General features: G+C 39.1%; 1 protein-coding gene across 1 annotated transcript; it reads left to right on the forward strand.

Annotated features, from left to right (window-relative positions):
• The first annotated feature begins 16,947 nt into the window (after positions 1–16,947).
• Positions 16,948–109,756, forward strand: hk2 (hexokinase 2). The gene is made up of 19 exons (XM_062051593.1): positions 16,948–17,113; positions 24,514–24,676; positions 28,529–28,677; positions 33,642–33,761; positions 33,938–34,033; positions 35,895–35,994; positions 43,413–43,596; positions 48,095–48,256; positions 50,451–50,684; positions 58,885–59,189; positions 59,260–59,408; positions 62,417–62,536; positions 74,585–74,680; positions 75,937–76,036; positions 76,163–76,346; positions 82,799–82,954; positions 90,179–90,415; positions 90,523–90,713; positions 108,306–109,756. The coding sequence occupies exons 1-18, from the start codon at positions 17,051–17,053 to the stop codon at positions 90,674–90,676; spliced, it is 2,772 nt and encodes a 923-aa protein (XP_061907577.1). The 5' UTR covers positions 16,948–17,050; the 3' UTR covers positions 90,677–90,713; positions 108,306–109,756.
• Positions 109,757–140,747: the final 30,991 nt, after the last annotated feature.

Consider the following 140,747-nt stretch of genomic DNA (forward strand, 5'->3'; position numbering starts at 1 on the left):
TATATATATATATACACACATGTACATATATATATATATATATATATATATATGTGTATATATGTATATATTTATATATATATGTGTATATATGTATATATATATATATATATATATATATATATATATATATATATATATATGCATGTATATACAGTATATATATATATATATACTGTATATACATGCATATATACAGTATATATATATACACATATATATATATATACATACATACATATATATAGATACAGTATATATATATTTATATATACATATATACATACATATATATACATACATATATATATATATATATATATATATATATATATATATATATATATATATATATATATATATATATATATATGTATATATATATAAGCAGTTATTAACAGTAAATTAACAAGTAGATTAATAATTCATTTCTACCTCTTGTCCTTAATAATGTTGACAAAATAATAGGTAGATAAATGACACAATATGTTACTGCATATGTCAGCAGACTAATTAGGAGCCTTTTTTTGTTTACTTACTACCAAAAGACAAGTTGTCTTGTATGTTCACTATTTTATTCAAGCACAAACTTGCAATAATAAACATATGTTTAATGTACCCTAAGATTTATTGTTAAAATAAAGCCAATAATGCCATTTATTGTGGTCCCCTTTATTTAGAAAAGTATCGAAATAATTTTGGTACCGGTACCAAAATATTGGTATCGGGACAACAATAATCCATAACTTGTAAAATAGCTTTCTCAATGACCTTTCATGAGATGAACTGAATGCGTTGGCCACCACTGATATACTTTAAATTTGACAAATATTAAATTATTTGTGCTGACTGACATTACACCTCTATTTCAAAGCACCATTTTCCACCTGTCAATTCTTACATTCGTCAAGTGCTTCCACGTTCCTCTTCTACATCACATTCATTCCATTCTCAAAACATTCTACTCATTCTCAGGAATCCAAACTATCAACCTTCCGAGTACCAAAAAAATGTCTCTAAATTCCAAGAATTCACATAGCCCAGCTTACACTTTTCTTTCTTTCGACTTCTGCATTGCTCAACCCATTTCAACAATCCAAGTCCTTCTACAAACAATCTACATTCCACCAGCATTGCAGTTCATCTTCAACATTGGAGCATCACCGAGCAATTTCTACTGAACTTGCTTCATTTGGTCAAGGCAAGGCAAGGTTGTTTTTTTTATAGAGCACAATTCATATGCAAGGCAATTCCAATTGCTTTACAGAAAATTACAAGAAGGCAAGAAATAGAAATGAAAATAATCATAAAAACTTGGCACACCCAGACCGGAGGCTTGATGTACAAAGAGTTGTGGGGCTTACTTTGTAACGCGTTACTGTAACGTCGTTACTTTAGGCGGTAAATAGTAATCTAGCGTGTTATTTTTTATATTCAGTAACTCAGTTACCGTTACTACATGATGCATTACTGCGTTATTCTACGTAATTTTTTATGTAGTATCGGCTAGAAAGAAGATCTGAGTGTGTTTTATTGGAGCGCTGCGGAAGAGGCGACAAGGAAGCGCTGTCTGTGTGTGTGTGTGTGTGTGTGGGAGGGGGCGTGTCTGTGTTTACTAACAAGACATGGCGAAGCCCGAAGCCGAGTTTCTTAACATGGAGATATTCTCACTACTTTTCTTTTGTCGACCACAAAGAAAAGAACATTTTAGTTAAATGTAAGTTGTGTCTTTGATCAAAGATCCTATCCTAGCAATTCAAATCTGCTGAAACAGCTACAAAAGCAACGTGCTTCGACGAAGCTAGTAAAGAGATACACACTTCACCTCCTAAGCAACAGCGGCTGGATTTTAACGAGGCACTGCGCACTGAAGGTACACACACTCTGTCAATTCTCTTATATACTCTTTCATTCTAGACTTCTAGAGTGTTTGATTATCACATCACTCTAAATGTATAGACTATAAAGTTCACAAACATAAAGAGGGATGCTCTTCCCTTATCTCTAAACTAAAACTGGGGAAATGTGTAGTGTTCTGGGCTTCAGACATGATTTTATTTCAGAATTCCTTGAGGGAAAAAAACGCCTGGCGAGGCTTTGTGTATGTTGTGTGTGCTTTCCTTGGTTTACAGCTATGTTGTTATTATGCTGTTTGTTACTTATGTATGTGATGTTGCAGCTATTTAAAATAGTTTTGTCAATTTGTTCTGGCCTGAAACAAATTGGCTCTTTGAAACATATCTTTGTCTTTGTGTGTTGTATGTAGACCACATTGCTTAGCAGAGTTCAGTGATGCAAATGCATGTCAAGTTGATCAACAGATTGTATTATTCACCAGTGCAATAACAGTACTGAAATGAAGGCTAAAAGGGTATTAAAGGCGGCCTTAAAAAAAAAAAAAAGTAACTAAAAAGTTACTTTTCACTAGGGATGTCCGATAATGGCTTTTTGCCGATATCCGATATTCCGATATTGTCCAACTCTTTAATTACCGATACCGATATCAACCGATACCGATATCAACCGATATATGCAGTCGTGGAATTAACACATTATTATGCCTAATTTGGACAACCATGTATGGTGAAGATAAGGTACTTTTTTTAAAAAACTATAAAATAAGATAACTAAATTAAAAACATTTTCTTGAATAAAAAAGAAAGTAAAACAATATAAAAACAGTTACATAGAAACTAGTAATTAATGAAAATGAGTAAAATTAACTGTTAAAGGTTAGTACTGTTAGTGGAGCAGCAGCACGCACAATCATGTGTGCTTACGGACTGTATCCCTTGCAGACTGTATTGATATATAATGTAGGAGCCAGAATATTGATAACAGAAAGAAATGGGGGGAGGGAGGTTTTTTGGGTTGGTGCACTAATTGTAAGTGTATCTTGTGTTTTTTATGTTGATTTAATTAAAAAAAAACAAAAAAAAACAACGATACAGATAATAAAAAAAACGATACCGATAATTTCCGATATTACATTTTAACGCATTTATCCCTACTTTTCACAGTAACGCATTACTTTTTGGTGTAAATAACTGAGTTAGTAACTGAGTTACTTTTGAAATAAAGTAACTAGTAACTGTAACTAGTTACTGGTTTTCAGTAACTAACCCAACACTGCTCATTATACACCTAACCTCCGTGTGTTTTTTCTGTCCTCCTTGAGGTGGAGAAGAGATCTATTGTGGATTTTTTCGTAGTTTCGACCTCTGAAAGGCCTACTGAAATGATTTTTTAAAATTTAAACGGGAATAGCAGATCCATTCTATGTGTCATACTTGATCATTTTGCGATATTGCCATATTTTTGCCGAAAGGATATAGTAGAGAAAATCGACAATAAAGTTCGCAACTTTTGCTCGCTGATAAAAAAAGCCTTGCCTGTACCGGAAGTAGCGTGACGTCACAGGAGGTAATATCCTCACAATTTTCCTTTGTTTACAATGGAGCGAGAGAGATTCGGACCGAGAAAGTGACGATTACCCCATTAATTTGAGCGAGGATGAAAGATTCGTAGATGAGGAACGTTACAGTGAAGGACTGGAGAGGCAGTGATGGACGTATCTTTTTTCGCTCTGACCGTAACTTAGGTACAAGCTGGCTCATTGGATTCCACACTCTCTCCTTTTTCTATTGTGGATCACGGATTTGTATTTTAAACCACCTCGGATACTATATCCTCTTGAAAATGAGAGTCGAACACGCGAAATGGACATTTAAAGTGACTTTTATCTCCAAGACAGTACATCGGTGACACACTTAGCTACTGAGCTAACGTGATAGCATCGTTCTCAAATGCAGATAGAAACAAAATAAATAAACCCCTGACTGGAAGGATAGACAGAAGATCAACAATACTATTAAACCATGGACATGTAACTACACGGTTAAAAATTCTCAGCCTGGTAAGGCTTAACTATGCTGTTGCTAACGACGCTAAGGCTAACTTAGCAACTTAGCAACCGGACCTCACAGAACTATGTACTCTCTCCTTTTTCTATTGTGGATCACGGATTTGTATTTTAAACCACCTCGGATACTATATCCTCCTGAAAATGAGAGTCGAGTACGCGAAATGGACATTTAAAGTGACTTTTATCTCCAAGACAATACATCGGTGACACACTTAGCTACTGAGCTAACGTGATAGCATCGTTCTCAAATGAAGATAGAAACAAAATAAATAAACCCCTGACTGGAAGGATAGACAGAAGATCAACAATACTATTAAACCATGTACATGTAACTACACGGTTAAAAATTCTCAGCCTGGTAAGGCTTCACAATGCTGTTGCTAACGACGCTAAGGCTAATTTAGCAACTTAGCAACCGGACCTCACAGAACTATGATAAAAACATTAGCGCTCCACCTACGCCAGCCAGCCCTCATCTTCCCATCAACAGCCGTGCTCACCTGCGTTCCAGCGATCAACGGCGCGACGAAGGACTTCATCCGTGGGTTTGGCGGCAAGCATCGGCTAGGCGTCTGCTATCAGGGTAAGTAGTCCTTGTTGTGTTGCTGTAAGTATTGTACTTAGCCGCTAATACACCGATCGATCCCACCTACAACGTTCTTCTTTGCAGCCTCCATTGTTCATTAAACAAATTGCAAAATATTCACCAACACAGATGTCCAGAATACTGTGGAATTTTGTCGAAGAAAACAAGAGGTTTTTATATCGGGTCCGATGGGGTACAACCACTTCCGTGGATTTTGTGACGTCACGCGCATAAATCATATCCAAAGGAGTTTTTCAACCGGAAGTGTGGCGGGAATTTTAAAATTGCACTTTATAAGTTAACCCGGCCGTATTGGCATGTGTTGCAATGTTAAGATTTCATCATTGATATATAAACTATCAGACTGCGTGGTTGGTAGTAGTGGCTTTCAGTAGGCCTTTAAGTTTCATCTTATTGGCTATATTATATGGTGTGTGTTTCTGCTCCATCACCTTTTGTTAACCTTTTTGGACTTAATCAAAGACTCTCTTTTTCTTGATTCGATCTTGCCTCCCGTCTCTGCATCCTGGGGTCAACACCTTGACCAAGTCTCAACAGCATGGACGCCATGATTAAAACATGTCATCTTGATGTTGAGGTGCTAAAATCAAGCCTCCAGTTTTCTCAAGCAGACTCGGATAATCTGAAAGCTACTGTTGTGAAGTGAAGTGAAGTGAAGTGAATTACATTTATATAGCGCTTTTTCTCAAGTGACTCAAAGCGCTTTACATTGTGAAACCCAATATCTAAGTTACATTTAAACCAGTGTGGGTGGCACTGGGAGCAGGTGGGTAAAGTGTCTTGCCCAAGGACACAACGGCAGTGACTAGGATGGCGGAAGCGGGGATCGAACCTGCAACCCTCAAGTTGCTGGCACGGCCGCTCTACCAACCGAGCTATACCGTCATACGAAGTGAAACGCTTCAAGTTATTGCTGAGAACTAGGGATGTCCGATAATGGCTTTTTTGCCGATATCTGATATTCCGATATTGTCCAACTCTTAATTACCGATACCGATATCAACTGATACCGATACATACAGTTGTGGAATTAACACATTATTATGCCTAATTTGGACAACCAGGTATGGTGAAGATAAGATCCTTTTTAAAAAAAATTATAAAATAAAATAAGATAAATAAATTAAAAACATTTTCTTGAATAAAAAAGAAAGTAAAACAATATAAAAACAGTTACATAGAAATTAGTAATTATTGAAAATGAGTAAAATTAACTGTTAAAGGTTAGTACTATTAGTGGACCAGCAGCACGCACAATCATGTGTGCTTACGGACTGTATCCCTTGCAGACTGTATTGATATATATTGATATATAATGTAGGAACCAGAATATTAATAACAGAAAGAAACAACCCTTTTGTGTGAATGAGTGTAAATGGGGGAGGGAGGTTTTTTGGGTTGGTGCACTAATTGTAAGTGTATCTTGTGTTTTTTATGTGGATTTAATAAAAAAACAACAAAAAAAACCCAAACAAAAACAAAAAAAACGATACAGATAATTAAAAAAACGATACCGATAATTTCCGATATCACATTTTAAAGCATTTATCGGCCGATAATATCGGCAGGCCAATATTATCGGACATCTCTATTAATTACCGATACCGATATCAACCGATACCGATATATACACTCGTGAAATTAACACATTATTATGCCTAATTTGGACAACCAGGTATGGTGAAGATAAGGTCCTTTTTTTAAAAAATTAATAAAATAAAATAAGATAAACAAATTAAAAACATTTTCTTGAATAAAAAAGAAAGTAAAACAATATAAAAACAGTTACATAGAAACTAGTAATTATTGAAAATGAGTAAAATTAACTGTTAAAGATTAGTACTATTAGTGGACCAGCAGCACGCACAATCATGTGTGCTTACGGACTGTATCCCTTGCAGACTGTATTGATATATATTGATATATAATGTAGGAACCACAATATTAATAACAGAAAGAAACAACCCTTTTGTGTGAATGAGTGTAAATGGGGGAGGGAGTTTTTTTGGGTTGGTGCACTAATTGTAAGTGTATCTTGTGTTTTTTATGTTGATTTAATAAAAAAAAACAAAAAAAACCAAACAAAAACAAGAAAAACGATACAGATAATTAAAAAAACGATACCGATAATTTCCGATATCACATTTTAAAGCATTTATCGGCCGATAATATCGGCAGGCCAATATTATCGGACATCTCTATTAATTACCGATATCAACCGATACCGATATATACACTCGTGGAATTAACACATTATTATGCCTAATTTGGACAACCAGGTATGGTGAAAATAAGGTCCTTTTTTTAAAAAAATTAATAAAATAAAATAAGATAAACAAATTAAAAACATTTTCTTGAATAAAAAAGAAAGTACAACAATATAAAAACAGTTACATAGAAAGTAGTAATTAATGAAAATGAGTAAAATTAACTGTTAAAGGTTAGTACTATTAGTGGACCAGCAGCACGCACAATCATGTGTGCTTACGGACTGTATCCCTTGCAGACTGTATTGATATATATTGATATATAATGTAGGAACCAGAATATTAATAACAGAAAGAAACAACCCTTTCGTGTGAACGAGTGTAAATGGGGGAGGGAGGTTTTTTGGGTTGGTGCACTAATTGTAAGTGTATCTTGTGTTTTTTATGTTGATTTAATAAAAAAAACAAAAAAAACGATACAGATAATTAAAAAAACGATACCGATAATTTCCGATATCACATTTTAAAGCATTTATCGGCCGATAATATCGGCAGGCCAATATTATCGGACATCTCTATTAATTACCGATATCAACCGATACCGATATATACACTCGTGGAATTAACACATTATTATGCCTAATTTGGACAACCAGGTATGGTGAAGATAAGGTCCTTTTTTTTAAAAAATTAATAAAATAAAATAAGATAAACAAATTAAAAACATTTTCTTGAATAAAAAAGAAAGTAAAACAATATAAAAACAGTTACATAGAAAGTAGTAATTAATGAAAATGAGTAAAATTAACTGTTAAAGGTTAGTACTATTAGTGGACCAGCAGCACGCACAATCATGTGTGCTTACGGACTGTATCCCTTGCAGACTGTATTGATATATATTGATATATAATGTAGGAACCAGAATATTAATAACAGAAAGAAACAACCCTTTTGTGTGAATGAGTGTGAATGAGTGTAAATGGGGGAGGGAGGTTTTTGGGGTTGGTGCACTAATTGTAAGTGTGTCTTGTGTTTTTTATGTTGATTTAATAAAATAAATAAAAAAACAATAAAAAATTAATTAAAAAATTAAAAAAACCATACTGATAATAAAAAAACGATACCGATAATGTTCGATATTACATTTTAAAGCATTTATCGGCCGATAATATCGGCAGGCAGATCCTATCGGACATCTCTACTGAGAACCTTGTTCACTTTCAAGTCTCCATCAACAACTTTGCAGCAAAACTGGGCTATATGGACAACAACTCAAAAAGAAAAAAAAACATTTTGATTGATGGAATTCCTGATGAAAAATCTGAAGTGGGGAGTGTGACCGAGTCCAAAGTGAAAAAAGTACTTTGTCAACACTTGAAAATCAACTCAAAACTTTTTGAATTTGAGAGACAGCAATCCCTAGAAAATATGATCAATTTGGATGACACTGGGCTGTTGTTATTGAAGTGCTTCACCATGAGGACAAACAGGAGATTTTAAAACTCCTTCATCAATGACGACTTCTCTGAAACACTCCACATGAAATGCCAAGAACTACTGCCTCAACTAAAAGAAGAGAAGAAAGAGGGTAAAATTGCCTTTCTGAGGCACGATCAACTGCTTGTACAACATCCACGTTTAAATTAAGCGTTCAATATATTTATCCCTACATCTTCAAGTTAAATCATTTGAATTTTATTGTTGAATCCAAACTTTTGCTATGACTCTTAAAACCAAATTGATGTTTTAGATTGTAGTCCATATGACAATGATGTTTGATGAATCTGTTGATCCTGATTTAAAAAAAAAAAGTCTCTGTTTAAGGTCAAATACCGTATTTTCCGGACTATAAAGCGCACTTAAAATCCTTTCATTTTCTCAAATCTCGACAATGCGCCTTATAACCCGGTGCGCCTAATGTACGGAATAATTTTGGTTGTCCTTACTGACCTCGAAGCAATTTTATTTGGTACGTGGTGTGATGATAAGTGTGACGAGTAGATGGCAGTCAAACATAAGAGATATGTGTAGACTGCAATATGATGGCAATATGACTGAAGTAAACAACACCAAAATGTTATATGTTCCATTGAAAATATAGAACATTACACACGGCGCTAAAAAATCTATCAAAATGTTTTAGTACGACTTTGGTAAGCTATGAGAGATTTGTACTGTGCTTCAACATAGGCGTATTATTATGGTGTGTATATAAGGTAAGACATATTATCTGGCGTTTTGTTTCGCAATATTATGCAAAAACAACTTGTCTTACCCTCTGGTACCTGCTGATCTGTATTTGGGATCGGCATAAATCCTGAAAAATTGCGCACGTCCGCGTTTGTAGTCGATAAGCTTCTTCTTTTTCTCTATCTTCTTGTTATGGGACATTCATCCTTCACTGTTGTCATTTCTAATATAAAGTAGTGTAAAGTTCTTACTTATATCTGTCAGTAAACTCGTCATGAAAGCGCTAAAACATACCGGTGTAGTGAGTTCACATTATTCACCCAAGGAACTTTAGTTATTAGAGAGTTCCGGCCTTGTTGTTGTTTCCGGTTGAGAAGATGCTGCTCCGTTATTGATTGAAGTAAAGTCTGAATGTCATTAAAACAGTTAGCGCCATCTTTTGACGCTTCTTCCACGCCCGTCCTTGCACGCTACACCGCTACAACAAAGATGACGGGGAGAAGACGCTGTCGAAGGTGAGCCACGTAAATAAGACCCGCCCACAAAATGGCGCATCCGGAAGCGACTGTCAGAAAGCGGCTTGAAGATGATCTGTAAAACATCATCTATGCAACATTTTGACCAAAGAACCACCATTACATGTTATGTAGACCACAAGGAAGTATTTTACATTTAGGAAAAAATAATAATAATATGACCCCTTTAATGCGCCCTATAATCCGGTGCGCCTTATTTATGAAAAAAAACCTGACTAGACCGGCGGTGCGCCCTATGGTGCAGAAAATACGGTAATATTAAATAGATTAATTTTAGTGCATGATATTTCACACAATAACACAATAAACTGGTTCTTGCTTACGTCCCGCATACACCGACGCGGCCATTTCGAAGAGCTTCGATGAGTTTATTTCCACAATTGACTGAGACCGGACGGAAAGTCAGACAAAGCAGCATGTCGTGTAACGAGGCCTCCACAGCAGTACACACTGCAAAAACTGAAATCTAAGTAAGATTAAATATCTCAAATAAGGGTGATATTTGCTGATAAGATAATTCTTCTCACTAAGCAGATTTTATGTTACAGTGTTTTACTTGTTTTAAGTGTTTTGGTCCTAAATGATCTCAGTAAGATATTACAGCTTGTTGCTGAGATTTGATGACCTATATTGAGTAAAACATGCTTGAAACTAGAATATCAACTGTTGCAAAGCTGCGTCATCAACACTCACAAGTATAAAACTACTTTTTTAAAGTAATCATTTCTTATTCCAAGCATGAAATAAAAAAATCATGATTTTGACACAATTGTGTCTCATAATGAAAACAGATGACAGCCAAAAAGACTTTGCTGTTTTATTTTCAATGAAACAATAGAAAATACGTACTCATATAGTAGTACAGTTGGCACAGTACAGTAAACTGACAGTTAATATTTAAACATTTGACATTTCTAACAATTTTGAACAGAAATAGTTCATGCACATTCAGATAAATTCTTCAAAATTACAATAAAAAATGTTTTGGGCGGGGGCCGGGCTGTATTTATGTGCACTAATTGACTGAAAGAGCACGCACTTGGCGCGATGATGTCATGTTATCGATGGAAAAATGCATTTTTAGACCATATGATTTGCCTGAGCGGCTAGGAGACCCCGAGAGTAACAAGCGGTTGCCTTGTTGCCTTTCCATTAAGAACAATAAACTAGTTTTTAGTATAAGTTTGCTGGTTTCAAGAAATGTAATGCCGAGCGCATATCATTATGTCAAGATAATGGCACTAGCATTTACTTCATTTAAGAATATTTTTCAACATATTGAGCAAAAAGCTCTAATTTTTTTTTTCTACCAAGAAAAGTGCACTTGTTATTAGTGAGAATATACTTATTTTAAGGTATTTTTGGGTTCATTGAGGTTAGCTAATTTTAGTTGTTTCGGAAAGTCTTGACAAGCCAAATGTTCTTGTTCTATTGACAGATAATTTTGCTTAGTTCAAATAAAATACCCTTAATTTTTGTTTTTTCTTTCTTGTTTTTGAACACTGACTTTTTGCAGTGCAGAAAGAAGGAACACTCGGACGAGGAAAGGGAGGAGCTAAGAAGAGCGCTTGAGTTCCTTACTGCGGAAGTGTCAGCTGTCAAGCAACAGCAGGAATCAATAATGCAGCTGGTGGAGGAAGTGAAATGTGTGAGAACCAACAGACAGAGTGAAGGAACTGGAGCAGTACACTCAGGTGAACGACATCATCGTGACCGTGGTAACGCATTAGGTTTGCACGGGTGGCATCCTGGGGAAGATGATTTCACGGCGCAGCAGGTTCATGCAGTCCAAAAAAGAGGAACGGAATATTAACAACATCAAAGCTTGCCATTCACTCAGGAGGACAAAATAAGGATCCACACCATCAATAATAATCAGGGTCGTCAACAGGAAACATACAGTGGTGGTCAAAAGTTTACATACACTTGTCATGGCTGTCTTGAGTTTCCAATAATTTGTACAACTCTTATTTTTTTGTGATAGAGTGATTGGAGCACATACTTGTTGGTGACAAAAAACATTCATGAAGTTTGGTTCTTTTATGAATTTATTATGGGTCTACTGAAAATGTGAGCAAATCTGCTGGGTCAAAAGTATACATACAGCAATGTTAATATTTGGTTACATGTCCCTTGGCAAGTTTCACTGCAATAAGGCGCTTTTGGTAGCCATCCACAGGCTTCTGGCAGGCTTGTGGTTGAAATTGGCATCACATGGACAAAGATAAGACCTTCTGGAGGAAAGTTCTGAGGTCAGATGAAACAAAAATTGAGCTGTTTGGCCACAATACCCAGCAATATGTTTGGAGGAGAAAAGGTGAGGCCTTTAATCCCAGGAACACCACACCTACCGTCAAGCATGGTGGTGGTAGTATTATGCTCTGGGCCTGTTTTGCTGCCAATGGAACTGGTGCTTAACAGAGAGTAAATGGGACAATGAAAAAGGAGAATAACCTCCAAATTTTTCAGGAAAATCTAAAATGATCAACCCGCAGGTTGGGTCTTGGCTTGGGTCTTATACGTCAAAAGTGGTAAAGGAATGGCTAAATCAGGCTAGAAATATGGTTTTAGAATGGCCTTCCCAAAGTCCTGGACAATGCTGAAGAAACAAGTCCATGTCAGAAAACCAACACATTTAGCTGAACTGCACCAATTTTGTTAAGAGGAGTGGTCAAAAAATTCAAGCAGAAGCTTGTGGATGGCTACCAAAAGCGCCTTATTGCAGTGAAACTTGCCAAGGGACATGTAAGCAAATATTAACATTGCTGTATGTATACTTTTGACCCAGCAGATTTCCTCACATTTTCAGTAGACCCATAATAAATTCATAAAAGAAGCAAACTTCATGAATGTTTTTTTGTGACCAACAAGTATGTGCTCCAATCACTCTATCACAAAAAAATAAGAGTTATGGAAATGATTGGAAACTCAAAACAGCCATGACATTATGTTCTTTACAAGTTTATGTCAACTTTTGACCACGACTGTAAGTCTGCATTGCTAAAACAAGAAAGGAAGCTGAATGGAACAGATGTTTATATAAATGAACACATCGAAAACCAACGCAGAAATATTCAGAAAAGCATTCATCTTAGAAAAAAAAACCAAGGTAAAATACAAGAAACATGGTCCACAGACTGCAAAATATTTATCAATCTAAATGGAACACCGCAGGATGCTAAATTAATTGTCTTTAAAAAAAAAGTAAGAGCTGGCAGACATACACAAGCAGCACTCAATCACACTTTGGATTGTGCAGCCTTTTGCAACTTAGACTATAAAAATATAGAAGTGGAAAATGACAGAGATCCAGACATAAATGTCTTCTGCTATAGTAAGAACAACTGCCTGTATTATGCACATGAACAATACATCCATCCAGGCCCGGCCCTAACCAATCTGGCGCCCTAGGCAAGATTTTAGGTGGCGCCCCCCCACATCGGCAGTGAAGTGTATATACTCACAAGAAACCGAATAGCTTTGTCTTTGACCTTTTTTTTTTACTTAAAGAAAGCAAATTAACAATCAGAATAGTTAACAAGATAAAAAAAAATATGGATAAATAAAATAATACAAAAAATAAAAAATGAATATATGAAATACAATATTTTTTACATACATAAACACAAAATAAAACGTGTCAACAAGTTGCATAAAATAAATTAAAAATACAATATAAATAAGGCACTGCACAAAACAAGATATCAAACCAGTATGACTTTAACAACTATATTACAAAAAAAGGGGATCCTACAGTTCTCTATTTGTGCTTTTTAATATTGCATTAACTAGAATGACTTACAAATTACTGTACACCAGGGAGTACTGTAATTACCTAACGTTACATTATTATTTTCCATAACAATTTAGCCCCCTCCACAATATTAACCCGACGTTAAAACAGAACTAGCTATTTATTGATTAGCAATTGCCGAATCATGTAACATTAGCTTAATGCTAAAAAGCCAGGTTACTATCACATTCTGTAACAGACAAATAATTTAATGTAGGCTAACGTTACCTACCTGCTACCTCTGTCTTTTTCTCGTTTCTCCTCTTCTTTTCTCTTTTTTCTTCCCTGGGCACCTGACAGTTTTGGCCGTTTTGACATCTTGTGATGATTTTTTTATGTGGTGACGTCCGAAAAGAGTCATGATACGGGAAGGGAGGGGGCGCACCGTGCCGGGGGAGGGGGGGGCGTAATGTTGTAACAAATAATATTTCTATTAAATAGGCTTTACTTTGCATTTTAATTAACGTGGGATTATTTTGGGGGGGGGAGGGGGGGGGGGGGTTATTTACAGCTAGAATTCACCAACTCAAGTATTTCATATATATATATATTTCATATATATATGTATATATATATATATATATATATATATATATATATATATATATATATGTATGAAATACTTGACTTTCAGTGAATTCTAGCTATATATATATATATATATACATATATATATATATATATATATATATATATATATATATATATATATATATATATATATATATATATATATATATATATATATGTACATATATATATATATATATATATATATATATATATATATATATATATATGTACATATATATATATATATATATATATATATATATGTACATATATATATATATATATATATATATATATATATATATATATATATATATATATATATATATATATATATACATATATATATATATATATATATTTATTTTATTTACATATAAAAGAAATACTTGAATTTCAGTGTTCTGGTGGCTATCCATTAGATGGCAGTATTGTCCTGTTTAACTTCTCCGTTCAACTTGCAAGCGTATTTCTTCATTTTGCTCATCGACGGCGTCGCCATGTCTGTATTTCCTCGTTCTTCTGCTTCGTCTCCTTGTTGTGTGCGCAGTTGTGCACTCTACTCTCTAAAAGCCCTAGATGTTATGACGTCATTGGGCAGGCAAGCTGTTTATATTGTGGGAAAGCGGACGTGAGAACAGGCTGTCCCCACTCAGTCTCAGGTCCGCATTGAGCTGGAGGGGGCGTGGCCTCCAGCTCCGGCTGAATACCGGGAGTTTGTCGGGAGAAAATCTCTGCCGGGAGGTTGTCGGGAGAGGCGCTGAATACCGGGATTCTCCCGCTAAAAACGGGAGGGTTGGCAAGTATGTGATATAATGACTGATGAACACCTTCGTTCGATAATGAAGGTTGTCTCAGCTCAAAGCCTGAGCCCCGACATTAATGAACTAGCATCCAAGAAAAGATGGCAGGTATCTGGCTCGGGCACATCAGATTAGATCAGTGCGTTGCAAACTGAGCAGTTTAAAGTCCTGAATGGTTGGTTTATTCATTGTTATTTTATTTTCAAATGTATTAGCCTGTGGAAAAAGTTAATTTTGATATTTACCTCAGAAGGCTGCAGATAGAAAAGAGGCATTCAATTGTTTTTTAAATTGTATTTGATATGCCATTGATATTTTTTAATTATTATTATTATTATTATTTGAAACTCGATTTTGCATGTCACTATAAAGTTATATAAGCCTTGCTTGTTCAATATTCAATGCAAAACTTGTTTGGGTCCCTATTAAAAGGTTAATTTGTTCAACCTTGGCCCACGGCTTTGTTCAGTTTTAAATTTTGGCCCACTCTGTATTAGAGTTTGACACCCCTGCTCTAACCCTAACCAAATAACTCCAAATTTAGTCTTTGTTACTTAGAATATGTTCCCCATACTAAAGTGTTACCAAAAACATATAACTTTGTCTTGAGTTTGAACATTTTTATTTTTTATTTTTCACTAAAGAAGGGTTCGGTGAACGCGCATATGAAACTGGTGGGGTTCTGTACCTCCAACAAGGTTAAAGGCCTACTGAAATTAACTTTTTTTTATTTAAACGGGGATAGCAGATCCATTCTATGTGTCATACTTGATCATTTTGCGATATTGCCATATTTTTGCTGAAAGGACTTAGTAGAGAACATCGACGATAAAGTTTGCAATTTTTGGTCGCTGATAAAAAAAAGCCTTGCCTGTACCGGAAGTAGCGTGACGTCACAGGTTGAAAGGCTCCTCACATTTCCCCATTGTTTACACCAGCAGCGAGAGCGATTCGGACCGAGAAAGCGACGATTACCACATTAATTCGTGGATGAGGAACGTGAGAGTGAAGGACTAGAGTGCAGTGCAGGACGTATCTTTATTTGCTCTGACCGTAACTTAGGTACAAGAACTCATTGGATTCCACACTTTCTCCTTTTTCTATTGTGGATCACGGATTTGTATTTCAAACCACCTCGGATACTATATCCTCTTGAAAATGAGAGTCGAGAACGCGAAATGGACATTCACAGTGACTTTTATCTCCACGACAATACATCGGCAAAGCACTTTAGCTACGGCGCTAACGTGATAGCATCGTGCTTAAATGCAGATAGAAACAAAAGAAATAGGCCCCTGACTGGAAGGATAGACAGAAGATCAACAATACTACTATCAGGAGACACCGAACCAAACACTGGACCTGTAACTACACGGTTAATGCTGTGCCGCCTGTCGAAGCCTAGCAATGCTGTTGCTAACGACGCCATTGAAGCTAACTTAGCTACGGGACCTCGTCAGAGCTATGATAAAAACATTAGCGCTCCTCCTACGCCAGCCCTCATCTGCTCATCAACACCCGTGCTCACCTGCGTTCCAGCGATCGACGGCGCGACGAAGGACTTCACCCGATCATTGATGCGGTCGGCGGCTAGCATCTGATAGCGCGTCTGCTATCCTCAAAGTCCTCCTGGTTGTGTTGCTGCAGCCAGCCGTTAATACACCGATCCCACCTACAACTTTCTTCTTTGCAGTCTTCATTGTTCATTAAACAAATTGCAAAAGATTCACCAACACAGATATCCAGAATACTGTGGAATTTTGCGATGGAAACAGAGCTTTTTGTATTGGATACAATGGTGTCCGAATACTTCCGTTTCAACCATTGACGTCACGCGCATACGTCATCATACATAGACGTTTTCAACCGGAAGTTTCGCGGGAAATTTAAAATTGCACTTTATAAGTTAACCCGGCCGTATTGGCATGTGTTGCAATGTTAAGATTTCATCATTGATATATAAACTATCAGACTGCGTGGTCGGTAGTAGTGGCTTTCAGTAGGACCACTGATCTACAAAAATACGAATAATTGCTATTGCGACATGTAGTGGACACATTTAGAACTGCAGTCTTCCTTCATTCAAAAATGTCAGCTCATTTTTATACTTTGCAAACTTCACCTGGCTGAAACCTGTTTGCGGGCCTTATCCGGCCCGCACGTTTGACAACAACCCGCATCAGCGCCACGCCGCCCCGCAGCAACAGCACAGGGCGGTCGACGGAACAGCCGACGTCATCACGCTCTTGCCCTCTCTGCAGCCAATCAGCGACTTGAACAGACGTGACGTCATCACCCTGCCGAAATCCCGGAAACGGGAAGTTTGTCTTTTTTTTCAAACTTTTTAACTTCAGACGTAAAACGAAAATAGACTGGCTTGTTCGGTAAAATAACGTTTACTCATTGCCAAGTAACGATGGCGGCTTCGAGTCTACTGGATAGATACTCCACCGAACTCCATGACGAGCAAGTATATAAAGTAAGTAACGCAATTGGGCTTGAATAAAAACATGTAGTGACTACTTAGTGTACTCGACTTAGTGTACTCGACACTATAGCCAGCAGGCCGCGGTGAATAAAGGTTGTTGTCCGAATAAATGTCAACATCATCTTTTGACACCAGTGAGGTGTTCACGGCAGAGACATAACATTCATATTTTTCAACCGTAAACCTGTTCTAAGTCAGATATAGTGAGTAGTTGCTTAAAGAGTGTACTTGGGTAGCCAGTGGCTCTGTTTTTGTAATAGCAGACCTGAAGGTTTCCCAGGGGAAAAAAGCCTCTTAAATGGAGCATTTCAACATGACTGAATAGAGCTAGGGTGGCGAAGGCTGTCTGAGCAGAAATAGCATACCAGGAAATCAGACTTCGAGACGCCATCAGATTCCCCGAAATAAAATAATGTCTTGCTTGCACATAGTTGTGAAATAAAGATGGCATTCGGACCATTCATATGAAGCACGACGTGCATTACTAATATGGACTAAAGATTAATTAGTCTCTTCTAAAATAATAAAAAAGGGTTCCTTTCCCTCGCACTATCTGGATGACTCACACTGACTGTTATTAAAAGCAAGTATGCTCAACGCTGCAGGAATAGTAATTTGTTAATGCATATTTTCCCCCCATTTACTCTTTATTACCTACCATGAATTGATTAACGTGGACCCCGACTTAAACAAGTTGAAAAACGTATTCGGGACCGACTGCTGGTATCCGACAAGGACAAGTCACAGGTGGAGAAAATCCTCAGAGAGGCCGACCACAGAGAAGGCCCTGTCTCCCCTGGATTTAAGTCTGGTCTTGGGCGCTCAATGATTTCACTATAAAAGTGGGTGACATTGTTATCACCGGGAAAGATGAAGTCACCTACCTAGGTTCCATTCTAGAGGCTAACCTTTCCTGTGATAAAATGGCAACCAAGGTAATCAGAAAGGTTAACCAACGAACGAGATTTCTCTACAGAATCTCCTCTCTGGTCAACAAAAGCACCTTGAGGATTCTGGCGGGAACTCTCGTTCAACCCTTTTTCGATTACGCATCTAGCACCTCCAAAACCCTCAAATCTAAACTCCAAACATCTCAGAACAAGCTAGTCAGGTTACTTCTAGACCTCCACCCCAGATCCCACCTCACTCCTACCCACTTCTCCAAAGTGGGCTGGCTCAAGGTGGAGGACAGGGTTAAACAACTTGCACTTAGCCTAGTCTATAAAATCCACTACACCTCCCTGATACCGAAGTACATGTCAAACTACGTCCCTTAACGTAAATGACAGCCATAACCACAACACCAGGGGGAGCTCCACTAACCACGTTAAACCCAGATTCCGAACTAACAAAGGTCTTAACTCATTCTCTTTCTATGCCACATCAATGTGGAATGCGCTCCCAACAGGTATAAAAGAAAGGGCATCTCTATCCTCCTTCAAAACCGCAATAAAAGTTCACCTCCAGGCAGCTACAACCCTTAACTAACACCCTCCCCGGATTGCTAATAATCAAATGCTAATAATCAAATGTAAACAATCAAATGCAGATACTTTTTCTTATGCCTTCTGATCTCTCTCTCTCTCTCTCTCTCTCTCTCTCTCTCTCTCTCTCTCTCTCTCTCTCTCTCTCTCTCTCTCTTTGTCCACTACTTGCTGTCCATATCCTACACCCGTCCCCTCCACACCCCTGATTGTAAATAATGTAAATAATTCAATGTGATTATCTTGTGTGATGACTGTATTATGATCAATTTAATTTAAGTGGACCCCGACTTAAACAAGTTGAAAAACTTATTCGGGTGTTACCATTTAGTGGTCAATTGTACGGAATATGTACTTCACTGTGCAACCTACTAATAAAAGTCTCAATCAATCAATAAAAAAAAACCGAGAGGTGGGTAGAGTAGCCAGAAATTGTACTCAAGTAAGAGTACTGTTACTATAGAGATTTATTACTCAAGTAATAGTAAGGAGTAGTCAACCAAATATTTACTTGAGTAAAAGTAAAAAGTATGTAGTGAAAAAACTACTCAAGTACTGAGTAATTGATGAGTAGCCTGTTCGTTTAATGATGACGGCAACAAATAATGCACAAAAACATAAAAATGGCAATGAGCAAATTCAGAGCCAGGAATATCTCTTAAGCAACTAAAACAATAATATATATTAAATAATAATACATTAACATAAAAAAATTAAGGCAAATTGAGCCACAATAACTTAACAGCACCATAGGCTCAGTAGGCAGAGATTACAAAGGAAAATAACAAGTTAGCCTTTACGCAAACCATAAACTCTGATAGGTGTGGGCTGCACCTGACAACACACTGTGCACTTCTGATTGGTGTTTCTATGCATGCGTGAGTGTGTGTGTCTCTGTCTGTCTGTCTATGAGGCTGCAGTGCGTTAATAAATGTCCCCACACGATGTACATTTGACAGTGATTCATAGCAGGGAAGCTAACATCAGCCTACGGTGACAGCCAAAATATCTACTAACGTTACTTACCGCAATGTGCTTCCTCAAATTTGACGTTGAGTTCATGTAAGCTTAAGCTTCTTGTTGTTTGCCGCTGAAACTTTATGTGCAGTTAATCATGTGACCGCCTGGCTCTGTTTGATTGGCGAAACGGAGTCAAACGTCACCAGTGACTGCATTTGATTGGTGTAACGGAGTCAAACGTCACCAGTGACTGCATTTGATTGGTGAAACGGAGTCAAACGTCACCAGTGACTGTATTTGATTGGTGAAACGCAGGCATGCGATAGATCCTACTTTGAAGTTCTGTCTGACAAACCAGAACAAACAAAGCGTGCATTAACAGATCGATAAAAATCAGTAGCGAGTAGCGAGCTGAATGTAGATAAATGGAGCGGAGTAATAGTAGCGTTTCTTCTCTATAAATATACTCAAGTAAAAGTAAAAGTATGTTGCAAGACACTTCACCCTTTGCCTCTGATGGCTGCTGGTTAGCGCCTTGCATGGCAGCTCCCGCCATCAGTGTGTGAATGTGTGTGTGAATGGGTAAAATGTGGAAATACTGTCAAAGCGCTTTGAGTACCTCGAAGGTAGAAAAGCGCTATACAAGTACAACCCATTTATCATTATTTATCATTAAAACTACTCTTAGAAGTACAATTTTTCCCAAAAGTTACTCAAGTAGATGTAACGGAGTAAATGTAGCGCGTTACTACCCACCTCTGACGTGGACTCCGACTTAAACAAGTTGAAAAACTTATTCGGGTGTTACCATTTAGTGGTCAATTGTACGGAATATGTACTGAACTGTACAATCTACTAATACAAGCTTCAATCAATCAATCCACCTGCATGCATGGTATATTGACATACTATTGACACTATATTGACATACTATTTGCTCATACGTACTGTTAAAAACCATGGCAATGGTCAGTCTGAATCTGGACAGACTGACCATTGCCATGGTTTTTAACAGTATGTGTGAGCAAATAGTATGTCAATATAGTGTGTTTTACCATGCACGCAGGTGGTTAACACAGAGGGTCAATGGGAAAAAAGTATGCATTAACAAATAACTATTCCTGCAGTGTTGAGCATACCGGTACTTACTTTTAACAACAGTCAGTGTGAGTCTTCCACATCAGGGGTGTCAAACGTCCGGCCAGAGGGCCGGATCAAGCCCGCGGGATGAGTTTGCTAAGTATAAAAATGAATCTGAAATTTTTGAATGAAAGAAACAGCAGTTCTAAATGTGTCCACTGGATATCTCAATAGCAATTCTTTGTATCTTTGTAGATGATGCTACATATGTACAAAATAAACCACATGATGTTAGTGCATCAGTCGAGAAAAATGATCAAACTACCAGTACATAAATAACATACTGTAATTTGATTTCGATATCATTTTTTTATCTTGATAGATTGAAAATTAACACCAATGTGTTGACTGATGAACATTATCACATAATTTATTCAGAAAGTATAAAGAACAATAAATAAATATAGAATAATATTAACCGCAACATGTAAGTTTAAAAAACAAACAAACCCCACAACATTATGATTTGTACATTTTCAGAATGTGCTTGTTCTATTTTTAAACCAAGAAAACAATCTAAAGTTGTGTTTATTTTTAAGTTATAGTGCCGTGATTTTACCAGTCCGGCCCACAAGGGAGTACCATAATTTCCGGACTATAAGCCGCTACTTTTTCCCCTCGTTCTGGTCCCTGCGGCTTATACAAGGGTGCGGCTTATATACGGCCTGTTCTTCTCCGACACCGACGAAGAGGATTTCGGTGGTTTTAGTACGCAGGAGGAAGACGATGACACAATGATTAAAGACTGACTTTTCATATACCGGTAGGCTGGTTATTTTGATAACGTACAGGCGAGCACTTTGTATTACTTTGCACCGTTGTATTATTTGTACTCTGCACGAATGCTGTTCGCCATGTCAAAGATGTGATAGTTTGATTGAATGATTGAAAGATTTATTGTTAATAAATGGGACGCTTTGCGTTCCTAAACAGTCATCTCTGTCCCGACAATCCCCTCTGTGGTAGCAGGAACCCCTATATACTACGGTAATTACACATCAAAACCCTGCGGCTTATAGTCGGGTGCGGCTTATATATGGAGCAATCTGTATTTTCCCCTAAATTTAGCTGGTGCGGCTTATAGTCAGGTGCGGCTTATAGTCCTGAAATTACGGTAGATTTTTCTCCATGTGGCCCCCCCATCTAAAATGAGTTTGACACCCCTGATCTGGACAGACTGACCATTGCCTTAGTTTTTAGATGAAACAAAAATTGAGCCGTTTAGCCACAATACCCAGCAATATGTTTGGAGGAGAAAAGGTGAGGCCTTTAATCACAGTAACACCATGCCCAACGTCAAGCATAGTGGTGGTAGTATTATGCTCTGGGCCTGTTTTGCTGCCAATGGAACTGGTGCTTTACAGAGAGTAAATGGGACAATGAAAAAGGAGGATTACCTCCAAATTCTTCAGGACAACCTAAAATCATCAGCCCGGAGGTTGGGTCTGGGGCACAGACCAACATGACAACAGGACAATGACCCCAAACACACGTCAAAAGTGGTAAAGGAATGGCTAAATCAGGCTAGAATTAAGGTTTTAGGATGCCCTTCCCAAAATGCTGAAGAAACAAGTCCATGTCAGAAAACCAACACATTTAGCTGAACTGCACCAATTTTGTCAAGAGTAGTGGTCAGCAATTCAAGCAGAAGCTTGTGGATGGCTACCAAAAGCGCCTTATGGCAGTGAAACTTGCCAAGGGACATGTAAGCAAATACTAACATTGCTGTATGTATACTTTTGACCCAGCAGATTTGCTCACATTTTCAGTAGACCCATAATAAATTCATAAAAGAAGCAAACTTCATGAATGTTTTTTGGGACCAACAAGTATGTGCTCCAATCACTCTATCACAAAACAATAAGAGTTGTAGAAATGATTGGAAACTCAAGACAGCCATGACATTATGTTCTTTACAAGTGTATGTAAACTTTGGACCACGACTGTATATTATATGAAAATGTATATGGTTTATTTTGAGGACAGTGAAGCATTACACGCACGTGCAACAGTACTAGTTTTAACAGTTTAAAATATTGTTGTTTTTTTAGTCTTTCTTTACCCTTAACAGATGAGCAGCCCCAAAGCAGAGTAAGCCAATTATCAGCAAGAATGTTTTCACCTCCGTATTCGTTAGTGAAGGCCGTGTTCTTGGGTTGGAGCAGCAGACCCGCAAGGGAATTTGTCTGATATTTTTTATATATGCTATTTTCTAACTACAGAGTTTTGATTATTTCTGTGAGCTGCGGGTGTTAGGATTCTGACTGGTTTGTTGGTGATCAAATGCTTAAATCAAATACAATACTTTTATAACCTTTATATTCTTTTTTCTATGTTTTTATTTATATTCTGTTATAGTCCTTTTGTATGTTTATTTTATCGTGGTCTATTCATGAACGGTTTACTGATGAGACCTAACTCAAAATATCTGTTTAACAAAATAAACATATGCTAAGATTGTATTTAAAATGTAATTGTTTAAGGTACTCTAGACCATGGGTCACCAACGCGGTGCCCGCGGGCACCAGGTAGCCCGTAAGGACCAGATGAGTAGCCCGCTGGCCTGTTCTAAAAATAGCTCAAATAGCAGCACTTACCAGTGAGCTGCCTCTATTTTTTTAAATTGTATTTATTCACTAGCAAGCTGGTCTCGCTTTGCCCGACATTTTTAATTCTAAGAGAGACAAAACTCAAATAGAATTTGAAAATCCAAGAAAATATTTTAAAGTCTTGGTCTTCACTTGTTTAAATAAATTCATTAATTTGTTTTACTTTGCTTCTTATAACTTTCAGAAAGACAATTTTAGAGAAAAAATACAACCTTAAAAAGGATTTTAGGATTTTTAAACACATATACCTTTTTACCTTTTGAATTCCTTCCTCTTCTTTCCTGACAATTTAAATCAATGTTCAAGTAAATGTATTTTTTTTATTGTAAAGAATAATAAATACATTTTAATTTAATTCTTCATTTTATCTTCTGTTTTTTTGACGAAGAATATTTGTGAAATATTTGTTCAAACTTATTACGATTAAAATTCAAAAAAATTATTCTGGCAAAACTAGAAAATCTGTAGAATCAAATTTAAATCTTATTTCAAAGTCTTTTGAATTTCTTTTCAAATTTTTGTTCTGGAAAATCTAGAAGAAATAATGATTTGTCTTTGTTAGAAATATAGATTGGTCCAATTTGTTATATATTCTAACAAAGTGTAGATTGGATTTTAACCTATTTAAAACATGTCATCAAAATTCTAAAATTAATCTTAATCAGGAAAAATTACTAATAATGTTCCATAAATGTATTTTTTATTTTTTCAAAAAGATTCGAATTAGCTAGTTTTTCTCTTCTTTTTTTGGGTTGAATTTTGAATTTTAAAGAGTCAAAATTGAAGATAAACTATGTTTCAAAATGTAATTGTCATTTTTTTCGTGTTTTCTCCTCTTTTAAACCGTTCAATTAAGTGGAAATATCATTAATTATTAATAATAACTTAGAGTTAAAGGTAAATTGAGCAAATTGGCTATTTCTGGCAATTTATTTAAGTGTGTATCAAACTGGTAGCTCTTCGCATTAATCAGTACCCAAGAAGTAGCTCTTGGTTTCAAAAAGGTTGGTGACCCCTGCTCTAGACCAATCTGCAGACTGTCTTAATTAGCTTCCGCAGCAGTAATCTTTGTAAAATCATGTAACGACCAAATATGGGAGGCCAGATGGCAAGTGTTATTTGTGTAAACACACATTCACTGTTCAGTAGGTTCGATGCTCTACATATTTTGGTGTGTTCTTTCTCTCAAACGGTTTAGTTGGACAAGTACCTGCACCAGCTTCATCTGTCTGATACAACTGTGATGGATATATCTATGAGATTTCGCCGAGAAATGGACAAAGGCCTTTGCAGAGACACCAACCCCACAGCTGCTGTCAAGATGCTGCCAACGTATGTGCTCTCTACACCTGATGGATCAGGTATTGCTCCTCAGAAATAATATCTCTATTTTTTGACCACACATCACCTAGTAGATGGAAGCGTTTTCAGGACCAGTACAGAAGGCTTCGATAGTTTAGCTGAAGGCATTCTGAGTAAAGTGGCTACGATTTGTCAGCAGGCGGGTAATTATGGTACATTTGTGTATGTGCAGTACTTGAATCTAATCTCCCAGACACAAAACAAGAAAAACAAGTTCAACAGATTTAGGTAGAGATGTCCGATAATATCGGACTGCCGATATTATCGGTCGATAAATGCTTTAAAATGTGATATCGGAAATTATCGGTATCGGTTTCAAAAAGTAAAATTTATGACTTTTTAAAACGCTGCTGTGTACTCGGATGTAGGGAGAAGTACAGAGCGCCAATAAACCTTAAAGGCACTTCCTTTGCGTGCCGGCCCAATCACATAATATTAAGGCTGCAGCTAACGATTATTTTTCTATCGATTAATCTATAGATTATTTTTTTCGATTAATCGGTTAATCTATAGATATATTTATTTTTTCGAATAATCTATAGATTATTTTTCCTTTTACCGATTATTTTTTTTATTTAAAATGAAGATGAAAAAATAAATGTAGGCCCGTTTTTTCAAAAGGCATGGCTTTTATTTACAAAAAAAAAGAAGTATGGCCACTCAGTCAACATTGACAACAACATGACAAAATATTCTGTAACAATGTAAACATTTAAAACTTTTAACATTCAACAAAATTAAAAGTAGCTTATTTGCGTTTTAATGTGCAAATATAAAAGTAAACATCCAGTGCAAATCTTAACATTCTGCAATAGTATAAGCATTTCAAAAGTGAGTTTTCCTTGCCCGTATGTGGGCTCTGTACCGAGGATGTCGTTGTGGCTTGTACAGCCCTTTGAGACACTTGTGATTTAGGGCTATATAAATAAACATTGATTGATTGATTGATTGATTGAAAAGTAAAAGTATTGCTTATTTTGCTTTAAAATGTGCAAAAATAAAGATAAACATCCAATACAAAAAAGTGCAAAACGAAATATTCTGTAACAACAGTGTAAACATTTCAACAAAAGTGAAAGTATTGCTTATTTGCTAAAATGTGCAAAAATAAAGATAAACATCCAATACAAAAAAGTGCCAATCTAAATATTCTGGAGCACTGAAAACATTAAGTATTGCTTTTAAAATGTGCAAAATAAACATCCAGTCCAACACAGTACACAATAACCAATTCTACTCATTCCAGTGAGTGATTAACAGTTGTAATGAAGAAAGGTTGGCATGTCTACATGCTCTGGTTCTTTTCTTGCTTACAATATTGCCAGCAGCTGAAAATAGGCGCTCAGAAGGGGTCGATGTGGCTGGAACTGAGAGGTAATTAGCCTTCACCTCAAGCCAGGACTGCGAGTGAGCTGAGCTGCAGTTTAAGTTTCTAGAAGGTCAACGGGCTCATAGTGATGTTACTAGTAGTTGACTGGGAGGTGTTTATTATCATTTGGGGAGAGTCCGCTGCCTGAAGCTCACCTGCTAAACACCTATCTGCTCCACGCTGAAGCGCTGACTACATGCGCTCTGAATACGCACTGCTGATTGGCTGGTAACGTTTTGAATACGCACTGCTGATTGGCTGATAACGCTTTGTGTGTACCAATCAGATGGTTGTGTGGGTGGGACAATGCTGCGTGTGTACCAATCAGATGGTTGTGTGGGTGGGACAATGCTGCGTGCTGAGACAAAAGCAGAAGGAGCAAAGCAGCTTGTTAAGACTTTAGCTTTAGCTTAGAAACTCGTTCGGTACACCCCCGTACCGAACCGAAAGCCCCGTACCGAAACGGTTCAATACAAAACACGTACCGTTACACCCCTAGCAGATACAAATGACACATTCATGTTTTTGTGTAATGATGACAACGTATGCTCGCGCGGACGATTGACTAGTTGATGGTTTTCTTTTCAAATGTTCGTTCATAGCCGTTGTGCTGCTATGATAGGCCATTTACGCTCGACACAGTGTGCATACAACAACATTATTAGGCCGTGTATAGAAATACTCCCACACTTTTGGCGTGATTTTTTTCCCCCTCGCTCGCACCGTCTGCTTTGCGGTCCGCCATGACGGTAGTGTGACGTAAATATGCGACGCGTCGACGTATTTACGTAACCGATGACGTCGACTACGTCGACGCGTCGTTTCAGCCTTACATAATATATACGGCTTTTCACACACACAAGTGAATGCAATGCATACTTGGTCAACAGCCATACAGGTCACACTGAGGGTGGCCGTATAAACAACTTTAACACTGTTACAAATATGCGCCACACTGTGAACCCACACCAAACAAGAATGACAAACACATTTCGGGAGAACATCCGCACAGTAACACAACATAAACACAACAGAACAAATACCCAGAACCCCTTGCAGCACTAACTCTTCCGGAACGCTACAATATACACCCCCAACCCCGCCCACCTCAACCTCCTAATGCTCTCTCAGGGAGAGCATGTCCCAAATTCCAAGCTGCTGTTTTGAGGCATGTTAAAAAAAATAATGCACTTTGTGACTTCAATAATAAATATGGCAGTGCCATGTTGGCATTTTTTTCCATTACTTGAGTTGATTTATTTTGGAAAACCTTGTTACATTGTTTAATGCATCCAGCGGGGCATCACAACAAAATTAGCCATAATAATGTGTTAATTCCACGATTGTATATATTGGTATCGGTTGATATCGGAATCGGTAATTAAGAGTTGGACAATATCGGATATCGGCAAAAAAGCCATTATTGGACATCTTTAGATTTAGGGATGCATAAATATATTTTTTCAGCGGTAAAACTCGGTTACTATTACTGTTTTCAAAAAAAAATTGTCGTAAAACCGTAATTGAGAACCGTGCGTCAATAAACTCATGCATTGGTGATCGTGCACAATTTCGAGAAAAGCAAGCTTGCACGCTGATCGTTTGCTAGCAGCTAGTGCACTTAATTGCTATCCAGCAATCAGTGTCTAAATGCTGCTGCTAATCGCTACCTTGCAGCTAGCACCAATACTGCCACTAATCGCTAACTGCCAGCCAACGCCCATAGTGCGCTAAACGGTTAAGGTGCAATGGGCTATCTTAAATGCTAATATGAATACAAGACACATTAACGTTGTCCCTCATTCAAAACTTGTATAAACACAATGTTGTCTGAGCAATTAAGCTGTTCAATTGTTTACAATTCATGTACATAGTGTATATACCCACCCCGCCTCATTTTTTGTATATATTGTTTTTCAAATAAGCTGACATGTATACTGTGTATATGTACATAATTTCTCAATTTTTTAACTTAATTTTTTATATACATGTTACAGGTTATATATATTTTATTATTGAATGTATCAAATGTGATGAATATTTTAATGGACCACAATGGAAACAAGCCTTTTGGCTTTTTTCTGTTTTGGAAATGACATGAATGTTTGTGCCACTGCTTAATAACTGTTTAATAAATACACTTTTGGTAAATTGACTTAGTTGTGATTTCCCTCTCTGCATGAAAGTTTAAAATACGCATATATTAATGCAGCATGAAGAAGAATGTTTTAATGTAGACACATAGAATCATCATACTGCTGTGATTATATGCATCAAGTGTTCATTCAAGGCTTAGGCAAAATATGGAGATATATATCGTGTATTGTGACATGGCCTAAAAATATCGAGATATTAATAAAAGGCCATATCGCCCAGCCCTACTTGGAGCACACACAAGCGTTGGTATAACCAATCAAACCTAAAATATGTATATGTGTAATGTCATTTCTTAAATATATATTATATGATTTTGTGTTTAAAGAACAAGGAGATTTCCTGGCCCTTGACCTTGGTGGATCCACGTTCCGGGTGCTTCTGGTTACAGTTATGGCGAATGGCGAGCAAAAGGTGGACATGGAAAATCAAATCTATGCTATTCCTGAGTACCTCATGAGAGGCAGCGGATCTGAGGTTAGATGTACTTCTCAACACATGCTACCAACTTTCTACTGTTTACACGGCCTGTCTTCAACTAAAGATTACTGGTAGTTTGCAGGTTTTTTTAATTAATTTATTTTAAGAGCACAGCAAATGGGAAATCCCTCAAATAAACATATCTCATTTGCAACTTTTTCTACCTAAAAAAAAAGAGGCTAAAACACTCAGATAAACACATTAAAAGTAGAGATAAGATAGCTAAGTGAGGCCCTCGGATGATCCACCATTTGTTGTGCCATGATTCCCTTGCTGTGATAGTGGGCATGCATTCGTAGGGGTCACTTTGACGTATTAGTAAAAACATATTTTCATTGAAATTCAGTTGGGCCGCCAAAAAAAACACCACAATTTTAGCACGTAACATACTTTCCAATACTAAAAACTAATGTCTAGATAATAAATATAGTATTAAAAACAATACAGTATAGATACAGTGATAATTAGAGATGGACTAATTATCGGATGGGCCGAATATTGGCACCACTATTTGTCATTTTATATATATATATATATATATATATATATATATATATATATATATATATATATATATATATATATATATATATATATATATATATATGTATGTATATGTGTGTATATATATATATATGTGTGTGTGTGTGTGTGTGGGTGTGTGTGTGTGTGTGTGTATATATTTACAAACCCCGGTTCCATATGAGTTGGGAAATTGTGTTAGATGTAAATATAAACGGAATACAATGATTTGCAAATCATTTTTAACCCATATTCAATTGAATATGCTACAAAGACAACATATTTGATGTTCAAACTGATAAACTTTTTTTTTTTTTTCAAATAATCATTAACATTAGAATTTGATGCCAGCAACACGTGACAAAGAAGTTGGGAAAGGTGGCAATAAATACTGATAAAGTTGAGGAATGCTCATCAAACACTTATTTGGAACATCCCACAGGTGAACAGGCACATTAGGAACAGGTGGGTGCCATGATTGGGTATGAAAGTAGATTCCATGAAATGCTCAGTCATTCACAAACAAGGACGGGGCGAGGGTCACCACTTTGTCAACAAATGCGTGAGCAATTTGTTGAACAGTTTAAGAAAAACCTTTCTCAACCAGCTATTGCAAGGATTTTAGGGATTTCACCATCTACGCTCCGTAATATCATCAAAGGGTTCAGAGAATCTGGAGAAATCACTGCACGTAAGCAGCTAAGCCCGTGACCTTCGATCCCTCAGGTTGTACTGCATCAACAAGCGACATCAGTGTGTAAAGGATATCACCACATGGGCTCAGGAACACTTCAGAAACCCACTGTCAGTAACTACAGTTGGTCGCTACATCTGTAAGTGCAAGTTAAAACTCTCCTATGCAAGACGAAAACCGTTTATCAACAACACCCAGAAACGCCGTCGGCTTCGCTGGGCCTGAGCTCATCTAAGATGGACTGATACAAAGTGGAAAAGTGTTCTGTGGTCTGACGAGTCCACATTTCAAATTGTTTTTGGAAACTGTGGACGTCGTGTCCTCCGGACCAAAGAGGAAAAGAAGCATCCGGATTGTTATAGGCGCAAAGTGTAAAAGCCAGCATCTGTGATGGTATGGGGGTGTATTAGTGCCCAAGACATGGGTAACTTACACATCTGTGAAGGCACCATTAATGCTGAAAGGTACATACAGGTTTTGGAGAAACATATCTTGCCATCCAAGCAACGTTATCATGGACGCCCCTGCTTATTTCAGCAGGACAATACCAAGCCACGTGTTACATCAACGTGGCTTCATAGTAAAAGAGTGCGGGTACTAGACTGGCCTGCCTGTAGTCCAGACCTGTCTCCCATTGAAAATGTGTGGCGCATTATGAAGCCTAAAATAGCACAAGGGAGACTCCCGGACTGTTGAACAACTTAAGCTGTACATCAAGCAAGAATGGGAAAGAATTCCACCTGAGAAGCTTCAAAAATGTGTCTCCTCATTTCCCAAACGTTTACTGAGTGTTGTTAAAAGGAAAGGCCATGTAACACAGTGGTGAACATGCCCTTTCCCAACTACTTTGGCACGTGTTGCAGCCATGAAATTTTAAGTTAATTAGTATTTGCAAAAAGAAATAAAGTTAATGAGTTTGAACGTCAAATATGTTGTCTTTGTAGTGCATTCAATTGAATATGGGTTGAAAAGGATTTTCAAATCATTGTATTCCGTTTATATTTACATCTAACACAATTTCCCAACTCATATGGAAACGGGGTTTGTATATATATATATATATATATATATATATATATATATATATATATATATATATATATATATATATATATATATATATATATATATATATATATATATATATATATATATATGTATGTATATACATATGTGAGTTTCCAATCATTTCTACAACTCTTATTTTTTTATGATAGAGTGATTGGAGCACATACTTTTTGATTACATAAAACATTCATGAAGTTTGGTTCTTTTATGAATTTATTATGGGTCTACTGAAAATGTGAGGAAATCTGCTGGGTCAAAAGTATACGTACAGCAATGTTAATATTTGCTTACATGTCCCTTGGCAAGTTTCACTGCAATAAGGCGCTTTTGGAAGCCATCCACAAGCTTCTGGTTGAATTTTTGACCACTCCTCTTGACAAAATTGGTGAGCAATTATGTAATTATGTAATTATGTTTATTAATTGTTCTTGTATGTTTACTATATCCACATATTATGTATCGCATTAGCATTTGGGGTGCTAAATCATCCCTATACATCTTATTAATTCCCCAAAAATTCTTAAGAATAATTTTTTTCCCCCAATAGTCTGTTTTCATCTGCTCCTCTTTTTATGAAAGTTTAAATTTAATACAAACATATATTGTATAACTATTTTTATTACTAAGTATATACATGTATTTACTGATTTATCAATCATTTTTCTCTCAGGGTCTTCTTAACCTTTCCCGCACATGTGTTTTGCTTTACATTGTATTTTAGTTGTTTTTGTTTGTGTGCAAATAAATAAATACATTTACAAAAAAGAGGGTGTACGTCAGGATTATTCAAATGGCGGCCTGGAAAGGACACCGAACCAGCCTTTCCGTTCAGTTCACAACATTTTTGCAGCAAATTAAATATGATAAAACAGTAGAGTACTCCTCGAGGAACGTGGATCAAAGTCAACACGGTGGTAGATCAACACTGCAAAAATACTGTGGTCAAAAACAAGAAAAAAAAAAATACAAAAATGAGGGGTATTTTAATTGAACTAAGCAAAATTATCTGCCAATAGAGCAAGAAAATTCGGCTTGTCAAGACTTTTCAAAACAAGTAAAATTAGCTAACCTCAATGAACCCAAAAATACCTTAAAATAAGTATATTCTCACTAATAACAAGTGCACTTTTCTTTGTAGAAAAAAAAAGAGACCTTTTCGCTCAATATGTTGAAAAATATTCTTAAATTAAGTAAATGCTAGTGCCATTATCTTGACATAATGATATGCGCTCGGCATCTTTTTTTTTTCATGCTTGAAGAAATTATTACTTTAAAAAAATTGTTTTATACTTGTGAGTGTTGATGACACAGCTTTGCAACAGTTGATATTCTAGTTTCAAGCATGTTTTACTCAAAATAGGTCATCAAATCTCAGCAACAAGCTGTAATATCTTACTGAGATCATTTAAGACCAAAACCCTTAAAACACGGGTGTCCAAAGTGCGGCCCGGGGGCCATTTGCTGCCCGCAGCTAATTGTTTACCGGCCCGCCACACATTCTGGAAATACTATTTTAAAAATAAAAAAGAACATTAAAAAAAGTGGAATGAGGTGAAATCTAACAAGAAAAAGTTGCAATGTTGACACAAAAGCTGCCATGCAGGCTGTTTTTTTTTCTTTTGTCTTTCTTCATTTTTCTTTTTTTTGCCATTGCTCAAAAAAAAAAATAATGACAAAAAATCCATGTTATAATGAATTATTTTCAGGGCTCCAACTACTTCAAATATTTCACTTTAAAATGTTTTATGTGGTAAATAGTGCATATATTGTGTACTAGGCATATAAAAACATCAAAGTTTTCTTTGACAAGTGCATAAAACAAACAAAATAATAGTTCCAGCATAAAATCGACAGATATATCTGAAGTTGATCTCGTAATTTAAGTGTTGAAAGTAAAATAAAAACCTAATAAAAATGTATCACTTTATGAGTGGGGCACCTTTTGGATCCCAAATATATTTAGTGATTTTTTATTTATCTTTTCACTGTGATTACTCAAAAATATGAAATAATTCAAATCAATGGTGTCCTGCATTTTTTTATCTTTTAGGGCTCTAATTACTAAATGCTGCATAATTCAGTTTTACTATAAAAAAACTAAGTTGTTTTTGACTGAAAAGCCATAAAACATTTTTAAAAATTTGTATTACTTTATATCAACTTGAAGTTGATATAGAGATTTACTGTAAGCGTTAAATAATTTCAAAAAAAATAAATAATCTGACTTATTTTTAACATTTTAATGACTGAGACCCTTTATGGTCCCCGGGACCCCTAAAGGTAAAATAAATAAAAAATGCATATATTTTGTTATGGTTTGAAAATGAAAAATATCAAAATGGCCCCCACATGTTTTAATTTTTCCGTGTGCTGCCCTCAGTGGAAAAACTTTGGACACCCCTGCCTTAAAACAAGTAAAACATCCTCACGTAAAATCTGCTTAATGAGAAGAATTATCTTATCAGACAGAAAATAAGCAAATATCACCCTTATTTGAGATATTTAATCTTAGATTTCAGTTTTTGCAGTGCATGTATTGACATTTGATCTTCCTAAAGGCCAGTGTCCACTGCAATGGACTCCTGTATGTTGCATAACAGCTATTTTTTTCTCACTTTCTATTTCATAAGAATTAAAACGAAAATTGGTTTTGCCTATTCTTTTAATTTTCTTTCAGTTATTTGATCACATTGCTGAATGTTTGGCTAATTTCATGGAGAAGTTAGGAATCAAGGATAAAAGGCTTCCTTTGGGCTTTACCTTCTCTTTTCCCTGCCAGCAGAGCAAGCTGGATGAGGTAAGAACTTGTTTTGTTGGTATTTAATATAAAAAAAACATTGCACCTATTGTAAGTCCAACCTTTGTTATTTTGTGCTTTCTGAGTTGCGTTTTTAAATATGTTATTATTGATAATTGTTAATGAGAATCACACTAAGTGTTGAAGTGTTGATCCTTCCATTACATGTTTTTTAGAGTGTATTGATTTCTTGGACAAAAGCATTCAAGGCAAGTGGAGTAGAAGGAAACAATGTTGTCAGCCTCCTGCAGAGATCCATCAAAAAACGAGGGGTGAGTGTTGAACACATTTTTGTATCCCACAATTGAGATTGATTATAGTGCCACAGTTTTTTTATGTCCAGCAATAAAGGCAGTTTTATTTGGAATATTACTAATATTTAGGGATGATACTCGAAACCGGTTTTCCCGGTTGTTCGATAAGAAAAGAACCGAGTCCTTGGACTCGAATCCTTTTTTGAGAACCGGTACCCGTTATCGAGACCACTATAGTAAAGAAAAAGAGTTGGTTCTTTATTCGAATCCTTCGTAACGAATCCCGTCCCGACCAGAAATGCCCCATGAGACATCACAAGAAATGACGTCACGTAGCTCAGTCATTATCAATAAAGTACTATCTATCTATTAGGCGCAGATAGGGAAAGCAGGAAAAACAATGGACCAGAAAAAGCGCTCCAAGGTGTAATAAAGTTAAAAACAAAAGGTATAATCCAATGAATAACTTTACTGAGAGATTTGAGCAGGGTACAAACATATGACGAACACTTTTACGACCAACCGGAAACATAGCAACCAGGCTAGCAACGCACCTCCTTTACGGCAGCTGTCGCAACGTTCTTAAAGCAACCGCAGCACATACATATATATACAACACATCTCCCTTTTTTAACTTTTGTTTTTCTTTCCTAGTAAACAAAACAAAATCACACTGTATATGTGTTGTCTGTCTAATTATAAATAATGCAAACGAGGCGTGTTGGCTGATTTCTTGACGTTTACTTTCACAGCGTGCTCATAACCTCATTCTTAGCTGCCGGGTGGCGACATGCAACAACACTTTTCGGGGCTGCCGCGCATGCTCGTCACTCCCGTCGCATGCTGGGTAGTGTAGTTGTTATATTCCGTAGCCTAGCTCATAACATCACATCTTTCCCCCTATAAAGAAATAATGTTAACTCAATAAAGTTTATTTCTTTTTTTAGCTTTAACTTTTTATGTTTTAGCATTGTAACCACATTTGCAAACAACTTTTCTCTTCATAGAATGTTCTTTCAATAAAGAAATGAAGTGCAAAAATGTCAAAGCATCATAACAAACAGTTATGTTCCAATAGCAGCAGAAGTGCACTTTTTGGAGAGCTGTATTATTTTAAGTTTTGTGCCCAAGGGACTGATTTTATTAAACACTATATTATTATTTATACACCTATAATGATCACAGAGACAGGTTGTTTTTGTGTTACTGTATATATTTGTTTTTCTGAAAAATCCCACTTAATATACTTTGGGTAACAACAGTCAATATTTATTTATTTTATTTTATTTTTTTAGGGGGGTAACAGTCAGTATTTATTTATTTATTAGATTTTATTTTTTTCTTATATAATAAAAGTGAGCTATTGTTAAACCAAATATTGTGTTTTTTTTTCCATATACAACAACCTATCTGGACTCGATAAGAGAATCGATAAGGAATCGGTTCGATAAGAGGATTTGATAATAGGCTCGAACTCGATAATTTCTTATCAAACATCATCCCTACTAATATTACTATTGTGTGTCATACAGGGATTTAGAATGTCGTCTTTTTCTAATTCTGGCAAAGTTATTAAAATGATTATCAAAAATGGATTAACTACTGTGTATTATACCACACATCCTTATTTTTATTAGTGAAATAGGTCCATGTTTTTTGGAACAAAAGTGTTAGAAAAACTGAGGAAATGTGAGTGCATGTGCCTTTGTTGATAGCATTCAGTTACAAATTGTTTTCATTGTCCTTCAAATCAAATCCTTGTCATCATTCATATTGTTTTGCTGAATGATGGAAAACAACACTAATACAATTGTTTTGAACGAAATGAATACTAACCACCGTAAAGGATAGCGAATGAAATTATCAATGTATGTTGCAGGACATCAATGTTGACATTATGGCAGTCATCAATGACACAGTCGGAGCTATGATGACCTGTGGCTATGATGATCATCGTTGTGAAATTGGCCTCATTGTGGGTGAGTCAGCGACTATATCGGGAGGAGCATATTTCATTGAAAGTGTCAAGGATGAGGTTTGTCATGTATTGTTCGGGAGATTCAATTTCATTTTGTCACAATTGAAGTTTTTGTCATTGATTGTAATGGTAATGGTTTGTTTTTTCAAACATATAAAGATGGGGTACCTAAGTTATATTATTTAACTAACGTATAATACAATGAGAATGTTATATTGCTCAATTATTCTACCTTATTTCAATTATTGTGCAGAAATATGGGGAAATACATATCACAGCAACATAATGCCTTTATTGCCTTCACAGAAAAGAGCAATTTGTATCATTTTTACAGTAGGATATAGAGACCACACAAATCCACTTTTTATTAGGTCAGGATTATTAAAACTAAAAGACATTGTAGAATTGCATACTCTATTAGTGATGTTCAAAGCCAGAAATAAAGTTATTCCGAAGGACTTACGAAAGTTATTTGTGTTCACGTCTGAAGATGAGAACCACAGAAGGCCGTATGATTTTAAACATCCAAGAGTGCGAACAAATTTCATGCAAATGTGCTTGCCTGTTGCTGGGGTGAAAGCATGGAATTCTCTAGACCAAGACTTAAAGGCCTACTGAAATGAAATTGTTTTATTTAAACGGGGATAGCAGATCCATTCTATGTGTCATACTTGATCATTTCGCGATATTGCCATATTTTTGCTGAAAGGATTTAGTAGAGAACATCGATGATAAAGTTTGCGAGCGATTCGGACCGAGAAAGCGACGATTACCCCATTAATTTGAGCCAGGATGAAAGATTCGTGGATGAGGAACGTGAGAGTGAAGGACTAGAGTGCAGTGCAGGACGTATCCTTTTTCGCTCTGACCGTAACTTAGGTACAAGCTGGCTCATTGGATTCCACACTTTCTCCTTCTTCTATTGTGGATCACGGATTTGTATTTCAAACCACCTTGGATACTATATCCTCTTGAAAATGAGAGTCGAGAACGCGAAATGGACATTCACAGTGACTTTTATCTCCACGACAATACATTGATGAAGCACTTCAGCTACGGAGCTAACGTGATAGCATCGTGCTTAAATGCAGATAGAAACAAAAGAAATAAGCCCCTGACTGGAAGGATAGACAGAAGATCAACAATACTACTATCAGGAGACACCGAACCAAACACTGGACCTGTAACAACACGTTTAATGCTGTGCCGCCTGTCGAAGCCTAGCAATGCTGTTGCTAATGACGCCATTGAAGCTAACTTAGCTATGGGACCTCGTCAGAGCTATGCTAAAAACATTAGCGCTCCACCTACGCCAACCCTCATCTGCTCATCAACACCCGTGCTCACCTGCGTTCCAGCGATCGACGGCGCGACGAAGGACTTCACCCGATCATCGATGCGGTCGGATAGCGCGTCTGCTATCCAAGTCAAAGTCCTCCTGGTTGTGTTGCTGCAGCCAGCCGCTAATACACCGATCCCACCTACAGGTTTCTTCTTTGCAGTCTCCATTGTTCAACTAAAAAAAAAATATATATATATGCAGTATATATACACTACTGTTCAAAAGTTTGGGGTCACATTGAAATGTCCTTATTTTTGAAGGAAAATCACTGTACTTTTCAATGAAGATAACTTTAAACTAGTCTTAACTTTAAAGAAATACACTCTATACATTGCTAATGTGGTAAATGACTATTCTAGCTGCAAATGTCTGGTTTTTGGTGCAATATCTACATAGGTGTATAGAGGCCCATTTCCAGCAACTATCACTCCAGTGTTCTAATAGTACAATGTGTTTGCTCATTGGCTCAGAAGGCTAATTGATGATTAAAAAACCCTTGTGCAATCATGTTCACACATCTGTAAACAGTTTAGCTCGTTACAGAAGCTACAAAACTGACCTTCCTTTGAGCAGATTGAGTTTCTGGAGCATCACATTTGTGGGGTCAATTAAACGCTCAAAATGGCCAGAAAAAGAGAACTTTCATCTGAAACTCGACAGTCTATTCTTGTTCTTAGAAATGAAGGCTATTCCACAAAATTGTTTGGGCGACCCCAACCTTTTGAACGGTAGTATATATATATATATATCTCCCGAATTCGGAGGTCTCAAGGTTGGCAAGTATGCTGGCTGGTCCACTTGTCACAATGGCGTTAAAATAATGTTTGCAGAGACCTTTTTACAACGTGAATTTCAAGTTTGCACAATGTAGAATCTACAGCCTGTTTTTAATGTCAGTGTGACATTATTATTATTATAATTGCATCCAAGAAAAAAAATAGACCAAAAACTATTTGATATCATTTTAATTAAAGTGAATCACAGTATTACCATTTTTTCCTTCTTCTTATTTTAATAAGCTACCGGTATTAACAGTGGCTCATCTGATGTGAAGGTCAGCAGACATCACTTCTATTAGTGGTTTCAAGGAACATATCTTTTTTTAAAATGTCTGTGTTTTTCAAAATTAGAGTTCTAATTATATTGACGGAAAGTTGTTAACCGTCCCAAATAGGGATGTCCGATAATGGCTTTTTGCCGATATCCGATATGCCGATATTGTCCAACTCTTTAATTACCGATACCGATATCAACCGATACCGATATCAACCGATATATACAGTCGTGGAATTAACACATTATTATGCCTAATTTGGACAACCAGGTATGGTGAAGATAAGGTACTTTTTAAAAAAATGAATCAAATAAAATAAGATAAATAAATTAAAAACATTTTCTTGAATAAAAAAGAAAGTAAAACAATATAAAAACAGTTACATAGAAACTAGTAATTAATGAAAATTTGTAAAATTAACTGTTAAAGGTTAGTATTATTAGTGGACCAGCAGCACGCACAATCATGTGTGCTTACGGACTGTATCCCTTGCAGACTGTATTGATATATATTGATATATAATGTAGGAAGCAGAATATTAATAACAGAAAGAAACAACCCTTTTGTGTGAATGAGTGTAAATGGGGGAGGGAGGTTTTTTGGGTTGGTGCACTAATTGTAAGTGTATCTTGTGTTTTTTATGTGGATTTAATAAAAAAATTTTAAAAAACCCCCCCAAAAAAAACGATACTGATAATAAAAAAAACGATATTATCGGACATCTCTAGTCCCAAATAATAAATTACCTAGCGTTCATGGCTGTCACTCATGGCTGTCTAATGGCACTGTCAAATAAAAAAAAAACTCTGTAATAGTAATTTACCATGATTAAAATGTAAATAAGCGACGCGCCGACAGTAACAATTGTCTAATTGTTTAGTGTCGACATTGTCGATGATGTCGACTGATCTTTGCAGCCCTGTTAGATATGGTGAAGGGGTAGAATTAAGGCTCAATTCGGATACCCTTTCTTTGCCCTTGTTTCCTCCCCACCACCTTGGTTTTGCGCATTCACGTCACTCAAGAGGCGCTCAAATCATCTGCCAGGTAGGGAGGAGGGCAAAGTATCTCCCTCGGAGCGAAGGGAGCTCGCAGACCTCCCGACACTATCTAGTGCGAGGAGAAAGAGGCCAGACCAGAAACCCAGAAAAGCGTATGTCACTAATAAGCGTGATTAATGATTTTCACAGGTTGATTGGCAACACTAAATTGTCCCTAGTGTGTGAATGTGAGTGTGAATGTTGTCTGTCTATCTGTGTTGGCCCTGCGATGAGGTGGCGACTTGTCCAGGGTGTACCCCGCCTTCCGCCTGAATGCAGCTGAGATAGGCTCCAGCACCCCCCGCGACCCCAAAAGGGACAAGCGGTAGAAAATGGATGGATGGATAATAATGACACCAGTGGTTAAAGGCCTACTGAAAGCCACTACTACTGACCACGCAGTCTGATAGTTTATATATCAATGATGAAATCTTAACATTGCAACACATGCCAATACGGCCGGGTTAACTTATAAAGTGACATTTAAAATTTCCCGGGAAATATCCGGCTGAAACGTCGCGGTATGATGACGTATGCGCGTGACGAAGTCAGAGTAACGGAAGTTATGGTACCCCGTAGAATCCTATACAAAAAGCTCTGTTTTTATTTCATAATTCCACAGTATTCTGGACATCTTTTGCAATTTGTTTAATGAACAATGAAGGCTGCAAAGAAGACAGTTGTAGGTGGGATCGGTGTATTAGCAGCGGACTACAGCAACACAACCAGGAGGACTTTGTTGGAGAGCAGCCGCGCTAGCCGGCGACCTCACCTTGACTTCCTACGTCTCCGTGCCGCCAAACGCATCGGGTGAAGTCCTTTGTCCTTCTGCCGATCGCTGGAACGCAGGTGAGCACGGGTGTTGATGAGCAGATGAGGGCTGGCTGGCGTAGGTGGAGAGCTAATGTTTTTAGCATAGCTCTGTGCGGTCCGGTTGCTAAGTTGCTAAGTTAGCTTCAATGGCGTCGTTAGCACAGCATTGTCAACCTTCGCCAGCCTGGAAAGCATTAACCGTGTATTTACATGTCCACGGTTTAATAGTATTGTTGATTTTCTATCTATCCTTCCAGTCAGGGGTTTATTTTTTTTGTTTCTATATGCAGTTAAAGCACGATGCTATCACGTTAGCTCAGGGGTGGGCAATTAATTTTCACCGGGGGCCGCATAAGCAACCCGAGCACTGCTGGAGGGCCACACGACAATATTTCAATTAAATTTTGCTCAATATTATTTTTGATATACCGTAAGATAAATAATAATGATGATAATAATAATAATAATTAATAATAATAATAATAATTTAATTTAACCTAACTTAACTTTATACAAAAGCAGATTGCTTTTGATGGTCACTTTATCCTGCATTATCCAACATTTTTCCCCATCAGATTTGGACAACCATCTGTTGTTAAAAATAGTTTTTAATCATATTTATTGTATATTGTTTTTTATATTGGTTTTATATGTAATTGTTTTTTCTTTTTATTCAGTCATTGGTGGAGCTAAGGATAATATTTGAATATTGTTTGTAATATTGTTGTGCAGCACTTTGGAAACATTTTGTTGTTTAAATGTGCTATATAAATAAAGTGGATTGGATTGTCACACCTGCCAGCTTGTCCCAACACGCATTTACCTCTGTGAACAAGTCATTACCTGTGGTTGTCTCTTTAATTGACTGCATCAGAGCTCTCATCCAAAGTTAGCGAAAAACAGTCAATGTCTCCGGGCATTATCAGCGCAACAAAGTCCAATAAGCACTCCTTAATAAACTCTCCGTCAGAAAACGCCTTACTTTTTCTGGCGCTTTTGTGAGAAATGACGAAACTTGTCCTGACGGCTGCATCTCTGGGGGTGTGAAATATGGCACAAAGTCCTTGTTGGCTTTGCAGTTTTGCCATCAACGCATCAGCTTCCCTTGCGCGCGCTTCATCAGACACATTCCGGTATTTTCCCTCGTGTTTCTTCGTGTAGTGGCGATTAAAATGATATTTAAACACAGCAACCTGTGTACCACACATTAAGCACACGGCTTTACCATTCATTTATGTAAAGAAATACTTGGCAGTCCATCTCTTGTTGGAAACACGCCATTCCTCATCAACTTTTCTTTTTTTTAGCGTCTCATCACTTGTCTCTATGCGCCTTCACTCACAGGTTCCCTCCGGACATACGGCATAAATAACACATTTCAAAATAAAAGCAGCACAGTTGTATTGCGCGCACGACATAGATGTTTTTTAAACTTTATTTTGTAATTTGTAATTGCGCCGTTCAATTCACTCACAATCGCACACGCGCATACGTCCACACGGAAGTAATACAAATAACGCTTTTCAAAACAAAAGCAGCACCGTTGTATTGCACACTCGACATAGATACTTTTTTAAATTTATTTTGTAATTTATGATTGGCCTCACGCGGGCCGGACAGGGATGCGCAAAGGGCCGGATGCGGCCCGCGGGCCGTACAATGCCCAGGTCTGCGTTAGCTCATAGCTAAAGCATTTCGCCGATGTATTGTCGTGGAGATAAAAGGCACTGAATGTCCATTTTGCGTTCTCGACTCTCATTTTCAAGAGGATATAGTATCCGAGGTGGTTTAAAATACAAATCCGTGATCCACAATAGAAAAGGAGAGAGTGTGGAATCCAATGAGCCAGCTTGTACCTAAGTTACGGTCAGAGCGAAAAAAGATACGTCCATCGCTGCCTCTCAAGTCCTTCACTGTAACGTTCCTCATCTACGAATCTTTCATCCTCGCTCAAATTAATGGGGTAATCGTCACTTTCTCGGTCCGAATCTCTCTCGCTCCATTGTAAACAACGGGGAATTGTGAGGAATACTAGCTCCTGTGACGTCACGCTACTTCCGGTACAGGCAAGGCTTTTTTTATCAGCGAGCAAAAGTTGCGAACTTTATCGTCGATTTTCTCTACTAAATCCTTTCAGCAAAAATATGGCAATATCGCGAAATGATCAAGTATGACACAGAATGGAACTGCTATTCCCGTTTAAATAAAAAAAATCATTTCAGTAGGCCTTTAAGTGAGACATCACACCTTTGCTACTGCACTTAAATCTTGGCTTTAAACACAAATACACAATTAAACACATGTTACATACCGCAAGCTGATACGCCAGCACTTGCATATTTTGCCAAAAACTTTGTTTTCTAAACTGTCTTCTTACTAATAAAGACAGGCGGGGAAAAAAAACAGAGAACAAGCAAAGTTTAACAATCGTATGACGGCTTCTTGAAACAAATAATTGTCGCATTTGCCTTACATCATTGCAAGCGAACGGCGAGGGTTGATGACGTAGCGAGACTTGATTGACGTTTGTACACAAAAGGGCGTATTTGCAATACGTTGTCATTAGAGATGTCCGATATTGGATGCGTTAAACAATGTAACAAGGTTTTCCAAAATAAATCAACTCAAGTTATGGAAAAAAATGCCAACATGGCACTGCCATATTTATTATTCAAGTCACAAAGTGCATTGTTTTTTTTAACATGCCTCAAAACAGCAGCTTGGAATTTGGGACATGCTCTCCCTGAGAGAGCATGAGGAGGTTGAGGAGGGTAGGGGGTAGCGGGGGGTGTATATTGTAGCGTCCCGGAAGAGATAGTGCTGCAAGGGGTTCTGGGTATTTGTTCTGTTGTGTTTATGTTATGTTACGGTGCGCATGTTCTCCCGAAATGTGTTTGTCATTCTTGTTTGGTGTGGGTTCACAGTGTGGCGCTTATTTGTAACAGTGTTAAAGTTGTTTATACGGCCACCCTCAGTGTGACCTGTATGCCTTGCATTCACTTGTGTGTGTGAAAAGCCGTAGGTAGTTCAGTTGAAAACAGCCCTTTGAAGCATGTGTGAAAGAAATAAACCAAAACATACCATCATTACTAGTGTAAGTATAAATGGGGTGCAGATAAGAAACCATATTTTCACATTTTAACGACTGTGTTAAAATGTTATTCTTTTAGGAACAGGGACAAACGCCTGTTACATGGAGCAGATGAGGAACATTGACGTACTGGATGGGGATGAGGGGCAGATGTGTATCAATACAGAGTGGGGTGCTTTTGGAGATGACGGCGCCTTGGAAGACCTGCGCACAGATTTTGACCGGGAAATCGATGCTGGCTCTCTCAACCCTGGCAAACAGCTGTGAGTAACATCCAGTATTTCAACAAAGACAAGAGTTTTTGTATTTTTAAAATTTTTATACAACACAACGATTATTAAGAATTTAAAAAGTAAGTTGTGAATTTAAGCGTCACGTTTAGGTATTAACTCGCAGGAGTCCACAACCCCATATCCGCAGTCTATGTCGGCGCAGCATGATGACACAGCTATACAGACGCTCCATTTCTGCATATGTCCAACACTGCAAAAAGTCAGTGTTCAAAAACAAGACAAAAAAATACAAAAATGAGGGGTATTTTACTTGATCTAAGCAAAATTATCTGCCAATAGAACAAGAAAATTTGGCTTGTCAAGATTTAGACTTAGACTTAGACTTCCTTTTTATTGTCATTCAAATTTGAACTTTACAGCACAGATAAGAACGAAATTTCGTTACATAAGCTCATGGTAGTGCAGGATAAAAAAAGCAATAAGGTGCATATATAAATAAATAAATAATATATAAATATATATATAAAATAAATAAATAAATAGATTACTGTACAGATAAATATATTGCACTTTTTCGCATGCGTCCACGTTTATGGATGTATGTTATATTGTCTTTTTTTATTCCAGCGAGTTAATCCATTTTGGGGGAGTTGAGGGGATAATTATGATGCGTTAATTTTCCAAAACAAGTAAAATTAGCTAACCTCAATGGATCAAAAAACACCTTAAAATAAGTATATTCTCACTAATAACAAGTGCACTTTTCTTGATAGAAATTTTTTTTTAGACCTTTTTGCTCGATATGTTGAAAAATATTCTTAAATGAAGTAAATGCTAGTGCCATTATCTTGACATAATGATATTCGCTCGGCATTACATTTCTTGAAACCAGCAAACTTACACTAAAAACTAATTTATTGTTCTTAATGGAAAGGCAACAAGGCAACCGCTTGTTACTCTCGGGGTCTCCTAGCCGCTCAGGCAATTCATATTGTCTAAAAATGCATTTTTCCATCGATAACATGACATCATCGCGCCAAGTGTGTGCTCTTTCAGTCAATTAGTGTGCATATATACAGCCCGGCCCCCGGTCAAAAAAGTTTTACCGGTAATTTTGAAGAATTTATCTGAATGTGCATGAACTATTTCCGTTCAAAATTGTTAGAAATGTTAAATGTTTAAATATTAACTGTCAGTTTACTGTACTGTACCAACTGTACTACTATATGAGTACATGTTTTCTATTGTTTCATTGAAAATAAAACAGCAAAGTCCATTTGGCTGTCATCCGTTTTAATTATGAGACACAATTGTGTCAAAGTCATGATTTTTTTTAATGCTTGAAGTAAGAAATTATTACTTTTAAAAAGTAGTTTTATACTTCTGAGTTTTGATGACACAGCTTTGCAACAGTTGATATTCTAGTTTCAAGCATGTTTTACTCAATATAGGTCATCAAATCTCAGCAACAAGCTGTAAAATCTTACTGAGATCATTTAGGACCAAAACCCTTAAAACAAGTAAAACACCCTAACATAAAATCTGCTTAGTGAGAAGAATTATTTTATCAGAAAGAAAATTAGCAAATATCACCCTTATTTGAGATATTTCATCTTACTTCGATTTCAGTTTTTGCAGTGAAGGTGCAGACTCTACACTGCATACGAGTACTTAAATGGCGAAAATTGGTCAATTAAAACTAGAGTTATGATTACCGGTAATAACCTTCACCAAAATGTTATGGTCTCGTCATGTTATTTCTGATTTCTATGCGGTTTTGTTGTAGTGTAAGACAGCGGGAGTGTCGCAAAGCCCATTTTGATGTCTTTTTTATTAATGTTGAGTGAAAAGAGCAGCATGTTTACGTTCACAAATACAGTAAGTCATCGTATAGTGTGTTTAAAGCCAGCAAAGGCAGTGTTGTTGAGCTTGGAAATGACAGCGCACAACCGTGACGTCATCACAAGTCTCCGTGTGTGCCGTGTACACGCACGCGCTGAGTGGAGAGTTCTGGATCTCTACACTTTGGCCAGCGTTTGTAAAAGGCTGCCTTTTTAAAGACAAAAGTATGCGTCTGCGTGTGGACAAGAGGCCGAAACGTGAGCTTTGACTACTAAACGAGGCAAAATGCCGTAAAAAAATATAAAATAAAAATAACTTAACGACGCCTCGACGCAGCGAAAATTCTTCGAATATATTTTGTAATCGATTTACTCGAGTTACTCGAGGAATCGTTTCAGCTCTAAAAGGGTGTAAGCAAGCATATGCATTTGAAATTCCTACACGGGCTTTAGACTTAAATTATTTTATAACCTCCTGAAAAAACATTACTATTTGTTTTTGGTGTCCTTCTTTTGTCAGAGATTTAAAAAAAATTTTTTTTAAAGATAGCTCTGTTACTCAAAACATAAATGTCCACTACAGAGAATGCTTGCTCTCAGGACGATATTCACATTTCTTAACCTGGACAAAAATGTAAGGAATGGGACACATTATTTTTTTGTGTACATAGTCAGTAAATTGCAACTGCATGAGATCTCACCTGGCTTTGAAGATAAATAATTAACATACAGTATTAGGTATTTAAATACATTTAACTTTATTCTTTGCTAAATTTGTTCTTGAGTTTTTAAATTTGATATTTGCTTTCTACATTACAAGAAGTTTTCATTACCCGATGTTTTTTTTTTGTTTTTTGTTTTTTAAACTTAGATTTTAGGCGTTTGGGTGATTTTAGGCCCATGTTGTGAATACACTAAATGGAAAAAATGCATCTATAGTCCCAGACGTAAGGTTGTCTAAAAAAGGAACTCAAATGAGGCAGGGTAAACAGTGTTTTAAAGGCCTACTGAAATGCGATTTTCTTATTTAAACGGGGATAGCAGGTCCATTCTATGTGTCATACTTGATCATTTCGCGATATTGCCATATTTTTGCTGAAAGGATTTAGTAGAGAACATCAACGATAAAGTTCGCAACTTTTGGTCGCTGATAAAAAAGCCTTGCCTGTTGCATAGCAGACGATATGAGCGTGACGTCACCGGTTGTGGAGCTCCTCACATCCGCACGTTGTTTACAATCATGGCCACCAGCAGCGATAGCGATTCGGACCGAGAAAGCGACGATTTCCCCATTAATTTGAGCAAGGATGAAAGCTTCGTGGATGAGGAAAGTGAGAGTGAAGGACTAGAGGGCAGTGGAAGATGCTGTGAGAGGCGGGTGGGACCTGATATTCAGCTGGGAATGACTAAAACAGTAAATAAACACAAGACATATATATACTCTATTAGCCACAACACAACCAGGCTTATATTTAATATGCCACAAATTAATCCCGCATAACACCCCCCCCCCCCCCCCCCATCCATATAACACGCCAATACAACTCAAACACCTGCACAACACACTCAATCCCACAGCCCAAAGTACCGTTCACCTCCCCAAAGTTCATACAGCACATATATTTCCCCAAAGTTACGTACGTGACATGCACATAACAGCACGCACGTACGGGCAAGCGATCAAATGTTTGGAAGCCGCAGCTGCGTACTCACGTCACGGTACCGCATCTGTGTAGCCAACTCAAAGTCCTCCTGGTAAGAGTCTCTGTTGTCCCAGTTCTCCACAGGCCAATGGTAAAGCTTGACTGTCATCTTTCGGGAATGTAAACAATGAAACACCGGCTACGTGTTTGTGTTGCTGCAGCCGGCCGCTAATACACCGCTTCCCACCTACAGCTTTCTTCTTTGCTGTCTCCATTGTTCATTGAACAAATTGCAAAAGATTCACCAACACAGATGTCCAGAATACTGTGGAATTTTGCGATGAAAACAGACGACTTAATAGCTGGCCACAATGCTGTCCCAAAATGTCCTCTACAATCCGTGACGTCACGCGCAGACGTCATCATACCGAGACGTTTTCAGCAGGATATTTCGCGGGAAATTTAAAATTGCACTTTAGTAATCTAACCCGGCCGTATTGGCATGTGTTGCAATGTTAAGATTTCATCATTGATATATAAACTACCAGACTGCGTGGTCGGTAGTAGTGGGTTTCAGTAGGCCTTTAAATCAAACATAGAGGTAAGCACAAAAGTACTGCTAAATGCTACACTGCAGTCCAACGGGTGAAGGAAGCTTCACAAAAAGATGGTATTTATTTACTATTTATAAAAGACAACATTTGTATTTCAGCGAGTAAAATGTCACCTTTGTTGACTTGAGATCAGGCCACTAATGTTGCCATTGATTACTATTAAATATTGCTTTCAAAAATGTCTAATCCACAGAATATACAGTAGTATATGCAGACACTGTGTCTCATTTAAGTTGCCAGGTGCATCATTTTACCCCACATAGACCCTAACTGTAGTGCCGCTTCTACTAATTTGTGTTGTTTTGTATTTAACTACTTCTGGAAGTAAAGACAAGGCAGAATGGTTTTGGCCATTTAACTGGCATTGCCACTATTGGCAAAATAACCAATTAACCAATAACTTAATTCTATTTCTGTTGTTGTTTCATAGTTTTGAGAAGATGATCAGTGGAATGTACATGGGAGAACTGGTCCGTCTCATTCTCGTGAAAATGGCCAAAGACCGGCTACTGTTCAACGGCAAGACTACATCTCAGCTCAATACTACTGGAAAGTTCACCACCAAGTGCATCTATTCCATAGAGAGTGACAAGTTAGTTTGTTTTTCTGTTTGCATTGAGCTTGTACATTTTTAATAATCCTTTCATCCTGTTTTAATCTATTAGGCCGGAAGTTTGCAGGTATTTTACAACCACTGGATTGATAATTATCCATCTATCTATTTTGTATAACACTTGATCCCAATAGACTCACAGGTGAGCTGAAGTTGACAGTTCCAGAAATTATAAGAAAGGAGCCGTATTGTCTACTCCTCATAGTTGTTTTGGATATTTTGTTCAACAGGTCATTAACAACACAAATGAGGAATTATTTCGGAAAACCTGTGTTGTGGGGGAATTTTTACTTTGTGTCATTCACATTCTCAGGGCAATGAACTGATCAGAACTGGACTGGTTAGATAGAAGAGCTCCGGTCTGGCTCTCCAGACTGACTAGTCAGACTAAAGCTGTCGTATCTAGTCTTTTAGCATGAATTGATGAATCCTGCTTGGACTCAGACGAAACATTTTCCAAGACAACCTGAACATTGCAGTTGCAGTCCATTGCGCTGAGAATACAATTATCTGAATGAATTACATTTACAGGTATGTTAATCACAGACTCCCCTCAGTCTGCATTGCGTTTTCTCCCAAAGTATTCTTCCGGTCTTTTCCACAATGAACATGGTTCAAGCTTTAAATGCTTGAATAATAACCTCGGATCCAGGAGGAACAGTGTGGTTTTCGTCCTGGTCTGTGGACCAGCTCTATACTCTCGGCAGGGTCCTTGAGGGTGCATGGGAGTTTGCCCAACCAGTCTACATGTGCTTTGTGGACTTGGAGAAGGCATTTGACCGTGTCCCTCGGGAAATCCTGTGGGGAGTGCTCAGAAAGTATGGACTGTCTGATTGTGGCGGTCCGCTCCCTGTACGATCAGTGTCAGAGCTTGGTCCGCATTGCCGGCAGTAAGTCGGACACGTTTCCAGTGAGGGTTGGACTCCGCCAAGGCTGCCCTTTGTCACCCATTCTGTTCATAACTTTTATGGACAGAATTTCTAGGCGCAGTCAGGGCGTTGAGGGGATCCGGTTTGGTGGCTGCAGGATTATGTCTCTGCTTTTTGCAGATGATGTGGTCCTGATGGCTTCATCTGGCCAGGATTTTCAGCTCTCACTGGATCGGTTCGCAGCCGAGTGTGAAGCGACTGGGGTGAGAATCAGCACCTCCAAGTCCGAGTCCATGGTTCTCGCCCGGAAAAGGGTGGAGTGCCATCTCCGGGTTGGGGAGGAGACCCTGACCCAAGTGGAGGAGTTCAAGTACCTCGGAGTCTTGTTCACGAGTGAGGGAAGAGTGGATCGTGAGATCGGTGTGGCGTCTCCAGTAATGCGGCCGCTGTATCGATCCGTTGTGGTGAAGAAGGAGCTGAGCCGGAAGGCAAAGCTCTCAATTTACCGGTCGATCTACGTTCCCATCCTCACCTATGGTCATGAGCTTTGGGTTATGACCGAAATGACAAGATCACGGGTACAAGCGGCCGAAATGAGTTTCCTCCGCCGGGTGGCGGGGCTTTTCCTTAGTGAGAGTGAGAGTAGGGTGAGAGGCTCTGCCATCCAGGGGGAGCTCAAAGTAAAGCCGCTGCTCCTCCAAATCGAGAGGAGCCAGATTAGGTTGTTCGGGCATCTGGTCAGGATGCCACCCGAACGCCTCCCTAGGGAGGTGTTTAGGTCACGTCCGACCGGTAGGAGGCCACGGGGAAGACCCAGGACACGTTGGGAAGACTATGTCTCCCGGCTGGTCTGGGAACGCCTCGGGATCCCCCGGGAAGAGCTGTACGAAGTGGCTGGGGAGAGGAAAGTCTGGGCTTCCCTGCTTAGGCTGCTGCCCCCGCGACCCGACCTCGGATAAGCAGAAGAAGATGGATGGATGGATGGATTTGAATAATTTTTTTTTTTTAACCTGACCTCACAAAACACTAATCCTGCACTTTTGTTGCTGGATTTAACTTTGAAATGAAAGTAGCCTAATCCATAAAAACAAGAAAAAACAGAGAGAAAATTGGATCTAATTTTCTAAGAAGAAACCCCCGACTGCTTTTTATTATAATTTCCTGTTTTATATTTCAGTTGGTGTAATAAACTTAATTAACATTGCAGATTCCGTGTTAGATTGGCATATTTGTTAACACTCTTATGTATAAATGTAATTTAAATCACTCTTTGTCAAACACAATATTCATGTTTTTTTCTGCAGCATAGAGGAAGGTCTAAAGAGTGCTCAAAGTGTGCTTCAGGCACTTGGCCTGGACCCAACTTTGGAGGATTGCATCGCCACTCTGCGAGTATGTCAGATTGTTTCAATACGGGCTGCACATTTGTGTGCTGCCACTCTTGTGGCAGTACTCCGGCAGATCAGAGACAATAAAGCAGCTGAGAAGCTGCGCACCACGATCGGAGTGGATGGCTCTGTCTACAAAAATCATCCTGAGTAAGTACTGTTTTTCCAACACCATCATATGTTTCTAATTAGGAACAATGGAAGAAAATACATATCGGTATACTGCACTATAAATCGCAAAACAGGTTCTCAGGTTTATTTTAATGAATTTTATATAGGCAAAGAAAGACTGTATAATTGAAGTAACATATAATAGTATATTATTTATTCTGTAGTGGCAACCAGGGCGAAGTTAGTGGGTGGCTACATCAGAATTTTACTTTTGAGGGGGGGAAAACAACCTCTCAAAAGTAAAGTAGCCTGCATACTGTCTGCCTGAGTAGAAGAAGCACTTCAGTTCCGACTTTCTCTGCTGGACCCCAGATGCAAATGTGGGAGGCAGGTGAGGAAGTCCTTTTTAATAGGGTATTTAAGCAAGCTTGTGGCGATAACATAAGGCGATGGTACGTGAGAAGGTGTACCGCGAAATACAACAAATTAACAAGTAGCCAGGCTAGGAGGCAGGACACTGGGCTAGCGATGAGACATGCCGGGATAATACTATTCACCAGATAAACAATGGTAAATTGAGAACGAGTGACAAAAATAGCCAACAGCAGAAGGAGGTAAAAGAGCTATCTTGTGCAGGAACACATGGAGGAAAGAACCGGCGTCTCTCAGCTGCACACCCTCCGCCGATAAAGGGTGGAAGCAATCAGCGACAGGTGCGTCCAGTTGCTCCCTCCCCAGTCGGAGGGAGTGCTACAGGAAGAGGGGAAAAAGAAACAAAAGAGTCGACAGGCACAAAATGAATGAAAAGCAGTGAGGCATAATCAAGGAAATTAACACATGAGCTTAAAAAGGGATGTAAGATGTTTTTTCAACAAAAAAGTACAGTGACTGACTGACACCACCTTTTAGTCCCTGGCCTGACCGGGGGTAAAGAATTTCTGCCAAATTGGATTTATTCTATATTAATCTAACATTTTCATCACTCGGGCAAAATATGTTCTATTTAGGACCATTTACATACTGTGCGTTTTTTTTAAAATTACATTATGAGAACCTCAACAATAACAACCTTCTCATCAGGAGAAGCGTGTTGGGAAGTGACCTCATTTATCAATAGGGATGTCCGATAATATCGGACTGCCGATATTATCGGCCGATAAAGGCTTTAAAATGTAATATCGGAAATTATCGGTATCGGTTTCTAAATTATCGGTATCGGTTTCAAAAAGTAAAATTTATGACTTTTAAAACACCGCTGTGTACACGGACGTAGGGAGAAGTACAGAGCGCCAATAACCCTTAAAGGCACTTCCTTTGCGTGCCGGCCCAGTCACATCTACTATCTACGGCTTTGCACACACACAAGTGAATGCAAGGCATACTTGGTCAACAGCCATACAGGTCTCACTGAGGGCGGCCGTATAAACAACTTTAACACTGTTACAAATATGCGCCACACTGTGAATCCACACCAAACAAGAATGACAAACACATTTCGGGAGAACATCTGCACCATAACACAACAGAACAAATACCCAGAACCCCTTGCAGCACTAACTCTTCCGGGATGCTACAATATACACCATCCCGCTACCCCCCACCCCCAACCCCGCCCACCTCAACCTCCTCATGCTCTCTCAGGGTGAGCATGTCCCACATTCCAAGCTGCTGTTTTGAGGCATGTTAAAAAAAAAAAAGCACTTTGTGACTTCAATAATAAATATGGCAGTGCCATGTTGGCATTTTTTTCCTTAACTTGAGTTGATTTATTTTGGAAAACCTTGTTACATTGTTTAATGCAGCGGTGCCCATTACGTCGATCGCGAGCTACCGGTCGATCGCGGAGGATGTGTCAGTCAACCGCCAACCAGGCATTAAAAAAATAGACCTAAAAATGAGCGATCATAAATCTTCACTACGACGTCACTTTCGTCACTTGATTGAAATTCAAGGCACCCGAGGGTCTTGTGAAATAATGCTGGCTGCTGCCAGCTCAGTGTGAAGGAAAAAAGACCGCCAGGAAGGCGAGAAACACTTTTTATTTCAACCCTACCTCCCGTCAAAAGCCTAAAGACTGACGGCACAGTTCCTGTCTTCACAATAAAAGTGCTGCTCCATCCTGCCTGCGCTAACAAAATAAGAGTCTCCGAAAGCCAGCGCAAACAAGCTAGCAAGCTACGGAGTTTGCCGCCAATGTATTTCTTGTAAAGTGTATAAAAACGAATATGGAAACTGGACAAATAAGCTGCCAAAAACCAACCACTTTCATGTGGTATTAGACAGAAAGGAGGAACCTTTTTTTCTCCTCCATTTGAAAATGTGGACGTTATGAGCACTACTGTCTGATTCCAATCAATGCAAGTCATCAGAATCCGGTAATACACCAACTTATATTCTTGTATTCATGAAAGAAAGGAATCTATATGTTAAACATGCATGTATATTCATTAAAGGCCTACTGAAATGAAATGTTCTTATTTAAACGGGGATAGCAGGTCCATTCTATGTGTCATACTTGATCATTTCACGATATTGCCATATTTTTGCTGAAAGGATTTAGTAGAGAACATCGACGATAAAGTTTGCAACTTTTGGTCGCTGATAAAAAAGCCTTGCCTGTACCGGAAGTAGCGTGACGTCACAGGTTGTGGAGCGCCTCACATCCGCACATTGTTTACAATCATGGCCACCAGCAGCGAGAGCGATTCGGACCGAGCAAGCGACGATTACCCCATTAATTTGAGCGAGGATGAAAGATTTGTGGATAAGGAAAGTGAGAGTGAAGGACTAGAGGGCAGTGGAAGCGATTCAGATAGGGAAGATGCTGTGAGAGGCGGGTGGGACCTGATATTCAGCTGGGAATGACTAAAACAGTAAATCAACACAAGACATACAGTATATATACTCTATTAGCCACAACACAACCAGGCTTATATTTAATATGCCACATAACAAACACCTCCCCCCTCCCGTCCATACAACCCACCAATACAACTCAAACACCCGCACAACACACTCAATCCCACAGCCCAAAGTACCGCTCACCTCCGTAAAGTTCATACAGCACAAATATTTCCCCAAAGTTACGTACGTGACATGCACATAGCGGCACGCACGTACGGGCAAGCGATCAAATGTTTGGAAGCCAAAGCTGCGTACTCACGGTAGTGCGTCTGCTATCCAACTCAAAGTCCTCCTGGTTGTGTTGCTGCAGCCGGCCGCTAATACACCGCTTCCCACCTACAGCTTTCTTCTTTGCTGTCTTCATTGTTCATTAAACAAATTGCAAAAGATTCACCAACACAGATGTCCAGAATACTGTGGAATTTTGCGATGAAAACAGACGACTTAATAGCTGGCCACAGTGGTGTCCCAATATGTCCGCTACAATCCGTGACGTCACGCGCTAACGTCATCATACCGAGACGTTTTCAGCAGGATAATTCGCGGGAAATTTAAAATTGCACTTTACTAATCTAACCCGGCCGTATTGGCATGTGTTGCAATGCTAAGATTTCATCATTGATATATAGAAACTATCAGACTGTGTGGTCGGTAGTAGTGGCTTTCAGTAGGCCTTTAAAACACCTTTAACATATATACAGTATATGTGTGTGTGTGTATATATATATGTATATGTGTGTGTATATGTATATATGAGGTAGATCACCTCGACTTGGTCATTTAAAAAGTAGATCGCCTGCTGAAAAAGTTTAATGCATCTAGCGGGACATCACAACAAAATTAGGCATAATAATGTGTTACTTCCACAACTGTATATATCGGTATCGGTTGATATCGGAATCGGTAATTAAGAGTTGGACAATATCGGAATATCGGATGTCGGTAAAAAAGCCATTATCGGACATCTCTGTTTATCAACAGTGCTGCCAAAAGAGTATCGAGCAAAGGTATTCCTTGAACCTCACAATCAGAGAGGCAAAATGGGAATAGAGAGATTTCTGCACTTGGTCCGTTCCCGGTTCTACTGGTCAAAAATGTCTACTAACGTGGTCAACAAAGTTGTGGGAGGTATATAAAACGCAAGTCCTTACCTAAGTAGGCTGCATCTCGTTAACATGAAAATGTCACGCCTTTTGCAGCTGGTGTGTGTGGATTTCGTTCAGATCACAGAGTGGAAGACTTCCTGGTGATCACGTGTCATTCCACAAAGTTTGCAATTGCTGTGCCCACGGCAAACCAAAAAGCCGAGGCCGTGGCATAGTGTTCATATGGGACCAGTTTCTTGTTAGTTAGGGAATACCGGAAAAACTTCACAGCGATCAACGCCCTGACTTTGAGGCCCGACCATCCTAGAACTTTGTGAAATAAAGGTCGTCCACAAAATAAGAACTAGTAAGAACACCCCAGAGGACCTTGTTGAACGGTTTTGGACATGTTAGGAACATTGGCTTTACAGGAAAAGAATTGGAATGATTTTTCAAAACCCCTAATGCATGCTTACAACTGCACAATGAATGAATGAATTGAATTGTATTAGTTGATTAGACTGTAGTGCGTAACACAATCAAAGGGCACAAAGTGACAAAATACTATTCACACTCACATTCACACCTTCCAACAATTAAGAGTTTCCACTTAGCCAATTAGCCAGAGTACCCGGAGAAAATCCTTGCACTTAAGAACAGAACATTACAACACTACATCTGGCTCCTTTAGAGACAGGAGAACAAGCTGAAAGCCTGAGAAAGACATGCACTCAGGCTAAGAAAAACACCACATACCAAAAACAAGAATGTACTTCAATTACACACTTACACCATATTAAATAATTTTCCAAGTGCTCACAAGTGGGATTTCAGTACACTATTGTATACAGAAAACATATATATTCTGTCAGAACAAATTGTATCCGGTCCCTCTCTTCTCCTCATTTGTTGTGTCGCCAATCGGGCTGATTGAAGACATCATGTCCTTGTGTGTAGCAATCATGGGCACACTTACATCACGCAGCTGACTAACCGCTGGTAATGATCAGCAAACAAAGAAAAGCAGTGCATTGAACAGAACAATTTATTAATTTTTAGCTAAATACATGCGTATAGTATGACGGTGAATAACCAGGTCAGAGATGTGTGTTGCTGTTTCTTAAGTCGCGATGGCTGTAATTGCTTTTTTCGGTTTACGTCACTGGTTTCCTTCTGTGATAATGACTGTTGCTGCCAATACAGTAGGGGAAATAACTATTTAATACTCCTGCTGACTTAAGCCCCTTGAAAATATGTTTTCAGAGTTGTTATGGTAGGTTTATTGTACGAAAAAAAAGCAATGAATGTTGTTAATTAGATGCCGATATCCGATATTCCGATATTGTCCAACTCTTAATTACCGATTCCGATATCAACCGATACAGTCGTGGAATTAACACATTATTATGCCTAATTTTGTTGTGATGCCCTGCTGGATGCATTAAACAATGTAACAAGGTTTTCCCAAAATAAGAGAACAACTTCAACTCAAATTATGGAAAAAAGTGCCAACATGGCACTGCCATTTTTATTATTGAAGTCACAAAGTGCATTATTGTTTGAAAAATGCCTCAAAACAGCAGCTTGGAATTTGGGATATGCTCTCCTTGAGATAATCCTGATACCCACTACAACTATGGGAAATACTATACTTTGACTTTCACAAAGTCTAAGTCTAAGAAAGTGCATTATTTTTTGTTTTTTTTTAAAACATGCCTCAAAACAACAGCTACAAAAACAATGAAGGCACACAGCTTCAGTCCAGAGTATACTAGAGTAATAAAGTACACAATAACATAGTCCTCATTTAGTGCAAGACTGCCTGGTGTACTGTATAACAGGACATTATAAACTTGGCTCAATCTGCCCTGCTCTAACGTATTTGTATGAGTAACACAAATGTGCTGCAAGCTAGTGGTGAGTGCTTGAAGTGGCCCACCAGTCAGTCAGAGCTTCTAAAAAGCTGCGTTGAGACAGGGCACCTCTGTTCACTGCAAGCTGCAAAGTGTGTGCCATGCAGGGCAGACTATCCACACCAAACTCCACCGTTGTGCGTTGTCTCTGACCACAATGTGAGCTTTCACCCCGGGGTGGTTTTTGTTGTATTTTTGTTTTTTCTCGGCGGAGTCTTTAAGCGACAACTGTGTGGTACTACTTTTTTTCGGTGTTTGCTTTTCATCCATCTTCCGCTTGTATTCATCGTGTATCTCCCTATGATTCTTGAAGAGGTGGGAGATGAAATTGCTCGTATTAAAGGAAGACATCTTGGTTCCTCTTCGCATAACAAACTTTTTGCAGTCATTGCAAATTGCCAGTTTTGCAAATCTGCTGGGTCAAAAGTAGAGATGTCCGATAATATCGGTCTGCCGATATTATCGGCCGATAAATGTGTTCAAATGTAATATCAGACATTATCGGTATCGTTTTTTTTATTATCAGTATCGTTTTTTTTGTTAGTTTTTTTTTTAATTTTTTTAATTAAATCCACATAAAAAACACAAGATACACTTACAATTAGTGCACCAACCCAAAAAACCTCCCTCCCCCATTTACACTCATTCACACTCATTCACACAAAAGGGTTGTTTCTTTCTGTTATTAATATTCTGGTTCCTACAATATATATCAATACAGTCTGCAAGGGATACAGTCCGTAAGCACACATGATTGTGCGGGCTGCTGGTCCACTAATAATACTAACCTTTAACAGTTAATTTTTCAAATTTTCATTAATTACTAGTTTCTATGTAACTGTTTTTATATTGTTTTACTTTCTTTTTTATTCAAGAAAATGTTTTTAATTTATTTATCTTATTTTATTTGATTCATTTTTTTAAAAAGTACCTTATCTTCACCATACCTGGTTGTCCAAATTAGGCATAATAATGTGTTAATTCCACGACTGTATATATCGGTTGATATCGGTATCGGTTGATATCGGTATCGGTAATTAAAGAGTTGGACAATATCGGCATATCGGATATCGGCAAAAAGCCATTATCGGACATCCCTAGTCAAAAGTATACATACAGCAATGTTAATATTTGGTTACATGTCCCTTGGCAAGTTTCACTGCAATAAGGCGCTTTTGGTAGCCATCCACAAGCTTCTGGTTCAGTTTTTGACCACTCCTCTTGACAAAATTGGGGTGGTTCAGCTAGATTTGTTGGTTTTCTGACATGGACTTGTTTCTTCAGCATTGTCCACACTTTGGGAAGGCCATTCTAAAACCTTAATTCTAGCCTGATTTAGCCATTCCTTTACCACTTTTGATGTGTGTTTGGGGTCATTGTCCTGTTGGAACACCCAACTGTGCCCAAGACCCAACCTCCGGGTTGATGATTTTAGTTTGACCTGAAGAATTTGGAGGTAATCCTCCTTTTTCATTGTCCCATTTACTCTCTTTAAAGCACCAGTTCCATTGGCAGCAAAACAGACCCAGAGCATAATACTACCACCACCATGCTTGACAGTAGGAATGGTGTTCCTGGGATTAAAGGCCTCACCTTTTCTCCTCCAAACATATTGCTGGGTATTGTGGCCAAACAGCTGAATTTTTGTCTGACCACAGAACTTTCCTCCAGAAGGTCTTATCTTTGTCCACGTGATGTCAGATGAAACAAAAATTGAGCTGTTTGGCCACAATACCCAGTGGATTTTTGCCTATCTTTCACAATCAGTACGAGAGACAAGAAGACAAAAGTTTTTTTTGTTTTTTTCCGTTTTCTAAAATAAAAATCGTCTCGTTCTAGGTGGCGGGCAATGCAGCTAATGTGGGCAATCAATTCTACATCTAAATCACTTCAAAAATGCGCTCAAAAACCATTCAGCAAACCGTCTCTTTTGTGTTGATAGTCTCACTTTGTTCCAAAGGATTAAAACTGAAATTGGTGGGAGCGGTGGAATTTGGTTTTGCGATCATTTTGTTCTCCATGTTCGTTACTTTGTCCATCACAAGCTAAAGCACGCATGAACATGGGAGTCATCGGCGCTGGAAAAGTTATGGAGTTCATTTTCCTTTATTGTTCGGTAATTGACTTAACGAGTATCGGCTCCAGTTGTCAGAGCTCAGCAAAGTGAGCCACAGCAAAACTGTGTACAGTACAACTAATTACTTAAATGACTGACTTGCTTTTGCTTTTTGCACCCTATTTGTTGTAAATAACGAATGCATGACATACATTGAATTCTATATTGATAGTTTCAGCCATTTTATTATTGGTTTAATCTTTTTTGTAAACTTTACCTAGGTTTCCAAGGAGGCTCCACAAGATGGTAGGACGGCTTGTGCCTGACTGTGACGTGCGTTTTTTGAGGTCTGAGGTTGGCAGTGGGAAAGGTGCTGCTATGGTCACGGCCGTAGCCTTACGCCTCGCGGCTCAGAATGCTGACCGTCAACGCATCCTTAACACTCTGCGTTTGAATCGGGAGCAGCTGCTGAGAGTGAAAACACTCGTAAGTGAAGGTATGGTGCGAGGCCTGTCAAAGCCAGAACATGACCAGGCCAGCATCAGGATGCTTCCAACATTTGTCGGGTCCATTCCAGATGGAACAGGTAGCTCTTAACACACATATATAAACCCTTCCGTGACTGAAACTTGCGTATGACTTTTCTCTGTTTTTAGAACATGGGGATTTCTTGGTTTTGGACCTTGGAGGCTCAAGTTTTAGAGTGTTGCTTGTGCATGTGCGAAGCGGCAAAAGACACAACGTTGACACGCACCAGAAAATCTACAATATCCCACAGGAGACAATGCAAGGCACAGGAGAAGAGGTAAAGTCTCTTGCAACTCTCAAGAAAACACTCATTGTAGTGCTTGCGAGGTAATGGATTATTTGCCCAAAAGGGGTCTTATCCTATATTTGCTACATGATGTGAACGTGCCACATCATGAGGTTAGGGTGTTTTAAGGTTTCATGTTTATGCCACTCTTAAATCTTGTTAACGGTCAGGAACGAGATCTTTTTGAGATTTCCACCGTAATTTTTGAATTCCTCACAACTTTAGGAAGTGGCTACACTGCAAAAACTGAAATCTAAGTAAGATTAAATATCTCAAATAAGGGTGATATTTGCTTATTTTCTGTTTGATAAGATAATTCTTCTCACTAAGCAGATTTTATGTTAGTGTTTTACTTGTTTTAAGGGTTTTGGTCCTAAATGATCTCAGTAAGATATTACAGCTTGTTGCTGAGATTTGATGACCTATATTGAGTAAAACATGCTTGAAACTAGAATATCAACTGTTGCAAAGCTGTGTCAGCAACACTCACAAGTATAAAACTAATTTTTTAAAGTAATCATTTCTTACTTCAAGCATGACAAAAAAAAATCATGATGCCAAACGCATATCATTATGTCAAGATAATGGCCCTAGCATTTACTTAATTTAAGAATATTTTTCAAAATATTGAGCCAAAAGGTCTCTTTTTTTTTTCTACCAAGAAAAGTGCACTTGTTATTAGTGAGAATATACTTATTTTAAAGTATTTTTTGTTTCATTGAGGTTAACTAATTTTACTTTTTTTGGAAAGTCTTGACAAGCCAATTTTTCTTGTTCTGTTGGCAGATAATTTTGCTTAGTTCAAATAAAACACCCCTAATTTATTTTTTATTTTTTTCTTGTTTTTGAACACTGACATTTTGCAGTGTACTTGCCGGGTATCCAGTGGTAATCGGTGACAGCTGCTAGTACCGGGGTTTGCTTTTTCTTGAAACTGTCAGCCAGAAAGAGTTTTTTGATGCAATAATTGTGTATGCCTAAAATATTTGTCTACAGTTAAAAAAAACAACTAAAATTAGCAGGATAGGCCTAAGTAAACCTTTAGGGATTCATGTTCTTTTCCAGAGGCGGTCAATTAGTAATCCCAAGGGTCCACATGGGAAACCAAACATATTGTGAAGGGCTGTGACAAAAGACTGAAGTGAATCCTGTTTAATATCAACTATATCTCTTTACAACAGCAAATTAATGAATTCAGTAGTTTTGAGTGATATTACAGATTTTGGTGTTGTACCAAGTTAATGCAAGACCAGTCATTGCTGATATCGATTATTTTTACTTTAAAATTTTCAAAAACATTGAATCATTTCATGATTTAGCCTTTAATTTGTTGATCATAATTATGGTTAAAATAGAACACAGTAGGCAAACAAAAATATCAACAAACCTATTTTTGAAAAATGTAACAATATGTAAATACAACAATATAAGAAGTGTAATAATATCAACAAAATCTAAAAATGATGCCCTTTTATTACATACAATTGTTTGAGAAAATATACGTCATCCATCCATCCATTTTCTACCGCTTATTCCCTTCGGGGTGGCGGGGGGGCGCTGGTGCTTATCTCAGCTACAATTGGGCGGAAGGCGGGGTACACCCTGGACAAGTCGCCACCTCATCGCAGGGCCAACACAGATAGACAGACAACATTCACACTCAAATTCACACACTAGGGCCAATTTAGTGTTGCCAATCAACCTATCCCCAGGTGCATTTCTTTGGAGGTGGGAGGAAGCCGGAGTACCCGGAGGGAACCCACGCAAGATATATATATATATATGTACATCTGTGTATATATATATATATATACATATATACTGTGTATATATATATATATATATATATATATAAATATATATATATATATATATATATATATATATATATACTGTGTGTATATATATATATATATATATATATATATATATATATATATATATATATATATGTATATATATATATATATGTATGTATATATATATATATATATATATATATATGTATATATATATATATATGTATGTATATATATATATATATATATATATATATATATATATATATATATATATATGTATATATATATGTATATATATATATATATATATATATATATATGTATATATATATATATATATATATATATATATATATATATATATATATATATATATATATATATATATATATATATATATATATATATATATGTATATATATATGTATGTATGTGTGGGAAAAAATCACAAGACTATTTCATCTCTACAGGCCTGTTTCATGAGGGGTTTCCTCAATCCTCAGGAGATTTTTTTCTCCTGAGGATTGAGGAAACCCCTCATGAAACAGGCCTGTAGAGATGAAATAGTCTTGTGATTTTTTCCCACACATACATATTACACTCTACCACGGTATCAAGCACTAATTAAGACATATATATATATATATATACATATATATATATATATATATATATATATATATATATATATATATATATATATATATATATATATATATACACACATATATGTATAATAAATACATTTTTATATTGTATACCTTTTTTAACTATGAATTTAATTTAGATTTTATAAATCACTGTAATTATTTATAAAAAGCACAGTGAAATCTCAAATAATTCAAACAAAGGAGTTTCTCTTTCCTCTTTTTGGCACCAATTCCCCTTTGGGTTTTGTTGGTTTAGCTTCCATTGTGCTGGGATAGGCTCCAGCCCCCCCCTATATACTACACCATAGCATACAGTATATCCATAGTAAAATATGTTTCTAGCAGGTTAATCAATTAACTGTCTCAAAAATATCGAGTGAAAGGAATAGGAAGAAAAAAAGCTCCTTAAAATATTTTTTGCTGTACACGCCACACCGATTGACATTAAATGATTTTCTTAACTCTTATAATAATTCTTTATTCAATCATTATAAGCAGGTAATACAAGCATAAATGGAGGAAATGACTTGCATATTTTTTTCTTCAGCTTTTCACCCACATTGTGGACTGCATGGCCAACTTTCTGGAAAATATGGGCATGAGTGGAGCGTCCTTACCTTTGGGATTTACATTCTCTTTCCCCTGCCACCAAAGCAAATTGGATCAGGTGAGGTGGTTTCACATCATTTTTGTAGTTTGCTCCCAAGCATAAAGTCATTTATCTTGATTTAAAGGTGCTGTTTGCAACATTTTCACAGATGCCTAAAAAAGCGCCAGCTTTCTAAAGTATTTTACACAGTACATCACGCTATGGAAGTATTATTGTGGCAAAATGATTTGCAAACCTGTATCTTAATCTGCGCACACAATCCAGTTTGTGTGCGCGTGTACTGATTTGTGTGTCTCTATATCAATCCGAGGGTGTGTTGTAGATCGGCGTTAAGTGTGTTTTAAGTTGTCTGTCTGTCCCACATCTCTTTCTGATTGGTTTAAATTGCGTTGTGTCTTCTGTTGTGGATTAAATGCAGCACAGCGATGCATGCTTGCAAATCATTTTGCCACAATAATACTTCCACATCCCCGCCCTCTTACGGCTTCTCGTACGTAATGACATAATTACATACGTACACAACACACGCACACGCATTATCTTTAGGCGTTCTTGGCTAATAATAGCACTGTAGATAGTTAGTGTTAACTGTCATTGAATGTATATTCTATCATAACAACAACATGACTGCAAATTGTTTGTTACTTCTCTTGGACTGCTTTTGTATGTGTGCACGCGCTCCCTGCTCGTGAGTGTTGACGAGGCCGGGTGAGTGACCGCCGTTCATACCAATCATTTTATTCGGGCCGGTAAAACATTTTATGTCATAAACTTTGAAATTGTGGAAAATATAGGCAATTGTCAAACAAACGTGTTCTTTTAAATAGAGATGTCCGATAATGGCTTTTTTGCCGATATCCGATATTCCGATATTGTCCAACTCTTAATTACCGATTCCGATATCAAACCGATACCGATATATACAGTCGTGGAATTAACACATTATTATGCCTAATTTTGTTGTGATGCCCCGCTGGATGCATTAAACAATGTAACAAGGTTTTCCAAAATAAATCAACTCAAGTTATGGAAAAAAATGCCAACATGGCACTGCCATATTTATTATTGAAGTCACAAAGTGCATTATTTTTTTTAGTTTAGTTGTCTATACTCTCTCTGGGGCGGTATAGCTCGGTTGGTAGAGTGGCCGTGCCAGCAACTTGAGGGTTCCAGGTAGGCCTGGGCGATATATCGATATACTCGATATATCGCGGGTTTGTCTCTGTGCGATATAGAAAATGACTATATCGTGATATTCGAGTATACGTTCTCACGCAGTTGCTTTTAGCTGCTGGCATTACACTACAGCATACTTGCCAACCCTCCTGTTTTTAGCGGGAGAATCCCGATATTCAGCGCCTCTCCCGACAATCTCCCGGCAGAGATTTTCTCCCGACAAACTCCCGGTATTCAGCCGGAGCTGGAGGCCACGCCCCCTCCAGCTCAATGCGGACCTGAGACTGAGTGGGGACAGCCTGTTCTCACGTCCGCTTTCCCACAAAATAAACAGCTTGCCTGCCCAAAGACGTCATAACATCTAGGGCTTTTATAGAGTGCACAACTGCGCACACAACAAGGAGACAAAGCAGAAGAACGAGGAAATTACAGACATGGCGGCCGAAATGATATACTCATCATGAACGGAGAAGTTAAACAGGACAATACTGCCATCTAATGGATAGCCACTGGAACACTGAAATTCAAGTATTTTAATTTTTTTTTCAATGTAAATAAAATAAAAATAAAAAAATATATATATATAGCTAGAATTCACTGAAAGTCAAGTATTTCATACATATATATATATATATATATATATATATATATATATATATATATATATATATATATATATATATATATATATATATATATATATATATATATATATATGAAATACTCGAGTTGGTGAATTCTAGCTGTAAATAACCACGCCCCAAACCCCCCCCCCCACCTCCCGATATTGGAGGTCTCAAGGTTGGCAAGTATGCACTACAGGCTCTGCTCGCTCTTTCCTGTGTCTCCTTCTCACAGACAGACAAGCGCACCTTCTTACGTACGTCACATACTGTCACGTCATACGTCAGCAGACAGGTAGCAGCATGGGTAACGTTAGCTGTGATGCTAGCGCAGCCGTGCTAGTGGTAATACGAGAGAAAGAAGGTGCGAATCTGGTAACAAATGAAGGAAGAATTAATTCCCCCAAAAAACGGTAGGGGGTACATCGTCTGGCGGTGGTTTGGCTTCAAGTGGGAATATGTCGAACCGTAATTTGTCAAGTGTGGGGCAAAAGCGTTGCTATAAAAAGTAGCATTACTGCTAATATGTAGCATCATTTGAAAAGAGAATGAAGAGTGCTTGAAACTCCGCATGTCAACATCTCCGTTCCGTGCCACACGGCCACACCACACCATTTCCCTCTCTGCATGAAAGTTTAAAAGTAGCATATATTAATGCAGCATGAATAACAATGTTTTAATGTAGACACATAGAATCATCATACTGCAGTGTTCATTCAAGGCTAAGGCAAAATATCGAGATATATATCGTGTATCGCGATATGGCCTTAAAATATCACGATAGTAAAAAATGGCCATATCGCCCAGCCCTAGTTCCAGGTTCGATACCCACTTTTGCCATCCTAGTTACGTTGTGCAAGACACTTTACCCACCTGCTCCCAGTGCCACCCACACTGGTTTAAATGTAACTTAGATATTGGGTTTCACTATGTAAAAGCGCTTTGAGTCACTAGAGAAAAGCGCTATATAAATATAATTCACTTCACAATTCACTTCACTATACACAACTCTGACTCGTGGTACACGTACCACATTTTGAGAATCACTGCAGTAGTGTATAAGATTTGGTTATGGGTTACATAAAGGACAGTGGGAAGGGTAAACATACACTCAATCAAAAATAAATAAAAAGAAAAAAGGAATATCAACAAAATTAACCAAACTATAATGCAACATTGCAGCAATACTTAAATAATTTCAGCAAAATTCTCAACCACTTACCTTTAGGTAGGTAGGTAGGTAGGTCTTTGTTGTCATTGCACAAGTACAACGAAACTTTGTTTTCAGAACAAACCCGTTCAAGATTAGACAAACAAACAGTGTACAGGGTTACAGAACAGGAATGCTGACGGGTTACCACTAGGTGCCCCGTAAAAAGGTAAACGCTGGGGGAGGATGAGTAAAAAAACTACAACCTAGACTGGGCTCCTAAGGGGGCCCAATCTGGAGTGGGAAAAAACCTCCATAGCAAAGCACATATCGTATTTTTCGGACTATAAGTCTGTTTTTTTCATAGTTTGGCCGGGGGTGCGATTTATACTCTGGAGCGACTTATGTGTGAAATTATTAACACATTACCGTAAAACATCAAATAATATTTAGCTCATTCACGTAAGAGACTAGACGTATAAGATTTCATGGGATTTAGCGATTAGGAGTGACAGATTGTTTGGTAAATGTATAGCATGTTCTATATGTTATAGTTATTTGAATGACTCTTACCATAATATGTTACGTTAACATACCAGGCACGTTCTCAGTTGGTTATTTATGCCTCATATAATCAATCATCAATCAATCAATGTTTATTTATATAGCCCTAAATCACAAGTGTCTCAAAGGGCTGTACAAGCCACAACGACATCCTCGGTACAGAGCCCACATACGGGCAAGGAAAAACTCACCCCAGTGGGACGTCGGTGAATGACTATGAGAAACCTTGGAGAGGACCGCATATGTGGGTAACCCCCCCCCTCTAGGGGAGACCGAAAGCAACGGATGTCGAGTGGGTCTGACATAACATTGTGAAAGTCCAGTCCACAGTGGATCCAACACATCAGCGGGAGTCCAGTCCACAGCGGGGCCAACAGGAAACCATCCCGAGCGGAGACGGGTCAGCAGCGCAGAGATGTCCCCAACCGATGCACAGGCTAGTGGTCCACCCGGGGTCCCGGCTCTGGACAGCCAGCACTTCATCCATGGCCACCGGACCTATGCAACTCCCCCTCGCAAGGGACAGGGGAGAAGAGGAGAGAAGAAAAGAAACGGCAGATCAACTGGTCTAAAAAAGGGGGGGTCTATTTAAAGGCTAGATTATACAAATGAGTTTTAAGATGGGACTTAAATGCTTCTACTGAGGTAGCATCTCTAACTGTTACCGGGAGGGCATTCCAGAGTACTGGAGCCCGAATAGAAAACGCTCTATAGCCCGCAGACTTTTTTTTGGCTCTGGGAATCACTAATAAGCCGGAGTTCTTTGAACGCAGATTTCTTGTCGTGACATATGGTACAATACAATCGGCGAGATAGGCTGGAGCTAAACCGTGTAATATTTTATACGTAAGTAGTAAAACCTTAAAGTCGCATCTTAAGTGCACAGGAAGCCAGTGCAAGTGAGCCAGTATAGGCGTAATATGATCAAACTTTCTTGTTTTTGTCAAAAGCCTTGCAGCCGCATTTTGTACCAACTGTAATCTTTTAATGCTAGACATAGGGAGGCCCGAAAATAATACGTTACAGTAATCGAGACGAGACGTAACGAACGCATGAATAATGATCTCAGCGTCGCTAGTGGACAAGATGGAACGAATTTTAGCGATATTACGGAGATGAAAGAAGGCCGTTTTAGTAACACTCTTAATGTGTGACTCAAACGAGAGAGTTGGGTCGAAGATAATACCCAGATTCTTTACCGAGTCTCCTTGTTTAATTGTTTGGTTGTCAAATGTTAAGGTGGTATTATTAAATAGATGTTGGTGTCTAGCAGGACCGATAATCAGCATTTCCGTTTTCTTAGCGTTGAGTTGCAAAAAGTTAGCGGACATCCATTGTTTAATTTCATTAAGACACGCCTCCAGCTGACTACAGTCCGGCGTGTTGGTCAGCTTTAGGGGCATGTAGAGTTGAGTGTCATCAGCATAACAGTGAAAGCTAACACCGTACTTGCGTATGATGTCACCCAGCGGCAGCATGTAAATACTAAAGAGTGCAGGGCCAAGAACCGAACCCTGGGGAACTCCGCACGTTACCTTGACATAGTCCGAGGTCACATTGTTATGGGAGACGCACTGCATCCTGTCAGTAAGATAAGAGTTAAACCAAGACAAGGCTAAGTCTGACATACCAATACGTGTTTTGATACGCTCTAATAAAATATTATGATCGACGGTATCGAAAGCGGCGCTAAGATCAAGAAGCAGCAACATAGATGACGCATCAGAATCCATCGTTAGCAATAGATCATTAGTCATTTTTGCGAGGGCTGTCTCCGTAGAGTGATTTGCCCTGAAACCGGATTGAAAAGGTTCACAGAGATTGTTAGTCACTAAGTGTTCATTTAGCTGCTGTGCAACAGTTTTTTCGAGAATTTTGGAAATAAACGGAAGGTGGGAGACCGGTCGGTAGTTTACCATGAGGTCAGGATCGAGGTTAGGTCTTTTGAGCAGAGGATGAATAACCGCTTTTTTGAATGCTAGGGGAACAGTGCCGGAGGAAAGTGATAAGTTTATAATATTTAACACTGATGGACCTAATAATACAAACAGTTCCTTGATAAGTTTCCCAGGAAGTGGGTCAAGTAAACATGTTGTTTGTTTTATCCCACTTACACGCTGTAATAATTCCTCTAATGTTATTTCATCAAAAATAGAGAGACTATTTTGGAGGGCAGTGTCCGTCGTATATACAGTCGTATTTGTGTTAATAGAGCCCAGTTGTAGCTGGGATGCGTTGTCTTTAATCTCCTTTCTAATGAGTTCAATTTTCTTATTAAAGAAATTCATAAAATCATCTGCCGAGTGGGTGGAGCTACTGGGAGGAGTCCCTTGTTGGGTTAGCGATGCTACTGTACTAAACAGAAATTTAGGATCGTTTTTGTTGAGGCGGATGAGATTTGAGTAGTATTTAGCTTTAGCTAAGGTAAGCATGCGTTTATAAGTTATTAAACTATCACTCCATGCTTGATGGAAAACCTCAAGTTTAGTCGCGCGCCATTTGCGTTCCAGTTTTCTACATGATAATTTATGAGCTCTAATTTCTTCTGTAAACCATGGGGTGCGCCTTTTAGGGGCCCTTTTTTGCTTTAGCGGTGCTATACTATCAATAATTTCGCGCAAGGCATCGTCAAAGTTGTTAGTGAGTTTATCAATAGAGCCGACATAATTTGGGAATGGTGCTATTACCGAAGGCAGTAGGTCAGCAAGAGTCATCGTTGTGGCAGCATTAATGTTGCAGCCGCTATAGCAGTTATTATTATTATTAGCTTGTTGACAAAGAGTCAAAACTTCAAATTTTATAAGGTAATGATCGGACATTACTTTAGTATATGGAAGTATCATAACTTTGGAGGTGGTGACACCCCTGACAAGCACTAGATCTATTGTATTACCGTTGCGATGCGTGGGTTCATGTATTATTTGTGTAAGACCACAGCTATCAATTATGGTTTGGAGCGCCACGCACTGAGGGTCCGATGGGGTATTCATATGGATATTAAAGTCCCCCATTATGATTATATTGTCGGCGTGCGTCACTAGATCAGCAACGAACTCTGAGAATTCACTGATAAAGTCCGAATAGGGCCCAGGGGGGCGGTAGATAACAGCCAGGTCGAGAGGTAGCGGTGTGACAGACCTCATAGTAAGCACCTCAAACGATTTATATTTATTATTTAGGTTAGGGGTAAGGTTGAAATTTTCATTGTATATTAGTGCGACACCCCCTCCCCTTTTAAGAGGGCGGGCAACATGCGCATTCGTATAGTTAGGAGGAGATGCCTCATTGAGCGCAAAAAATTCGTCCGGTTTGAGCCAGGTTTCGCTAAGACCAATGACGTTAAGATTGTTGTCTCTAATGACCTCATTAACCAATAACGCCTTGGGAGACAATGATCTTATGTTTAAAAAGCCCATATTATAGGTATTGGGCTGTTTTGACGAGTTTTTGTTAAGATTATCCGTAGTGGCAATATTAACAATGTTGCGTTTATTATGCGTAGTGCACTTTAAATAGTTTCGACCATATCTAGGAATTGATATGACGGGAATTTTCCGATTGTTTGCTTGGTGCTGCAATAGACTGGACATATCATAATTTGCCACCTCAGTAGAATGCATGTCCACCTCTGACACAGACACAACAGAAAAAACATTATGTGAATTGTGTATTATTCTAAGAGAATTGCTATGCGTACATGGATTATCCAGCCTGGCGCTGGCTAGTTCTAGCTTAACTGACTCCTCACCCGGACTAACAGACATTGTAATTGCCTGTGACCGGGCTTGCTCTAGTGTAGTCAGTCAAGTGAGACTTAAATAGTAGTCTATGTTTCTAGACAGGATGATGGCGCCTTCCTGGTTAGGGTGAAGGCCGTCTCTCATCAGCAAGCCTGGTTTGCCCCAGAAAGAGGGCCAGTTATCAATAAACGTTAGTCCCTGCGTCCTACAGTAGCTAGCCAACCACTTGTTAAGCGAGACTAATCTGCTATATCTCTCATCATTGCCTCTCGCAGGCAGGGGGCCAGAGACAATTACTCGATGCCTGGACATCTTTCTGGCGAGATCACAAGTCCTGGCTATGTTTCTCTTTGTAATCTCTGACTGTCTCATTCTAGTGTCATTGGAGCCAAAGTGTACAACTATATTCGCATAATTAGTGGTGCGATTAGCCTGTCGTACGTGTTTACTAGGCCTGTTGCGAGTTAGCTCCCTAAGATTAGCTTCAATGTCAGGTGCTCTGGCCCCGGGGATACACTTTATTGTGGCTGGTTTGCTAAGCTTTATGTTTCGGGTGATGGAGTCCCCTATAACTAAGGTGTGGTGCCCGGTAGACTGGGGTGTAGGACTAGCTAAAGAGCTAAATCTATTATGCGTCTCAACCGGTACACCGTAGCTTGTAGGCCGCTTAGGACTGCTACAAGCTGGGCTAGTTAGCTCGCTACAGCTAACGCTAGCAGATGTGTCCGCAACATCTAAAGTTACGACATTACTCTGCTCTAACTGGCGGACACGGCCCTCTAGCAGAGCCAACCTCTCCGTGAGTATGGTGCAAGACGCGCAGGAAGCCATTACTCACAGTGTTTTCTGTCACCGAGTGAAGTTCCTGCTGTCCTCAGGGAAGTGGTCGCGGTCTGTAGGAGTAGCTTCTTACTGACCGGCGCTGCCTTTCTCCGCGCTAGCTTAGCAGCTAGCTAGCTGAGGAAAGGGTGGTGGGACAGAGATCGGGTGATTTGCAAGTTAAATAGTACCACTAAAAATGTTTGAGAAGTGATAAAGAAAGCTGTAGAACAATTAAAAGCACACAGATAGAGCGCTACTTAGCTTTTTCGCAACAGCGAACAGACGGCGAGCAGTCACGCACGGTGAACCGGAACCGGAAGTCTGGGGCATCAACGTACACTTATTCAGCCTGTTGTTCACTATTCTTTATTTATTTTAAATTGCCTTTGAAATGTCTATTTTTGGTGTTGGCTTTTATCAAATACATTTCTCCAAAAAATGCGACTTATATATGTTTTTTTCCTTCTTTATTATGCATTTTCGGCCGGTGCGACTTATACTCCGGAGCGACTTATACTCCGAAAAATACGGTATACATACTACAACATACATCTCGAGACTTGCAACAGAGGGGAGGGAGTGGGGGGCTACGGTGGCAGGCTGCAGCTCTTCAGGCGCTGCCCAGCTGTCCATCACTCCTAAGGGATTCGCGTCAAGGGTGTTGGATGGGGCGTGGGGTATGTGTGTGTGTCGTATACTTTTTGTGGATGCATGTGTGTGTGTAAGCCTGCCGCGTGTCTCTGTTCCACGGCCTTGGTGTCGTGCAGTCGCTAGTCAGTCCAAAGTCAACAACAGGTGTGTGTCCATGAGAGACAAGAACAGAGTTTGTTGTGTCTTCGCCGCACTGTCCTTTAGGGTTGGGTATCGTTTCTATATTCCCCGTGTGTCAAATCGCTACTTTTCTAAAGGTGCTGGTGCTTAAATGGTGCCTGATTCAGTATGAAGAAAAAAAAAGTAAAAGTAAAATGTCACTGAGCACTTCTGAGGCGACAACAAGTCCTAACGCCCCGGAAAGGTGAAACATTATATTGCACTCAAAGTTTGGATGCCTCAGGTAATAATATGGTAAAATAGACTCCCACAAAGCTATTAAATATATTGTGACCGCTTTAATTTGAGATACGTCGAAACATCCATGGAGATGAGTAAAACATTACCATAATTTCCACTCAGAATTAACAACCATAATGTCCTTGACTGTGTCTCTGCTTGAGTGGGAGAGAAGGAGACATGCGTTTGGACATGCGGGCATATGCATATCCGATACATACAATGATTTCGGCTGGACTGTGAGGCCATCACTAAAAGGACGAGGACGTGATTATCAACAATTGTTTTTTTTTAATATAATGATCAGAAAATATGTAGCACGCAGAATAACAGAGAAATGTGATCAATTTTAGTCAGTATATTTGATTGAACTGTCAGCCGTCACACTCCCCCTCGCACACACACACACACACACACACACACACACACACACACACACACACACACACACACACACACACACACTGGTTATCCTTTGGAATGGGGACCAAGTTTTTGATCATCACTTGTAGGGACCACCCTTTCTACAGGTTTTGGAGGCATAAAAAAAATGGTGTAAAATGGCCACTGCCCAGTTAGCTCATACACGTCTTTAAATCTCTGGATTGATGAAGTAATGTGCTGATCATTCTTACTGGGGACCCTGGGGAAAAAGAGTTACCGTATTTTCCGCACCATAAGCCGCCCCGGCGTGTTATTAGCCGCACTTTCAATGAATGGCATATTTCAAAACTTTGTTTACCTATTAGCCGCCCCGTGTTATTAGCCGCACCTACGCTGCGCTAAAGGGAATGTCAAAAAAAACAGTCAGATAGGTCAGTCAAACTTTAATAATATATTACAAACCAGCGTTCTAACAACTCTGTTCACTCCCAAAATGTAATGTGCAAATGTGCAATCACAAAAATAGTAACACTCAAAATAGTGCAGAGCAATAGCAACATCAATAACTCAACGTTGCTCCAACGTTAATGTCACACAACACACAAAATAAACATTTAAAGCTCACGTTCTGAAGTTATTACTCATCCACAAATCCCTCGAATTATTCTTCTTCGGTGTGCTTCACTTGTTTTTTGACACCATCTGTGATGTGGACGCGCATGCAGTCGTAGATCAACAGGGACGTAGCTGCGTGAAAAAAGTCACCCGGTCTCTTCGCTCATTTTTTCTTCATCCATCCATCCCTTCGAGTTAGCTTTTATGATGACGCCGGCTGGAAAGTTCTCTTTTGGCTAGGTCTTCCTTTTGAATATCACCATGGGTGGAAGTTTTTGGCCGTTAGCATGGCAAGCTAACGGATATTCACCGTACGTGCTCCCGTTGTATCCACAGTGCCGTTCACAGGAATATCAAAAGTCAGTGGAACCTTGTACGCGTGTCTCTTAGTAGGAGCCATTTTGTGGTCTTTACAGAAACACACAAATGAAATGAAATATCCGCGCGCTTCTTCTTCTACGGGGGTGGGTGCTCACCTTGGCGGTTGCTCACAGTAGAAGAAGAAGCGCTTCCTCTTCTATGGGGGCGGTTGCTTACCGTAGAACAGGGGTCACCAACGCGGTGCCCGCGGGCACCAGGTAGCCCGTAAGGACCAGATGAGTAGCCCGCTTGCCTGTTCTAAAAATAGCTCAAATAGCAGCACTTACCAGTGAGCTGCCTCTATATTTTAAATTGTATTTATTTACTAGCAAGCTGGTCTTGCTTTGCCCGACATTTTTAATTCTAAGAGAGACAAAACTCAAATAGAATTTGAAAATCCAAGAAAATATTTTAAAGACTTGGTCTTCACTTGTTTAAATAAATTCATTATTTGTTTTACTTTGCTTCTTATAACTTTCAGAAAGACAATTTTAGAGAAAAAATACAACCTTAAAAAAGATTTTAGGATTTTTAAACACATATACCTTTTTACCTTTTAAATTCCTTCCTCTTCTTTCCTGACAATTTAAATCAATGTTCGAGTAAATTTGTTTTTTTTATTGTAAAGAATAATAAATACATTTTAATTTAATTCTTCATTTTAGCTTCTGTTTTTTCGACGAAGAATATTTGTGAAATATTTCTTCAAACTTATTATGATTAAAATTCAAAAAAATTATTCTGGCAAATCTAGAAAATCTGTAGAATCAAATTTAAATCTTATTTCAAAGTCTTTTGAATTTCTTTTAAAATTTTTGTTCTGGAAAATCTAGAAGAAATAATGATTTGTCTTTGTTAGAAATATAGCTTAGTCCAATTTGTTATATATTCTAACAAAGTGCAGATTGGATTTTATCCTATTTAAAACATGTCAAAAAAATTCTCAAATTAATCTTAATCAGGAAAAATTACTAATGATGTTCCATAAATTATTTTTTTAATTTTTTCAAAAAGATTCAAATTAGCTATTTTTTCTCTTCTTTTTTTCGGTTGAATTTTAAAGAGTCAAAATTGAAGATAAACTATGTTTCAAAATTTAATTGTCATTTTTTTCGTGTTTTCTCCTCTTTTAAACCGTTCAATTATGTGTAAATATCATTAATTATTAATAATAACATAGAGTTAAAGGTAAATTGAGCAAATTGGCTATTTCTGGCAATTTATTTAAGTGTGTATCAAACTGGTAGCCCTTCGCATTAATCAGTACCCAAGAAGTAGCTTTTGGTTTCAAAAAGGTTGGTGACCCCTGCCGTAGAAGAAGAAGCGCTTCCTCTTCTACGGGGAAAAAAGATGGCGGCTGTTTACTGTAGTTGCGAGACCTAAACTTTATGAAAATAAATATTAATATTAATCCATATATAAAGCGCACCGGGTTATTAGCCGCACTGTCAGCTTTTGAGAAAATTTGTGGTTTTTAGGTACGGCTTATGGTGCGGAAAATACGGTAATATGGTTCATGGGGACCAAATTTAAATAATTTTGCATAATTCACACAAATTTGGGCAGGTAGTTGTCTTGCTTTGTACATATTGAATTACAGGTGAATGTGTGTTATTTTCAGGGTATTCTTCTAAAGTGGACGAAAGGCTTCAAAGCTAGTGGATGTGAGGGACAAGATGTCGTTAAATTACTCAAGGATGCTGTGCGGCGCCAAGGGGTTAGTACACACAGCATTATGTCAAAATATTATTTGATTGTATTGTTTGACATTGAAAACCATGGTAAATGTCAACATAAGTAATCTTTTGATATTTTTTATTCACGTTTGTAATTATTCATTTAAAGTGGTTTATTAAGGTTCTAATAAAAACGTCAAATCACATTTTAATTGAATAATGTTGTTTAGAAAATGTTTTCAGTAACAGAATTTCGAAGAAAATGATGGCATTGCTTATAATAAAAATGTGGAATGGACAAAGTTGAAAATTGCAGTAATTATTTTCTTACATATACCTTTTTGTCAAATTAGTCCAAGTGTATTTTATGATCATTTCTCATCAAAGTTATTAACATTAGGGATGTCCGATAATGGCTTTTTGCCGATATCCGATATTCCGATATTGTCCAACTCTTTAATTACCGATACCGATATCAACCGATATATGCAGTCGTGGAATTAACACATTATTATGCCTAATTTGGACAACCATGTATGGTGAAGATAAGGTACTTTTTAAAAATAATAATAAAATAAGATAACTAAATTAAAAACATTTTCTTAAATAAAAAAGAAAGTAAAACAATATAAAAACCGTTACATAGAAACTAGTAATTAATGAAAATGAGTAAAATTAACTGTTAAAGGTTAGTACTATTAGTGGACCAGCAGCACGCACAATCATGTGTGCTTACGGACTGTATCCCTTGCAGACTGTATTGATATATATTGATATATAATGTAGGAACCAGAATATTGATAACAGAAAGAAATGGGGGGAGGGAGGTTTTTTGGGTTGGTGCACTAATTGTAAGTGTATCTTGTGTTTTTTATGTTGATTTAATAAAAAAATAAAATTAAAATAAAAAACCGATACAGATAATAAAAAAAACGATACCGATAATTTCCGATATTACATTTTAACGCATTTATCGGCCGATAATATCGGCAGGCCGATATTATCGGACATCCCTAATTAACATGTATGCTGTTGTTTGGAAGTGGAGTATGCTTTTTTGAAATGGTGATTTCGGAATATGAAGTAAACACTGACAAATTAGCCATGAATTTGCCTTTTTCAAAAATGCATGTCAAATCAAATGCAAGTAATTGTAGATCCTCAATATAAATGTAGTCAAACATTGGTTAAGATAGTACTCAGAACTATTGGTGTTCCGATCAGATATCTCCCAGTTACAGTACCTATAGCCCCTACTTAGAGCCCTTTTTTATTTGTGTTTTGTCACAACTTGCAGGTATTCAACTTAACTTTTGTGGCTGTAGTTAATGACACAGTAGGAACCATGATGACCTGTGGTTATGAGGACCCCAAGTGTGAGGTGGGACTCATTGTTGGTAAGTTTGTCATCATTATTGAGCCAAGATCGTGTTTCTCTGAATAAGAAAATGTTTTGTACTGAAACTCCTATTGATTTATTGTTATTTGCATGATGTTCAATGTTATACCTACCTCCCATTCAGGCACAGGGACCAATGTCTGCTACATGGAAGAGATGCAGAACATAGAAGTGGTTGATGGTGATGATGGCCAGATGTGTGTCAATATGGAATGGGGGGCATTTGGTGAAAATGGCGAACTGGACGACTTCATCACGGAGTTTGATCGTGTCGTTGATGCGTCCTCGAACCATCCTGGAAAACAGAGGTACAGGACGGGGAAATATTTGATTAATATGCGTTGAATTTCCAAAGTCTATGCATGAGAAATTGCCACGTAGTAAGCAACCGCTGCTTACTATCTTAAGTAATTTTTTCTTAAAACTGGTAGCTAGGAACTTTTTTCAGGTGTAATAAAGATAGTTAGTTAGTTTTCTGGGGCCCCTTATAAATATTAAAATTATTATTTGTCAGGCCTTCCGCCCGATTGTAGCTGAGATAGGCTCCAGCGCCCCCCGCGACCCCGAAGGGAATAAGCGGTAGAAAATGGATGGATGGAAGGTTCAAACACTGATGACATCTATTAAACAAGACAAGAAGCAAAGAATCAAACAGAGGCAGAATTCAATTTTGCTCAATTAAGGAGAAATGTGTCGACCTGTAACCTCTTACAGTGTCACCCACGCTCTGGCGAAAGATTGTACGCCACCTCTTTTTATTTGGATTTTCCCTGTTTACAGAACAACAGCTGTTTCCAAAGGAATGGGGAGTATGTAAACAGTCATTGTTTTCGGTCACATTAACACAAAAGAAAAAGATGCCTCGGGCTTGGGCTAGTCCTGGATTCAGCTTGAGCAGGTCTTCGATGACAATAGATAACCCCCTCCCGTCTCCTCCCATCGTACACAATGGAATTTTCCAAGCCTTTGCTTGGTGCAACAAAGACAGCCTCTTGTCTGTTCATTGGGAACTTAGAGAACGGAAAGTTTTTTGATAATTTACATACAATTTTTCTGACATTATTATTATTATATTACTTTTGGCTCTGATTTAAATCATTTAGTTTTTGCTGTTAAAGTCCACCTGTGTCCATGCAGGGACTTACTTATTGAGTTTGTAAACAAAAACGATAAAGTTTTAGTAATAGCGATATTTATCTAATCACTGTAGTATTGACCATATAATACTTGATATCGTTGAGCTCTATTTTAGCTGTTGGCGCTGGTTAGCATGGCTTATTGCAGTGATTCTTAACCATAGGGCTGGAGCCCATTGTTGGGCCACGAGCACCCCCTTTAAAGGGCCTAATTGGCAGCAACGGTACTCATTTGTACATGTTTCCAACACTTGTAGCAGAAATTACAATCTCAAATAAACAGAAGAAGTCTGGAGCTAAAGTCAGAGAGAAGTTTCTTAAGCGCAAAAATTATGACCAAAGTGGTGAACTTGTATTTTAATTTGCACTTTCATTTTACAGTTAAGTTAAAAAAACATTCAATATGAATTTAGTTTATTTATTTTAGCGCAACATAATTGTTAGTAAATGTATGTTTTGTCAGTTTTAATGAGTCCCTTTTCGTGCAGTATATTTGGTTAGTACTTATTTTTCTAATCCACTTGACGTAAGCCCACAGTTTGTGTTAAATAAATAATCATCTTTTGATAAACTCATGCTTTCATATCATTTGACAGGGTTGTAAACTGTAAGTAAGTTAGATATAATTATTGAATATGGTTAAAATCAAGAGTAAGATTACTAACTCAGTGGTAATATTTGAGTGGGTTTCAGGCCCCTCTGTAGTGGAAAAGTTGGGCCCCGAGGTCAAAAAGATGAAGAACTCCTAGTTTATTGTATCCTCCTACGATGTGTCATGTAGCACAGTGTTTTTCAACCACTGTTCCGCCGTGAGATACAGTCTGGTGTGCCGTGGGAGATGATCTAATTTCACCTATTTGGGGTAAAGATATTTTTTGCTAACCAGTAGTTATAGTTTGCAAATGATGTGTTGTTGTTGAGTGTCGGTGCTGTCTAGAGCTCGGCAGAGTACCCATGTAATACTCTTCCATATCAGTAGGTGGCAGCCGGTAGCTAATTGCTTTGTAGATGTCGGGAACAGCGGAAGGCAGTGTGAAGGTAAAAAGGTGTCTAATGCTTAAACCAAAAATAAACAAAAGGTGAGTGCCCCTAAGAAAAGGTATTGAAGCTTAGAGAAGGCGATGCAGAATGAAACTAAAACTGAACTGGCTACAAAGTAAACAAAAACAGATTGCTGGACAACAGCAAAGACTTACTATGGAGCAAAGACGGCGTCCACAATGTACATCCGAACATGACATGACAATCAACAATGTCCCCACAAAGAAGGATAAAAACGACTGAAATATTCTTGATCGCTAAAACAAAGTAGATGCTGGAAATATCGCTCTAAGGAAGACATGAAACTGCTACAGGAAAATACCAAAAAAAGAGAAAAAGCCACCAAAATAGGAGCGCAAGACAAGAACTAAAAAACAGCAAAAAAGTCAAAATATGTCAGGGCGTGATGTGACAGGTGGTGACAGTACACCTACTTTGAGACAAGAGCTATAGTGATGCATGCTTGGTTATGATTTAAAGTCATATCCAACAATTGCGACAAGGACTTTTTACTGTCAACTGAGTTTCGTTTTTTTATTGATTTCTGCTGGTGGTGTGCCTCCGGATCTTTTCAACGCAAAAAATGTGCCTTGGCTCAAAAAAGGTTGAAAAACACTGGTGTAGCATATTTATCGGTCATTATCCTTCACTGATACTTGTAATAAACATAGCGTATTTTCTGCAAAGGAGGCGAGGATTGCAGCTCTAGAAGGCGCTTTACACTGTTGAAGGACATTAGCCGATAGCTGGCTAACAAACATGCATCAGTAGACTATTTACATCTATTCTCGTCTTCAGTAAGCTAACGGAATATGCACGTTGTGATAAAGACAAACTGTCAGCTGCGCCATTCCCGGTCTTTGTTTTCTATACTCAATTACCCGAAAACAATTCATAGATTTGAATGGCTGATATTGGCTGAATTGCTTGTTTGTCAAACCGGATATCCGCTTGCATCGGTTTAGTTTTCACAACCCAACTGATCATATTATTATATATATATATTTTTTTGCTAATATATTTTATTGAATTTTACAGTTAAAATCACATTTAACAGTCATACTTTGCTCACGCAAACCCTTCATACAGGCACACATACACTCGTACACACTCACATGCACACTTGAGGAGAGAGGTGCACTTGAACTTTAACAACTCAAAGTTTACAGTATAGACATTACAAAAAATACCCAGATATTGTATATGTATACATATATATATACACTACCGTTCAAAAGTTTGGGGTCACATTGAAATGTCCTTATTTTTGAAGGAAAAGCACTGTACTTTTCAATGAAGATAACTTTAAACTAGTCTTAACTTTAAAGAAATACACTCTATACATTGCTAATGTGGTAAATGACTATTCTAGCTGCAAATGTCTGGTTTTTGGTGCAATATCTACATAGGTGTATAGAGGCCCATTTCCAGCAACTATCACTCCAGTGTTCTAATGGTACAATGTGTTTGCTCATTGGCTCAGAAGGCTAATTGATGATTAGAAAACCCTTGTGCAATCATGTTCACACATCTGAAAACAGTTTAGCTCGTTACAGAAGCTACAAAACTAATCTTCCTTTGAGCAGATTGAGTTTCTGGAGCATCACATTTGTGGGGTCATTTAAACGCTCAAAATGGCCAGAAAAAGAGAACTTTCATCTGAAACTCGACAGTCTATTCTTGTTCTTAGAAATGAAGGCTATTCCACAAAATTGTTTGGGTGACCCCAAACTTTTGAACTGTAGTGTATATATCCATCCCGCTCTGGCTCAGGATCAGCGGGCTATCCAGACCATAGCAAGATGGATGAATATTCCTCGGCATCAAGGATCCTCAGTAAGTGATCACAAGGTCACCTCCCGAGGACCTCTCCACCGTTCACACTTAAAAAAGAAGAAGAAAGTCACACGGCTTGATCAGATGCAAAACAATACAGAATAAAAAGTCACAAAAAAAAGCAAGGAAACCGTGACAAAACCATATCAAAAGTGACACAAAAAAAGCAATAGTAGTGTAGGATCAATACAAAAAATAATAACAATAATAAAAAAGGAATACAACTACAAAAAAGATGGCAGTTTTTTTGTTTTGTTTTTTCTTTTTTTAAATGTCTAAATTATGATTCAATATATGTCAGTAAAGGTTTCCAGGTTAGTTCCCATGTATTCATATTTGTAGAGTTTATAAATCGTATTTTTTCAAGAGTCATTACATTCACAAGTTCATTTAACCAGTTCTTTTTAAATAGTTTTTATACTATGAAAGAGATCCCTTATACAGTTACGTTCCGAAACCCCGGAACGTAAAACGAAAAAACTTAAATGGTGGGCGCACCCATAAAAATGCCTTTTTGACACTCTATGCCCTACTGTATAATACGCCTCAAGCATAAGGGTGTAACGGTAAACAAAAATTTCGGTTCGGTACGTACCTCGGTTTAGAGGTCACGGTTCGGTTCATTTTCGGTACAGTAAGAAAACTACAAAATATAATTTTTTTGGTTATTTATTTACAGTGTTGGGACTAACGTGTTACTGTAACGCCGTTAGTTTCGGCGGTAACTAGTAATCTAACGCGTTAATTTTTTATATACAGTAACTCAGTTACCGTTACTGCACGATGCGTTACTGCGTTATTTTACGTTATTTGTATGTAGTATCGGCTAGAAACTGAAGATCTGAGTGTGTTTTATTGGAGCGCTCCGGTGGAAAAGAAGAGGCGTGCTTTCCCCCACCCACAGAAAGCATGCCTCCCCGCAGGGGAGACGTTCCTCCAGAGCCGTACTTCGGGTCTAACAACCTTCACTTTACCCGGAAGAGGGTCTTTACAGCTGAGGGTGAATGACGAGCCCGGCGGTTTGTTGCAACTTTGTGACTTTATTGCACGCAGCCATCCACCAAGCTAGAGCACCTACACGCACTCACTGTCGCCGCTCCCTCACCTCTCTCGCCCACTCACTCACTGACGTCACTCACCTCTCATGCTGTCATATCTTAAAGGGCCACACACACACACACACACACACACACACACACACACATATACGCTACTCTCATAACAACTAACAAGACATCATGGCGAAGCCAGAAGTCGAGTTTTTTAACATGGAGACATTCTCAATACTTTTCTTTTGTCGAGCACAAAGAAAATAACATTTTAGTTAAATGTAAGTTGTGTCTTGGATCAAAGATCCTATCTACTTAGAGTTAAAGTTAAAGTGCCATTATGTTGCAGCTATTTAAAATAGTTTTGTCAATTTTTTCTGGCCTGAAATAAATTGGCCCTTTGAAACATATCTTTGTCTTTGTGTGTTGTATGTAGACCACATTGTTTGTGTGTTGTCTGTGGACCACATTGTTTGTGTGTTGTCTGTAGACCACATTGTTTGTGTGTTGTATGTAGACCACATTGCTTTCTGAGTTCAGTGATGCAAATGCATGTCAAGTTGATCAACAGATTGTATTATTCTCCAGTACAATAACAGTACTGAAATGAAGGCTAAAAGGGCATTAATGGGAGCCTTAAAAAAAGGGGGGGAAAAAGAAGTAACTAAATAGTTACTTTTCACAGTAACGCATTACTTTTTGGTGTAAGTAACTGAGTTAGTAACTGAGTTACTTTTGAAATAAAGTAACTAGTAATTGTAACTAGTTACTGGTTTTCAGTAACTAACCCAACACTGTTTATTTACCAAATTTGCAAAATCTTCCACCAAAAATATTTTTCTTAGTGGAATATTTGATGTGAAGTAATCGGAACCTTGGATAGGTCAATAATTCATAATAACATTGATTTTGATTCAATATTATGTTTTGAGCAATGACAGTTTGAAAGAAAAAACAACAACTTTGTTTTATTAGTCAACATTGCAACTTTTTCTAAATTACATTTAACCTTTAAGCTTTTTTATTTCACTTTTGTTATGTTTTTGTTTACTTTAATAGTATTTTTAGAATGTGCCGTGGGCCTTTAAAACATTAGCTGTGGGCCGCAAATGGCCTCCGGGGCACACTTTTGACACCCCTGCTATAGATAATAAAAAATGAAATCTGATAAATCTATGGATAAAAAGCAGAGCCTGGCGACGCATGCGTGTTTATCATAACTCTCTCGCTCTCTCTGTCTCTGCCCCTCCCTCACCAATGCTGCTGCGCACAATTTGTTTGGTTTTTAACCCCTTCTTAACCCTGAACGTACATTGAAAATACACGCAACCCTAACCCCCGTACCGAAACGGTTCAATACAAATACACGTACCGTTACAATCTTACTCAAACACTTATAAAATAAATTTTGAATTTTAAAATGTATACGATTATGAAGTATAATTATGATAAAGTAGCATGTGCAATCAAAATAAATTGCCTAATTATTCAGCGTTTATACATGATGAATGCCAACTTTTTTTGTGATTAATCGCACTAACTTTGACAGCCCTAATTTTAACTGAATATAAGAAAGAAATAGAAGGGTAAGTTTGCCTATAAAGTTTGAGATCAGCATAAATAATTATTTTAGTATCAAGTCTCATAAATAATAAATGTGATGAGTCTTAATTGGTGCTGGTTTTTTTTTCCTTCCAGGTATGAGAAGATGATTAGTGGAATGTACCTTGGTGAGGTCGTGAGACACGTGCTAATGGAATTCACTGCCAAGGGCTTGCTGTTCAGAGGCAAACTGTCTGAGCAACTCAAGACCCGGGGCATTTTTGCGACAAGATTTTTGTCACAAATTGAAAGGTGAGGATTATACGCAGCCTTCTCCATTGTACTTGAGTAGCATGATAAATAATGTACGCTCATACAAAATATAAATTGAACAATCCAGTATACCAAATTCACGTGCAGAAATCATTTTAATGAAGTAGTTAAAAATGATATTGTAATGATATCTAGTATATCTTTTTTTAAAAATAATATTTTTGCATGACTTTTTGGTTCTTGAACAAACATTTACACCAAAAGTTTGCCACAATTTTCGCCTACCGTTAATGTTACCATACGGCCAAACATTACATGGGAAAAAAACAGTCAATTTTCCTGCATATCGTTCCATGGAATCAAACCCAAACAAAGAATCTCATGCGTTGGTGACTCAGTCTCTGTTTTTTTCTATATTGAGTACAACTGCAAAATAAGCCACATTGGTCCAAATATAGTTGTTGGTGCCAGTACTTTGATAAATAAGGTAAAAAGCACTTAAAGAACTTATAGAAAAGTACATAGGCAAGCGGCTTCTCTGTGGCTCTCCTCTCCACTTATTGCTGTCTTTTCCAGCAAGAGTCTTCAATAAAGGTAAACGTGATGGTAAATGTTATTTTATCCATTTAATTAATCATTTATACTGTATGTATTTCACATTGTTTTTATTATTCAATTATTCTCTGTAACATGTGTTTTGTGTCAATCATTTTGTGTGTCTGCAACGTATTACTTGACATGATTTCTTATACAGTCGTGGTCAAAAGTTTACACACACTTGTAAAGAACATAATGTCATGGCTGTCTTGAGTTTCCAATAATTTCTACAGCTCTTATTTTTTTTGTGATTGGAGCACATACTTGTTTGTCACAAAAAACATTCATGAAGTTTGGTTCTTTTATGAATTTATTATGGGTCTACTGAAAATGTGACCAAATATGCTGTGTCAAAAGTATACATGCAGCAATGTTAATATTTGGTTGCATGTCCCTTGGCAAGTTTCACTGCAATAAGGCACTTTTGGTAGCCATCAACAAGCTTCTGGTTGAATTTTTCACCACTCCTTTTGACAAAATTGGTGCAGTTCAGCTAAATTTGTTGGTTTTCTGACATGGACTTGTTTCTCTAGCATTGTCCACACGATTAAGTCAGGGCTTTGGGAAAGCCATTCTAAAAACTTAATTCTAGCCTGATTTAGCCGTTCCTTTACCACTTTTGACGTGTGTTTGGGGTCATTGTCCTGTTGGAACACCCAACTGTGCCCAAGACCCAACCTCCGGGCTGATGATTTTAGCTTGTCCTGTAGAATTTGGAGGTAATCCTCCTTTTTTCCTTGTCCCATTTACTCTCTGTAAAGCACCAGTTCCATTGGCAGCAAAACGGGTCCAGAGCATAATACTACCACCACCATGCTGGACGGTAGGTATGGTGTTCCTTGGAATAAAGGCCTCACCTTTTCTCCTCCAAACATATTGCTGGGTATTGTGGCCAAGCAGCTCAATTTTTGTTTCATCTGACCACAGAACTTTCCTCCAGAAGGTCTTATCTTTGTCCATGTGATGCCAGCCACAGTCATTTTTCCTGCTTTACAATGACCTTAGGAATATCGTAGTACTTTGTGGTTCCTTATCCTGAATTCGCACGGTTTCTACAACCCCACACGACTCATGTGTAACCCATTTCGCACAAAAATAACAATAGAGGCGTACTTGGTTAAGAGTGTTTGCATACACGCTTTGCAAGGGAATTATGAGCCTGTGGTGACGTCATCGGAAACCTTTGTGTAGGAAAAATTACTTTAGACTTTGCACTGTTCGGTCTTGGTCGGTCCTTGTATCGACCCAGTATAGACTCCCCCCACGCCCATAAATACCGCATTTTTCGGAGTATAAGTCGCTCCGGAGTATAAGTCGCTCCGGAGTATAAGTCGCACCGGCCGAAAATGCATAATAAAGAAGAAAAAAAACATATATAAGTCGCACTGGAGTATAAATCGCATTTTTTGGGGAAATATATTTGATAAAACCCAACACCAAATATAGACATTTGAAAGGCAATTTAAAATAAATAAAGAATAGTGAACAACAGGCTGAATAAGTGTACGTTATATGAGGCATAAATAACCAACTGAGAACGTGCCTGGTATGTTAACGTAACATATGGTAAGAGTCATTCAAATAACTATAACATATAGAACATGCTATACGTTTACCAAAAAATCTGTCACTCCTAATCGCTAAATCCCATGAAATCTTATACGTCTAGTCTCTTACGGGAATGAGCTAAATAATATTATTTGATATTTTACGCTAATGTGTTAATGATTTCACACATAAGTCGCTCCTGAGTATAAGTCGCACTTATAGTCTGAAAAATACGGTAGTTGTACTAAAGTAATAATACATTAATAATTGTGCTGCTGCAAGCTCAGTTTAAAAACATTGTGGCCTAAGTTTTTGACAATCTCTCAGTTTTCCAAAAGCTCAGTTTAAAAAAATCCTACATAAAAAAATATACACTACCGTTCAAAAGTTTGGGGTCACATTGAAATGTCCTTATTTTTTAAGGAAAAGCACTGTACTTTTCAATGAAGATAACTTTAAACTAGTCTTTACTTTAAAGAAATACACTCTATACATTGCTAATGTGGTAAATGACTATTCTAGCTGCAAATGTCTGGTTTTTGGTGCAATATCTACATAGGTGTATAGAGGCCCATTTCCAGCAACTATCACTCCAGTGTTCTAATGGTACAATGTGTTTGCTCATTGGCTCAGAAGGCTAATTGATGATTAGAAAACCCTTGTGCAATCATGTTCACACATCTGAAAACAGTTTAGCTCGTTACAGAAGCTACAAAACTGACCTTCCTTTGAGCAGATTGAGTTTCTGGAGCATCACATTTGTGGGGTCAATTAAACGCTCAAAATGGCCAGAAAAAGAGAACTTTCATCTGAAACTCGACAGTCTATTCTTGTTCTTAGAAATGAAGGCTATTCCACAAAATTGTTTGGGTGACCCCAAACTTTTGAACGGTAGTGTAGGTCATCAAATCTCAGCAACAAGCTGTAATATCTTACTGAAATCATTTAGGACCAAAACCCTTAAAACAAGTAAAACACTCTAACATAAAATCTGCTTAGTGAGAAGAATGATCTTATCAGACAGAAAATAAGCAAATATCACCCTTATTTGAGATATTTAATCTGACTTAGATTTCAGTTTTTGCAGTGTAGTTATATCCACATGAAGTCTGCACTTTTGATGTAAGTTGAAAGGTGGCATATGTGTGGTTGCATCATCATGCTATACCGGCTATCATGCTGTGCCAACATGTGACTTGACACATGTAGTATTGAAAATTTGTATTTAAAAACAGGTGCAGTATAATGTAGCGAACATGTCAATTACCCCTGCGGTGTTCTAGTGCTGACAATTTCTGATCATTAGGTACCGGCTGGGTAACCGCTTGCCACAGCGCACATAAAGTGAGAGAAATAATGATCTGATTTCCTGTTGATTTTTCTTTGTTTATGTCTTTACAAAGATATCAACAGTCCATCCATTTTGGTAGCTTTATTTGAACATATAAACTAAATATTAGAGATGTCCGATAATGTTTTTTTTTGCCGATATCCGATATTCCGATATTGTCCAACTCTTAATTACCGATTCCGATATCAACCGTCATACAGTCGTGGAATTAACACATTATTATACCTAATTTTGTTGTGATGCCCCGCTGGATGCATTAAACAATGTAACTTTACCATGAATTGAAAAACTTATTTGAGTGTTACCATTTAGTGGTCAATTGGTGTTATACTCAATGGTTAACTGGACATCTTTATGTGCTCGACGCCTCAATCATTGGTATGTTTTCACCTACAAAACCATTCTGGGTATCACTCCATCTTATCTGTCTTGTCTTTTAACAAAGAAACAAGGAAGTCACAATCTTCGTTCAATGAATGTTCTACAATTTGTCGTCCCCAAAGTAAGAACTGAACTGGGCAAAAAAGCATTTAGGTTTTCAGCACAGAAGGCTTGGAATAACCTACAATCGAATATTAAACTTCAAAACCTTGTTACATTGAATGGGTTTAAAGCTTCTGTGAAAGGATTGCAGTCTACCTTGTCTGTATGCACATGTGTCATGTGAGCAAGTTTTAATGTTGTAAATATGATGTTTTATGTGTTGTTTACTGTTTTTAATGTAACCTTGCTGCTGCCCTCTTGGCCAGGTCTCCCTTGGAAAAGAGATCTTTGATCTCAATGGGATTTTTACCTGGTTAAATAAAGGCTAAATAAATAATAACAATTTACAGAGTGTGCAGATGGTGCTGAAAGACGATGCTTCTGCGTCTGAGGCTTTTGACAAAGTTGCAGAAAAGAACTCTCGGGTCACAAACAGTTGGGCAAGAGTTTGAGAACAGGTTTTGTGACCTGGATCAGCTTGAGCCATGTGTGTCATTCATTTCTAATCCTTCCATGAACGTGGACATATCATGCATTGCCGAGCAGTTAAGTGCAACATTCAGCCTGGATGCTGAACAGGTGGAGATTGAAATTGTAACACTGCAAAATGACCTCCACCTCAAAGCCCACCAGGCTGCACCAAACTTTTGCTGCCTTGTTGACCCAGAAAAGTACAGTGGTGTATGCGCAGCAGCTATGAAGGTTGCAAGCCTGTTTGGTTCAACTTATCTTTGTGAATCAGCCTTTTCTGACATGAACTTCATCAAGAACAAACACAGAACACGCCTCACTGATGCACATCTGCAAGACTCACTCAGAGTTGCAGTGTCAAGTTACACACCAGAGTACAACACACTAGTTAAAGGCCTACTGAAAGCCACTACTACCGACCACGCAGTCTGATAGTTTATATATCAATGATGAAATCTTAACATTGCAACACATGCCAATACGGCCGGGTTAACTTATAAAGTGCAATTTTAAATTTCCCGCGAAACTTCCAGTTGAAAACGTCTATGTATGATGACGTATGCGCGTCAATGGTTAAAGTGGAAGTATTCGGACACATTGTATCTCAATACAAACAGCTCTGTTTTCATCGCAAAATTCCACAGTATTCTGGACATCTGTGTTGGTGAATCTTTTGCAATTTGTTTAATGAACAATGAAGACTGCAAAGAAGAAAGCTGTAGGTGGGATCGGTGTATTAGCGGCTGGCTGCAGCAACACAACCAGGAGGACTTTGAGGATAGCAGACGCGCTAGCCGACGCTAGCCGCCGACCGCATCGATGATCGGGTGAAGTCCTTCGTCGCGCCGTCGATCGCTGGAACGCAGGTGAACACGGGTGTTGATGAGCAGATGAGGGCTGGCGTAGGTGGAGAGCTAATGTTTTTAGCATAGCTCTGACGAGGTCCCGTAGCTAAGTTAGCTTCAATGGCGTCATTAGCAACAGCATTGCTAGGCTTCGACAGGCGGCACAGCATTAACCGTGTAGTTACAGGTCCAGTGTTTGGTTCGGTGTCTCCTGATAGTAGTATTGTTGATCTGCTGTCTATCCTTCCAGTCAGGGGCTTATTTCTTTTGTTTCTATCTGCATTTAAGCACGATGCTATCACGTTAGCTCCGTAGCTAAAGTGCTTCACCGATGTATTGTCGTGGAGATAAAAGTCACTGAATGTCCATTTCGCATTCTCGACTCTCATTTTCAAGAGGATATAGTATCCGAGGTGGTTTAAAATACAAATCCGTGATCCACAATAGAAGAAGGAGAAAGCGTGGAATCCAATGAGCCAGCTTGTACCTAAGTTACGGTCAGAGCGAAAAAAGATACGTCCTGCACTGCACTCTAGTCCTTCACTCTCACGTACCTCATCCACGAATCTTTCATCCTGGCTCAAATTAATGGGGTAATCGTCGCTTTCTCGGTCCGAATCGCTCTCGCTGCTGGTGTAAACAATGGGGAAATGTGAGGAGCCTTCCAACCTGCGACGTCACGCTACTTCCGGTACAGGCAAGGCTTTTTTTTATCAGCGAGCAAAAGTTGCGAACTTTATCGTCAATTTGCTCTACTAAATCCTTTCAGCAAAATATGGCAATATCGCGAAATGATCAAGTATGACACATAGAATGGATCTGCTATCCCCGTTTAAATAAAAAAAATTCATTCATTCATTCAAGAAACAGATAACAGATTTGGTGTCCAGTTCAAAGTGTGACTTGATTTATTTAAAAATTTGAGAGTTGACTTTTGTATTTTACAGGAGTTATTATTTGTACAAACATGGTGCAAAGTAATTCATGATTTGTTAAAAAAATGTTAGTGGCTAGCTAGTTCAAATGGGATATTGTGATTTCACAAGACTGTCTTAGAAGTGATCATTTGAAAATGTTCAATTTGAAAAATGTGCACTTAGAGAAAATATAAAAATAAAATGTTGCATACTGATATTTACCTGTTTCTATATATATTTATTGTGAGAAATCATTAAGATGATCAGTGTTTCCACAAAGATAAATATCATTAATTATTAATAATAACATAGAGTTAATAATAATAATAACATTGAGCAAATTGGCTGATTCTGGCAATTTATGTAAGTGTGTATCAAACTGGTAGCCCTTCGCATTAATCAGTACCCAAGAAGTAGCTCTTGGTTTCAAAAAGGTTGGTGACCCCTGGTCCAGAGTATACTAGAGCAATGGTCCCCAACCACCGGGCCGCGGCCCGGTACCGGTCCGTGGATCGATTGGTACTGGGCTGCACAAGAAATATATATATATATATATATGTTTTTTTTTTTTTAAATTTTATTTTATTTTTTTTATTTTTTTTTAATTTAAATTATTTTTTTATTTTATTTAAATTATATTTTTATTTTATTAAATCAACATAAAAAACACAAGATACACTTACAATTAGTGCACAAACCCAAAAAACCTCCCTCCCCCATTTACACTCATTCACACAAAAGGGTTGTTTCTTTCTGCTATTAATATTTCTGGTTCCTACATTATATATCAATATATATCAATACAGTCTGCAGGGATACAGCCCGTAAGCACACATGATTGTATTTTTTTATGACAAAAAAAAACAAAAAACATTTTTTTCTGGTTGGTAGAGGATCAAATACTTATTGTAATTAATCAAATACAAATAATTTATAATATTTTATTGTGTGTTTTTCTGTTGAAACAAACGTACAATGAAAATGATGGACTATTCATGTGTGTACAAACCCCATCGTGTTTATCATCAGTGTTGTCTCTCTCAACCCACAGTGACCGTCTGGCAATGAGGCAGGTCCGTTGCATCCTGCAGCACCTTGGTCTTGTCACGTCCACGTATGATGACAGCGTCCTCGTTAAGGAGGTTTGTAGCGTGGTGTCCCGGCGCGCTGCACAGCTCTGCGGCGCTGGTTTGGCCGCGGTTGTTGATAAGATAAGAGAGAACCGCAACATGCAGCAGCTTACCATTACAGTTGGAGTGGACGGCACCCTTTATAAGATGCACCCTCAGTAAGTCACCTTTTGAAGTTTCTTCCATCTGAAGAAAACCTTTTGATATTGACTCTTGATGCAGGACCATATTTTGAACGCCTTTTAAATTTTATTTCAATCAAAAGTTTCTCCAGGATCATGCAAGAGACGTTGCAAGATTTGGCACCACAGTGCAACGTAACTTTCCACAAGTCAGAGGATGGGAGTGGCAAAGGAGCAGCACTGATCACAGCAGTGGCCTGCAAAAGTAACAGCAGCGGGCAGAACTACAGCGGTTAAAAAGCTCAGCATTGATGTGCAGTGAGATTCACGTCAGGTAAGATATTTGGAGTTTTTTTTTTTTTTAAAAATGGAATTCTTGTCTTTTGATCAATGTTATCACAGATTTCTCATTAGGAGGATAACATAAAAGATGAGGTAATTAACATTAGGTAAAAAAAAAAAAAAGGTCTCCAAATACTACTGTCAGGTTCAAACACTGATGACATCTATTAAACAAGACAAGAAGCAAAGAATCAAACAGAGGCAGAATTAAATGTTGCTCAATTGAGGAGAAACGTGTCAACCTGTAACCTCTTACAGTGTCACCCACGCTCTAGCGAAAGATTGTACGCCACCTCTTTTTATTTGGACTTTCCCTGTTTACATAACAACATCTGTTTCTAAACGAATGGGGAGGATGTAAACAGTCATTGTTTTCGGTCACATTAACACAAAAGAAAAAGATGCCTCTGGCTTGGGCTAGTCCTGGATTCAGCTTGAGCAGGTCTTCGATGACAATAGATAACCCCTCCCGTCTCCTCCCATCGTACACAATGGAATTTTCCAAGCCTTTGCTTGGTGCAACAAAGACAGCCTCTTGTCTGTTCATTGGGAACTCAGAGAACGGAAAGTTTTTTGATAATTTACATACAATTTTTCTGACAACTACTTATAAGCCTACTGAAACCCCTACTACCGACCACGCAGTCTGATAGTTTATATATCAATGATGAAATCTTAACATTGCAACACACGCCAATACGGCCGGGTTAACTTATAAAGTGCAATTTTAAATTTCCCGCTAAACTTCCGGTTGAAAAGGCTTTGGATGATGACGTATGCGCGTGACGTAGCCAGTGAAACAGAAGTATCGGTACCCCATTGAAAACAATACAAAAAGCTCTGTTTTCATCTCATAATTCCACACTATTCTGGACATCTGTGTTGGTGAATCTTTTGCAATTTGTTTAATGAACAATGGAGACTGCAAAGAAGAAAGTTGTAGGTGGGATCGGTATATTAGCGGCTGGCTGTAGCAACACAACAAGGAGGACTTACTTGGATAGCAGACGCGCTAGCTGACGCTAGCCGCCAACTGCATCTGTGATCGGGTGAAGTCCTTCGTCGCGCCGTCGATCGCTGGAAAGCAGGTGAGCACGGGTGTTGATGAGCAGATGAGGGCTGGCTGGCGTAGGTGGAGCGCTAATGTTTTTATCATAGCCCTGTGAGGTCCGGTTGCTAATTTGCTAAGTTAGCTTCAGCGTCGTTAGCAACAGCATTGTTAAGCTTCGCCAAGCTCGAAATTATTAACCGTGTATTCACATGTCCATGGTTTAATAGTATTGTTGATCTTCTGTCTATCCTTCCAGTCAGGGATTTATTTATTTTGTTTCTATCTGCATTTGAGCCAGATGCTATCACGTTAGCTCAGTAGCTAAAGAGCTTCGCCGATGTATTGTCATGGAGATAAAAGTCACTGTGAATGTCCATTTTGCGTTCTCAACTCTCATTTTCAAGAGGATATAGTATCCGAGCTGGTTTAAAATACAAATCCGTGATCCACAATAGAAAAAGGAGAGAGTGTGGAATCCAATGAGCCAGCTTGTACCTAAGTTACGGTCAGAGCGAAAAAAGATATGTCTTGCACTGCACTCTAGTCCGTCACTCTAACGTTCCTCATCCACAAATCTTTCATCCTCGCTCAAATTAATGGGGTAATCGTCGCTTTCTCGGTCCAAATCGCTCTAGCTGCGTTGAAAACAATAGGAAAATATGAGGAGGCGAACAACTGACTAAGTCACGCTACTTCCGGTAGGGGCAAGGCTTTTTTTTCATCAGAGACCAAAAGTTGCGAACTTTATCGTCGTCGTTCTATACTAAATATCTTCCGCAAAAATATGGCAATATCGCGAAATGATCATGTATGACACATAGAATGGATCTGCTATCCCCGTTTAAATAAAAATAATTTATTTCAGTAGGCCTTTAATCCCTTTTCATATTTTATTTTTAATAAAACTGAAAACCAGTATTATTAAAAAAATTTAATAAAAATTAAACTGAAAACCAGTAGGGCAGCACAGTGGAAACAGGGTTTAGTGCATGTGCCTCACAATACGAAGGTCCTGAGTAGTCCTGGGTTCGATCCTGCGCTCGGGATCTTTCTGTGTGGAGTTTGCATGTTCTCCCCGTGATTGTGTGGGTTCCCTCCGGGTACTCCGGCTTCCTCCCACCTCCAAAGACATGCACCTGGGGATAGGTTGATTGTCAACCCTAAATTGGCCCTAGTGTGTGAATGTTGTCCGTCTATCTGTGTTGGCCCTGCGATGAGGTGGCGACTTGTCCAGGGTGTACCCCACCTTCTGCCCGAATGCAGCTGAGATGGGCTCCAGCACCCCCCGCAGACCCCAAAAAGGGACGGGCGGTAGAAAGTGGATGGATGGATGGATGGATGAAAACCAGTAACACCAGGTGAGGCATAGATGCCTTTGGAGTTTTTTTCCTTTTTTTCATATGTTCCTATCATCATAATACAGCAGCGATTCCCATTTACTATTATGCGAATAACTATTCATAGTTCACTTAAAAGTGACAGACTTGATCACCCGGCCACCTTTTCTCTTCCAAACATATTGCTGGGTATTGTGGCCAAACAGCTCCTTTTTTTTATGACATCACATGGACAAAGATAAGACCTTCTGGAGGAAAGTTCCGTCATCAGAGGCTCGCTTCACACGTTATCATTTCCAGCTCCTTCCCTACATGAAGCAAGCCTCCATATGCGCTTTGCAGATACTCCTCCTCCATTACTCAACACACAAGCCTCGGCAAAACTGTTCACGTCCCTAGATAAAGCACACCTCCACCACTCCCACTGTCTTACTACGCTATGTTTGTATGCTTCAAATCGTTCCGCCTCCGTTTGGGGTAGCACGTGCCACCCTAGACCACCCCCTAAACACGCCACTGGCCCTCTGTGGATCGAGTTTGATTTGATTTGAACACAGATTACTGTAAACGTTAATAGTTTTTTCTGAAAGGTCAGCCCTCATCCGTGCAATGCAGTTAACTCAAAATACAGCCTCAAGAAAACAACTAATGGATTGTGCTTTGCACAGTACGGAGGTTTACACTTTGCAATTTAACACTCAGGGAGTCTTTCAATGTTAAGAACGTTATAGGTTTGAAGACCCAAAAAGCTTTCAGTCATTAAAGTCTTAAATGTAAATTATTTTTTGTCTTACTTTTAATGCTTGAATCTGTAGATCAACTTTAGATCTATCCGTTGATATAAAGTATTTTAGGTTTTTTATTTTTATGTTTTATGCTCTTTTTGTCAAAGAAAACACATTTGTTGGCTATGGCAACACACTATGCAATATTTACACTGCAAAAACTGAAATCTAAGTAAGATTAAATATCTCAAATAAGGGTGATATTTGCTTATTTTCTGTCTGATAAGATAATTATTCTCACTAAGCAGATTTTATGTTAGTCTTTTACTTGTTTTAAAGGTTTTGGTCCTAAATGATAAGATATTACAGCTTGTTGCTGAGATTTGATGACCTATATTGAGTAAAACATGCTTGAAACTAGAATATCAACTGTTGCAAAGCTGTGTCATCAACACTCACAAGTATAAAACTACTTTTTTACAGTAATAATTTCTTACTTCAAGCATAAAAAAATAATAATTTGATTTAAAATTATAATTTTGCTTAGTTCAAATAAAATACCCCTAATTTTTGTATTTTCTTGTTTCTGAACACTGACTTTTTGCAGTGTACCCCCCCCCAAAAAATCAATCAATCAATCAATCAATCAATGTTTATTTATATAGCCCTAAATCACAAGTGTCTCAAAGGGCTGTACAAGCCACAACGACATCCTCGGTACAGAGCCCACATACGGGCAAGGAAAAACTCACCCCAGTGGGACGTCGGTGAATGACTATGAGAAACCTTGGAGAGGACCGCATATGTGGGTAACCCCCCCCCTCTAGGGGAGACCGAAAGCAACGGATGTCGAGTGGGTCTGACATAACATTGTGAAAGTCCAGTCCACAGTGGATCCAACACATCAGCGGGAGTCCAGTCCACAGCGGGGCCAACAGGAAACCATCCCGAGCGGAGACGGGTCAGCAGCGCAGAGATGTCCCCAACCGATGCACAGGCTAGTGGTCCACCCGGGGTCCCGGCTCTGGACAGCCAGCACTTCATCCATGGCCACCGGACCTATGCGACTCCCCCTCGCAAGGGACAGGGGAGAAGAGGAGAGAAGAAAAGAAACGGCAGATCAACTGGTCTAAAAAAGGGGGGGTCTATTTAAAGGCTAGATTATACAAATGAGTTTTAAGATGGGACTTAAATGCTTCTACTGAGGTAGCATCTCTAACTGTTACCGGGAGGGCATTCCAGAGTACTGGAGCCCGAATAGAAAACGCTCTATAGCCCGCAGACTTTTTTTTGGCTCTGGGAATCACTAATAAGCCGGAGTTCTTTGAACGCAGATTTCTTGTCGGGACATATGGTACAATACAATCGGCGAGATAGGCTGGAGCTAAACCGTGTAATATTTTATACGTAAGTAGTAAAACCTTAAAGTCGCATCTTAAGTGCACAGGAAGCCAGTGCAAGTGAGCCAGTATAGGCGTAATATGATCAAACTTTCTTGTTTTTGTCAAAAGCCTTGCAGCCGCATTTTGTACCAACTGTAATCTTTTAATGCTAGACATAGGGAGGCCCGAAAATAATACGTTACAGTAATCGAGACGAGACGAGACGTAACGAAAAAGTTTAATATTGGATGTGAAGTACCGTATTTCCTTGAATAGCCGCAGGGGCGTTAATTAATTTAAAACCTCCTGTCACTCCTGCGTTTACCGGAAACCGGCGGGATGGCCGTGCATGCGGTAATTATTTTAAAACCTCTTCTCACTCCGGCGTTTACCAAAAGGAATCCATAAAATTTAGTCGTGCGCTTTAAGTGTGATGTAAGCATACCATCATGAAAAGCACATTTAATTAAAAAAAAACCTTATTATGGTCTTACCTGTACTTATAAATGGAGTCCATTTGCAGCTCCTTCTGACCAAAAGCATCGATAACTTGTTTATAGAAGTCTTCATTATTTCCTTTTTTCCGTTTTAAAAGTCTCTGTCTCGATGGAGATATTCCTTTAATTATTACCTCCTGCTTCCATTGAAAGTCCAGTTTAGAAAACTGTTTTATTTTAGATACCCTCCTTGTTAAAAGGAAGAGAAAAAAATCTCTTGCTGCGTGTGTTCACTTCTTCTGCAGTACCGGAAGTCGCAAGAAGGATCACTAGCGCGGCAGCGCCCTCTACCACCAGGAGGCGGGAGTCATTTAATGACTTATACAGTATTTCACACACGCAGCTACGGTATATTAATAAAACATAGCTGCTTACTGTTCTCTTTAGCATACTGTACCGGTATTCAATAGCTTGGACCTTAAATCCTACTGAAAAGCTCATTATCTTTTTTCCTTTGTGCGATTGTAAGCTACTGAAAGCAGCTTCCTCCATTTTGAAAATGAGGACAGATGCGTCACTCGTGACGTAACGAATTTGACCCGGTGGAAGTTCTAGCCATATGCTAAATATTTTGCGAAACGAGTTTGACCTGGTGAAAATTATAGACATGCGATAATAAAATTAATATTTTGCGAAACGAATTTGATCCAGCTTCAATAATGAACCGGCGATAAGGCCAAGCATGCGTTAATTATTTTGAGAAACGAGTTTGACCCGGCAGTAATTCTAGACGTGCGAATACTATATTCCCTGCGCCAATTCAAGGAAATACGGTACTTGGAGCCTTAAAGGCCTACTGAAAGCCACTACTACCGACCACACAGTCTGATAGTTTATATATCAATGATGAAATCTTAACATTGCAACACATGCCAATACGGCCGGGTTAACTTATAAAGTGCAATTTTAAATTTCCTGAGAAACTTCTGGTTGAAAACGTCTATGTATGATGACGTTTGCGCGTGACGTCGATGGTTGAAGTGGAAGTATTCGGGCACATTGTATCCCAATACAAACAGCTCTGTTTTCATCGCAAAATTCCACAGTATTCTGGACATCTGTGTTGGTGAATCTTTTGCAATTTGTTTAATGAACAATGGAGACTGCAAAGAAGAAAGCTGTAGGTGGGATCGGTGTATTAGCGGCTGGCTGCAGCAACACAACCAGGAGGACTTTGAGTTGGATAGCAGACGCGCTATCCGATGCTAGCCGCCGACCGCATCGATGATCGGGTGAAGTCCTTCGTCGCGCCGTCGATCGCTGGAACGCAGGTGAGCACGGGTGTTGATGAGCAGATGAGGGCTGGCGTAGGTGGAGCGCTAATGTTTTTATCATAGCTCTGACGAGGTCCCGTAGCTAAGTTAGCTTTAATGGCGTCGTTAGCAACAGCATTGCTAGGCTTCGACAGGCGGCACAGCATTAACCGTGTAGTTACAGGTCCAGTGTTTAGTTCGGTGTCTCCTGATAGTAGTATTGTTGATCAGCTGTCTATCCTTTCAGTCAGGGGCTTATTTCTTTTGTTTCTATCTGCATTTAAGCACGATGCTATCACGTTAGCTCCGTAGCTAAAGTGCTTCACCGATGTATTTTCGTGGAGATAAAAGTCACTGTGAATGTCCATTTCGCGTTCTCGACTCATTTTCAAGAGGATATAGTATCCGAGGTGGTTTAAAATACAAATCCGTGATCCACAATAGAAAAAGGAGAGAGTGTGGAATCCAATGAGCTAGCTTGTACCTGAGTTACGGTCAGAGCGAAAAAAGATATGTCCTGCACTGCACTCTGGTCCTTCACTCTCACGTTCCTCATCCACGAATCTTTCATCTTGGCTCAAATTAATGGGGTAATCGTCGCTTTCTCGGTCCGAATCGCTCTCGCTGCTGGTGTAAACAATGGGGAAATGTGAGGAGCCTTTCAACCTGCGACGTCACGCTACTTCCGGTACAGGCAAGGCTTTTTTATCAGCTACCAAAAGTTGCGAACTTTATCGTCGATGTTCTCTACTAAATCCTTTCAGCAAAAATATGGCAATATCGCGAAATGATCAAGTATGACACATAGAATGGATCTGCTATCCCTGTTTAAATAAAAACAAATCATTTCAGTAGGCCTTTAAATAGGTCAATAATTCACAACAACATTGATTTTGATTCATAATAATTGTTTGAGCATTAAGCGTTTTAGATAAAAAAAACGACATTTTCATAAAAGTGTTAAAAGTAAGTCATATACAGTATATACTATATATATATATATATACCAATTCACGTAAGATCCACTGGTGCTGGTGGTTTGGGTGCCTGGGTTGCGCGTGACGTCACGTCTTGTTTGAATTGGCACTTAAGAGTGGCGAGTACTTGCTAGCACTTGAAGGGAAAACAGGCAATTTAGAAGCGGACATGTTCTTAGTAATCTTGCCACCCCATCAATGTTTCATGACAAAAACCCAACCATGCCAAATAGAAAACGTTCTAAAGTGTGGCTCGTCTTTTCCAAATGCGACGCTAATGCACATTACGCTAATTAATTGGCCGTTCATGGTGTTAAAACCTGAAAATTATCTGTCTAGGGTACATTTATTAATGATGAAAAATGATATATATCTGCGATTAATTTCAAGTTAACTATGAACAATGCGATTAATAGCGATTAAATATTGTAATCGTTTGACAGCCCTAATATTTATATATATATATATATATTTTATTTTTTTTACTTTGAATGCCTACATTTCTAGATCAACTGCAGATCAACCCATTTATATTAAGTTATTGTTATTTTTTTATGTTTAATTTTTTTTTGTAAAAGAACCACCTTTTGTGTATGGCAACAAAAAAAATCAGTATTTTCCCTCTAAAATCTCAAAAGTCAAATATTTGATGTGCAGTAATTGGAACCTTACATAGGTTAACCCAATTAACAACAACGGTGATTTTGATTCATAATAATTGACCATTTTTGTTCAATAACCTTATAAGACCCCTGGATCCTTGAGGGTCCCACTCATAAAAGTGTGGTTAAATCTCTAGATCAACTTTAGATCTATCTGTTGTTGTTAATCATTTATGTTTTTGTATGTTGTAAGCCTTTTTTTTTTGTCAAAGAAAACACCTTTTTTTATAGAGCAAAGTATGCAAAATTATGAAATATGATGCGGTAATTAGAGCCTTGAATAGGTCAATAATTCAAAAGATTGATTTTGATGAGGTGTTCGGGTCTGTGGGACCCGTTTTCATTTTTTTTATTAAACAAAAATTGATACAATTAATTAATTTTTCAAACTGAGACTCACTGACTTTGGCTCATTTTCTGTGAAGAACATATATCAGAATACATATTTAATGACCACACACCATACACCCCCCCTACACATTTCTATTACATATAAGATGTCCGGGTCCACTGGAGCCGGGGCTAATAGAAGTGTGGAAATTGATGTTCTGTGTACCACACACACACACACACACACACACGCACACACACACACACACAGCAGGCCTAGACAGGAGGAGGACAGAGTGTAGGTACACAGAACATCAGAGAATCAAATGTGCGAGAAAATGAGAGCAGACAGTGTTGACAGACAATGTTGAAACCTTTTGTGGGAACCGCAGGTGCAGAAACACAAAAGAAGAATCCCTGTGGGATGCAGAATCTGTCTGAGAAATTTTCCGTGCAACGTTCATATTGTTGTTACTCAGCCAGCGTTTGTGGGTCTGATGGACCCGTTGCATTTTGTGGCTTTTAATGCCTCACAATCAAACACTTTTATGTTAAAATACTGAACAGATGTTTATTGGGATAAGGTAAACATCTGTTCAGTATTTTAACATCAAAGTGTTTGATTGTGAGGCATTAAAATCCACAAAATGCAAGGGGTCCATCAGACCCACAAACGCTGGCTGAGTAACAACAATATGAACATTACACAAGGGTTAAAATGTATCAATAACAATATCATTAACAATAACAATATCGCTAACAATATAACAACGTATCAATAACAATAACACTATAGTATAACGATATATCAATAAGACTATACACACATAACAATAGAACAATATCAATGACAACAATACCAATTGAGCAACAGTAACAACAACAAGGTAACACAGACTCATTGAGAACATCATTACAGACCAAAGTGAGCCTCTAGCAAATGGTGTACAAGTGAACTACTCTTTTTCTGTTAGTACACAAGGTGAACTGTTTAGGTCGTGCACTCCCTAGGCCGGGGTTGCTACGGCTGCTTTCCCCTTTTTTGACCTGCATCCCTGCTTTGGAGGACCCACTAGGATGCTGAATACATGACAGGCAGACGGGTCATTGTGTATTTTGCCGGCGCAAAAACGGACGGCTCTACAAAAAAAAAAAAGTGCCGCCTGTAACCTTTTGTGCCATTCCATGTGGATTCAATGTTTGTGAAAAACACAAAGGCATTGTAACAGGAAATGCACACCATATAATGAAAAAGGGTATCGGGGGCCACTTGTGTGACTTTCTCCTGCAGGAGGAGGTGGAATAAGGATTTTAGGGGGATTTTTTTGGAACAAACCTGCAATAGTAATAATATTGATGGATTAGATTTATATTGCGCTTTTCTAGACACTCAAAGCGCTTCACAGAGAAGTGGGAACCCATCATTCATTCACTCCACATTCACACCTGGTGGTGGTAGACTGACGGAAGCATGTCCGACCACCCCCCATCATCCATTCACCAGTGGGGGCAAGGGTGAAGTGTCCTGCCCAATACAATACATATTAGACGATTAGATTGCATTATATGACAAACACTCTTTTATAAACATTGACCAAAAAAACCCAAAACAATCATAATAAGTGACAGCATTTGTGCAATACCAACACATACAGTCGTGGTCGAAAGTTGACATACACTTGTAAAGAACATAATGTCATGGCTGTCTTGAGTTTCCAATCATTTCTACAACTCTTATTTTTTTTGTGATAGAGAGATTGGAGCACATACTTGTTGGTCACACAAAACATTCATGAAGTTTGGTTGTTTTATGAATTTATTATGGGTCTACTGAAAATGTGAGCAAATCTGCTGGGTCAAAAGTATACATATAGCAATGTTAATATTTGGTTACATGTCCTTTCAGTGGCCTAGTGGTTAGTGTCTGCCCTGAGATCGGTAGGTTGGAGTTCAAATCCCAGCCGAGTCATACCAAAGACTATAAAAATGGGACCCATAACCTCCCTGCTTGGCACTCAGCAACAAAGGGTTGGAGTTGGGGGTTAAATCACCAAAATGATTCCCGGGCGCGGCACCGCTGCTGCTCACTGCTCCCCAAGGGGATGGGACAAATGCAGAGGACAAATTTCGCCACATCTAGTGTGTGTGTGAGACAATCATTGGTACTTTAATCTTTAATCTTTTGCAAGTTTCACTGCAATAAGGCACTTTTGGTAGCCATCCACAAGCTTCTGGTTGAATTTTTGACCACTCCTCTTGACAAAATTGGTGCAGTTCAGCTAAATTTGTTGGTTTTCTGACATGGACTTTTTTCTTCAGCATTGTCCACACGTTTAAGTCCGGACTTTGGGAAGGCCTTTCTAAAACCTTCATTCTAGCCTGATTTAGCCATTCCTTGACCACTTTTGACGTGTGTTTGGGGTCATTGTCCTGTTGGAACACCCAACTGCGCCTAAGACCCAACCTCCGGGCTGATAATTTACTCTCTGTAAAGCACCAGTTCCATTGGCAGCAAAACAGGCCCATAGCATAATACTACCACCACCATGCTTGACGATAGGTATGGTGCTCCTGGGATTAAAGGCCTCACCTTTTCTCCTCCAAACATACTGCTGGGTATTGTGGCCAAACAGCTAAATTTTTGTTTCATCTGACCACAAAACTTTCCTCCAGAAGGTCTTATCTTTGTCCATGTGATCAGCAGCAAACTTTAGACGAGCTTTAAGGTGTCTCTTCTGGAGCAAGGGCTTCCTTCTTGCATGGTAGCCTCTCAGTCCATGGCGAGGCAAAACAGGCTGGACTGTGGACACTGACATCTGTGTTCCAGCTGCTTCCAGTTAATTGCAGATCTGCTTTTTGGTGGTTCTTGGTTGACTCTTGATTATCGTGACCAATTTTCTCTCAGCTTGCGTTTTCTTCCTGATTGTGGCAGTGACAAAACTGTGCCATGCACTTTATACTTACGAACAATTGTCTGGACAGTTGCTCTTGGGACCTTAAGCTGCTTTGAAGTGGCTCCAAGTGACTCAATGATTCCTTTTTTCAGATCTGTGCTGAGTTCCTTTGACTTTCCCATTGTCGCGTTTGTAACCGAGTCTAATGACTGCATCACATGAGCCCTATTTAAATGGGCTCAGAGAAGTCAACAGGTGTCGTCAATCATAATCTCTCACAATGAAGATAAGAGGCCATGCCATGAAGCTAATTTGATTTGATTGTAACTTTTCTACATCTCCAAAATTGATAATGAATGTTGCTGTAGGTATACTTTTGAACCAGCAGATTTGCTCACATTTTCAATCAATCAATTCCTTTTATTGTCATTGTCATAATAACACTTAAGTCGTACATATCAACAAGATTTTGTTTGATGTTGCAGCAATGCAATGTCCAGAGCACAATTATTGAGGTGGTGAAGAGTGAGGTAATAAGATGGTCGGGGCCAGGCTTTTCATTAGCAGTCTCACAGCTTGGGGATACAGACTGTGAGACATTCTGGTGGTCCTGGCGCGAATCAATCTATACCTCCTTCCAGAGGGTAGCAGGTTGAAGAGGCCATGTGCTGGGTTTCAGTAGACCCCTAATAAATTCATAAAAGAAGCAAAGTTCATGAATGTTTTTTGTGACCAACAAGTATGTGTTCCAATCACTCTATCACAAAAAGAGTTGTAGAAATGATTGGAGACTCAAGACAGCCATGACATTATGTCCTTCACGAGTGAAACTTTTGACCACGATTGTGAATACAAATGCCAAATGTGAATTATACCAAAAGTTGATGAAAAATTGTGCTTTCCTGGATAAATTTTTTCCCACCAGGATCTTGAACCTGTGGCAAGCGTTCAGGTTTCATGAGTCGAGCTGCTGTCGTGGTAAAATACCTGTGAATGTTGCAGCCTAATTGAAGACTTAAAAAAATACGTTCAAAAACAAACACTAAGCCACACCACCAATGGGAGAAGAGAAGGGTCGATTCTTATGAGTTCAAACCCCACAGTTTTTCGTTTTTCTAGCTGTCGTTTCTCCTCGGTGTCCTCTCTCTGACGAGCCGCCGTCTTCTCCATGTGAGCGATCGCACGTTTCTTCTCGCTCACCGCCTTATCCACGTCTTCCCGAGTCATAACAAAAACTATAAAAATGGGACCCATTACCTCCCTGCTTGGCACTCAGCATCAAGGGTTGGAATTGGGGGTTAAATGTCTACTGAAAGCCACTACTACCGACCACGCAGTCTGATAGTTTATATATCAATGATGAAATCTTAACATTGCAACACATGCCAATACGGCCGGGTTAACTTATAAAGTGCAATTTTAAATTTACCGCGAAACTTCCGGTTGAAAACATCTATGTATGATGACGTTTGCGCGTGACGTCGATGGTTGAAACTGAAGTATTCGGACACATTGTATCACAATACAAACAGCTCTGTTTTCATAGCAAAATTCCACAGTATTCTGGACATCTGTGTTGGTGAATCTTTTGCAATTTGTTTAATGAACAATGGAGACTGCAAAGAAGAAAGCTGTAGGTGGGATCGGTGTATTAGCGGCTGGCTGCAGCAACACAACCAGGAGGACTTTGACTTGGATAGCAGACGCACTATCCGACGCTAGCCGCCGACCGCATAGATGATCGGGTGAAGTCCTTCGTCGCGCCGTCGATCGCTGGAACGCAGGTGAGCACGGGTGTTGATGAGCAGATGAGGGCTGGCGTAGGTGGAGCGCTAATGTTTTTATCATAGCTCTGACGAGGTCCCGTAGCTAAGTTAGCTTCAATGGCGTCGTTAGCAACAGCATTGCTAGGCTTCGACAGGCGGCACAGCATTAACCGTGTTGTTTGGTTCGGTGTCTCCTGATAGTAGTATTGTTGATCTTCTGTCTATCCTTCCAGTCAGGGGATTATTTCTTTTGTTTCTATCTGCATTTAAGCACGATGCTATCACGTTAGCTCCGTAGCTAAAGTGCTTCACCGATGTATTGTCGTGGGGATAAAAGTCACTGTGAATGTCCATTTCGCGTTCTCGACTCTCATTTTCAAGAGGATATAGTATCCGAGGTGGTTTAAAATACAAATCCGTGATCCACAATAGAAAAGGGAGGAAAGGGTGGAATCCAATGAGCCCTTTTACCTAAGTTACGGTCAGAGCGAAAAAAGATACGTCCTGCCCTTCACTCTTACGTTCCTCATCCACAAATCTTTCATCCTCGCTCAAATTAATGGGGTAATCGTCGCTTTCTCGGTCCGAATCGCTCTCGCTGCTGGTGTAAACAATGGGGAAATGTGAGGAGCCCTTCAACCTGCGACGTCACGCTACTTCCGGTACAGGCAAGGCTTTTTTTATCAGCGACCAAAAGTTACGAACTTTATCGTCGATGTTCTCTACTAAATCCTTTCAGCAAAAATATGGCAATATCGTGAAATGATCAAGTATGACACATAGAATGGATCTGCTATCCCCGTTTAAATAAAAAAAAAATCATTTCAGTAGGCCTTTAAATCACCAAAAATGATTCCCGGGCGCGGCCACCGCTGCTGCTCAATGCTCCCCTCACCTCCCAGGGGGTGATCAAGGGTGATGGGTCAAATGCGGAGAATATTTCCGCCACACCTAGTGTGTGTGTGACAATTATTGGTACATTTTAATTTTCCTGAGGGAACTCTCCTGAAGGAATCAATAAAGTACTATCTATCTATCTATCTATCTATCTATCTATCTATCTATCTATCTATCTATCTATCTATCTATCTATTAACTTAATTAATTAATTGGTTGCCTGGCAATTCATGTTTTTGTGAATCTGCAGCAGAGCATCTTTGATCTTTATATGAAAACAGGCTGCCTGGACTTGGTAGATTTGATGTAGTTTCAGACAAGCATTCACCAACTATGTTTATGTTTGCGTGTTTTACATAAAATTGCAGCCTTTTACATACGAGGTCCTCTAAAAGCCACGCGGGTGTGCGCACACATGCACATGCTATCATTATATGTAACCACATCCACACAATGTCCCTGACAACTCGCTAACATGATTTTTATTGCTTTCAAGTTGTTGGCAGGTTTTTGATATTCAAATAACCTATGGGTCTGATATGAACATAATGATACTCTATGGTACTCTGGTGGTGTTGAGTGGTCAAATTACACCTGTAAGAAGATTTGCACGTGTTTCAAAGGGAAATGCTTGGATTTGTTTGGTTTTCATTAAAGAAGCATGATAAAATAACAGCTTTACATCATCATATAGATCCAGGGGGTCAGCAACCTGCGGCTCTTTAGCGCCGCCCTAGTGGCTCCCTGGACCTCTGTCAGAGATGTGTGAAAATGAAAAAAAGATGAAGAAAAAAAATAATTTTTTGTTTTAATATATTTTCTGTAGGAGAACAAACATGACACAAACCTTCCTAAGAGTTAAAAAATCCCACTGTTTACATTAAACATGCTTCACCGATGAGAGTATTTGGCAAGCACTGTTTTGTCCTATTAATTTCAGCGATCCCTGAACTCACCGTAGTTTGTTTACATGTACAACTTTCTCCGACGCTGCCACAGAAAGACGTGTTTTACGCCCCTCCTTCTTTGTCTCATTTTGTCCACCAAACGTTTTATGCTGTGCGTGAATGCACAAAGGTGAGCTTTGTTGATGTTATTGACTTGTTGTAGTGTTAATCAGGCATATTTGGTCACTGATTGATCGATTTAAACTTTTATTAGTAGATTGCACAGTACAGTACATATTCCGTACAATTGACCACTAAATAGTTTTATGCCTCCTTTGTCTCATTTTGTCCACCAAACATTTTATGCTGTGTGTGAATGCACAAAGGTGAGCTTTGTTTATGTTATTGATTTGCTGGAGTGCTTATAAGGCATATTTGGTCAATGCATGACTTCAGACTAACTGTACGTACTAGAGATGCGCGGATAGGCAATTATTTCATCCGCAACCGCATCACAAAAGTCGTCATCCACCCGAACTAACATTTTATCAAAACCACAACCATCCGCCACCCACCCGTTGTTATGTATCTAATATAGACGGTGCAAGGCAGAAAGGAGACTGATCCAATGCAGCAGAGACATTCAATGCGTGCCACGCATTATCTCATGGCCACGCATTAGAGGCTAAGAGATATTAATACGTGATAATATTATTTATCATTATTATAATATTATTGTCATTTCCATTAAGAAAGTGTTAACTATTATTGTTATATTTTTTCCCTGGTCTTTAGTATTCCCTTTTTTAGTTTGTCGCGTACCACGTTTGCTGCCGGCGTTGCCATCTTTTAATTTTTTTCTTCTTCTGCTGTTGTGTTGTGGTGTGCTGTGTCACGCCAAATTTCTTCCCCCAACAAAAACCTTCCCCCCGCCCCCATTTACTTCCGTGGTCATGTTTCCTCTTACGTCATTGACAGCGATCGATAGCACTTCAGCTTTGACTGCCCGTCGCTGGAAGGATACTTCGTCTTTGACAGCTGCTGGAATCTGAAGAAATCAATTATTGTTTTTGTTTTTTCGTACAGGCGCGAAACAGGACAGTCGCGTGCCGGTTAAGGACCCCCGGCAACTTTGTGACTTTATTGGACGCAGCCCCGGAAGTAAATGGGGGGGAAGGTTTTAGTGCCTGATGAATAATTGCCTGTTTCAAAGAGTGCTGCTCGTTTTTCGTATGTGGGTAACAACATTTAACTATGTATATATAGTTCCGAATTGGTTCAACCGCCACCCGCCCGAATCTATTTAAAATCTATTTTTTTCGTCATGCATCCACCCGACCCGCGGATTATCCGCGGTTGTGTCCGCAAACCGCGCATCTCTAGTACATACATTATTCTGCCTCGTTTGTAGGTATATTTGAGCTAATTTAATTTCCTTTACTTATGTCATCTATGTATTTAATGTATGCATGTCTCATGACACATTATCTGTATGTATAATATTTCTCATAGTTGTTTGTGTGCCATGTTGTTCCAGACCACAGCAAAATAGAAAATTTCTGTCAACAAAGATTTGCGTCAGCCTTTGATAGTAGGCTAATATAGGCACTTATATCATGTGATGTCTTCATTATAAGACTTATATAAGACTTTTTTTGCGGTTCCAGACCGATTTTTGTTTTGTATTTTTGGTCCAATATGGCTCTTTCAACATTTTGGGTTGCCGACCCCTGGTCTAGATCAGTGTTTTTCAACCACTGTGCCGCGGCACACGAGTGTGCCGTGAGATACAGTCTGGTGTGCCGTGGGAGATTCTGTAATTTTACCTATTTGGGTTAAAAATATTTTTTTGCAAACCAGTAATTATAATCTGCAAATGATGTGTTGTTGTTGAGTGCCGGTGCTGTCTAGAGCTCAGCAGAGTAACCGTGTAATACTCTTCCATACCTGTAGGTGGCAGCCGGTAGCTAATTGCTTTGTAGATGTCGGAAACAGCGGGAGGCAGAGTGCAGGTAAAAAATGTGTCTAATGCTTAAACCAAAAATAAACAAAAGGTGAGTGCCCCTAAGAAAAGGCATTGAAGCTTAAGGAAGGCTATGCAGAACAAAACTAAAACTGAACTGGCTACAAAGTAAACAAAAACAGAATGCTGGACGACAGCAAAGACTTACTGTGGAGCAAAGACAATGTACATCCAAACATGACATGAAAATCAACAATGTACCCAAAAGAAGGATAAAAACAACTTAAATAGTCTTGATTGCTAAAACAAAGCATTTGCGGGGAATAGCGCTCCAAAGAAGACATGAAACTGCTACAGGAAAATACCAAAAAAAGAGAAAAAGCCACCAAAATAGGAGCACAAGACAAGAACTAAAACACTACACACAGGAAAAGAGCAAAAAACTCCAAATAAGACAGGGCGTGATGTGACAGGTGGTGACAGTACACCTACTTTGAGACAAGAGCTATATTGATGCATGCTTGGTTATGGTTTAAAGTCATATCCAACAATTGCGACAACGACTTTTTACTGTCAACTGAGTTTAATTTTTTAATGATTTCTGCTGGTGGTGTGCCTCCGGATTTTTTTCAATGCAAAATATGTGCCTTGGCTCAAAAAAGGTTGAAAAACACTGGTCTAGATCATGCTAAAAATAAGAATGGACATTTTGAAGTGAACTCCTTTAGCCATATTTCCTCTCACTAATGTTTTATTAATTTGTGTTGCATGATGTCATATTCAAAAGCAAAAAAAAAAAAAAAAGTACCCTAAAAGGTCCTGGGTCGCCCCGAGGGTTAAATTGCCCCACAACACAATGGCAATTTCTAGTTTCAGACAAGGTTGTTGCAACATATCCATATATTTGTGATGGGAGATATGTGTATGTCTGTGTTGACCTTCAAACTTTAATGTCACTCACAGGTCTGAGGGGGACTTGCACTACTGAAAGAATGAAGATACAGTTCAAATAAAAGACTGGTCATGTCATCATGAAATGCAGCAGATCTCCATCAAAGAAAATGTATGAACGTGACCTGAAATCCAAATGTTTTATGTTGAAGGTAGGAAAAAAATGGTTTCAACCTGCAGTTCCACCACAATTTAACCAAAAAAAGACAATACTGTACAAGTGGCACTAACTGTAAAATGATGCCAAATTAGAGCTACTGTTAGATAATACATGATGCTATGTTATTCCTATATACTGCATAGTACCAGCACCATGTTACACTTGTGTTTTTCTTTGTGTTGTAAAGTTAGGAAACCAAGCTTTTGCAGGTTGATTTACTGTGTATGTCCTTGTGACGTTAAAAGGGTGAAATAAAAGCCAAGCAGAGTTGTTTTCCTCCCATGAGCTGACAATATACTGCACCGATTAATCATGTAATAATAGTTCATTATTGTACGTACAGTTGTGCTCATAAGTTTACATACCCTGGGAGAATTTATGATTTCTTGGCCATTCTTCAGAGAATATGAATGATAATACAAAAACCTTTCTTGCACTCATTAAATAGAGAAGCTATTTATTGGCAAACAACTGTGTTTACTCTTTTTAAATCAAAAATGACAAAAGAAAGTACCCAAATGACCCTGATCAAAAGTTTACATACCCCAGTGACTTTGATCTGATAACATGCACAAAAGTTGACACAAACAGGTTTGAATGGCTAATCAAGGTTCCAATCCTCACCGGTGACATGTTTGTTTGTAATTAATGTGTGTGTATAAAAGGTCAGTGAGTTTCTGGGCTTCTGACAGACCATTGCATCTTTCATCCAGTGCTGCACAGATGTTTCTGGATTCTGAGTCATGGGGAAGGCAAAATAATTGTCAAAGGATCTGCGAGAAAAGGTAATTGAACTGCATAAAACAGGAAAGGGGTATAAAAAGATATCCAAGGAATTGAGAATGCCAATCAGCAGTGTACAAACGCTGATTAAGAAGTGGAAAATGAGGGATTCAGGTAGACCAGCAAAGATTTCAGCCACAGCTGCCAGGAAATATGTTTGAGATGCAAACAAAAATCCAAAAATAACTTCAGCTGAAATACAGGACTCTCTGAAAAATTGTGGCGTGGCTGTTTCAAGATGCACAATAAGGAGGCACTTGAACAAAAATGGGCTGCATGGTCGAGTGGCCGAAAAGTTCACTTTTGGTCTCATCACTCCAAATTATTTTGTTCCTGAAGTTTTGAGGGTTGTCTCTGTGCTGTCTGGCTTTCTTCTGGCGACTCGACCATGCAGCCCATTTTTCTTCAAGTGCCTCCTTATTGGTAAACAAGGAGGTACTTTATTTTGTCATTTTGATTTAAAAAGAGTAAACACAGTTGTTTGCCAATAAATAGCTTCACACAACCATTAAGCATGAGTGGAAGAAAGGTTTTGGTGTTATCGTTCATATTCTCTGAAGAATGGCCAAGAAATCATAAATTCTCCCAGGGTATGTAAACTTATGAGCATGGCTGTATACATGTATTTATAATGTACACGTGCACCTGCAATGGTAAATAAACATCTACATTGGAAATGTAGTAACAAAAACGATATTGTATTCAGTGTCAATTGTATTTAGGAAAGCCCCTTGAGATGTGGCGTCTCTCGGCACGGACTACAAAGACGGACGCGCGCAAATTTTCAGGACTTATGCAGATCCCAAATGCAGATCAGGGGTAAGAAAAGTCTCTTTTGCATAATATTGCGAAACAAAACGCCAGATAAAATGTCTTACCTTATACACACACCATAATGATACTCCTATGTTGAAGCACAGTACAATCCATCAAGCGGTGCGGCTTCATAGCTTACCAAAGTCGTACTAAAACGTTTTGATAGATTTTTGGGCGCCGTGTGTAATGTTCTATATTTTCAATGGAACATATGCAATTTTGGTGTTGATTACCGTATTTTTCGGACTATAAGTCGCAGTTTTTTTGGCCGGGGGTGCGAATTATACTCAGGAGCGACTTATGTGTGAAATTATTAACACATTAGCGTAAAATATCAAATAATATTATTCACGTAAGAGACTAGACGTATAAGATTTCATGGGATTTAGCGATTAGGAGTGACAGATTGTTTGGTAAACGTATAGCATGTTCTATATGTTATAGTTATTTGAATGACTCTTACCATAATATGTTACGTTAACATACCAGGCACGTTCTCAGTTGGTTATTTATGCCCCATATAACGTACACTTATTCAGCCTGTTGTTCACTATTCTTTATTTATTTTAAATTGCCTTTCAAATGTCTATTCTTGGTGTTGGCTTTTATCAAATAAATTTCCCCAAAAAATGCGACTTATACTCCAGTGCGACTTAAATATGTTGTTTTCCTTCTTTATTATGCATTTTCGTCCGGTGCGACTTATACTCCGAAAAATACGGTACTTGAGTCATATTGCAGTCGACACGTTTCTCTTATGTGTGACTGCCATCTACTGGTCACACTTATCATTACACCATGTACCAAATAAAATAGCTTCGAGGTCGGTTGCAAAACATTTCTCAAAAGTGCCAATTTTATTTAGAAAATTCATTCATTTTACATGGAAAGTGTGGACATTTAGTTTTCACTTGGCAAAGATGTTTCCCATTTGTGCAAACATTTTTTTTTACCTGAACTTGCATATTGTCTTTCTTTCAAAAATAGTTTTTACAAAAATAAGTAAAATCAATAACCCTAACTTTGTTTCTTATTCACTAACTTTTAAGCACATTCTTAAATGCTAGACCTTTTTACTGTTTATCAATTTTGTGCATAATCCCTAACCCAACCCTTATGTTTAAATCATTTATGCTAAGCATATCACTTTTTCCTTCATAAATTGGAAATGCTGACCCTAACCCTCTACCTTTAACCTTAATTTTTTTTATGACTTACTCAAATAAATAAATCCATTACCCCCAACCCTTTTTTTATTATATATTTTTTAAATACTTTTATTCAGTTCATTAGATTACTATGACCACCATGATTATTAACCACAACCCATTGTAAACGTATTTGAAATGCTAACCATAGCATTTTGTTCCCTTCATAAGTTGGAAATGTTTTTTGTAGCCAACTTGTTTTGGAGTTCACCTTCTCTGTAAACCTCCTAAATGCTAACATATGTTTTCCTTTATACGTTGGAAATATTTTTTAACCTATTAGTTTTGAATTTTCTCACCTAACATTTTTTTTCGGTTTTGTATTATTTTTCAGTCCTTGCATCTTTTTTTTCTTTTTTCTCCCAAACTTTCAACTTTTTTTCTTAACATGAAAAATGTGAAATTTTTGTTTTCACTTTGCAAATATTTTTCCCACTCCTTCAAAATGTTTTCCTAAACCTGCATGTTGTTTTTTTTCCCAAATATATTTTATTTGTGTACGAAAACAAAAAAAATCATTAACACTTAACCCTAACTTTTTTCTTATTCACTCATCTTTATGCACATCCTTAAATGCTAACCCTAACCCATGTTTATTTCATGAAGTAGTAATTTGAATCTTTGTTCATAATCATAACCCTTCTTTCATTCGTAAAGTAGTGATTTGAATTTTTAAGCTGCTCTTTAGCAGCAAAAGTTAGAATTTTCTGCCTTGCAAGAACATGTGACACAGAATGAACTGAAGATTGGGAACAGGTGGGTGCCATGATTGGGTATAAATGCAGCTTCCATGAAATGCTCAGTCATTCACAAACAAGGACGGGGCGAGGGTCACCACTTTGTGAACGAATGCGTGAGCAAATTGTCCCAACAGTTTAAGACCAACATTTCTCAACCAGCTATTGCAAGGAATTTAGAGATTTCACCATCTACGGTCCGTAATATCATCAAAAGGTTCAGAGGGTCTTAGAAATGTGTCCTGTGAAAAACCGTCCGACCGGAACGCTCTAATAACTAAAGTTTCTTGGGTGAATAAAGTAAACTCACTACACCGGTATGTTTTAGCGCTGTCATGGCGAGTTTACTGACAGATATAAGTAAGAACTTTACACTACTTTATATTAGAAATGGCAACGGCGGAGGATGAATGTCCCATAACAAGAGCTTACCAAAGTCGTACTAAAACATTTTGATAGATTTTTGAGCGCGGTGTGTAATGTTCTATATTTTCAATGGAACATATAACATGTTGGTGTTGTTTACTTGAGTCATATTGCCATCATAGTGCAGTCTACACGTGTCTCTTATGTGTGACTGCCATCTACTGGTCACACTTATCATGACACCATGTACACTGCAAAAACTGAAATCTAAGTAAGATGAAACATCTCAAATAAGGGTGATATTTGCTTATTTTCTGTCTGATAAGATAATTCTTCTCACTAAGCAGATTTTATGTTAGGGTGTTTTACTTGTTTTAAGGGTTTTGGTCCTAAATGATCTCAGTAAGATATTACAGCTTGTTGCTGAGATTTGATGAGCTATATTGAGTAAAACATGCTTGAAACTAGAATATCAACTGTTGCAAAGCTGTGTCATCAACACTCACAAGTATAAAACTACTTTTTTTAAAATAATAATTTCTTACTTCAAGCATGACAAAAAAAAATCATGATGCCGAGCGCATATCATTATGTCAAGATAATGGCGCTAGCATTTACTTAATTTAAGAATATTTTTCAACATATTGAGCAAAAACGTCTCTATTTTTTTTTTCTATCAAGAAAAGTGCACTTGTTATTATAAGTATATTAGAATATACTTATTTTAAGGTATTTTTGGTATCATTGAGGTTAGCTAATTTTACTTGTTTTGGAAAGTCTTGACAAGCCAAATTTTCATGTTCTATTGGCAGATAATTTTGCTTAGTTCAAATAAAATACCCCTAATTTAAAAAAAAAATGTTCTTGGTTTTGAACACTCACTTTTTGCAGTGTACCAAATAAAATATGCCTAACCCCCTAACCCAGGGGTCGGCAACCCGCGGCTCCGGAGCCGCATGCGGTTCTTTGACCACTCTGATGCGGCTCAGCTGCATACTTGCCGACCCCCCGATTTTCCCAGGAGACTTATGGATCTCAGTGCCTCTCCTAGAAAACTCCCAGGGCAAATTTTTTTTTTTATGAAATCAACATAAAAAACACAATATATACATTATATATAGATCAATACAGTCTGCAGGGATACAGTCCGTAAGCACACATGATTGTATTTATTTATGTAAAAAAAAAAAGAAAAGAAAAAAAAAAAGTTTTTTAGCAAGCCCTAACTCTTCCGGTCTAGATTATACACCGCTACCACCAAACCCCCCCCACACATCAACCCTCCCCCCCTCCGTGCGTTGGTTGAGCGGAAGAGTTAGGGCTGCATGGGATTCTGGGTATTTGTTGTGTTGTGTTTATGTTGTGTTACAGTGCAGATGTTCTCCAGAAATGTGTTTGTCATTCTTTTTTGGTGTGGGTTCAAAGTGTGGCGCATATTTGTAACGTAACAGTGTTAAAGTTGTTTTATACGGCTACCGTCAGTGTAAGCTGTGCGGCTGTTGAACTAGTACGCCTTGCTGTCACTTCCGTGAACAAGCTGAAGCTGCATTCTACATGTGGTTGAGCAGGTACACTGTTTGGGCAGGCTGTAGAGGGCGCCAAAAGCAGTGCCATCACGCCCTGATATTCGGGAGTGTCCCGGAAATAATGAGAGGGTTGGCAAGTATGACGCTATCAAGTGCCATTCATTCGCACTAACATCAATCTTCCATATTAAGGTGCGTGCCGGTGCGTGTGTCTGAGACCCCTGGTTAACATAGCACAAAGCAATTCAAGCTTTGTATGCGGTGTTTTTCATTTTAAATTTAAAACATTTTTTTGTGGCTCCCATTATTTTCTTTAATTTGTGAAACTTGCCAAAATGGCTCTTTGAGTGGTAAAGGTTGCCGACCCCTGCCCTAACCCAACCCTAACCCTAATCCAGAATTTTTCCGTACATTAGGCGCACTGTGGAGTTTTGAGGAAAAAAAAGGATTTTAAGTGCACCTTATTGTCCGTAAAATACAGTAATTACTTTTATGATGGGGGAATTCAGTTAATAATTTAGTTACATTTTTGTGGAAGTAATTAGTAACCAACCACTACGTAATTTTCAGAACACTGTTCAAGATACAACGACCCATTCGTATCCCTCCAGGGGCCAGCAGGAAATGTAGCCGCTACACTTTGTATAGCCAAGAAATAAAACAAGTAAATTAATTCAAGTTTTTCTGAATGTTGATGAATGCTGGGCTTACAAGGAATTCACATGTGTAGAACAATAATGGATGAGATGTCTGGCAGTAGTGGAGTGCAGAGGCAGCAGAGCAGCCATGAAAAGGGTTTATATAACTACGGTAAGGGCGCTCCTAGATTATGGATGTTTTGTGCTGGAGAGCTTTCGTGACCCTTCCTCTTTCTGCACTACAGGTGGAACTGGGGGAGATTGCAGATGAGAAATAAGCTATTAACTGTTTGGCGTACTGGGTGAGAGTCCGAGGTCATTGTGATTGTACAGCATCCAACAACAAGGGTGAGGAGCTACATGTGAATGTTTGACATGGAGGAGCAGGATGAGTGGGAGTGTGGCAGTGATGGTTGAATACAAAACACAGTTTTGTATACTCCAGTATTCACGGATGGATCCAAATATCCAAGGACAGGTTGTGCAGGCTTTGTTGTTGTAAGACAAAGGCCCGACGATTGCGATTAAAGAACGAACAACAAAGCAAAACATCTTTGGGAAATCAAAGCTGCCTTACAACGGCTAGAAGAGTCACGGCTAAAATAAAGGAAACAAGAAAACATGTATTCCTATTTAAATGCAATAAAGAAGAACTGTAAGGTGGAGCAAAAAAGAAGAAAGAATCATATCAGGCATTAGTACACTGCAAAAAGTCAGTGTTCAAAAAGAAGAAGAAAAAAAAATACAAAAATGAGGGGTATTTTATTTGAACTAAGCAAAATTATCTGCCAATAGAACAAGAACATTTGGCTTGTCAAGACATTCCAAAACAAGTAAAATTAGCTAACCTCAATGAACCCAAAAATACCTTAAAATAAGTATATTCTCACTAATAACAAGTGCACTTTTCTTGGTAGAAAAAAAAAAGAGACCTTTTTGCTCAATATGTTGAAAAATATTCTTAAATGAAGTAAATGCTAGTGCCATTATCTTGACATAATGATATGCGCTCGGCATTACATTTCTTGAAACCAGCAAACTTATACTAAAAACGTATTTATTGTTCTTAATGGAAAGGCAACAAGGCAACCGCTTGTTACTCTCGGGGTCTCCTAGCCGCTCAGGCAAATCATATTGTCTAAAAATGCATTTTTCCATCGATAACATGACATCATCGCGCCAAGTGCGTGCTCTTTCAGTCAATTAGTGCGCATGTATAAAAACTTTTAATTGTAATTTTGAAGAATTTATCTGAATGTGCATGAACTATTTCTGTTCAAAATTGTTAGAAATGTCAAATGTTTAAATATTAACTGTCAGTTTACTGTACTGTGCCAACTGTACTACTATATGAGTACGTATTTTCTATTGTTTCATTGAAAATAAAACAGCAAAGTCCATTTGGCTGTCATCCGTTTTAATTATGAGACACGATTGTGTCAAAGTCCATCCATCCATCCATTTTCTACCGCTTGTCCCTATGATTTTTTTTTTTTCATGCTTGAAATAATAAATTATTAATTTAAAAAAGTAGTTTTATACTTGTGAGTGTTGATGACACAGCTTTGCAACAGTTGATATTCTAGTTTCAAGCATGTTTTACTCAATATAGGTCATCAAATCTCAGCAACAAGCTGTAATATCTTACTGAGATCATTTAGGACCAAAACACTTAAAACAAGTAAAACACTCTAACATAAAATCTGCTTAGTGAGAAGAAATATCTTATCAGACAGAAAATAAGCAAATATCACCCTTATTTCAGATATTTCATCTTACTTAGATTTCAGTTTTTGCAGTGTACATGGTTTAATGATAAGTGTGACCAGTAGATGGCAGTCGCACATAAGAGACACGTGTAGACTGCACTATGATGGCAATATGACTCAAGTTAAACAACACCAACATGTTAAATGTTCCATTGAAACTTACCCTCCCAAATTTTCCGGGGGACTCCCGAATTTCAGTGCCTCTCACGAATTTCTACCGATTTCCTGCCGGACAACAATATTGGGGGCGTGCCTTAAAGGCACTGCCTTTAGCGTCGTTTCTCACCTGAAAAGGAGACTATTATATATGTCTCTGTTATCTATAGGTTTATATATAACTCATAACACGGTGGCCGAATGGATATAGTCACTCATGAACGGTCAGAGAAGCACGAGGCGGCGGCTACGCAGTATTATGGGCCACCTTGCTAAATGGAGACCTGAGGGTGTAACATATGCTGATAGCTGCAAGCAACATCCCGTTCTCATTTGCGGATGTTTTCAACAAATCCGTGAAGGATATGTTCCCGGATTCGGAGATCGCTCGCCAGTACTCAAATGGCAGAACAAAGGCTACTCAAATAGTGAAAGGGAAGTGGTTTTTTTTTTTTTAAGCAAGCAGCAAGTACAGTACAGTTAGTAGAACAACTGTGTTTTCATTACTGTGTACTGTACTATATATATATATATATATTAGGGCTGCAACTAACGATTAATTTGATAATCGATTAATCTGTTGATTATTACTTCGATTAATAATCGGATAAAAGAGACAAACTACGTTTCTATCCTATCCGGTATTTTATTGGAAAAAACAGCATACTGGCCTCATACTTATTTTGATTATTGTTTCTCAGCTGTTTGTAAATGTTGCAGTTTATAAATAAAGGTTTATTTAAAAAAAACAAAAAAAACTCTGCGCATAGCATAGATCCAACGAATCGATGACTAAATTAATCGGCAACTATTTTAATAATCGAATTTAATTGATTAGTTGTTGCAGCCCTAATATATATATATATATATATATATATATATATATATATATATATATATATATATATATATATATATATATATATATATATACACTACCGTTCAAAAGTTTGGGTTCACCCAAACAATTTAGTGGAATAGCCTTCATTTCTAAGAACAAGAATAGACTGTCGAGTTTCAGATGAAAGTTCTCTTTTTCTGGCCATTTTGAGCGTTTAATTGACCCCACAAATGTGATGCTCCAGAAACTCAATCTGCTCAAAGGAAGGTCAGTTTTGTAGCTTCTGTAACGAGCTAAACTGTTTTCAGATGTGTGAACATGATTGCACAAGGGTTTTCTAATCATCAATTAGCCTTCTGAGCCAATGAACAAACACATTGTACCATTAGAACACTGGAGTGATAGTTGCTGGAAATGGGCCTCTATACACCTATGTAGATATTGCACCAAAAACCAGACATTTGCAGCTAGAATAGTCATTTACCACATTAGCAATGTATAGAGTGTATTTCTTTAAAGTTAAGACTAGTTTAAAGTTATGTTCTTTGAAAAGTACAGTGCTTTTCCTTCAAAAATAAGGACAAAACTTTTGAACGGTAGTGTGTATATATATATATATATATATATATATATATATATATATATATATATATATATATATATATATATATATATATATATATATGAAATACTTGAATTTCAGTGAATACTAGCTATAAATATACTCCTCCCCCCTATAAATATACTCCATGCTCTTCACTACTGTGGCATGCTGGGTAATGGAGTTCTTATGTCACCTAGCTCTTAACATCACAATATATATCTGCCTTAGGCCATCTAGAAGGCCTTACTGACAACAACGCATGATCTGATTGGCTATCGTAACTGTCTATCAACTGTATGTCCCCGTTCACTTACAGTGCACAGACATTGTTGATTCAGAAGGCCTCCGGCAGATTTGGTACAGCATGGCAACATAAGCTAGCTGAATTCTGATTGGATAAAAGCTCTAAAGTAAAAACAACAACACTGGAAGGAACATAATATGACATGAAGAGAATATAGATATTTAGGGAATGTAAATTAAAAAATACTTTTATTTTTAATTACGATCAGGATTTCTAGTTATGTTAGGCCAGCAGAGAAGGCCTTGCTGGGCCTGACGGCACACCGCTGAATAAAATCCAATTCCCTCATGGCCACAAGTAGGGAAAGGAAAACATACTGTTTCCTCCGGCTCCTCGCAAAATGTCTCTCCTATCCTTCTTCCCAAGGACATATGTTCTTTTCCAAAGGGGGTGTTGGGTTGTCTTTGTGTCATCTGACTCCGGTTTCCACGGTAACTGCTCCTTCGCTGGTTCTTGAGGATTATTGCCGCGAGCAAATACCTCTTACCTCTTACCCTCATGTCAGGGCTCTCTTTTTGAACAAGATGGCGGCGCGTGTACACGCAGCGACCACTCTCTATCCTGATAATGCGGTGTTTTCTTGTTTTACGTGTGTTTTTTCGTCTCGTGTGTGTAAGTGTTCGTCGCGTTTATCTGCCCCACGGCAAACATACAGCCGTGAGGGACTGCTCGCCATAGGCAGCACCGGAGTTAAGGACTTAAACCCGGCGGACGTCGAGGTGCTACGAAGCCTCGGATTACTCCGGCGGCCCACCACAACACCGACCCCCACAGCCGCTCCGTGCCCGCAGAGGAGGCGCCGCAAGCGGTGTGCGAGAAGGCGGAAGCGCGGCAAGCGCGGAGGTATCCGAGCCAGGCTAGCGGCTAGCCCAAACAAGCCGGCTATTCCATCCATCCTCCTAGCCAACGTACGCTCCCTGGACAACAAACGGGACCACATACAGCTCATCCGATCCACACAGAAGACGGTGAGAGAGTGTTGTGCTTTTGTGTTCACTGAAACGTGGCTCCACGACGGCATCCCGGACTCCGCCATCCAGCTCGACCAGCTAACATGCTATCGGGCAGACAGGGCCCTCACTGCAGGAGGTAAGACCCGCGGTGGCGGGGTCTGTGTTTACATCAGTGATGCATGGTGTAAGGACACTGTTGTTACACAGAAGCACTGCTCAGCCCTGGTGGAGTTCATGTTTTTAAAGTGTCGGCCTTTCCACCTACCGAGGGAGTTTACAGCTATTCTACTAGCTGCTGTTTATATTCCCCCCTGCTCTAACAACAAGGACAGAGACAGGGCACTATCTGAACTGAACTGTGCCATCACCGAACACCAGACAGCCCATCCAGACGGCTTCCTCATCGTGGCTGGTGATTTCAACCAGGCTAACCTCAAGTCAGTGTGTCCACAGCTACATCAACACATTGACTTTCCTACAAGAGGTAATAACACACTGGACATGGTCTTCACCACTCAGAGAGGAGCTTACAAGGCGTCACCCCTCCCCCACCTGGGTGCTTCTGACCACCTCACTGTCATGCTAATGCCAGCATACAGGCCGAGGGCTAAAGTCACCAGACCAGTTCAGAAGCAAGTGAGGGTGTGGCCAGTGGATGCCTCCTCTGCTCTGCAGGACTGTTTTGACACCACAGACTGGGACATTTTCAAGCAGGCAGCCACCTACAACCACCACATCGACATACAGGAATATACAGAGACTGTCACTGCATACATCACTAAATGCATCGATGATGTCACAGAGACCAGGACCATCACGGTACGGGAAAATCAGAAACCATGGCTGACGGGGGAAGTCCATAGGTTGCTGAGAGCCCGGAACGCTGCCTTCAGAGCAGGAGATGAGGCTGGCCTGAGAACAGCCAGGGCCAACCTGAACCGTGGCATCAGAGATGCTAAGAGGCAGTACGGCAGCAGGATAGCCCACCGCTTCAGTGACAGCAGAGACACCAGGAGCCTGTGGCGGGGGATCCAGACCATCACGGACTATAAACCCCGACCACAGACCTGTGACAGTGACACCGCTCTGCTAAACAGCCTGAATGAGTTCTTTGGACGCTTTGAGGCAAAAAACAGCACGCCTGCACGGAAGACTCCACCCCCTCCGGATGACCAGGTGCTGTCCCTGTCTTCGGCCAGCGTGAGGCGTTCCCTCTCCAGAGTCAACGCACGCAAAGCTGGAGGCCCGGACAACATACCTGGTCGTGTGCTGAGAGACTGTGCAGCGGAGCTCACAGATGTCTTCACGGACATCTTCAACACCTCCCTGAGCCAAGCTGCTGTTCCCACGTGCCTCAAAGCCACCACCATCATCCCGGTTCCCAAGAAGGCTTCCCCATCCAGCTACAACGATTACCGTCCCGTTGCACTGACGCCCATCATCACAAAGTGCTTCGAACGGCTAGTCTTGCAGCACATCAAGTCCATCCTCCCCCCCACCCTGGACCCCTACCAGTTTGCATATCGGGCCAACAGATCGACCGATGATGCAATCTCCACAGCCCTCCACTCAGCTCTCACCCACCTGGACACTAAAGACTCCTACGCCAGGATGCTGTTCATAGACTTCAGTTCAGCATTTAACACCATCATCCCACAGCAGCTGATTCACAAACTGGACCGGCTGGGGCTGAACACGTCGCTGTGCAACTGGCTGCTGGACTTCCTGACTGGGAGACCACAGGCAGTCCGGGTCGGCAGGTACACATCCAGCACCATCATCATGAACACAGGGGCCCCTCAAGGATGTGTGCTGAGCCCCCTTCTCTTCACCCTGCTGACCCACGACTGCACGCCGAAGCACAGCACCAACCTCTTCGTCAAGTTTGCGGACGACACAACTGTGGTAGGTCTCATCCACAATAACGATGAGACCGGCTACAGAGACGAGGTGAGCCAACTGGCCACATGGTGCGGTGACAAAAATCTCTCTCTCAATGTAGAGAAAACAAGGGAGATTGTTGTGGACTTCAGGAGAGCGCACACCCAGCACCCTCCTCTGACCATCAACGGTGCGGTGGTGGAGAGAGTGAGCAGCACCAAATACCTGGGTGTGCACATCACAGATGACCTCTCCTGGAAAACCAACACTGCATCACTGGCCAAGAGGGCTCAACAGCGCCTCTACTTCCTCCGCAAACTGCGAAGAGCAAAAGCCTCAGCCTCCATCATGCACTCCTTCTACCGGGGCGTCATTGAGAGCATCCTGACCAGCTGCATAACTGTGTGGTACGGAGGCTGCACGGCGTCCTGCCGCAGGACGCTGCAGCGCACAGTTAGGGCAGCTGAGAAGATCGTCGGTGCCCCCCTCCCCTCCCTCCAGGACATTTACAACACACGCCTGTCACGCAAAGCACTCCGCGTGGCAGGCGACATCACACACCCCTCACACGGCTTCTTCAGACTGCTGCCATCCGGCAGACGACTGAGAAGCCTCCGAGCTCGAAGCTGTAGGCTGAGAGACAGCTTCATCCATCAGGCTGTCAGGAAGCTGAACTCTCTCCCGGCCCCCCCCCCCCCTTCTCACTCTGCCCTGCAATCTGATCTGAACTGTGAACTGAGACACTACACCCCCCCCCCCCCCCCACTCACTCACCCACACACACACACACACACACACACACACACACCATCTATCACTTAGCCACTTTACTCCGGACTCAAAATGCTGCTAACTGTTTTAACTGTTTACACTGTTTACATTGCACTTTGCACTCCCATCTAAATACTTGAATACATACGTTGCAATATAGATATTCTGGTAATATCTTCTTCCCCTGTATATTTTTCCCCCCCCTCATGCGACTGTTTAAATTGTTGTCTTTTTTGTATTCTTCTTTTACACTTTATATTTATAGACACCGTGGTTGTGAGAGGAACGTAATTTCGTCCACCTGTATGTCCTGTACAAACAGTTGTTTGACAATAAAGCTGACTTTGACTTTGACTTTGACTATTGTGTGTGTCCTTAATACATGTGACTTTAAAACTAACCATTTACTGTAATACCTAATGATATACCAAACTAATTATATAATGATTAACATGCAGAAATATGGATCAATATACTCATTTTGTTAGGTGTATGTGTATGCAAGGAAACGTGTAGTTAGTATAGTACCGTGATACTAATTAATCATTTTCGGTACTAAATCGCCTCTGAAATGTGCAGGTCCCGCACCCCCCTGTAACTTAGTATCGGATTGTTACCCAAATTTGTGGTATCATCCAAAACTAATGTAAAGTATCAAACAACAAAAGAATAAGTGATTATTACATTTTAACAGAAGTGTAGACAGAACATGTTAAAAGAGAAAGTAAGCAGATATTAACAGTAAATGAACAAGTAGATTAAGAATACATTTTCTACCACTTGTCCTTAATAACGTTGACAAAATAATAGGTAGATAAATGACACAATAAGTTACTGCATATGTCAGCAGCTAAATTAGGAGCCTTTGTTTGTTTACTTACTACTAAAAGACAAGTTGTCTAGTATGTTCACTATTTTATTTAAGGACAAACTTGCAATAAGAAACATGTTTAATGTACCCTAAGATTTTTTGTTAAAATAAAGCCAAAAATGCCATTTTGTTGGGGTCCCCTTTGTTTAGAAAAGTACTGAAAAGTAGAGATGTCCGATAACGTATTTTTTGCCTATACTCGATATTCCGATATTGTCCAACTCTTAATTACCGATTCCGATATCACCCGATATCGATATATACAGTCGTGGAATTAAAGGCCTACTGAAATGATTTTTTTTCATTTAAACGGGGATAGCAGATCCATTCTATGTGTCATACTTGATCATTTCGCGATATTGCCATATTTTTGCTGAAAGGATTTAGTATAGAACAACGACGATAAAGTTCGCAACTTTTGGTCTCTGATTTAAAAAAAGCCTTGCCCCTACCGGAAGTAGCGTGACGTCACCGGAGGAAGGGCTGCTCACATTTTCCTATTGTTTTCAATGCAGAGAGAGAGATTCGGACAGAGAAAGCGACGATTACCCCATTAATTTGAGCGAGGATGAAAGATACGTGGATGAGGAACGTGAGAGTGAAGGACTAGAGTGCAGTGCAGGACGTATCTTTTTTTGCTCTGACCGTAACTTAGGTACAAGGGTTCATCGGATTCCACACTCTCTCCTTTTTCTATTGTGGATCACGGATTTGTATTTTAAACCACCTCGGATACTATATCCTCTTGAAAATGAGAGTCGAGAACGCGAAATGGACATTCACGGTGACTTTTATCTCCACGACAATACTTCGGTGAAGCACTTTAGCTACTGAGCTAATGTGATAGCATCGTGCTTAAATGCAGATAGAAACAAAACAAATAAGTCCCTGACTGGAAGGATAGACAGAAGATCAACAATACTACCAAACTCTGGACATGTAACTACACGATTAATGCTTTCCAGCTTGGCGAAGCTTAGCAATGCTGTTGCTAACGACACCATTGAAGCTAATTTAGCTACGGAACCTCGACAGAGCTATGCTAAAAACATTAGCTCTGCACCTACGCCAGCTCTCATCTGCTCATCACGACCCGTGCTCACCTGCGTTCCAGCTATCGACGGTACGACGAAGGACTTCACCCGATCACCGATGCGGTCGGCGGCCCGGAGACGAAGGAAGTCAAGGTGAGGTCGGCGGCTAGCGCGTCTGCTATCCAACTCAAAGTCCTCCTGGTTGTGTTGCTGTAGTCCGCCGCTAATACACCGATCCCACCTACAACTTTCTTCTTTGCAGTCTCCATTGTTCATTAAACAAATTGCAAAAGATTCAACAACACAGATGTCCAGAATACTGTGGAATTTTGAGATGAAAACAGAGCTTTTTGTATTGGATTCAACGATTGACGTCACGCGCAAACGTCATCATATCGAAACGTTTTCAGCCGGAAGTTTGCCGGGAAATTTAAAATTGCACTTTATAAGTTAACCCGGCCGTATTGGCATGTGTTACAATGTTAAGATTTCATCATTGATATATAAACTATCAGACTGCGTGGTCGGTAGTAGTGGCTTTCAGTAGGCCTTTAACACATTATTATGTCTAATTTTCTTGTGATGCCCCGCTGGATGCATTAAACAATGTAACAAGGTTTTCCAAAATAAATCAACTCAAGTTATGGAAAAAAAAAGCCAACATGGCACTGCCATATTTATTATTGAAGTCACAAAGTGCCTTTTAACATGCCTCAAAACAGCAGCTTGGAATTTGGGACATGCTCTCCCTGAGAGAGCATGAGGAGGTTGAAGTGGGCGGGTTGGGGGTTTTCTTGGAATGAATGAATGAATAAATGTATTTATTCCGGCAGACAGACATATATATATAGAAACACTTCATCACTCTTTGTAATTTGACAGACATGCAACGACACCCACAGAAAAGGGATACGGGAAAAAAGCAAGAATGCTTATCCATGTCCCGCCCCTTATTTACAACCAATTTATATGTTGTTTATATGTTGGTTATATAGTCCAAGTTTCAAGAGCAGATTTGATGAATACATGACAATTTCAAAACTAGTATAACATATGATAATGGATGATAATGACAAGTTTTTTTTTTACATTTTTTAATTTTTTGTTGGTTTCTTAGTCCACATGATGTCCAATTCATGTTTCTTCTTGTTCCAGCCGTCCATCGTGTAGCCGGCCAAAGGTCCCATCAGGACAGGTCGGCCGCAAATATGAGATTAGCTCCATCTTGCCTGGGTATCTTTCGTCTTCTGCAGCCTTGTCTGGTGTGTTATGTCCCTTATTCCACAGGGAGTTATTTTGCACCTGTGTCCCACAGTTGAGATTGTCCAAACAACTAGTCATGTTTTTGATAAGTTTCCCAACAACACATTTTTTTACCGCAAGGTTGAACACTCCTAGGCTAGAAGACATAACTAAGACGATAATACAACCAAAGGACACGCAGATGGGTTTGGTAAACATAGGCAGAGACGGTGCTTTTAAAATATGTAATTAGATTTAAAGTGCAAAATGTAGGTTCAAATAGCCAATATTAAATGTACAATTCAATTAAAACTGTGAGCCCCTGGGCCGGATCCAAAAGAAATCTGAATTTAAAAAAAACAAGAAAATAACCAAACAATGATGGTTTGAGAGGAGGTAGCCACACCCCAAACAAAACAGAAAGTGCTACCCACACACTGCAAAAAGTCAGTGTTCAAAAACAAGGAAAAAAAACGCAAAAATTAGGGGCATTTTACTTGAACTAAGCAAAATTATCTGCCAATAGAACAAGAAAATTTGGCTTGTCAAGACTTTCCAAAACAAGTAAAATTAGCTAACCTCAATGAACCCCAAAATATCACTAATAACAAGTGCACTTTTCTTGATAGAAAAAACAAATATGAGATTTTTTTTCTCAATATGCTGAAAAATATTCTTAAATGAAGTAAATGCTAGTGCCATTATCTTGACATAATGATATGCGCTCGGCATTACATTTCTTGAAACCAGCAAACTTATACTAAAAACGAATTTATTGTTCTTAATGGAAAGTCAACAAGGCAACCGCTTGTTACTCTCGGGGTCTCCTAGCCGCTCAGGCAAATCATATTGTCTAAAAATGCATTTTTCCATCGATAACATGACATCACGCCAAGTCAATTAGTGCGCAAGGAATATATATACATTATATATATATATATATATATATATATATATATACATATATATATATATATATATATATATATATATATACATATATATATATATATATATATATATATATATATATATATATATATATATATATATATATATATATATATATAAATATATATACATATATATATATATGTACATGGGATGGGTCAAATGCAGAGGACAAATTTCATCACATCTAGTGTGTGTGTGACAATCATTGGTACTTTAATCTTTAATCTTAAGATATATATATATATATATATATATATATATATATATATATATATATACATATATTTACAGCCCGGCCCCCGGCCAATTTTTTTTTTATTGTAATTTTGAAGAATTTATCTGAATGGATGAACTATTTCTGTTCAAAATGGTTTGAAATGTCAAATGTTTAAATATGAACTGTCAGTTTACTGTACTGTGCCAACTGTACTACTATATGAGTACGTATTTTCTATTGTTTCATTGAAAATAAAACAGCAAAGTGCAAACTGAAAGTCCAAAGCAAAAACTGAAATGTAAGTAAGATGAAATATCTCAAATAAGGGTGATATTTGCTTATTTTCTGTCTGATAAGATAATTCTTCTCACTAAGCAAATTTTATGTTAGTGTTTTACTTGTTTTAAGTATTTTGGTCCTAAATGATCTCAGTAAGATATTACATCTTGTTGCTGAGATTTGATGACCTATATTGAGTAAAACATGCTTGAAACTAGAATATCAACTGTTGCAAAGTTGTGTCATCAACACTCACAAGTATAAAACTACTTTTTTAAAGTAATACTTTCTTACTTCAAGCATGAAAAAAAAAACATGATTTTGACACAATTGTGTCTCATAATTAAAACAGATGACAGCCAAATGGACTTTGCTGTTTTATTTTCAATGAAACAATAGAAAATATGTACTCATATAGTAGTACAGTTGGCACAGTACAGTAAACTGACAGTTAATATTTAAACATTTAACATTTCTAACAGAAATAGTTCATGCACATTCAGATAAATTCTTCAAAATTACGATTAAAACATTTTTGGCCTGGAGCCGGGCTGTATATATGCGCACTAATTGACTGAAAGAGCACGCACTTGGCGCGATGATGTCATGTTATCCATGGAAAAATGCATTTTTAGACAATATGATTTGCCTGAGCGGCTAGGAGACCCCGAGAGTAACAAGCGGTTGCCTTGTTGCCTTTCCATTAAGAACAATAAACTAGTTTTTAGTATAAGTTTGCTGGTTTCAAGAAATGTAATGCCGAGCGCATATCGTTATGTCAAGATAATGGCACTAGCATTTACTTCATTTAAGAATATTTTTCAACATATTTAGCAAAAAGGTCTTTTTTTTTTCCCACCAAGAAAAGTGCACTTGTTATTAGTGAGAATATACTTATTTTAAGATATTTTTGGGTTCATTGAGGTTAGCTAATTTTACTTGTTTTGGAAAGTCTTGACAAGCCAAATGTTCTTGTTCTATTGGCAGATAATGTTGCTTAGTTCAAATAAAATACCCCTCATTTTTGTATTTTTTTTTCTTGTTTTTGAACACTGACTTTTTGCAGTGCACTTCCACCACAAGGCAGGAAGCCCATCCATTCATCCATTTTCTACCACAATTGTCCCTCTCTGAGTCACGGTAGCAATTTACCTAATAATTCAGGAAGGGTCTGCAACATTAGTTTTCAAAAAATGGCATTGCTGCCTACCTCAGGTGGTGGATGAACTAAAAATGTCTCAAGACAGTTGTGTGCCTTGCATATTGAAAATGTTATGTCCACAGAGGGCACTTCCACTGACAGATAAGCTAAGACTAGCCTGAGGAATTCTGAGGCACACTGGGATATGAGCAGGTCATGAATATTATTATAGGTAAGTGCTGCATTTGGTCCGAGAACACATGTCTGTCAACTCATGTCGACATACTTGCCAACCTTGAGACGTCCGATTTCGGGAGGTGGGGGGTTAGGGGGGGTGTGGTCGGGGGTGGGGCGGGAGCATGGTTAAGAGGGGAGGAGTATATTTACAGATAGAATTCACCAAGTCAAATATTTCATATATATATATATATATATCTCAGTGACGTGCAGTCAGGTGAGGCGGGGCCTCACGTGCCATCATGGAAAAAAAAAAAAATGTAAAAAGAAAAAAAATTCATTAAATTGTTATATGTATCCAGTGATTATACTATAACGTTATTTTCCATTTAACTTCACCAGTTTTAGATTATTTTTATTCAAAATCGCTGAATTTTCACATTTGCCGTTCAAATACTGAGAAGAGACAGTGCGGTGAGTCACCAGCCAGTTGAGCCTCGCCGTGGATTGCGCAATGACTCGGCTAACTGCTGGCCTGCTGTGCAGTGAGACCGTATTGCTATTTGAATTATATTATACATTTACATAGTTTAGTTAGCTGAGGTATATAATGTACAGTGTATTTTGTCAACAACTGTATGTGTGTAACATATTTCTTGTGCTGAGCACAAAGACGCACTGGGTGAGGCTCGCAGTAATCCCGCCTCATGGTAGTAGAGGGCGCTAGTGATCCCAGGGGATCATTCTTTCGACTACTCGGCTGCAGAAGAAGTGACAACAAGCTACAGTTAGCAGCGCTCGTTTATTTTTTTCCTCTCGCCTGGACTTTTAACATGGAGGATTACATATCTAAAATAAAACAGTTTTCTAAACTGGACTTTCAATCCGAGCAGGAGGTAATAATTAAAGGAAGATCTCCATCGAGACAGAGAGACTTTTAAAACTGAAGAAAGATAAGGAAGACTTCTATAAACAACTTATCGATGCTTTTATTCAGAAGGAGCGGCGCATGGACTTCATTTATAAGTAAAGGTAAGACCATAATAACGTTTTTTTTATTAAATGTGCTTTTTTGTGTGCTACAGTTTGTATGTGTAAAGAATGCTGGTATGAGCTTTTAAACATAACCCGTTAACTGCTGCCAATCAAATGGTGAATAAGATACTCTTTAGGGTTCATATGTTTGTAAATCTGACTGTGATGAAGTCGGTGCCTCACCAGCCATGAACCTCACCGCACGTCACTGGCATGTACTCACTTAGTGTGAAACCTGTGCCTGTTTGGATGAACACAGAGCTGATATCCTGGCTGGAATTGAAGACAGACACACTCAGAGCTCTCAGTCTCTCTTTGTTTTTACTTTTTATAGCAATTAGGCTTGAGAAGCTCACTTCACACAGATATGTTGTGGGAAATGGGAGCAACGTTAAAATACCTTTGTTTGCCAGGATGGGAAACGCCTTGGCAGCAGTCAACCACAAACTGTCCAAAAGGTAGATCAGCAAAACTTAGCTTTAAAGGCCTACTGAAAGCCACTACTAGCGACCACGCAGTCTGATAGTTTATATATCAATGATGAAATCTTAACATTGCAACACATGCCAATACGGCCGGGTTAACTTATAAAGTTATAAATTTCCCGCTAAACTACCGGTTGAAAACGTCTATGTATGATGACGTATGCGCGTGACGTCAATGGTTGAAGCGGAAGTATTGGTACCCCATTGAATCCAATACAAAAAAGCTCTGTTTTCATCTCAAAATTCCACAGTATTCTGGACATCTGTGTTGGTGAATCTTTTGCAATTTGTTTAATGAACAATGAAGACTGCAAAGAAGAAAGTTGTAGGTGGGATCGGTGTATTAGCGGCTGGCTGTAGCAACACAACCAGGAGGACTTTGACTTGGATAGCAGACGCGCTAGCCGCCGACCGCACGGATGATCGGGTGAAGTCCTTCGTCCTTCCGTCGATCGCTGGAACGCAGGTGAGCACGGGTGTTGATGAGCAGATGAGGGCTGGCTGGCGTAGGTGGAGTGCTAATGTTTTTAGCACAGCTCTGTGAGGTCCCGTTGTTATGTTAGCTTCAATAGCGTCGTTAGCAACAGCATTGTTAATCTTCGCCAAGCTGGAAAGCATTAACCGTGTAGTTACATGTCCATGGTTTAATAGTATTGTTGATTTTCTGTCTATCCTTCCAGTCAGGGGTTTATTTCTTTTGTTTATATCTGCATTTAGCTCCGTAGCTAAAGTGCTTCGCCGATGTATTGTCGTGGAGATAAAAGTCACTGTGAATGTCCATTTCGCGTTCTCGACTCTCATTTTCAAGAGGATATAGTATCCGAGGTGGTTTAAAATACAAATCCGTGATCCGCAATAGAAAAAGGAGAGAGTGTGGAATCCAATGAGCCAGCTTGTACCTAAGTTACGGTCAGAGTGAAAAAAGATGCGTCCTGCACTGCACTCTAGTCCTTCACTCTCACGTTCCTCATCCACGAATCTTTCATCCTGGCTCAAATTAATGGGATAATTGTCGCTTTTTCGGTCCGAATCTCTCTGTCTGCTGGTGTAAACAATAGGGAAATGTCAGCAGCACTCCAGCTTGTGACGTCACGCTACTTCCGGTAGGGGCAAGGCTTTTTTTTTTTATCAGCGACCAAAAGTTGCGAACTTTATCGTCGTTGTTCTATACTAAATCCTTTCAGCAAAAATATGGCAATATCGCGAAATGATCAAGTATGACACATAGAATGGATCTGCTATCCCCGTTTAAATTAAAAAAATTCATTTCAGTAGGCCATTAAAGCATGATTATGTCTCAGTTCAGTTAGTTCCTCCTGCTCCTGTAAGGTCATGTCCTTTCCAACAACTGCTGAGCTGTGTGGGTACCTAACCCATTCAAAGCATTCAGTGAAGGCTGAATAGATATATAATGACATATTTCCCCCCCAGAGTTGTTCAATGTTTACCGTTCTCTTGTGAGTGAGAACATTTCAAGGTTGCCACGTTTCACCTGTTGTCGCCGGAGGTGCACCTTGGAGCAGAAATCCGTACTTGTGAGCAAGTTCTCATTTCGGCCTTGCGTTCTTGTGTTCGGTTCATTCACATGGTGAAAAATATCCCCCAGGTATGCCAGCCTTGTATACCACTCATCACTTGCAAGCAGCTTTGCATAATTCCATCCCTCATTTGTCAGAAACACTTGAAGTGGCCAGCACCTTGCCACGCGACCACCATCGGACCTCCGTATGAAACAGCCAGCTCCCATTTCCTCACACAAAGATGCAAAAAAGCGGCTTTCCACAGGTCGTGTCTTTACAAAGTTTACCATGTGCACGTCATTCATCACTGGTAAAGTCTTAGCCACGAGGAAAGAAACAGTGCGTAACGATCACATCTGGATTTTCTTTCCTTCACTCTGCTTACAAAGCAGGGCCGGCCCGTGGCATAGGCCGTATAGGCAAATGCTAAGGGCGCCGTCCATCAGGGGGCGCCACGCCAGTGCCACAAATGTTGGAGAAAAGAAAAAAAAAAAAAAAAGTTGGTACTATTATTTCTAAATACAAAAAAATAATCCCACGTTAATTAAAATGCAAAGTAAAGCCTATTTAATAGAAATATTATTTGTTACAACATTACGCCCCCCCTCCCCCCGCACGGTGCGCCCCCTCCCTTCCCATATCATGACTCTTTTTGGACGTCACCACATCCAAAAATCAACACAAGATGTCAAAACGGCCAAAACTGTCAGGTGCCTAGGGAAGAAAAAAGAGAAAAGAAGAGGAGAAACGAGAAAAAGACAGAGGTAGCAGGTAGGTAACGTTAGCCTACATGGAATTATTTGTCTATACAGAATGTGATAGTAACCTGGATTTTTAGCATTAAGCTAATGTTACATGATTCGGAAATTGCTAATCAATAAATAGCTAGTTCTGTTTTAACGTCGGGTTAATATTGTGGAGGGGGCTAAATTGTTATGGAAAATAATAATGTAACGTTAGGTAATTACAGTACTCCCACCTTACATTCCTCAGGGACATTTGTATTAGATCTTTTAAGCAGGTGTGTTTTGTTTACATTGTTATTGCCTTCTGGTTAGCTAATGTTTGCCCTGCAGGTAATAGTCACTTTTCCACCCCTTTATATATTAGGTATAGTTGTAAGCCTAGTTGTTAAAGTGCACATCATTAATGTTAATTAAGCAATATCGCATGAGAGGGAATGCTGTTTTTTTTTTAATTTGAGCACTGCTGTGATTCGGTTAAAGATAATCATAACATAACATTCTCATATAATGTTGCCTAGGGCGCCAGATTGGTTAGGGCCAGGCCTGTTACAAAGCCTTTGGTGCACCCGACCATGGCGGCTGCTCCATCGGTGCAGACACCCGTGCGGTTTTCCCACTTAAGTCCTCCTTGTGGCTTGGAAAAATGTCCTCTCCTGTTGTCTTTTCTGGCAATACCTTGCAAAATAGGACGTTTTTTTTTTTTGATTGCGTCTCCATCCACAAAACGCACATTGGCCAAGAGTTGAGCATGTCCACCAATATCAGCACGCCCGTCTGATTGCAACGCAAATTTCTCACTGATACGAATCTTTTCCAAAACCACACTTTCAGTGTCTGCAGACTTGTCATCAATACGTCTAGAAATTGTGTTATCTGAGAGAGGGACTTTGTCTTTGATTGATTGATTGAAACTTTTATTAGTAGATTGCACAGTACAGTACATATTCCGTACAATTGACCACTAAATGGTAACACCCGAATACGTTTTTGAACTTGTTTAAGTTGGGATCCACGTTAAAGGCCTACTGAAAGCCACTACTACCGACCACGCAGTCTGATAGTTTATATATCAATGATGAAATCTTAACATTGCAACACATGCCAATACGGCCGGGTTAACTTATAAAGTGCAATTTTAAATTTCCCGGCAAACTTCCGGCTGAAAACGTTTCGATATGATGACGTTTGCGCGTGACGCCAATGGTTGAAGCGGAAGTATTCGGACCCATTGAATCCAATACAAAAAGCTCTGTTTTCATCGCAAAATTCCACAGTATTCTGGACATCTGTGTTGGTGAATCTTTTGCAATTAGTTTAATGAACAATGGAGACTGCAAAGAAGAAAGTTGTAGGTGGGATCGGTGTATTAGCGGCGGACTACAGCAACACAACCAGGAGGACTTTGAGGATAGCAGACGCGCTAGCCGAACGACCTCACCTTGACTTCCTCCGTCTCCGGGCCGTCGACCGCATCGGTGATCGGGTGAAGTCCTTCGTCGTACCGTCGATCGCTGGAACGCAGGTGAGCACGGGTCGTGATGAGCAGATGAGAGCTGGCGTAGGTGTAGAGCTAATGTTTTTAGCATAGCTCTGTCGAGGTTCCGTAGCTAAGTTAGCTTCAATGGCGTTGTTAGCAACAGCATTGCTAAGCTTCGCCAAGCTGGAAAGCATTAATCGTGTAGTTACATGTTCATGGTTTAATAGTATTGTTGATCTTCTGTCTATCCTTCCAGTCAGGGGCGTATTTGTTTTGTTTCTATATGCAGTTAAACCCGATGCTATCACGTTAGCTCAGTAGCTAAAGTGCTTCACCGATGTATTGTCGTGGAGATAAAAGTCACTGTGAATGTCCATTTCGCGTTCTCGACTCTCATTTTCAAGAGGATATAGTATCCGAGGTGGTTTAAGATACAAATCTGTGATCCACAATAGAAAAAGGAGAAAGTGTGGAATCCAATGAACCCTTGTACCTAAGTTACGGTCAGAGCGAAAAAAGATACGTCCTGCACTGCACGCTAGTCCTTCACTTTCACGTTCCTCATCCACGAATCTTTCATCCTCGCTCAAATTAATGGGGTAATCGTCGCTTTCTCGGTCCGAATCGCTCTCGCTGCTGGTGTAAACAATGGGGAAATGTGAGCAGCCCTTCTTCCGGCGACGTCACGCTACTTCCGGTAGGGGCAAGGCTTTTTTTTATCAGAGACCAAAAGTTGCAAACTTTATCGTCGTTGTTCTCTAATAAATCCTTTCAGCAAAAATATGGCAATATCGCGAAATGATCAAGTATGACACATAGAATGGATCTGCTATCCCCGTTTGAATAAAAACATTTCATTTCAGTAGGCCTTTAATCAATTCATGGTACAAATATATCATCATCATCATCATCGGTCACTCGAACGAGTATGACGATCCTCCTGGTAGGGGGGTATCCCTTTATGGAGGATGCCTGTGCGTGAATTTGTTTAACGTGGGGAGACTGGTGCACAGACAGTCACCACACGATCCTTGACAGATCCGGGTCAGGGTCCAGTGGCATGGAGTCCAAGACGACTGGGGACCCTTTTAGGGATGATGTTTGATAAGAAATTATCAAGTTCGAGCCTCTTATCGAACCGATTCCTTATCGATTCTCTTATCGAGTCCAGATAGGTTGTTGTATATGGAAAAAAAAACAACAATATTTGGTTTAACAAAAGCTCACTTTTATTATATAAGAAAAAAATTAAATCTAATAAATAAATAAATATTGACTGTTACCCCCCTTAAAAAATAAAATAAAATAAATAAGTATTGACTGTTGTTACCCAAAGTATATTAAATGGGATTTTTCAGAAAAACAAATATATACAGTAACACAAAAACAACCTGTCTCTGTGATCACTATAGGTGTATAAATAATAATATAGTGTCAAATAAAATCAGTCCCTTGGGCACAAAACTGAAAATAATACAGCTCTCCAAAAAGTGCACTTCTGCTGCTATTGGAACATAACTGTTTGTTGTGATGCTTTGACATTTTTACACTTTATTTCTTTATTGAAAGAACATTCTATGAAGAGAAAAGTTGTTTGCAAATGTGGTTACAATGCTAAAAAATTAAAAGTTAAAGCTAAAAAAAGAAATACACTTTATTGAGTTAACTTTATTTCTTTATAGGGGGAAAGATGTGATGTTATGAGCTAGGCTAGGGAATATAACAACTACACTACCCAGCATGCAACAGGAGTGACGAGCATGCGCGGTAGCCCCGAAAAGTGTTGTTGCATGCCGCCACCCGGCAGCTAAGAATGAGGTTATATATATGTGTGTATGTATGTGTATATATATGTATGTATATATATATATGTGTGTATGTATATGTATGTATGTGTATATGTATGTATATATATATATATATATGTATATATATATATATATTTATTTATTTTTTATTTTATTTTTTTAAAAATAATTTTTATCATTTACTTACTTTATTTTATTTAATTATTTGTATTTGTTATTTTTAATTTAATTTGTATTTCATTTTATTATTATTTTTTTTAAATTATTGTTATTTTTGTTTAATCTTATTATTTATTTGCGTGTGGCGTCGCGCGGGTCTCGCTTCCTGTTGGGTGGGGTCCGTGCCCGTGTGGCCCGACCTTGCGCTGTGGGGTCTCTGTTGGCGACTTGATGTGGTGGCGGCGCGGCGCCCGTGTCTGGTCTGGATACTGTGTCTCGGTTGTTTGGGCGGTGGTGTGTTTGTGCGGGTTTGGGTTGGGGTGGTGGGGTCTTTTGGTGGGGGGGGGGTGTTGGTGTCTCTTGTTTGCGTGTTGGCGTTTGGGCTTGCTGGCGGGCTGGCGCTGGCTGGTATCTGTGATCCTGTTGGCGTGTGGTTGCCGGTCGCGTTTTTTTTTTTGATCGCTTTGATTTGATTGGGTGGTGCTGGCTGTCTGTGGGTGTTGTGGCTGCTGTTTCTGCTGCCGTTTGTTTGTGGTGTGGGCGCCCGTGGCTGCTGGGTCTGGTGCAGGGGGGTGGCTGATGTTGTGACTGGTGGCAGCGCGCGCGTGTGGTGGTTGTCGGGGCTGACAAACTGTGTATATGTATGTGTATGTGTGTGTGTATGTATGTATGTATGTATATATATGTGTATGTGTGTGTATGTGTACATGTGTATGTTTATGTGTATGTATATATATATGTATGTATATTTCTGGGGGTACGTTCTGGGCCTGCCTGTCGGGTGGGGTTCGGCGCCTCAGGCTACTGCATCCGGACTGCGTGTCTGGAGCTCCTGGGTTCCGCCGTCCATCCCTTCCAGGTGCCCGTCTTGGTTGGGGCCTGCTGGGTCTGGTCCCTGCGTCTAGTGTGGTGGCTTGGTGCTGCAGGGTATTCCGAGGTGCTGCGAGTCGGCCAGTTGTTGGGGTAGCGACCTTGTGTGTCAGCATGTCTGTGATCTTCTTTTAATTCTTTATTTATTTATGTATTTATTTATTTTTTAATGTAAATAGATTTAATTATTTATTTATTTTTTTCCTTTTTTATTTTTTTTAATTTTTTAAATATATTTTATTAATATTATTATTATTATTATTATTATGTATTTATTTATTTATTTATTTTATTTATTTATACCCCTACCTCAGGGGGGGGGACTCGGCGGGGCGGTTGCTGGTTGTTCCATCTCCACCGTTGGGGTCCCTGCGGGTGGGGTGGGTGGTTCCTGTGGCCCCGTGCTGGGTGGTCCTGTGGCGGCCGGCTTGGGTGGGGTGGCCGTGGGCTGGCCTCGCCGCGCTCTCCGGGGGTGGGGGGGGGGGCTCGTGGGGGCCCTGTTGCCGGTGGGGCGGAGGCGGTCTTCCCGTCCGATTGCGGGGGGTCCCCGGGCCCCTCGGGCGGTGCGTCCCGCCTTTCTGTCCGTGTGGGGTGTGGTCTCTCGCTGGCTTGGGGTCTGGCTGCCCCCTGTTTTTCTCGTGCCTTGTCCTCTGCCGGGTGCGTCTGTCTGCGGCCTGCTGCTGGCCCTTGTGGGCGGCACGGTGGGCCAGGCTCTGGGGTTCCTGTCGCTGTCCGGCTTGGCTGCGTGGGGGCGGTGGCCCCTGGTTCCCTGGGCACCACACCTACTGTTTGTGGGATGGGTTCTCGGGGAGGCTGGGGCCGTACTCTGGCTCCCGCACACACTGGGAGTCAAATGTATTGTACATGCAAATTCACATATACTCACACACATACATACACACATACATAGGTACCTACGCTCCCACATACATATACAAATAAATACAGTACATATTTACACACTCAAAGTTCGTACATCCACACGCACATTCATTATACAAACATACTGTATACACATACTGTACATATACATTCACTGTAAAAACATACATATACACATACAGTACATATACATTCACTGTACAAACACACACATACACATACTACACATACATTCACTGTACAAACACACACATACATATACTGTACATATACATTCACTGTTCAAACACACATACTGTATACACATACTGTACATATACATTCGCTGTACACACATATACACATTCTGTACATATGCATTCACTGTACAAGCACACATACACATACTGTACATAATCACGTTTCATCAAACATATATTAACGTTGTTGCCCTAGGGTAAACTGGGGATAACACATGGCACACTGACAAAGCTTAACCTATTGTTACTATAACAATCTACAAGGTTAAGGTTGCTTCTCTTTCTTCCCCTCCATTTTTCTGCATTCTTTCGTATCTCAAGTTATCATTACGTATATGTATTGTTGCATTTGAACAATTGTATTGTTGATAATAAAGGTAAAGTACTGGTATTGTTTATTATCAATGGCACTATTTCTATTGGTATTCATATTGCTCCATTTTTAGTGTAATAATGCTCATTGTCATTTTTGTATTTTTTTAAATTTTTTCCCTAACTGCTTATTTGCTATTACTTTTACCATCATATTTGTACATGTCGTATTTGCTGATGTTGCTCTGTTGTTGTTGTTGTTGTTGTTGTTGTTGTGTTTGCTGTTGTTGTTTTTGTCTCTCTGTCTAATCCCCCTCTTGTCCCCACAATTCCCCCCTCTGTCTTCCTTTTTCTCTCTTTTCTATCCCCTCCTGCTCCGGCCCGGCTGCACCAAATGATAATATAAATACATTTAATAAAGTCAAAATACAAGTAAGGCAACAAGAGAAGTATCCTACACTTCTCTTTTGTAAAGTAAATCTGAACAGCCGATATGGGCATCTACATCTACTATATGATTTGCCCGAGAAGCTGGGCAGGACATTATAAAAAAAAAAAAGAATGAGGTTATGAGCACGCTGTGAAAGTAAACGTCAAGAACTCAGCCAACACGCCTCGTCTGCATTATTTATAATTAGACAGACAACACATCTACAGTGTGATTTTGTTTTGTTTACAAGGAAAGAAAAAAGGGAGATGTCATATATGTATGTGCTGCTTTAAGAACGTTGCGACAGCTGCCGTAAAGGAGGTGCGTTGCTAGCCTGGTTGCTATGTTTCCGGTTGGTCGTAAAAGTGTTGGTCATGTGTTTGTACCCTGCTCAAATCTCTCAGTAAAGTTATTAATTGGATTATACCTTTTGTTTTGAACTTTATTACACCTTGGAGCGCTTTTTCCGGTCCATTGTTTTTCCTGCTTTCGCTATCTGCGCCTAATGACTGAGCTACGTGACGTCATTTCTTGTGATGTCTCACGGGGCATTTCTGGTCAGGACGGGATTCGAATAAAGAACCAACTCTTTTTCTTTACAAAAGTGGTCTCGATAACGGGTACCGGTTCTCAAAAAGGGATTCGAGTCCGAGGACTCGGTTCTTTTCTTATCGAACAACCGGGAAAACCGGTTTCGAGTATCATCCCTAGACCCTTTTCTGCTGCAGTCTTCATCCGCCATCGCAGTTGTTGTGGTAGTTCTTACGTCTACCGTCTTCCGCCTGCTCCGCCGTTGAGGTCTTCACCGTATCCCTGGCTAGGGGGCAGTCAGGTACTAGGCCTTTGCCAAGGGCCACCTGGGGTAACGGTATTAAAGGGGTTAACCTCCTACTGCCCCAAGACCCCATAGAGGAGCCTCCACTGCCGGATGCACTTTAACGTCATGCCCAGGACACAAATATATACCGTAATTTCCGGACTATAAGCCGCTACTTTTCCCCCTCGTTCTGGTCCCTGCGGCTTATACAAGGGTGCGGCTCATATACGGCCTGTTCTTCTCCGACACCGATGAAGAGGAATTCGGTGGTTTTAGTACGCAGGAGGAAGAAGATGACACAATGATTAAAGACTGACTTTTCATATACCGGTAGGCTGGTTATTTTGATAACGTACAGGCGAGCACTTTGTATTACTTTACAGCGTTGTATTATTTGTACTCTGCACGAATGCTGTTCGCCATGTCAAAGATGTGAAAGTTTGATTGAATGATTGAAAGATTTATTGTCAATAAATGGGACGCTTTGCGTTCCCAAACAGTCATCTCTGTCCCGACAATCCCCTCCGTGGTAGCAGGAACCCCTATATACTACGCTAATTACACATCAAAACCCTGCGGCTTATAGTCGGGTGCGGCTTATATATAGAGCAATCTGTATTTTCCTCTAAATTTAGCTGGTGCGGCTTATAGTCAGGTGCGGCTTATAGTCCGGAAATTACGGTACTATCAGCATAATACAGTCATCACACAAATTAATCATCAGAATATATACATTGGATTATTTACAATCTGGGGGGTGGGATGTGGAGGGGGTTTGTAGACTAATGGGGGTCCTTAATAAACTAAACTAAAACACAACATATATCCCCAAAGATGCTAAATATTTAAAAAATTGCAAACTGTTAGAATAATTATGTAAATATTATCACACAACTCTTATGCTTAAGAGCCGTAGCTATAGTTATTATTAATTGTGCTGAAGTGGTAGTTTTCTTTGTCTCTGCAAAGCTGGCAATCCAAAAGATTGCAAGCCAGTCTGGTATCAGTGTTTGTGTCCAGGAAGGGCCTGCTGACTGCCAAAGGCGAACATCGAGTGCCGTGACGCAGACAGAGCAGAGACAAGGCGATATCGCCAGTGTCAACACATTTGCATTTCTTGTATAATCATATATTGTGTCTAACTGGAGTTGTAGAGATTACCCCCCTTCCCTCAGCGACAGCTTCAGTGATGTAACCAGGGACCTCCCAAATAAATAGAGGACGCACGCGGGCTAGACTTTAGAACGTAGTTTGGATCTGTAACAAGAATACAGCCCAAAAAACCTGTCTCCTCAACTGAGCCAAATTGAACTCTGTCTCTGCACGATTCCTTGCTTCTCGTCTGTTTTAATAGATGTCATCAGTGTTTGAACCCGACAAACACAAGTAGAGTATAGTTATTTTCTAGGACTCAAGCCAGTGTCGTCTCAGACGCCTACGGGTCCGAGCCAATGGCTGCACTCGGGGGCGGGACTTGTGGGGACGAGGACGGGAAGTGACGTGTGTTGTGGAGGTAAAAGGGAAAAGGAAAGTTGCCAGGGAAAAAAAGAGCAAGAGCCCTTTGTCTATTGCCTGAATAGAAGAAAAATGCAAACCACAAGACATAATGACCCTTTTTGAGCGTATTACTTGTGTTGCACCATCAGCGCAGTAATTGTGTGTTGACATGAATGCTCGTGTCCTTGACTTGGGTAGTTCAGTGCGTCTCATTGTATGCGTTTGATTGCCTCAACATTTGTCCGACAAAGTAGTCGTGCGTATGGCTCGTGCTAAGTGGAAACATGTAGGAATAGGTCATTGAGTGATAGTAGCAGAATACATAGTGGAAGTAATACATTTGAGCAGTGTTTCTTGACCATAGGGCCGCGAGCACCCAATAGAGGGCAGCCCAAAGAAAATTTAAGTTTCTCAGCTGTGGTCCGAATGGGCCTTAGCAGTCACTCCAACGAGTATGACGATCCTCCTGGTAGGGGTGTATCCCTTTATGGAGGATGCCTGTGCGTTACTTGGGGAGACTGGTGCACAGACAGTCACCACACGATCCTTGACAGAATCGGGTCAGGGTCCAGCGGCATGGAGCCCAAGACGACTGGGGACCCTTTTTCTGCTGCAGCCTTCATCCGCCATCGCAGCCGTTGTGGTAGTACTTACATCTACCGTCTTCCGCCTGCTCCGCCGTTGAGGTCTTCGCCGTATCCCTGGCTAGGGGGCAGTCAGGTACTAGGCCTTTGCCAAGGGCCACCTGG

This window comes from Entelurus aequoreus, linkage group LG06, assembly GCF_033978785.1.
Source record: "Entelurus aequoreus isolate RoL-2023_Sb linkage group LG06, RoL_Eaeq_v1.1, whole genome shotgun sequence".
Classification (NCBI taxonomy): domain Eukaryota; kingdom Metazoa; phylum Chordata; class Actinopteri; order Syngnathiformes; family Syngnathidae; genus Entelurus; species Entelurus aequoreus.

Coding starts and splice junctions, on each gene's coding strand:
- hk2 (XM_062051593.1), top strand. CDS start 17,051: ATGGCGGCTTCGAGTCTACTGGATAGATACTCCACCGAACTCCATGAC. Junction 34,034..35,894: donor GATCCATCAAAAAACGAGGG/GTGAGTGTTGAA, acceptor TGTATGTTGCAG/GACATCAATGTTGACATTAT. Junction 76,037..76,162: donor TGAGGTGGGACTCATTGTTG/GTAAGTTTGTCA, acceptor CCTCCCATTCAG/GCACAGGGACCAATGTCTGC.